Raw genomic sequence first — 115,904 nt, 5'->3', positions numbered from 1 at the left:
TTCCAGTTAATAGCTTATAAAGCATTTGAGTACCTGAGCCACTTGGAGGGGCCGTTGGTGTGACTTGCCAGTTAGGTACTTGGACTTGTAGTTTACAGTGAACTGTTTCTTTGGCAGTGACTGCCTCAGCAGGGTAAGAGGCAGCAGCGGCACAGGCACAGCAGCTTAGTGGGCATTCCTTTCCTTTGTGGAACCTTGGTGTGGTCTGGGGAGCAAAGCCATACCTGAAAACTAGTGGCAAATATTAGAGCTGTGTGACCAGGACAGTTTGGGGAGAGGGAGTGAGCTGTGTAACAGGAAAGCTGCCACCTGCGTTCCAGTACACAACTCCTGGGGACAGTGTGCTGTGTATCTATTGGAAAAATCCTATGTAGAATAAAACCGTTCCCCTGGCTTTGGAAGTGTGTGAAAGGAACAGCCATGCTTGATGAATAAAGCATTTACTGTCCTATGATTTATTGAGCTTAGAAAATCATTCCTTCCCCCTCCTACTCCTGGAGAAATATTTGAGTTGGCTGAAAACATAGGCATGTACTCACCCTACAGATAAGGGCAAAAATTTCATCTGTACGTTGTGGAAAAAGTTGCACATTTGAGTGATGAAAGGGAATACATCTGTATTTTAATTAGTTCATTTTTTTTTTTTGTAGAGAGGCAGGGCTGTAGGTATATTTGAAAATGTATAAACATGTAATATGTCCTAGGTCATTCACCAGGTGGTGACCTGAGCTTTGACCAGAGGAGACTCTGAGAGCGGAGGCAAGGCTGAGAAGGGCTGTGAGTGGTCTCTGAGCCTTTTCTGTCACTTTTTTTTTTTTTTAAATAGCTGAAGGCACCTGGCCCCAAGCAAGTATGGAGAGCAGAAAGGACTAGGCAGTACTGGAATGTACTTGTCTGACAGGATCCAGTGTGGAAAAGATATGAAGTGTGTAGTTTGAGTATGTACATTAGACATCAGGAGGGGTTTTGTCAACCCAATATACTCTACTTGCATCTATGAGAGTACATGGCTGTTCTCAGTGTGGGTCAGAATGGCAGGGCATGGGGACTTCCTCCCTTCCTGGCACCTCTGCTGGTCAGACAGGGTGTTTTGTTTTCCTCCACCCCATCATTGTTTGAAGTGCTGAAGGGTTTAGTTGGGAGTGGTTTCTGTCTCTAGCACCTAGGTCATGACTCTGGCAGTGGGTTGGGTCACCCCATTAGCAGTTATCCTGATTAGTGAATGGAACCCCAGTCCTTTGTTAATCTTGTTTTTATAATATTACTCTTCATGAGTGTTTAATATCTTATGAAGAAGTTTAGAAAAAAAATTTTTCATGAATCAGTGAAACAGGAGATTCCTTATTCCCATCATGGACACTTAGTTGAGAGAGAGGGGGGGGGGGGGAGAGAGAGAGAGAGAGAGAGGGAGAGTGCAAGCATGCACAAACTCAGAGACAGAAATGCTTACTCCCAGCACCCAGTTTGTGTCCATTTCCCTGTTCTGTATGGGTATTCCTGTCTGTATGGTGGACGGCTTGTGTCCACTTCTCCGTTCTGTGTGGGCGTTCCTGCCTGAATGGTGGATGGCTTTTGTCCATTTCCCCTGACTGGATGGTGGATGGCTTGCCTTACTGTCCAGGGCTTCCCCAGGACACTACAGACTGAAGACAGTTTTCGTGGGTGAGTGAGCACAGGCCAGGAGAACAGATTTTAGTACATGGTTTGAAAAAGTTTCCCATTAAAGTAGAAACATACACATACACTGCCTGCAAAAGATAGTCATTTTTCTTCTGAAGTTTACAGGAGGCTAACCAGGAAAGTTACAGGAGGCTAACCAGGAAGGTTACAGGAAGCTAACCAGGAAGGTTACAGGAGGCTAACCAGAGAGGTTACAGGAGGCTAACCAGAGAGGTTTCAGGAGGCTAACCAGAGAGGTTACAGGAGGCTAACCAGGAAGGTTACAGGTGGCTAACCAGGCCACCAGCAGGCTGCACAGTGTGCGTGTATCCATAAGCACCGAGTCTGGAGGTGAGTGTGGTTGCAGCCCATCCTGCTGGTTGTATCAGATTGAGAAACACTTTCTGTAAAACTTTAAAAATTGTATTTTTTCTTTTAATTTGAATTAAGCATCTGTCTCATGCTTTTGCATACAATTCATCTGTGTGGACATCTTTTCCATTTTGAAAGTATGAGGGCCTCAGTTATCAACTCTGGTAAAAGATAGATCTAATCTTCTATATGAAGAGTAAAAACTATCAATATTGTTGATTTTTAAAAATATTACTTATTTACTTATTAGAGAGAGAGAAAGAGGCAGACAGAGGGAATGGGTTTCCCAGGGTCTCTAGCCACTTCAGACGAACTCCAGAAGCATGCACCACCTTGTGCATATGGCTTGCGTGGGTACTGGAGACCAGAACCTGGGTCTTCAGGCTTTTCAGGCAAGTGCCTAACCACTAAGCAGTCCTTCCTGCCCAATATTGTGATTTTTAGTAGTGCGTTCAATTTTGCTAAATTAAGGACTAGAACTTTGGTCAGTATTCTGTTACATAACTGCATAATTTGGCAAAAATATTGTAGAGCATTCCAAGAAGCTATGCTTAATATGTGTGTGACATTCCTGACAAGAAGTCTTTCAGTGGAATTATTCTTCTAGAAGACAAAACAGGCAAGCAATAAACATGGGCATTTTTGCAGGGATTTTCTTATAGACTGCCTTCTCAGAGCCCTGAGGCTTGGCAGGTGTCTTCATCTGCCGCTGCTGCTCTCTGCTTGAGGAGCTGGAGTTTGAATGTTGGCTGGAGATGTAGTTGTCGAGTGAAAGTAAGCAATGTGTGAGTTCCCTGACTTAGGAAGTGAGACCACCCTCGGGACCAGGCCACTTAGGCAGGAGGCAAAGAAGCACTTCCAGAACATTCATCTCTGGTTGTGCCTCCTCGAAGAACATTGAAGATGTTCATGTGGTTATCAGCCTAATGCTATTCTGGAGAACAGTTTTGAGTGCTATGCAAGAGAGGAGGACCCAGCTCTGGGCTTGGTGGTGCCTGGCTGCTCGGTGTCCAGTACTTCCTCAGCCAGACACCTGGTCTCTTGTTCCACACAATACGTCATCCTGTTAAAGGAAGCTTGGGAAGTATTTTGCATGTTTCTTGGAGGGACTCTCCAGTGAGCATAAACTTGCCCTTAGGGAGGCTTGGACTGCACTGGCCTGTGGTTATGGTGAGACTGGCACACACCAGCCTTAATAATGGGGCTGCAACAGAGACGTCTCCATTTCCTTGCAGGTGCTCTTTGAACACTGGAATGCTCAGACCACTTTACTATATTACTTCAGAAATACCAGTATTCTATCATATTATCAGACCACTGGGCCCCTTTTCTTCAGCAGCTGAATGCTGCAGTCAGTCCATCTGGCAAGCTGGAGGTGCAGGATATTCCATGGGTGCAGTGGCAGTTTGGACAGCTGCTGGTCCTTCTCCCTGGTGCTTTCTGGGGGATTGCAGGGTTACATGACTGTGCGTGCTTAGGGGTGAAGGGCACATCTCCTAGGTCTGCATGTTTTCTGAGCACTTACTCCCCCAAGCTCAAGGGAGGTATGGTCTGGGCAGAATAGCTGAGCTGATCCTCCCTGCCTGAGGATTTGCCACTTCCACCCCATTCACTTGAAGATCAGAGAACCCCTGGAGTAAACCTCCCTAGGGTACATCATGGGATGGGGAGAGTGGAGTTTCCCTGTGGGGCAAGGTGTCCCTGATACTTGCAGTAGGTCAGCCCATGCAGATAATGGGCCATAAAATAGACTTGTTGGGCTGGATCTGAGACTGGTTTTCAGGAAGGGTTGTTGTAACAGTCACTTGAAAGAGGGCCCATGAAGCCTCAAAAACTATGACTGAATAGAAAATTGCTTCTTTGCTTTGCTTTGCTTTTAAAATGACTTTTTTTTATTAAGTAGAAATTTGTATGGACACATCATGTGTTGATACCATCATTTTCCTAATCCCTACCCTCGTTCCACCAAGGGCCCACTATACTTTTCTCTTGGTACTTTTTATGAAGTTTAAGTCAGCATTGTCTTCCAGTGTTCTGTCACCCCCTCACTTCTGCATTGAACTTAGGTGTCAGTACAAAGGAATGGACCATCCACCTTGAGCCAACTTAATTAGGTATAAATTCATACTGTTTTATTCTCTATGCAATTTGATGAGTAGATGAGCTCATATTTAAAATCCTTTGAAGCACATGTATTGTAATAGAAGTTGTTATGTATTAATACTGCAATTTTCAATAAAGGTTGATTTGTGTGCCAAAAATTAATGGATAATCTTATTGGCCAATTATCTTGATTATATTATTTAATAATGTAGAGATACTTCAAGGCAACATGATTTACATGAAAAATAGATACAATTAATCTGGGAGAAAATAAAAATGGATACTTCAACCTATATCTAGGAGATATAAACATAGACAACAAAGAATTTGTATCATTCTCACACACTCTCTCTCACTCTGTCTCTCTCCAATAAATAAATAAATAAAATTATAAAAAGAACTTATATTAAAATGTTAAGAATAATTAAAAAAGAATTATGTCTTGTCATTATCAATAGCACATATCACAGTGTTGTGGAGGACATGGTACTAAGGCACAGAAAGACAAACACTGCCACTTAAGCATGGAATCTAAGTGTTGACCTCATAGATGAGTTAGTGAAGGTTATCAGACACTGGCAATGGTGGGGGGAATTCCTGATCCTAGATTATAAAATTTCAGAAGGATAGGAAGATTTTTTTTTCTTTTTGTTTTTTCAAGGTAGGGTCTCACTCTAGCCCAAGCTGACCTGGAATTTACTATGTAGTCTCAGGGTGGCCTTGAATTCACAGTGATCCTCCTGCCTCTGCCTCTGCCTCTGCCTCCCAAGTGCTGGGATTAAAGGCATGTGCCACCACGCCCAGCAAAAGGATAGGAAGAATTTTTAAAAGGGGGCTGGAGAGATGGCCTAGTGGGTAAAGCACTTGCTCTACAAGTGTGAGAACCTGAGTTTAAATTCTCATAACTCTAAGCCTGGTGCACACAAAGCAGAGATGGGATTGCTGGGGCCAGCTGGGTTAGCTACTCGAGCCAGAACTGAGAGCTCTGGGTTCAAGTGAGAGACTCTGCCTCAATAAAGAAGGTGGACAATGATGAAGGAGCACACTCAACATCAACCTGTGGCCTCCACATGCCTGTACACATGTGACTACATATATGTGAACATACATACATGTACACCATGTACATTCTAAAAATTAAAAATATGATAAAGGAAGATGAAGAGGTGGAAGAGAAGGAAACAGGATGAGGGGAAGGAGAAAAAGGAGGAGAGAGCCCTTATCATTCTTACTGAATGTTCATCATTCAATGGAAGAATGAGGTTGTCATGTGAAAATGCACTGTGGGATTAGGGCTGTGAACCCGGTACCTCTGTGCAGAAACACCTGCCCAGGAACAATGTGGCACATTCCCAGGGGTCTTCTGCAGGCAGCTGTGTTGGGATCTGTGGTGTCCTTTGGGAGCCTGTGAGGAGGGAAACTTACTTCCTTCAAGGGGAATGATCTTATATTTTGCAAAGCCTATCACTTCTTGGAGCCTGGGTCTCTGCTGATGTCTGACTGAGCAAGGAAATGTCTCTCTGGGTGTTTTGTTTTGTTTTGGTTTTGGTTTTGGTTTTGTTTTTCGAGGTAGGGTCTCACTCTAGCCCAGGCTGACCTGGAATTCACTATGTTTCCTCAGGGTGGCCTCGAACTCATGGCGATCCTCCTACCTCTGCCTCCCGAGTGCTGGGATTAAAGGCATGTGCCACCATGCCCGGCTACTCTGGGTGCTTTTGACTCATGGTTACCATCCAGTGGGCAGAGCCTTCTGTTGATCATAACAGAACCCACGTGGGCTCCATGGGCTTATTCCCTTGTAGGTGAGAGGCCAACTAGGGGAGCATGTTGATGCTAGGAAAACTAGACATTTTCATGTATAAGAGTGAAACTATATTCTTTTACCTTTCAAAAAAATCAACATCAAGTGGATCAAAGAGCTCAATGTAAGAACAGAAACCAAAAACAGCTAGAAGAAAACATTTCAAGATATAGGCTCAGAGAAGGACTTTGTGAATAGAATTCCAGTTGCCCAGGAAATAAGGCAAAAAAAAAAAAAAAATCAACAAGTGGGACCTCTTGAAACTATAAAGCTTTTGAATAGCCAGGGAAACCACCAGCCAAGTCTAGAAGCAACCTTCAAAATGGTAGAAAATCGTGGCCAGCTACACATCTGATAGATTAAGATCTACAATGTACAAAGAACTTAAAGAAAAACTAAATGCAAACAACCCAACCAAGAAAAAAGGGGGGCTATTGAATTAGAGTTTTCAGAAGAAACACAAATGGCCAATAAGCATTTTAAAATGTGTTCAGTATCTTTAGTCATCAGGAAAATGCAAATTAAAACTGGTTTAAGATTATTTTTCCCATTCCAGTCAGAATAGCTATCATCAAAAACCCAAATGACAGAAAATTCTGGCAAGGATGTGGGAACAAGGAACCCTTTTTCACTATTGGCAGAAGGGTAAACTGGTGCAGCCCTTATGGAAATTAGTGTGGAGGTGTCTACAAAAACTAAAAATAGTTCTGTCATATGACCCAGGTATATCATTCCAGGAATTATACCCCCAAAACTCTAAACAGAGATAATTTCTCTTCCATGTTTATTATTGCTCAATTCATGGTAGTACACAGGTCAAATTAGTCTAGATTCCCATCAGCTGATGAATGAATAATGAAGATGTGGTAAGTACATATACAAAATCGTGCTTGAGCTGCAAAGAAATAAGTGAGGTGATGAAATTCACAGGAAAATGGATAGTGTGAGAAAATATACTAAGTGAGGTATCTCAGGCTCAGAAAGACAGATCCAAATGTCTTCCTTCACATGTAAATCCTAATTTCCATTTTCTATCTTTTTATTTAAGATGGAATGAAAGTCACTAGGGGCCAGGAAGTTAGACAGGAACCTTCAGAGGAAGGTGAGGGGAGAGGGCTCAGTAGATATGTAAGTAAAGACAAAATACTGGGGGAGAAATGATTTAAGTGGGTCAGGGGGCAGAGCATAGATGACAGGAAGGGCTTAGGGAAGTGTTAAAAAAATGAAAGAAGACATGAAAAGCCACAGGGAAGCCTACATCTTTGTTAGCTAATCAAAAATAAATTTTTTAAAAAGGAGAGTTTTGTCAAAAGTACGGTGTGGGGTGAATAATGATGTTGAGATATCAAAGGTTGTTAAAGGAAAACACCAGTATAAGAATAGGATATCTCCTGGTGAATTGTGGTCAGGGAGCCCCTTGAGTCCCCCAAACAACATAGACTATTGCCAATGCTCTTGGTTTCCCACCTATACTAGATGGCAAGTCCTTGTTAAAACACCACATGCTTCAGTTTCAGGTCATTGAGAAACCAAGCTGGAACTGAGCTGGAAGCCTGCTCCCTGCTGGCTAGTTGTGACAGTGCTGGAAAGTGCTATGTAGTTTTCTGGAGGAGAAAAGGCATCTTGCCCAGTAGATTTATCCTGAATGCTATACAAGTGGCCAGGCACTTCTGTAATAGTGATATGACTTTTATGGGAATAACCATAATCCAACCATCTAATTGGATTTGAGGCCTTCTCCATGGGAGAAAATTTATGCCTAATGCTGAAAGCCTAGTAAAAAAACCTATGTATGGGAAGGTCATAGGTAGTAGGAGTGGGAAGGAGCTACTACTATTGTTTGGATAAATGGATATGTTGTTTTCATCAAATTGCCATGTAGATATTTATTTAATCTAATATAGTAGAGCTATTTTCAAGTTCTGTCAGAGAAATTTCATTTTGCATATGGCTACTAGGGAGACTCAATACTTGTCAAAATTCTGAGAATTCCTGGTTATTTAGTGCTCAGTGCTAATGAGGCATCTCTACCATGCCTTCCAAGGCCCAGGAAACATTGCATTAGAGAGGGGAGAAAGAATATAAGAGCAAGAGGATAGGAGGGAGTGCTTTGGAATGTGATCTTCAGGACATGAAGTGACTATTGCATTCATTATATCACAACTGTCATTACCTGCATGAGACTTGTACAAACTTGAGTCCATAAACTTTTCACCATGGATGATGAAAGAATCCCCCAAAATGACGCCAAAAGTGAAGAGGGATTAGTCAGAAAGAAGGGTGTCTGTGGAGGATTGCTAAAGTAGAATGGGACAAAAGAAAGTAATGGAAGGGGATTATGACTAAAATACACTATTTACTTGTGTGAAAATGATCAATAAAAAGGTTAGAAACCTTATTACACTGTTTCTCAGCCTTCTTTCCATGTGACTTAGGCGTTCAAAGAAAGAGCAAGCCAACCCTTATGATTTCCTATTTGAATTCTCTCTCTTTTTTTTTATTTTTATTTTTTATTTTTCTGAGATAGAGTCTCACTGTAGCCCAGGATGACCTGGAATTCACTACATAGTCTCAGGGTGGCTTCAAACTCATGGCAATCCTCCTACATCTGCTCCCAAGTGCTGGAACTAAAGGCATGCACCACCATGCCTGTCCTATTTGAATTTTCTTTGTAGTTCTTTCTCTGAGTCATTGTTGAGGGGCATGGCTGGAATGCATGGACAACTTCAATCCACGAGGTATGGCCATCTCCTACCACTTTAGGCTCTTGTCTGAACAGTTTTTATCTGGTTTCACAGTTAAGGGGAGCTTAAGCCAAGTGAAAAGATACAAATAGTACCCAGCCAAGCCCATTGTCAGTGTCAATGCTAGTAGATGAAAGAGCCTTTCTGCTGAGGCACAGGTATATGTGAGACTGATCCTGATTTCTTTGGTAAAGCTATATGATTTTGAGTTCAAATCCTGAGGGCTGAAGCTAAACTCTTAGGGATAATAGGCTGTTCTGCCTCTGAACCCAGGCGTATGCATAGCTGGCACTATCAACATGACCTTTCTAAGTTTGGATTTCCACAAGAATTTCACAAACCTCATCCTGTCCCAGGGGTCTGACAGAAAATTTTGTCTTTGCATGGATGCAGAATTCTTGTGAGAGAATAAGAATGTTGGGCAACTGCATTATTCCACTGTTCTGCTGATACCCAGTATCATTTTATTTCTGAACATTCATCATACACTGCCATGGCATTACCGTTGATGTCCTAGCTCCTAAAGACCCATGGGAACAACATTCATTGACTGTGTATACAATCTAAGATCTGTCTGCAATCTTCCTGCCTGGAGAGGCTCTGTGCCTTCACTGTTGACAGGAGCTAGCTGAGAATTGAGATGGTATCTGCAGCCCTGACACATGAATAATGCCCAACTAAGAGGCTGGTAACTAACTTTCCTTGAAAAATATCATTAATATATTTGTACCCTCTGTCCTTGCATTTACATATTTAGACACATTAAAGTTTAGCTTAAATATCTCCCTTTGATGGAATTCTTATACTACAGTTAGGATGTCATGAACATTAAAAAATTATCTAGGTATGCTGGTATCTACAGATTTCTTTTCAGGAGTGTAAATTGGGTATTCCAAAGGGCATGGTATGAAACCTGTGGAGATAGCTTTCAGATCATGGCTCTGAAGATTCACCCATATGACATTTTGGTTTCTTTCTCTAGCCTAATATCTGAGCAGTTTCATCATCTGAGTGCTGCAGAGGATGGAAAATGTTGGGTATTTTGTCATTATTTCCTTGATTCACATCATGTTTCCAAAATAGTAACATATTTTAGAAGTATTTTAGAGCTGTAGAGTTGCCTCCTGAGGTCAAAAGTACTTTATGTGAAAGCACCAGGGCCTGATAGTGACAGACACCAGCTGAGTACAAATCTGCAGAACCCCTGGAAATAGTTGGGCATGGCCACACACATCTGCAACCGCAGTTCTGTATGGAGCGGAGACTGGAGAATTGCTAGGAGGATCTGGAATGGTAAGCATCAGAACCAGCAAGACACCCCATCACAAGGCAAATACTTGTTGGTGAGTAATGAAGGGGGACATCTGAGTTTCCAAGCAAGACCAGGGGCACCTCAGGTGAGTGCATAGGACAGAGCATCAGCACATGTACATGCATAGAACACACACACACACACACACACACACACACACACACACACACACACCCCACTCTACGCTTATGAACACATAAAAAGAAAGCATTTTACCCACCACCATCTATGTTGTTCTCATTTCTCTGTGATTATACATTGAAATGTACTTCTCACTTTTCAAGTGAAGACTAAGGGACAGAGGCAGGAAAAAATTTCAAAAGGTAAAGAAAAGGGACCCGTGTCAATTGTCATCCTGAAGCCAAGATGAGACTCCCTTACATCTTCCTAGTGGAGCCCTCTCTATTCCACTAGGAGACTGGAGTCCTGGATTAGATGGCTCATTTTTCTTTAGCATGGCTTTGAGAACATAAGCCAGGAAACTGCTTGCTCATCAAAAGGGGCAGAGGATGACACAGTTTTGAAAAGTAGGAAAATATTTAAATTTTCTGCAATCCTATGAAAAAAATCATGTTTCAGGAAGGCTTCTCATCCTCCTCACCCAGATACTTGGAGAATCTAACACATAACACATGAAATAGTTGTCCACTATAGAAGCTTCTGAAATCTTTCTCTCAGCGCTGCTTATCACAAGATGTCGAGTAAGGGTGAGATGGTCCAGATGTCTCCTCAGGAAGCCAAGGAAACTTATTCACCCTGGTAGGTGGATGTGGTTGTTGCTAGGTGAGAGGTGTTGGTGCATAACAGGGCTGTGCAGGCTCTCTTACTCTATGAACCTGGGCAAGAAGAAAAATGAAGGAAATTAAAGCACATCAATAGATAAGTGTTTTGCAAGCCTATCTTCAGAACAGCCTGGAAGTTTCTACTTCAGAATTCTGCCCTCCTTGAAGTTGGGAGTGACACTTTTGCATACTCATCTCAATCATAACTGATTAATGCTCACCCATATTCATGATTTCCTGATTCTTGTGTGTGTTCCTGTCACACACAGAGAAAAGGGGACAAAAACCTGAGAATATTCCAAAGCAATAAAATTCAGGTAGTAAAACAGTCCCAGCTCAACAATTATATAGGAGTGGATAGTCCTGCCTGATCCAGTTACTGACGACCTGACCAGGCCAGCCGTATAGACAGACCTGCTATCAGGTGGATTCATGGTTAAATAAATACTGTGAATGACATTGCTTGTTCTAAGACAAATTAATATTAGTATAAGCTATAACTAGAGTGTTCTATGTTGGAGAACACAAATTCATTCAAGACTCTGGAGTAGTTTGAGCACCGTATACTCCCCACTCCACGTTCCCATTTGGCTTTAACCTGACAGGATACCATCATTCCCATCTAGACCACCCACACTGCTTATCCTGTCATCATCAGTCTCCATCACAATCACCTGGGACTGATGAAAAGTTCTTTTATCCTGACTAACAAAATATAAATAGTATACATATTATGTAACACTATGTATTGGGTAGCTTTTTATTTTATTGATCAATGCAAGCAGTCATGCCCAGATTTGTGTGCATTTTAGGCAAGCATGCTACCACTGAACTGTATTCACAGCTCATCATGTGATTCTTTGATGCATGTATGCTTTGTATGACATTACCATCAGGTTAAGCATATATGACTCCTTAAGCATCTATCATTTCATTATAAAACATCCATCACCTTTTGTGTGGCTGACTGAAATATACAGTATACAACCATTATATATGGCCATGCTACAATATAAAAGCTTATGAGAATATCTGACTTCTATCGACTGAATCACCTTGTCCCCATATCTCTGCACCTTCCACAGTCCTCAGCCTCTGACAACCGTTCTCCTCTCTACTTCTATGAGACCAATGTGTAAATATTCTTCCTGTTGGCAAAACCATATGGCACCTGTCATTTTATTTTTGGCTTATTTTACTTACTATAATAATACAATTCTACACATTGATAAAAATGACAGTGTTTCATTGTTTTATGGAAGAATAATATTCCACTATACACACGTACCACATTTACTCTATACTTTCATGAGGTGATGGACACTTGTTTCCCTTTCTTTCATATTGTGCACAGTGCTGCTATAGACATAACTTTCTCAGACAAATGTAATTTTCTTTCATCTATATATACTAGTGGTATTGGTGAATCATATTTTACTTACTTTTAAAATATTTGGAGAGCCTCCATGTTTTTTTTCAGGGGAGAGATCTTTACATTTAGAAGACTTTTGTTGGATATAACCTCTCCATCTAGTCAGAGAACAGTGTAAACTTCCCTCTATGGTCTATGTCTTTTCACAACATAGCCTTCCAACTTGTTGCTCAGTACCAGGCATGAATTACCTTCTCCCAAACAGGCTTCATATCCAATCAGAGTAGTTGATTGTCTCCATCACTCAGGTACCCCTATTTACACTGGTGGGTGCATCTTGCCTGGCTGGTTGATGAACGACTGCTTGCTCACTCTGTTGATGGCTTCTTTCCCCTCTGTAGTTCTTGTAGTGCTTTCTGAACACTATAAGAGCTAGCTGACAGCTACCTTCCACCACAGTTCCAGTTTGATTTCTCAATGTCTTGTGACCTCAGCCTCTGATATTGTCAGCAGTTGTGTCTTACCGTCTTGTTCAGGTGGTAACTGTTGTAGTTAGCTTGAAAATACCTGATGGAAAGCAGCTGAAGAGAGAAAGTTTTTGTTTTCGCTTACAGTCTCAAGGGGAGGTTTCATGAGGGCAGGGGGCAGCACAGTAGAGCCAATTCTAAACACCAGTCTCTTGCCACAGCAAGTGGAAAACAGCAGCAGGAATGTGAGCTGAACATTGGCTATAACACCCTAAGCCTACTCCCAATAGCATAATTCCTGCATTAAGGCTCTACCTTCGAAATTTACACCAACCATTCAGAACACATGAATTTTTGGGGATATCTGATTCCAACCACCATGGTAACCACATGCTTTGGCAATATGCTGCATTGTTTTGGCCTCTTCTGACTAAACCGTTCGTGCTGGGAGGTGACCCAATTCTAGTACTGGGATTCTCCTGTAACAGCCTAAAGAGGTACTAAGAGAAATCTTAACATTAATATGGAATCACAAAGGATCCTGGTTAGCCAATATTATACTCAGCAAAAAAAGGAATACCGATGGAGTTATCAGCATACATGGTTTTAGGTTATATTACAGAGCTATAGTAATAAAAACAGCATGGTACTGGCACAGCAGTGGTCACATAGATCAAGGAAACAGAATGGAGGATCCAGGAATTAGTCCAAATAACCACCACTACATGATATTATACAACATTGTCAGAAACACATAGTGGAAAAAAATGACAACACTTTCAACGAACGGTCATAGAAAAACTAGATATCAACACATAGAAGAATTCAGTGATGAAGGACCTCAATGTAAGAACTGAAAGTATGAAATGGCTAAAAGGAAACATGTGAAGACATAGACATAGAGAAGGTCTTTCAGAATAACATCTTGGTGCCCAGATAATATGGCAAAAAAAAAAAATCAACAAATTGGACCTCATAAAACTAAAAAGCTTTTGTATAGCTAAGGAAACCATCCACCAAGCCAAGAGGCAACCTAGAACATGGGGAAAAAATTTTTGTCAGGTATGTATCAGAAAAGAGATTGATACCTAGAATATATTAAGAACTGTAAAACAAAACAACCCAGTCAAAAAATGGGTTGTGGAACTAAACAGAGAATTCTCAAAAGAAGAAATACAAATGTCCAGTAAATATTTAAAAAAGTGTTCAGTATCTTTAGTCATCAAGAAAATGTAACTACCTTGAGATTTTATCAAAATGACTATCATCACAAAATCAAATGACAAGTGACAGCGAGGGTCCTGAAAAAAATTGAACCCTTATTATTGTTAGGAGTGAAAACTGGTGCAGCCGTTAGGGAATTAGTGTGGAGATTTGTCAAAACTTAAAAATACATCTACATACGACCTATATGACCTAGCTATTAGGCATGTACCCTAACGACTTTCCATTTTGCTGTGGAGACACTTGCTCATCTGTGATTGTTGCTGCTATATGCACAGTAGCTAGCATATGTAAAAGCCTAGATGCCCATCAACTGATGAAAGAATAATGAAAATGTGGCACATAAGCAAAATTTGCTTTATTCAGCTGCAAAGGAAAATGAATGCATCTAGAAAATACTCTAATTGAAATGACACAGCTCAGAAAGACAAATACAATGTGTTCTCTCTCATTTGGATACTATTTCAAATTTCTAGGATTGTATTTGAATTGCTATAAAAGTCATTAGAGGGCTGGAGAGATGGCTTAGTGGTTAAGCACTTGCCTGTGAAGCCTAAGGACCCCGGTTCGAGGCTCGGTTCCCCAGGTCCCACGTTAGCCAGATGCACAAGGGGGCGCACGCGTCTGGAGTTCGTTTGCAGAGGCTGGAAGCCCTGGCGCGCCCATTCTCTCTCTCTCCCTCTATCTGTCTTTCTCTCTGTGTCTGTCGCTCTCAAATAAATAAATAAAAAATGAGCAAAAAAAAATTAAAAAAAAAAGTCATTAGAGATCAGGAAGCTAGAAAGTAGCCTTGGGATGGCAGGTGAGTGCAGAGGGCTAAAGGAGAAGATAGGAGATATGCAAGTAGGGGGAAGAATGCCGGGGCTGGAACGGTTTAAGTGGGTTAGGGGAAGAGAATTTAGCACTAGAAGGGATGGGGAGAGTGTTAACCAAAGCCAAAGAAGTTATAAAAAGGCCATTGGGAAACCTGCTTGTTTGTTGATCAAAAATATATTTTGACAAACAGACTTTGGACTAATGTTCCCTGTGGGGGTGGTTAATGATGCTCCAGAAGCCATAGGTTATTAAAGGAATCCCCCAGTATGGGGGAGGTACCAACGAGGTCAGGGATACCCTAAAACAACACAGGCTATCACCAATGCTCTTGGCTACCCACCTAAACTAGATGACACACATCTTCTGGTGAAGATACTGTACGCTTTGGGACCGTGAGTAACTAAGCTGGAAGTGAGAAGGGAGCCTGTGCCCTGCTGGCTAGCTGTCAAAATGCTGGCAAATGCTATGCAAGCTGCCGGGGGAGAAAAGTCATCAACAGTCTTGTGCCCAGTGATGAATTCACCCTGAATGCTTTACATGTCATCAGGAAGGCAACATGTACCATGTGCAATAGTGGTATGACTTTTATGGGCATAACGATGATCCAACCACCTGACTGGATTTGCAATCCATTCCGTATGAGGGCATTTATACTGATACTGAAAATCTAGTCAAAAGCCTATGGCTGGGAAGTCATGGACCTTTTTGAGGAAGTTATTATTGTTGTTTTGCTAAATGGATAGGTTATAACCACTAAATTATCCTCTGAATTTTTTATATTTATGCCCATAAATTAGTGTTGTTTTCATCTTTTGTCAGAGAAACTTCTTTTTGAGCATGGGTACCATGAAGACTCAAAACTTTTCAGAATCTTGAGAATGAGTGGCTGTTCAGTGATAAGCCTTAAATGACACATTTCTGTCACACCCCCCAAGGCTCAAGGAACATTGCATAAGAGGGACACAAAGAATGAAAGGGCTGGAGGATAGGGAGGAGTTCTTTGGAATGCTGGCTTCTGGACATAAAATGGCTATAGCATGTATGACTCCACATCATCTGTCATTACCTGCCCTAGACCTGCACAATATTAGGACCAAAAATTTCATCATACATTATGCAAAGCACCCCTCTAAAATATAGGAGATAGCTCAGCAGTTAAAAAGGTACTTGATTGCAAAGCCTCTGGCCCAGGTTCAATTCTCCAGTACCCAGTTAGAGCCAGACACACTAAGTTGTACATGAGTCTGGAGTTCTTTAGCAGTGGCAAGGGGTCCTGGCACACCCATACATACTCTGTCTCAACTAAATGAACACAAACACAGATAAATAGAAAAAGTACCTGAGATGGCTCAGTTGTTAAAGGTGCTTGCTGGGATAACTTATTGGCTAGGGTTTAATTCTTAGCAATCAGGTAAAGTTAGATCCAAATTGATGCCTGCATCTAGCATTCATTGGCACAGCATGAGACCCTGGAAGACTCATACATACATAAACACATAAGTAAGTAAATAAATTTTTAAAAAGAACATTTTTGTATTTGATAGAATCAATATATCCACAAAATGTTGCTGCAACACTATATGGTCAAGACAAAGAATTAACTATTCATCAAATAATGAATACATAAAAATGTAAAGTAGCTAAACAACCTATTTTTACTTAAAGAAAAAAAGAATTAAAGCCATGCATGGCAGAATACACCTTTAATCTCAGCATTCAGGAGACAGAGGTAGGAGGATCTCTGTGAGTTCGAGGCCACCCTGAGAATACAGAGTGAATTCCAGGTCAGCCTGGGCTAGAGTGAGACCCTAACTGGAAACACCCCCCCCCAAAAAAAGAATTAGATCTGGTCATTGTCAATAGCATGAGTCCAGTTGTTGTGGAGGAGCATGGCGCTAAGGCACAGAAAGACAAACAGCACATAACCACAGGTAAGTGTGAACACACAGCTGCAGAGTGAGCGGAGGTCACAGGCATTGGTAGTGGTCGGGGGAGCTCCTGATCCCAGACAAAATTTCAAGACAGGAAGAATTTTAATAAACAATGAAGGGCTGGCTAGAGGATGGCTCAGCAATTAAAGATGTTTGCATGCAAAGTCTTATGACCTGGGTTCAAATCTCCAGTACCCATGTAAAGCCAGGTGCACAAAATGCCACATGCATCTGGAGCTTGTCTGCAGTGGCAAGAAGCCCTGGCATGCCCATTTACTCATTCATTCATTCTCTCCCCCTTTCTCTCCTTGAAAATAAACAATAAATAGGGATTTTTTTGTTTTTTTGAGGTAGGGTCTCACTCTAGCCCAGGCTGACCTGAAATTCACTATGGAGTCTCAGGGTGGCATTGAACTCACAGCAATTCTCCTACCTCTGCCTCTCGAGGGCTGAGATTAAAGGCATGCACCACCACGCCCAGCCTACAATAAAATAATTAATGAAAAAAGGGACAGGGTTGCTTAGTGGGTAAAGTTCTTGCTGCAAAGCTTTGAGAACCAGAGTTTGGATCAGTGGGACCCACATTAATGCTGGATACGAGGCATACATATCATACCAGGGCTCAGGAGGCAGAATTGGGATTTCTGAACCAAGCTGGATAACTAGTCTGGCCAGAACTGAGAGCTTTGGGTCTAAGTGTGAGAAATAAAGGGGAGAGTTTTGAAGAAGGACACCCAACATCAACCTCTGCTTCCACATGCACACATACCTGCACACACATGTGACTATACACATGTGCACACACATACACACATAGAGACCATGCAAATTCACATGTTAAAAATTAAAAAGAAAATGAAAGGAAAGAAAAAGAGGAAATAGAATGGAGGATGTGAGTAGGAGAAGAAGGAAAATGTGGAGGAGAAGGAGCAAAAGGAGGAGAGGGCACATAGGACATCATCCAATAGAAGGAAGAATGAGGTTGTCAAGTGAAAAGACCCTGTGGGATCGGGGCTGTGAGCCGGGTACCTCTGCAGAAGCACTGGCCCAGGAACAGTGTGGCACGTGTCCTCTCAGGAGCCTATGGGAGGGAAACTTAGGATCCTGAAAACTTGCTTCCTCCAAGGGAAATGAGCTTACATTTTACAGAGCCTAAGTCCTCCCCAGAGCCTGGTCAGTGCTGTTGACTGAGTGAGGAAATGTCTCTCTGGGTGACTGTGACTCACGGCTACCTCCTGCTGATCATCACAGTACCCACGTGGATTCCGCGGACTCATTTCCAGGTAGGTGAGAGGCAAACTAGGAGAGGACACCTTTCTTGTCAGTGTGTGAAGCTGGATGGGTCTCCTGCTCTTCCCACACTCCAGGATGCTTATTCTGTAAAACATGAAGAAGAAAATTGTTCTGAGCCAAAAGTCCTGCTGATATCGGAAAACGTCCACATGACAAAGTGTGACAACCCAGAAAATATGCACCAACCTGAAGGGTGTGCCCAAAGGGGAATTGATTGGGTGGAAAGCTGGGATAAGGTTCCAGGGGTACCGGGTTGGAGTTTTTATTTCTTACCACTAGATGGCGAGCCAGGACGAGAAGGTCCAAGGGAATCTCCTCAGGCAGCCAAGTCAGCTTCTGTCTACCATTGTCGCAGGAGATTCTGGTGGCCAGGCTAGATGTGTGAGTGCTTGACAGTGTTGTACAGGCTCCATTACAATGTGAACCTTGGCAAGAAAACAAATTAGCATATTAAACAAGTGATTAGAGCACACCAATAGTGTTATGTGCCTTGTAAGTCCACCTTCACAATAGCCTGGAAGTTGCTAGTTCAGAAATTGCCCTCCTTGGGTTGGAAGTGATGTCTTCCCATCCTGATCTCAATCATAACTGAGCAAGACTCATCCATATCCATGAATGCCTGAGCCTAGCCTGGATTCCTGTCACACACACAGAAGAGGGGGCACAAATTAGATAATATTCCAAGGCAATAAACAGAGTTCAGGTAGTAAAACAACCCCAGCTCCACATTTCTCCAGGAGTGGACAGTGCTGCCTGATCTAGCCACTAAGGACATGACCAGGCCAGTCTTATGGACAGACCTATTCTCAATGTGGGCTAATGGGTTTTGTTAACTAAAGACTGTGAATGGAATCACATGTTTTGCTAAGACATTTGCTAAATTCATATTAGTACAAGCTTGTAGAACTACACCGTTGTTCTGGGTTGGAGAACACACCAAAGTTCATACAAGACTCTGGAATGGTTTGGGCACTGCACACTCTCCACTCCACATTCGCATTCTCCTTTAATATGTCAGGAATCCATCATTCCTATCTAGGCCACCCACACCTCTTGATACTGTCCTCATCAGTCTCCATTACAACCATTTGGGACTGATGAAAGGCTCCTTGATGCCAACTAACAAAAACATAGATATTGTATATATTATGTAGCACTATGTGCTCTGTGGGTTTTTGTTTTATTGACCAATTTGAGCTATCAAAGCAGATTTATGTGCATTTTAGGCAAGCATTCACCCACTGAACTGTATTTACAGCCCCTCATGTGATGTTGGTATACATTGCATATTATCACATTAGGCTTATGCATCTTCTTAAGAACTTATCATTTCATTATGATTAAAACACTCATCATTGTTTTCTGTGGATTTTTGAAATCTACAGCACACAGCCCCTATATATGGCCATGCTATGACATGAAAGCTCATGAAAATGTCTGACTTCTATTCAGTTAGTCATTCTGTCCCCACATCTCTGTGCCCTCTACATTCCTTAGCCTCTGACAACCATCATTCTCCTCTCTACTTCTATGAGACCACAGTGTAAATATTCTTGTTAAGAGCAAAATCATTCTATACCTGGCTGATTTATTTTATACACTGATGGACATTGCATACATTAATAAAATGTCATGGTTTCTTTCTTTTCACAGCTGAAAATATACCACTGTGCACATGGACCACATTTGCTTTATCTACTCATAAGGTGATGGACAGTTCATCATTTCCATTTCTTTCATATTGTGAATAGTGTTGCTATAGACATGACAGTAAAGATTTCACTCTCTCAGGCAAACATCATTTTCAATCATGTATACCCAGTAGTGGGGCTGATGGATCATATCTTAGTTCGGTTGTCAAAGTTTTGAGAAACTTACATGCTTTTTTCCATACTGGCTGTATTAATATACACTCACAGCAAAAACAAAAACAAGGGTTTATTTCCCCCTCCTTTATTTCCTCCTTTATTTCCCCTCACCTATCCCTCTTCCACAGGTACTGAATCCCTTCTCTTTAAAACTAGTCCTTCTTTTTGATGTTATTTTTTCCCTCCTATTTTCCAGGCCTCAGTTAGATAGCATCAGACACTGTGAGATCATGAATGCTTGGCCACTTTGTGCCTGGAAGACAGTATTGCAAAGCACTCTTCCCTTTCCTTTGGCTCTGACATTCCTTAGACTACCTCTTTTGCAATGGGCCCTGAGCTTTGGAGGATGTGATACAGATGTTTCACTTCTCAGAACTTTGAATACCTCTAGTGGTTACAGCCATCTAAAATTTCTCTACTGAAAAATGAGAGTTACATTAATATTTGGTCATAAAGTATTTTTTCTTTTTTTTTAATTTATTTTTTTATTTTTTATTCATTTATTTTTTGAGAGCGACAGACACAGGGAGAAAGACAGATAGAGGGAGAGAGAGAGAATGGGCGCGCCAGGGCTTCCAGCCTCTGCAAACGAACTCCAGACGCGTGCGCCCCCTTGTGCATCTGGCTAACGTGGGACCTGGGGAACCGAGCCTCGAACCAGGGTCCTTAGGCTTCACAGGCAAGCGCTTAACCGCTAAGCCATCTCTCCAGCCCAGTATTTTTTCTTAATACAGAAAATGGACCAACATTTCTTACACAATTCCCTCCTCTTTTCTCTTTACTTTTATTGATCTCATTGTCATGTTTCACTTAAAATCTCTTGGCTTACTTGAGCATAAGATATATACTCTGATTTGGCATCTTAGAAGTATTGAATTACTATTTTAAATGTTTTATTTATTTGTTTTGAGAGGAGGAGAGAATGAGTATGCCAGGGCCTCTAGCCACTGCAGACAAACTCCAGACACATGTACTTCCTTGTGCATCTGGCTTATGTGCGTACTGGGGAATTGAACCAGGGTCCTTAGGCTTCACAGGCAAGCACCTTAACCCCTCAGCCATTTCTCTAGCCCTATTATTATTATTATTATTATTATTATTATTATTATTATCATCATTATCATTATTTTGGTTTTTCAAAGTAGGGTCTCACTCTAGTCCAGGCTGACATGGAATTCACTATGTAGTCTCAGGGTGGTCTCGAACTCAAAGTGATCCTCCTACTTCTGCCTCCCTGGTGATGGGATTAAAGGAATGTGCCACCATGTCTGGCAAATTATTTTGTTGGTAGGGTATGGACATCTGTTTATTGAATGCTATCTCAGTAGCTGTCTGTGTTAGCAGTCTTACACAGGCCTGATGCAGCATCTCACTACAATTAAGACTCCTGATACAACAGTGAGTGAATTGAAGACTTAGGCAATCATACTTTTCCATTTCCAAAACCAAACTTGTAGTTGGGTATGGTGGTGCATGCCTTTAATTCTAGCTCTTGGGAGGCAGTGGTAGGTGGATCCTGTGAGTTCAAGGCCACTCTGAGATTATTACATAGTGAATTCCAGGTCAGCCTGAGCTAGAGTGAGACCCTACCTCAAAAACAAACAAAAACAAAAAAAAACCTTCTAACCAATCTGTGAATGGGTCATTAATTCCTGCATTTTCTGCTAATTTATTAGCAAGTGCAATTAATCCCCAGAGTTTTTCTTTCTTTCTTCTTTTTGAGAGAGAAAGAGAGAGACAGACATACAGACACACACACACACACACACACACACAGAGAGAGAGAGAGAGAGAGAGAGAGATGGGGGAGCAGGGCCTCAGCCACTGACATCAAACTCCAGATGTTTGTGCCACCTAGTGGGAATGTGTGACCTTGCGCTTGCCTCACCTTTTGTGAATCTAGCTAATTAGGGATTTGGAGGGTAGAAGATAGGTCCCTATGCTTCTCAGGCAAGCGCCTTAACCACTAATAAATCTCTCCAGTCCCCCTCCCCAAGAATTTTGTAATTGTCCTTTCATAGGATGTATTATTGGGGACAAAAGTGCAACAATGCCCACTTAGCATAACACAGAAGCCTCTGCTTTCTACTAACATCATGTCAAGTGCAATTTTGTTTTCCCAAGGCATTTGGCTGGTAGCTAGTTAACTTCTCTGGTATAATCTCTTTTGGTTATACTACATATAATTAACCCAGTCTACACTTTTATTTATCATTGACCACCAGAAAGGAGCTTATTCAAGTCCTGTGGCAGTCAGATTTCTAGCCTTAAATTCTCTCAGCATTCCTCTGAGGTTTAGCATGTCCCCCTGGGAAGAAGTCCTAGTTGGGTTTGTCACCAAAATATTTGAGGTCTTATTTGCAATCAGTGTTGTAGTTTTTTCATGTTTCTTGGACAAAATTACACAAGATGAAATTTGGCACGCATGAAATCTTATAGTCTGAGGTGAAGAGGCTTTAGTAGTTGGTTGTCCCTTTCCATGCATTCCACACTGCAGTTGCTGATGTGATAGTGTGTCCCAATCTTAAACTGAGCAGGAGAATTCCTGAGTTATACATGCTATCACAAAGTAAGCTCATGTCGATGGGGGAGAGGCAGGATCAGGGCAAGGAGTAAGCGAAAGGCAAATGCAATGCCTTCATCTGCCACAATGGGCAGAGGAGTATGCATAAAGCTGTTCTTCTGAGGAAAGTGTTTTTGAATTTTAATTTTAGGGTTTTCCAGGCCCTCTGAACATCCCACTGACTTGATTCTAATTCTCATGAGGTCTCTCTCATTTAACCTTCATGGACCTATACTAATTCTAAGCAGAGCATTAGGGAAACACACAGTTCAGTCTAATCTTATTTGAAATATAAGTTTAGTGATATGTTTGTTAAGAGTCTCATTCAACCTTTTTATTTTCAGGTAAGAAAGAATGCTATGGAGTGTGGTTGTTCCAATAAATATTTAAACTTTCTAAAATATCATGTAGTGTGGAGGTAGAGTGGCTACTATTTTTTGAATCTCTATTTTCTTTTTTTAAAATTTTTATTAGCATTTTCCATGATTATAGAAAAGTATCCCATGTTAATTCCCTCCCTCCCCCCAAAACTGTCTCCTTTGAAATTCCATTCTCCATCATATTACCTCCCCATCACAATCATCGTACTTACATATATACAATATCAACCTATTAAGTACCCTCCTCCCTTCCTTTCTCTTCCCTTTATGTCTCCTTTTTAACTTACTGGCCTCTGCTACTAAGTATTTTCATTCTCATGCAGAAGCCCAATCATCTGTAGCTAGGATCCACATATGAGAGAGAACATGTGGCGCTTGGCTTTCTGGGCCTGGGTTACCTCACTTAGTATAATTCTTTCCAGGTCCATCCATTTTTCTGCAAATTTCATAACTTCATTTTTCTTTACCGTTGTGTAGAACTCCATTGTATAAATGTGCCACATCTTCATTATCCACTCATCAGTTGAGGGACATCTAGGCTGGTTCCATTTTCCCAGCTATTATGAATTGAGCAGCAATAAACATGGTTGAGCACGTACATCTAAGGAAATGAGATGATTCCTTCAGATATATGCCTAGGAGTGCTATAGCTGGGTCATATGGTAGATCAATCTTGAGCTGTTTTAGTAACCTACACACTGTTTTCCACAATGGCTGGACCAGATTACATTCCCAACAGCAGTGTAGAAGGGTTCCTGTTTTTCCACATCCCCGCCAACATTTATGATCATATGTTTTCATGATGGTGGCCAATCTGACAGGAGTGAGATGGAATCTCAATGTAGTTTTAATCTGCATTTCCCTGATGTCTAGTGACATAGAACATTTTTTTAGATGCTTATATGCCCTTTGTGTTTCTTCCTTTGAGAATGCTCTATTTAGCTCCATAGCCCATTTTTTGATTGGCTTGTTTGATTCCTTATTATTTAACTTTTTGAGTTCTTTGTATATCCTAGATATTAATCCTATATCAGATATATAGCTGGCGAAGATTTTTTTCCCATTCTGTAGGTTGCCTCTTTGCTTTTTTCACTGGGTCCTTTGCAGAGCAAAATCGTTGTAATTTCATGAGGTCCCAGTGATTAATCTGTGGTTTTATTGCCTGAGCAATTGGGGTTGTATTCAGAAAGTCTTTGCCAAGACCAATATGTTGGAGGTTTTCCCCTACTTTTTCCCCTAGCAGTTTCAGAGTTTCAGGTCTGATGTTAAGGTCTTTAATCCATTTGGACTTAATTCTTGTGCGTGGTGAGAGAGAAGAATCTATTTTCATCCTTCTGCAGATATATATCCAGTTTTCCCAACACCATTTGCTGAAGAGGCTGTCTTTTCTCCATTGTGTATTTTTGGCAAATTTATCGAATATCAGGTGGCTATAGCTACTTGGGCTTACATCTGGGTCCTCTATTCTGTTCCGCTGATCTACATGTCTGTTTTTGTGCCAGTACCACCCTGTTTTTGTTACTATGGCTCTGTAGTATAGGTTAAAATCAGGTATGGTGATACCACCAGCCTTATTTTTGTTGCTCAGTATTATTTTAGATATCGAGGTTTTTGTGATTCCAAATGATTTTTTTGGATTTTTTTCTCTATTTCTATGAAGAATGCTTTTGGAATTTTGATAGGGATTGCATTAAATGTGTAGATTGCTTTAGGTAAAATTGCCATTTTCACAATATTGATTCTTCCAATTCAGGAACAGGGCATGTTTCTCCAATTTCTCACTTGAGTGTTTTAAATTTCTCATTGTAGAGATACTTTACTTCCTTCAGTAGGTTTATTCCAAGGTACTTTCTTTTTTTTGGTGCAATTGTGAATGGGAGTGATTCTCTGATTTCATCCTCTGTGTGTTTGCTGTTAGAATATATGAAGGCTACTGATTTCTGTGTATTTATTTTGTATCCTGCTACATGGCTATAGGTTTTGATCAGCTCTAACAGTTTGCTAGTAGAGTCCTTAGGGTCCTTTATGTATAGAATCATGTCATCTGAAAATAATGATAACGTGATCTCTTCCTTTCCAATTTGTATCCCTTTTATGTGTGTCTCTTGCCTTATTGCTATGGCTAAGACTTCCAAAACTATATTAAATAAAAGTGGGGACAGTGGACACCCTTGTCTTGTTCCTGATTTTAGGGGAAAAGCTTCCAGTTTTTCCCCATTTAGTAATATGTTGGCTGTAGGCTTGTCATAAATAGCTTTTATTATATTGAGATATGTTCCTTCTATTCCCAGTGTCTGTAAGACTTTTATCATGATGGGATGTTGGATTTTGTCAAATGCTTTCTCTGCGTCCAATGAGATGATCATGTGATTTTTGTCCTTCAACCTGTTTATATAATGTATTGCATTTATAGATTTGCATATATTGAACCATCCCTGCATCTCTGGGATAATGCCTACTTGGTCAGGATGAATGATCTTTGTGATATACTCTTGTATTCTGTTTGCCAATATTTTATTGAGAATTTTTGCATCTATGTTCATGAGGGAGATTGGTCTGTAATTTTCTTTTTTTGTTCTATCTTTGCCTGGTTTTGGTATCAGGGTGATGCTGGCCTCATAGAAGGAGTTTGGTAGGATTCCTTCTTTTTCTATTTCCTGGAAAAGCTTAAGAAGCAATGGTGTTAGCTCTTCCTTAAAAGTCTGGTAAAATTCAGCAGTGAATCCATCTGGGCCTGGGCTTTTTTTTAGTTGGGAGATTATTGATAACTGTTCAGATCTCCATATTTGTTATAGGTCTATTTAAGTGATTAATCTCATTTTGATTTAATTTAGGTAGGTCATATAAATCAAGGAAATCAGCCATTTCTTTCAGATTTTCATACTTTGTGTAGTATATGCTTTTATAGTATGTCCTTCTGATTTTTTGAATTTCTCTGGAATCTGTTGTGATGTTACCTTGTTTATCTCTGATTTTATTACTTTGTGTCTCTTCTCTCTTTCTTTTGGTCAGATTTTCTAGGGGTTTATCAATCTTGTTTATCCTTTCAAAGAACCAACTCTTTGTTTCATTAATTCTTTGGATTATTGTCTTTTTGTTTCTATTTCATTAATTTCTGCCCTAATCTTTATTATTTCTTCCCGTCTACTGATTTTGGTATGCCTGTTCTTCTTTATCCAAGGCTTAAAGGTGAAGCACTAGTTCATTTACTTGCATCCTTTCTAATTTCTTTTTTTTTTTAATTATTTATTTATTTATTTATTTGAGAAAGACAGAGGGAGAGAGAGAGAATGGGCATGCCAGGGCTTCCAGCCTCTGCAAACGAACTCCAGACGCGTGTGCCCCCTTGTGCATCTGGCTAATTTGGGACCTGGGAAACCAGGCCTCGAACCGGGGTCCTTAGGCTTCACAGGCAAGCGCTTAACCGCTAAGCCATCTCTCCAGCCCTCTAATTTCTTAATATAGGCACTTAAGGCTATAAATTTACCTCTTAGATCTGCCTTCATTGTGTCCCAGAGATTTTGATATGTTGTGTTCTCATTATCGTTTGACTCTATGAATTTTTGATTTCCTTCTTGATTTCTTCATTGACCCATTCATCATGTAGTAGTGTATTGTTTAGTTTCCATGATTTTGTGTATGCTCTATAGCCTTTCTTGCTACTACTGATTTGTAGTTTAATTCCATTGTGGTCATATAGAATGCAAGGAATTATTTCCATTTTCCCTGAATTTGTTAAGATTTGCTTTGTGTCCTAATATATGGTCTGTTTTAGAGAATGTCCCATGTGCTGCTGAAAAGAATGTATATTCTGCAGCCTTTGGATGAAATGTCCTGTATATATCTGATAGGTCCATTCCTTCTATGACCTCATTTAGTCCAGATGCCTCTCTGTTTATTTTTTCCCAAGATGAGCTGTCAATTGATGAGAGTGGGGTGTTAAAGTCACCCACCACCACTGTGTTTGGTGTTATCTGTGACCTTAGTTCTAATAGTGTTTGTTTGACGAATTTGGGAGCCCCCATGTTAGGTGCATATATGATTAGGATTGTAATGTCCTCCTGTTGGAGTGTGCCCTTAATCAATATAAAGTGACCTTCCTTATCTTTCTTGGCTAACATTGGACTGAAGTTTACCTTGTCAGATATTAGGATAGCAACACCTGCTTGTTTTCTAGGCCCATTTGCTTGAGACACCGTCTTCCAACATTTCACCCTAAGATAATGTCTATCCTTTGTAGAAAGGTGAGTTTCTTGGAGACAACAAATTGTAGGATCCAGCTTTTTAACCCAGTCTGTAAACCTATGTCTTTTCATTGGGGCATTAAGGCCATTGATATATTATTGAAAGGTGTGTATTTATGCTTGCCTTTTTTTTTTTTTTTTTTTTTTTTGGTGCAGGTTCTACCTGTGCACTCTTGTGTTAACTAGTATTTGAGTGCTGCTTGTTTTTTCTAGGTTCCTTATATGTGTGCTTTTCCTTTTCTTCAGCATGGAGGATTCTATCAAGTATTTTCTGTAGAGTTGGTTTTGTCTTCAAATACTCCTTTAACTTGCTTTTGTCATGGAATGTCTTTATTTCTCCGGCTATTTGAATGGATAGCTTACCAGGATAAAGTAACCTTGGTTGACAGTTGTTATCTTTCAGAACTTGGAATATATCACTCCAAGCCCTTCTGGCTTTTAAAGTTTGTGTTGAATAATCTGCTGTAATCCTGATGGGCTTGCCTTTGTAGGTAACTTGATTTTTCTCTCTAACTGCTTTCAGTATTTTTTCTTTGCTGTGTGAGTTTGTAAGTTTGATTATAAGATGGCGAGGAGAGGTTCTTTCCAGGTTTTGTCTGGCTGGGGTTCTAAAGGCTTCCTGTATCTGCATTGGCACCTCTTTCCCAATTTGGGGGACATTTTCTTCTATGATTTTGTTGAATATGCCTACTATGCCTTTGGAGTGGAATTCTTCTCCTTCTACTATGCCCTGAATTCTTATATTTGATCTTTTCATAGTGTCCCGAATATATCTTGAAATTCCCACTCATACTTTTGTATAAGTCTGTCTTTCTCTTTGTTGGACTGTATTAAATCTGCCACCTGATCTTCTAGCTTAGATATTCTGTGCTCTCCTTCATCCATCCTACTGGTGAGGTTTTCTACAGAGTTTTTTATTTCATTAACTGTGTTCTTCATTGCTAGTAATTCTGACTGGTTTTTCTTTATTATTTCTATTTCCTTATTTATGTCTTGTATTGCCTTCTTTATTTCATTAAATTGGTGTCTGCATCTTCTTTATTCCTTTGATTTCCCCTTTGGTTTCTTCTGTGATTCTTTTGATTTGTTCTTTGACCTCTTTGAACATATTTACAATCATTCTTTTGAACTCTTTCTCAGGCATTTCCTCTAACTCGTTCTCACTGAAGGTCATTTCTGATGCATTAATACTTTTAGGTGGATTTATATCGTCTTGCTTTTTAGTGTTTCTTGTGTTATAATGTATATATTTTTGCATCTTGGATTAAGTTAATGCTTGGGTTTTCTAGCTAGCTGGGTATTCTTAGCTGTATCAATTGATTTGATGTTATATATTTTCAGGGTAGGAGCTTAAGATGTTAGGTGTGGCTCTTAAGACTCTCAGAGTATCTACAAAGGTGTTCCTATGGGTTGAGTCTCCCTGCTGTGGGAATATTCAAGCAGGCTGAGTGGAATAAAATACAGGTAGATTCTGAAAGTTAGCTAAACACTGTACACATTCAATCAAAAACAGCCCCAAGTATGTATGCAAGAGTAGTTATTATAATGACCAGATCCTCTATCAACAAAGAGTTTAAGATTTCTGGTCTGTTGAGGAATCCAAGTCAGCTTGTGACCAAGTGAGACCCTTCCCTGGTGCAATCCCAGTTACCTTGGGTGATTTTGGTCTCAGTCAAGTTGCTGCCTGGGTCGTCGGGCTGCTGTTCTGATTTCTGGAGCTGGGCACTGGCTTTTCCTGTGGGGCAAACTGAGCCTGGAAACTGGCCCTGCAGATCAGCATCCCTGCTGCTGGAACTGTTGCTGCTAAAGCAGCATCTGCTGGGTCTGTCAGCAGTTGAAGCTGCTGCTGGGTCCACTGCCATTTCTGCCACTGAAGCTGCTGCTGCTGGGTCTGCTGCTGCTGGGTCCGCTATTACCGGTGCTGGAGGCGCTGATGTTGCTACCAGTCTCTGTTCCTGCTTTGGTTCCTCTGTCGGCCCAAGTTGGCATGGCCGGGTCCCCGGACCGCTGCTCTATTCACTGGAGCTGGGCTCAGGCAGTGCGGGAGGTGAGGGAGCCGCAGCTGCTCTGGTTCTCTCACTGTTCCACGTGTTCTTCTACCTTGTGGTCTGGTCCTCCTCTGCTCCTCTGTTGCTCACTGCCGCTCTCCCTTCACGTTTCTTGAGTTGCGGAGAGCTCCGGTGTGAGTGGAAGCCCCCACACCTGGCTTTTCCTGCATCTGGAGCCAAGCCTGGTGGCTTTTTGGTGTACTGCGGCTGCCGGCGCAGTTGGCAGAGCTGCCAGGGCCGCTTTTGCCAGCTTGTGTGGGTTTTGGATGCTCTGGATCTCTTCTACTTCTCTGCTGTTGCTTCAATTTCCTTTACACCTCACTTTTTTATTAAAAGTGTATATTTTGCTGAGTTTTTTTTTGTGTGTGTTTTTCCCCCCAGGCTGCTTTGGCGTGGTACCTACGCCACCATCTTAACTGGAAGTCCCCCTGAATCTCTATTTTCTACAAGGTGAAATTGTAGCATGACTTACTCTAAGATGATCTTGATCACATGACCAGTAGAAAGACCTGGGGAGAAGAAGGCCTCCATCCATCCAGGAATGTGATTCATTCCCATTGGTAAATATTTTAGCCTGCAGACCTTGGACATTTCTATGAAGTCCTCCTGGATGTACTAGAAGACTCTCATCCAGGAGGTCTTTCACTTGGGGTTTGTTTTCTCCTTACCTTTTTTATCCTCTGGAAAGTTATACATCCCTCATGCCTATCTAGCAATGCTATAGTCCCCCAGATCATTTTTAGTTATCACTGTACATACAGTACTGTAAGTAGAGCTTGGAAGCTGATTCTAGTGAGAGTTGAAAGATCTAACTGCAGAAAGAACTGTGGATGGTATAGGCTTATCTTATGACAGAAACAAGAGCTTTGTCCAGAGTGGGCTGGAATGAGCTGTTTGTCAGAGTATAGAACAGAACAATATAATACAGAAAGAAATAAAATTTGGGGCTAGAGACTACATCCCAGTTCTGTTGCAGTTGTTTGAGGAATTTCCACCATCAAGATTTGGCCAGTTCTGCACTGGGACAGTCAGAAGTCTTTTGTGGAAGTACTAGTCCTGAAAGAGGAACTCTGAAGGAATTTTCCTGATCTTCAAAGTTAGCTTTATTCCCCCCATTAACATAGTTGGTAGCCTACCTGGTAGTAAGGAAGAATAACAAATGCAGGAAAGAGGATCATTGGATTTGAAATGCTGTTTTGTTTTTTTGTTTTAATTTGTTGTGGTTGTTGTTGTTGTTTTTTAGATGGCCACTAGAAGATGTGAGGCCAGGTTGTTGGAGTTCTTTCATGGATGAACTGTGGTTTACAGTGGAGATCCTAAGATTTTGGAGAAGCCAAAACTATGGGACAGCTGCTAAGGACAGCCAATGTCCAGGATGGAGTTTTCCCCAGAAAGCATACAGCCAGCTGTAGGAGCTGAATTGAAGCCCTAGAGACTTCTTTGCAGGCCTCGATGCTACACATGCAACTACTGGATCTGCTACAGACTTTGCTTGTTTTTGATCTTGCATTCTTTCAATATTTCCTTGTTATGCTTATTTTTTGCAGTAGGAATGTTTACTCTGTGCTATTACGTGTATGTAACTAGTGTTTTGATTTTACAGGCTAACAAATTTTGGACTATGGGAATATTTGAAGATTATTGAGGCTGGTAACACTATGGGAACTTAAAAATATTTATTTATTTTCAAGGAGAAAGAAAGAGAGAGATAATTAGAGAGAGAGAGGGAATGACTATGCCAGGGGCCCTCTTGCCATTGCAAGTGAATTCCAGATGCATGCACCACTTTGTGCATCTGGCCTTATGTAGGTGCTATGGAATCAAACTTAGTATATCACGAGTTGTAAGCAAATACCTTTAGCCAATGAGCCATCTCCCCTGCCCAACTCTTAAAGTTGTAATTAATGTATTTTTACATCATGAAATGTTTGTGAGTCTATAGGAGCAAGGGGCAGATGTGGTAGGTTAAATCACATGTCTTCCATAAACTCATGTGTTTTAAATGCTTTGTTCTCAGCTGGTGGTGGTTTGGGAGGTGGATCCTTGCTGGAGGAGGTATGTTAACTGGGAACAGGATTTGGGCATTATAGACATTTTTCCCTTGCCAGAGATAAGTTCACACTTTTACTCTCTTATTGCTTTTTTCTACCTGCTATAGTAGTAGGTAATGTCATGTCCAGCTTCTGCTCTATATTTTTCCTGACATTATAAAGCTTAGACTTGAGACTGTAAGCCAAAATAAATATTTCCTCCCATCACCTGCTTTTGATTGTTTTGTCATGGTACATCCGGCATGTGAAGGTATCTACAACAAAATCCTTACTCCCTTTCCCCCAAGAATTTTAATAACTTATTAGTGGAATCTGACACCTGGAGTTTTATTTCCCATGGTATGAAAAGATTATTTACATACTGCATCACTTGAGTCTCCATGGAAAGTTGGAATTCCTCTAAAATTTCCCAAACAGGTGAGAGGCTTCGGTGCATCCTTGGGGTAGTACTTTCCTGTGATGTTGCTGTTTCTTCCCATTTGTTGGGTTTTCCCATTGAAAGCCAGTGAATTTTTTATGCTTCATTGGTTAATGGAACAGGCCCAAAAGGCTTCATTTAAGTCTAAGATTGCTGAGAAAAGTTTAAGTGTTGGGCAAAACAGAGTGTCTGTGTTTAAACTATTTGATTTACTGCTAAAAATCTTCTACTAATCCATAGGACGAAATTTGTTTATTTGTAATATCAAGTTGCTGAAAGAAGATATTCAGGGTTTTACCGTTCATCTCTGGTAAGTCCAGGTTATAAGCCTTTCCTTTCTTTAGCTGATACAGGATATTTTCTTCTTTTAACTGTTTTTCCTAGCTGTTAAAGGTATTTTGCCAGTACACCCTGATTGCCATCTTGAGCCCAGACATGGGGATCAATTTCTTTTCTTCCTCTGTCAGGAGGTTTATTTTTATATTGATTTATCCTTCTACCTGTAAACCTAAGCCTAATTGCACAATAAGGACTCATCACAGATTAACAGCTGCCTGCCTCTAAGAAAAATAGGAGGACTTCTGTCATTTGTTCGGTGCCTGACCTAAGAGGCATGTTTTTGAATACGGGACTTGGAAGCTTTCTTCTTTTATAACAGATAGCAAGAATGTTGCTTCTGGCAATGCTGTGCCCTTAAGTTGGAAAACTAAGGAGCAATGAATGAGCAGCTCCTGAGTCCACTAGGGAGGTTGTTTCCTCCCCGTTGGGTCCCACCATAAAATTTCTCAAGGGAGTCTGGGGAACCTACAAAACCAGCGCCTCTGACTCCCCTAATCTTTATCAATGGTCATATAGGGGAACTATTTCCTCTTAACATTTTTCCCTTCAAAGTGCTCTCTCTTCAAATCCTCAGGTTTCCTACATCTGTAGCATCCACTTACATTTGGGATCTTTTGTTGGAAGGATCCATTTGGTTTGTGCCCCTGACCTCTTTTATCTCTGAAGAGGAGGGTATCAGTCCCATTTCCTTTTGACAGACCTACTCCACTGTGGAAACCTAATCTTTGCCTCTGTTTTTGTTTTTCTTCTTCCCTAGGCAGACTTTTGGAACCTCTGTCACTAGTTCCTCAACTGTCTTCTTACACTAGCCATTTACCTTCTGTAATCTCTATAATATCAGGCAGAATTTTTATTATAAAATGGACTTTTAAGAGGCCAACTCCCATTGGGTTTTCAGAATATAAACCAGAATAAAATAATTTTTGTCTTTGTCTACTACTTCTTGATTAGCTTTTAGGGGAAAAATAGGAGTTATCTCCTTTGGCTAATAGGGTCTGGAGAGACTGAGATCTTATGATTAACATGGAGAACTAAAGCTTGACATACTCAGTCTATATATGAGCCAAATCTTGGCCAAAATCTGAGGGCTTATGAATGAGCTTACCTGGGCAGACGAAGCAGCAATATCTGACCATCTCTTTTTTTATTGTTGTTTTTTGAGGTAGGGTCTCACTCTAGTCCAGGCTGACCTGGAATTCACTATGTAGTCTCATGCTGGCCTTGAATTTACAGAGATCCTCCTAGTTCTGCCTTCTGAGCACTGAGTGCTGGGATTAAAGGTATGTACCACGATGCCCCCATCTTTGTTTTTTTCTCATGTTTAGTTCAAGGGCTATCCTCCAGGATCATAGCATCCTCCCTAGTGGTCAATCTGGAAAGATACCTAGGGGGGAGTTCTTATCATTCTTCCCTTTTTGTCCCTTCAGTCTCGATCTTTGTTTCCTGTTTTTCACAGTAATCCTGTGATTTTCTTCTGTTATCACTCCCAAAAGGGATATCTTATGTACCTGTCCCTCTTAGAGTTGCTCAATCCTGACCCTACAGATATTTCTTGCATCCTGCTGAATTCACTTCATCTGTCTCTGACCATTTCCTTTTAGTAAGAACAAAATCATGAATTGAGTTCCTGCTTCGTTTTGTGCCTACGGTATTTGTCAGTCCCACACAGATACTTTCAGCCTCTGAAAATGCCCATTCACCAAGGCACTAAGTACTGTGTTCAACTTTTTCTACCTTGGCCCATGTATGAAGTTGCCTGATTGCTTTAGTTAAGACATTGCCTTTCACATTGGAAACCTCTCCAAGCTCCCCTGCTGGTTTTTTCCACCAAACAATGATAACAAAAACTGCCTTTGGTCTTCCTGGTATTGGCAAATGTGTCCCACAGAGTAGACCAGCTTAAAGTAGGGCAGGGCTCAACCTTTGCTCTTAAGAGACTCAAAGAGTCTCCCACAAAATGCAGAAATCCCTGGGAGGCCTCAAGCTGTGGGAAATAAGTCTACTATTTTGTAGTAATGAATTACATGAGTCTCTGAGTAGTGGAAGCAAAGCAATTTTTTATTTTTGATCCTTCAGAGTATGGACATCAACCTGAAAACAAAGGGCAGGTGCATCCCTGAATACAGAAGGCAGTTTTTTTAAATTCTTTGATTGTAAATCCCTTCTCTCTTTTCCCCATTGGCTTGAGGAGGTACAGTTTTACTAGTTTTCTGGTATACTTCCTTCAAATCTTTTGTTTAGCTTGACTTAACTTCGGTTCTGCAGTCTAAGAACAAAAGGTCTTATCTATGTCTCCTGGCTTAATAATAACAGTCTGAGCCTGCACTTGATCATGTAGGCAGACCATCAATATTTCTTATTTCTGGGACTAGACAAAAGAATGTGGATGGAAGGAGACAACACTTCCTGCTTACTTGTACTTTTGCAGTTTGTGGACTCAGGGTATAATTTTTCTTAATATTGGATATATAGACCATTATTTCTCCTGCAACAACAAATGGAAATTTCTAAGTTACCCCTCACATTTGGGCATTATTCTGTGTCTCTCCTGCTATGACTCTTCCGCTCCAAATCTCATTTTCAGGGCTTTTCTCCACCTTTCTGCTAAAAGCCCAGTTCTAAACTTTCAAATCTGCAGCTGTGATGCTGTTCCTCAGGGCAGGAGACAGCTGTCTGGTACAGCTTCTTCACCACTTTATCAGCTAACAAGGTTTCCAGTTCCCCACAAGCAAAAAGAACAGACCACTCAGTCATGGCTTTGTCTAGCTCATATTTACTGATTATGATGGCATCAGCCACATGGACAGATCCATGGTTAATCTTTGGAGAAATAATGAGAAAACTCGGAGTGTCAGGGCAGACATGCTTAGGATTTGGGCCATGATCCAAAAATGAGAAAAATAGAAAGGAAGAGTTACATTTTTAAAAAATTTTTTTTGTTTATTTTTATCTATTTATTTGAGAGTGACAGAGAGAGAGAAAGAGGCAGATAGAGAGAGACAAAGAATGGGCGCGCCAGGGCCTCCAGCCACTGCAAATGAACTCCAGACGCATGAGCCTCCTTGTGCATCTGGCTAACGTGGGTCCTGGGGAACCGAGCCTTGAACCAGGGTCCTTAGGCTTCACAGGCAAGTGCGTAACCGCTAAGCCATCTCTCCAGCCCAAGAGTTACATTTTTTGAGTTAGAACTCAGCAAAGCAGGTAGGCTTAGCTGTGAAGACCTATAAGCAACTGCCTGTAACCGAATGCCTTGAGAGAGAGGCTTCTGCAGTTTCCAGTACATGATTTCATTAAGGAAAAACATGTACACTCCACCTTCTTACCATGTGTTTAGGTAAGAGGTGGTCTTGTTTTTATTGTTTTCTTATTCTAGAGAGAGAGAGGGAGAGAAAACGAATTGGTGTGCTAGCGCCTCTGCCACTGCAATTAAACTCCTGATGCTTGTGACACATAGTACACATGTGCAACCTTGTACACGCATCACCTTGTGCATCTAGTTTACATGGGATCTGGAGAGAGACCGAAGATTGGTCCTTGGGCTTCACAGGCAAGCGCCTTAGCCACTAAGCCAACTATCCAGCCAAGGGGTGGTCTTTTTAACAGGAATGGATTAGCTCTTAAAAGAGGGGACCATAATCTTTTGGTTTTTGAATAGTTTAGGATATTATGTCTCCACCCAAAGCCAGCGGTAAAACTCTAATCTTATTCTTTTGACAGGAATAAACAGCTTTCCTTTATCAAAGCTCTGATACCTTCACCTTCCTCTTATTATCACGGAAAGGTGAGGTAACATCTAAATATGACTATGAGTGATAGGAAGGAGGGTGTCTGTACTCAAGACCAGTGTCTGCCTCCAAGCTTGCTAAGGTCTGTCTAGCTGCTTAACAGCTTAGAGGCGAATTACATTCAACTGGGGCTGAAGTGAGTCATGACTGGAATGGCAGGTGAAGGTCTTGTGATATCCTCTCTTCCCATGTGGCAAGGTAACATCCTGGTTACCATTACCTTAGATCTAGCTGTCAGCTGTATTGTTGTGCTTCTTTCAATGCTCTATGTGCAGGACAACTACTTCTGTAGGTTCCAGAGTGGATCCACTTCATGATATTAATGGATGCCACCCCTTCCTCCAACTCTTACATTATTTCTGTTTCCTGTTCCATGATAGGTCCCCAAGCCTTGGAGTTATTATCATCGAAGTCTTTCTTTCCCTACACTATTCCATATCATGGGAAACAGTGATTTTTCAGAATGTGCCATGCCCTGAGAAACTCCATTTTACACTTCACTGTTTTTTGTTTTGTTTTTTTTTGTAGAAAACACACAAAAATTTTGTTTGAACTAAATGAATTCAGCAAAGCAGCAGGACACAGAGTCACTATACAGAAACAGTTGCATTTCTAAATTAATTAGAGAGAGAGAAAAAAAACAGGTATGGCAAAGCCTCTTGATGCTGCAAATGAACTCCAGACTCATGTGCTACTTTGTGTATCTGGCTGGTTCTGTGTGGGTCCTAGGGAATCAAATCTAGGCAGTCAGGCTTTGCAAGTAAGCACCTTTAGCCACTGAGTCATCTCCCCAGTCCCCAGTTGTATTTGCATACATTAGCAATGAACAAACTAAAGAGAAAATTATGAAGGCAATTTCACTTTTAAGAGCATCAAGAAAATCAGACAGACTAGTGGCACAGGCTGGTAATTTCAGCTCTATGGTTCCTCTGGCCTCTTTTCCTATTGGTAAGGAGTCTACATGTCTCATTTGCATTTTTTGGTGGAAGATCTTTTCTTTCTCAAAGGAAGCCTTACTTTTTTTTGTTGCTGTTGTTTTGAGGTAGGGTCTCACTCTAGCCCAGGCTGACCTAGAATTCACTCTGGAGTCTCAGGGTGGCCTCAAACTCATAGTGATCCTCCTACCTCTGCCTCCCGAGTGCTGGGATTAAAGGTGTGTGCCACCACGCTTTGGCTAAGCCTTACATTTTTTTCTATAGCACAGCTCCAGATGTGATATAGCTGTACTTTTTTTCTTTTTGACTCACTGTGCTTTTTTTTTTTTTAATTTTAAAGTTTCTTATTAATTAGGTTTTGTATTCAGCAAATACAGTCAGTTTGGTACCATAATTAGGCTCATCTGTGACCTTCCCCTCACCTTGGCCCCTCCTTGTTGAGGTATATGGGTCATGCATTGTGGAGTTAGCCCACAGTTATGGGTAGGATAAATGTCTCTGCATATCATGACCCAACATGTAGCTCTGACATTCTTCCCCCTCTTCCACAAAATTTCCCTGAGCCATGTTGGGTTCATTTTTGGTCTGCTTCAGTGATGAGGTGTTGGGGGCCTCTGGGTCTCTGGCTCTCTGACTTGGTAGGAATTGATCTTTCTCTGTGTTGATCTCCTTCACCCTTGTGCTGGTACCAGGTTCACCAGGAAAACAGCACCCTTGCTTGTTTCACCAGTTGTTCTTAGTTTCAGCCAGGGCCCTTCTGAGGTATGATGGGGTGACTCTCTCCTTAGGATCTACATCTATCTGAAAAAGAGAAGCAGTTTCTCCAATGGAGAGTAAGTTAGCACCAGGAAAAATAAGATAACCCATACTTTTTTTTATAGAGAATTTAATAGGTGTAGGTCCTCTTGTAGCCCACGATTGGTGGTAGCTTGATAATGGAGAGCAGGCTTATGTTTGGATATTGTTCTGACTTGTTTCCCAGCTCCAGCTATGGGTCCTGTACCACTGAGGGGATCAGCTGAATCAAGAGCAGTTGGTTTCCCACCATGGCTGTGTGCCACTATTGCACTTGTGTGAGAATCACGACAGGTTATTTGCTGCTAAGTAGGTTAGACCATGAGTTGCTTGGACAGATATTGGTCATTTTCCCCCAGTCACCCATGTAGCACCTTCTGGCACTAGACGGGCTGACTGTCTGGGGACTGACTCTCTTCCAGCTTCCAGCCATGCCATTCAATTTTGTGTGTCAACCACATGTGTCTTCAGCAGTAGGGTCTTACCACTAACCTTTGGTGGGTCATCAACTACTCAGACAGAAATCTGTCTTTCTTTTAGGAAACCTTGTAGGTCTCTCTGACCAAAAGCTCATTGTGGATGATAGGCAGATGCTGGTACTGGGAGTTACAAGTCAGAGCCCACTAAGAAAAGGAGGAAAAAGATAACTAATATACAAGAGCTAGAGAGGAGTGGGAGAGAGAGAGCGAGAGAGAGGGTAGGGTAGGCAGGAAGCTGTAGAAGATTAAGGTTACTCTTCATCATACCCTCTCCAGTGTCATGTGGTTCAGGTGTTCTTTCTAAGGGCCTGTTGAAGGTTCAGCCATTTGGTCTGCCTTTTAGGAAGTAGAATTTTATGGTACCATTGCTGTCTGGGTCTAGATTTGTGTTTCCCACCACTCCATGGCCTTCCCCTCCCTCCCCACCCATCTTAGTGTCTAGTCCATGAGATGCTTGCTATGTATGTAAGGTATCTTGGGTATATTCAGGTTAGGTGCTGTAGATGAGTGAGACTATGTGGCACTTTTTTTTTTTTTTTTCGTTATTGGGTAAGTTCACTGAGAATGATCTGTTCCAGGTTCAACCATTTTTCCTCAAATTTCATTGTGTCATTTTTTTCTTACTGTTGTATAGAATTACATTGTGTAGATATACCACATCTTAGTTATCCATTCTTCTAGTGATGAACATCTGGGTTGATTCCACCTCTTAGCTATTATGAATTGAGCTGCTACAAACATTGTTGAGAAAATCTCCCTGGCCTGTAAACAGAACATGAGGGAATTGTGGGATACTCTTAAATGTCCTAATATCAGGATTATTGGAATACCAGAAGAAGAAGAAATTCAGACCAAAGGCATAGAGAACTTACTTAATGAAATAATTGAAGAAAACTCTCCCAGTCTCTTTTTTAAAAAGGCCCATCAATCAAGATACAAGAAGCCAACAGAACTCCAAACAGACTGGACCAAAGGAGAAACTCTCCAAGACCTATTGTCATTAAGACTCTAAACATTGACACCAAAGAGAAAATCCTAACAGCAACTAGGGAAAAACAGTACACCACTTTCAAAGGTAACCCCATCAGAATTACTTCAGACTTCTCAATTGAAACCCTGAAAGCTAGAAGGGCCTGAAATGAAACACTGCAAAGTCTAAGAACCTATAGCTTCCAACCCAAATGACTCTACTCAGCAAAAGTATCCCTCATAATAGAAGGTGAAAGAAAAACTTTCCATGACAAAATTCAGCTTTACAATTATATAAACACAAAACCAAACCTATGGTATTTCAGGAAATTCTCCACAGAGATGAAACAAATAACCAAACTCAAATGCGTACAAGAAGCAGATCACAATAACCAAACTCAGAGTAGGCACAAAAAAGCTTCAAAGTCCATGAAAACACCAACCCACATATACCATCACAATATGGCAGGGATCAAATCAAATCTCACAGTCATTACCCTGAATATTAATCGCCTTAATTCACCCATCAAGAGACACAAGCTAACAGGATGGATCAAAAAATTAGACCCCTCAATCTGTTGCCTTCAAGAAACACACCTCAACACTAATGACAGACACCTCCTCAGGGTGAAAGGGTGGAAAACATATTCCAAGCAATTGAGAATAAGAAACAAGCAGGTATAGCTATATTACTATCAGATAAAATAGACTTCAAACCAAAAATGATCAAAAAAGACAAAGAAGGCCACTTCCTACTTATCAAGGGAACAATCCATCAAGAGTATATTACAATCATAAATCTGTATGCACCAAACACAGGGGCACTACAGTTCATTAAAAAAAGTTAGGAAGTACTTTCCATGATATAGGAATGGAAAAAGACTTCCTGAACAATACCCCAGTAGCTCACAATCTTAAACACTCACTCAGCCAATGGGATCACATGAAGCTGAAGAGTTTTTTTAAAGACAAGCATAGAATAGAATAAGCAAGGACAACAGATTACCCACAAATGGGAGAAAATATTTGTGGGTTATCCAACTGATAGAAGCCTAATCTCTAGGATCTGCAAAGAACTCAAAAATCTAAACAGTTAGAAGTCAAACACCCAACTCACAAAATGAGGCAAAGAGCTGAACAGGCAGTTCACAGAGGAAGAAATACAAATGGCAAACACACACTTAAGAAAATGTTCATCATCCCTAATCATCAGGGAAATGCAACTTAAAACAACTATGAGATTCCACCTTGCCCCAATAAGGACAGCAAACAACAAAAAATCAAATGAAAATAAATGCTGGCGAGGTTGTGGAGAAGTAGGAACACTCATCCACTGTTGGTGGGAATGTAAGATGGGACAACCACTTTGGAAAGCAATATGGGGACTCCTAAAAAGGCTGACTATAGAGATACCAACAAACCCAGTTATTCCCTTACTGGGCATCTACCCTAAGACCTTCAAATCACAGGCCAGAGAGATTTGCTCAAACAGGTTTGCGGCAGCTCAATTTGTAATATCTAAAAGCTGGAATCAACCCAGATGTCCATCACTAGAAAAATGGATAACTAAATTGTTCAAAATTTTTATCATGAAAGTTTTAATTTTATCAAATACTTTTCTTTTTAAAAAATATTTATTTATTTGACAGAAAGAGAGAGAGAAAGAGAGAGAGAGAGAGAGAGAGAGAGAGAGAGAGAGAGAGAGAGAGGGAGAGAATGGGCACACCAGAGACTCCAGCCACTGCAAATGAACTCCAGACTCCAGATGTGTGTGCCTCCTTGTGTATCTGTGTAACGTGGATCCTGGGAAATCAAATCTGGGTCCTTTAGCTTTGCAGGCAAATGCCTTGACCACTAAGCCATCCCTCCAACCCCAAATAATTTTCTATGTCTTGTGAGATAGTCACTTTATTTTGTCCTTTCTGTACAATTTTATGATGTATAACTTTAAAAATTTTTTATCAAACCAACTTTGCATTCCTTCATGTGTCCTAGTTAATTGTGGAAAATTTTTTGAATTTTATTGAGAACTTTAATATATGAACATATTGAAAATTGGTTATACTCCCATCAGATTAGCCCAAACAAGTTTTGTTGTACAACATGAGACATGGTGTAACTTAAAAAGGGAAGTCCACTGGCCATGGTGGCTCACACCTTTATCCTGTGACTTGGAAGTCTGTGGGAGGAGGATAACTATGATGTTGAAGCCAGTCTGAGTTACAGAGTGAATTCCAGGTCAGTCTGGGCTTGAATGATACCCTGCCTCAAAGCCCAACCAACAAAAATGGGGCTTGCCTAGTGTGATAGTTAATCTCTGATTGTCAACTTGACAGGTTTTAGAGTGACCATGGTAACAAATCTCTTTGTATATCTGTTAGGAAGTAGATTAGTTGAGGTGGGAAGACCCATTCTAACTGTGAGTGGTACCATGTAATGGGCTAGGAGTTTTGGACTGTATATAAGGAGAAATTAGGTTGAGCAACATTAATGGCAAGGAACAGTCTTCCAGGGAGAAATGTCTGTCCTGTCCAGGGCTTCAGAGCCCAGTTATGCACCCAGTGTAGTGAAGTACTATTTCTGCATTGTCAAGGCTTTAGAATAGAGGGAGGTTCTTTCTGGCCAGTCACTGAAGACATGGTGGACTTTGGACAATATGAGGATGACTTACTTTAATGTTTGATAGTCAGTAGTTGCAGGCCACTTGAATGATAAGCAACACAGAAGTGAAGGTGTTCAGGAAGAGTGTAATGACAGTCAGCATAGATGTGAAAGTGTGTAGAAAGAGTGAATGCCAGAATAAAAAGGAAAATAAGCACCACTCACCCTCAAATCTGGCCCCAGAACATCTGGAGGGTATTGACTCAGCAGAGCTAGAGTGTTCTTACCCAAAGACTTTTTACTATTGACTATATATAAAGGAGCTCAAATTGCTTTCCTCTCCACCCAAGGGTCATTATCTTGTGTGTAGTATTGGTGCTATGCCCAAATCAGCTGTATCTCTGTAAGGAGAAAAATGCTGTCCGCATTAATATTTAGGAGCATGTTCAAAATTCATCTTGCCTTGAAAAAGAAACATTAGTTCAGCAATTTCATATGTCTTATTACTAGTTCTATACATAAGATGTTATCATATAACATTTCTACACATGAACATTTCCCTTGTTGTTTTTTTGAAAATTCCTAAAGACTTTTGGAGATCCTAATTTTCCCCCATAAATCACCATATAAACTAGAAAAGATGTTGCAAGATATGTCAGCTAGCTTCTGATTTGGACACAGCACCAATACTACACACATGACTGAATGAAAGATTATGTCCCCTGGTTATTCTGATGGCAGACTCCATGTGCTTCTTTGGACCAAATAGATGTGATCTTGTTTGAGGAAAGCGTGTGAAAATGAGGTCATATTTTGTTAGTCTCTGTCCCAGAAAATGTGTGGAATACTCAGCTCTTGTACAGTTCAATAACTGGCTTGGCCATATCTTTTTATGCTGTTAGCCTGGCAGCAACTGTTTCAGGTTTATCATCCTCCTATATGCTTAGGAATTTGCCTTCCCAGAAAAAGAAACAAAAACACTTTTGTATTTGAAAGTACCAACTCCTTGAGAACCACTAGCTTGAGCCTCTTTCTTACTGGAAGTAGAGACAAAGACTGGGGAGATTTCAGAGATAAAGAACAGGTAGAGACATCTACAAAGTGTTTCCAGGATGTTGTTACCATAGGAGAAAAACTTCAGGCAGAAGACCAAAGAAAGAATTTTTATAATAGAGTTAAATGACTGCTCCAGGAGTGAGTGGTACTAAATCTTGGGGATATGGTAGAAGGTAGGTTTTCGAATAGTGTAACTTAACAATGAATACTTTTTTGTTATGTCTATTCTGCAAGGTAGAAGGCCCAAAGCTGTATTTCTTTCATCACAAGCTCACCTTGAGGACTGCTGATCCTACATATTGAAAGTGCATGGTATGTAGGCTGTAAGTTCTTGCTTTCACATTTTTTCTTGATATGTTATTTTATTTATATTTTTGGTATTTTTTGTGTATTTGGCTGTGCTTTTTAAAGATGTGTGTGTATTTGTGTGTGCACGAGGGGCAGGTGTATGTGTGCCACAGCTGCATGTAGAGGTGAGAGACAACTTTAGGGCCGATCTCCTTTCTTCCTCATTTGAAGCAGGGGTTTTATCTCTCTGGATCTTGATTTTCTGTGATTACATTTTGCTCTTTGGAAAATGCTCTGGTCTCTACTCCACATCACACTGTCTATCTGCTGGGTTTACAGAAGACCACTGCAACTTCCCACATTTTATGTGGGGTCTGAGAATCAAACTTGAGCACTCTACATTAGACCCTGAGCCCTATGTGAATGCTTCACATAGGGATCCATCTCTAAGCCCTTGAGTTTTTGTTTTAAACATCTTCCTCTTTCATGACCAATTCCTATTTCAAGTTAAAATGTTCTATCAAGTAGTTTATTTCTTTTTATACTCAGATTCATTTTTGATTATAGAGATATATGGTGGGGTGTTGGTGTGGTACCTGAAACAAAGTAAGTAGCTAAGTCCATTACATGAAGGGACGGAATTCAGGGTGAATGGTTTCCAGAGATCTCTGTTCGGAGAGGCCTTTTGGCTTTGACTGGCAATAATGACTGAGAACTAATAGGCAGAATGTCTTGTGCTGAGGTGAGAAACATGATTTCTTTGGGAAATCTACATGAGGAAATTAAAGAACCTGGGCTCAGTCAATCAAATGAGGTTTTTGTGTCCTGGGGCCAGTTGTCAGCATTATTATCAAGATTACCGTTAATTAGTGTTTGCAGAGCACCAATTGGACTGAAGGCCCACTCCATGGGGGGAAACACACCCCTGATACAGAAAACTTAAAAAAGGGGTAGTAATGAGCCCTAGGGGTGTAACGTCTGCTGATGTCTGGAAAAATGTATATACTCTACTTATCAAACTGCTCAGTAAGCACTTCTCTCAATATTTATACCCTTATATTAATGCTACTCTCACTTTGGGTAGAGAATCTTCTCTTTACAGATGGCAGTGACCTTGGGATGACTCAGAAGGTATCATAGTGCTGGAAAGAAGTGAGTGGAGTACTGAGTAACATCTCAATCACACCTTCCAGGGCTCAGGGTCTAATGTAGAAGAGGTGTCAGAAAGAATGTAAGAGCCAAAGGATGGGTAGGACTCCTTACAATGTGCTCCCTATAGACACAAAATGGCCTGGGTATCCATGACTGCATAGTGCCTGACACTACCTACACAAGACCATCATAAGAGGAGGAAAAGATCATGACATCAAAATAAAAGAGAGACTGATTGAGATGGGGAGGGTATATGATGGAGAATGGAATTTCAAAGGGGAAAGTGGGGGGGAGGGCATTACCATGGGATATTTTTTATACTCATGGAAAATGCTAATAAAAATTGAGGAAAAAAATAAAATAAAATGAAAAATAAATAATTTTTTTAAAAAGTCTTATGGTGGCTGGGATAGACTTTAAGGCTGTTTTTTTGACTCCTTCTCCATCCCAACCATCTCCTCTTCTCTCTGCTGAGAAATGCTGATCACATTCTTGAGATCATCAATAGGACTCTGTTCAGGACCATTATTTCAATTTTATTTTTATGACTTATTGTAAATTGAGACTAGATTCCAGGGTTTTTACAGGATAAATTTGTTACATGAGCTTTTTACTGCTTATATAACCTTGTGAGGGATGTGAATCTTGTAAAATTCAGGAGCTTCTTGAGCCTGTAAGGTTCATTTATTTCCAGAGTTGTACAGAGAGTCTATAAGATATAGCTTTTATGAGTCACCACTCATGCTGGCATGGGCTTTTCAGTGGTGTAGCTGCCTTTGCATCCTTCATGCTCCTGTCAGTAACCTCTCACCCAGGCTTCTGTAAAGTAACCCATATAAACTCACTTGGTCACAAAGTAGACTTGGGTGGAATCATTTTCTTGCTGCTCTTAGTGCCCCATGTGATAGAGTAGACATTTGTTCACATCTTCCCAGGAAAGGCCACATAACATGTGCCAGTTGGCCTGGGAAATAGAAGCTAAGTTTTATGGTTTTCAACCTCATTCCTCCTCCAAGATCCTATGAATTGCCTCACAAACTCAGTTCTGGGAGCCTGATGTCAGTAGAAACAGCAGAAGGTATGAACATTATTGCTAAGGCCACTGGAGACAATTTCTAGAGTATCCATGAGCACTTTCTCCATTTTTCCTGCTTACTTGGTATAACACCGGAAAAGAAAAGATTGGTGAAGTACTGTTAAGAGAAAAATATTCTGTAACACTTGTTACAGCATGGATAAGAAGTCGTGGATAAAGTCATGGAGGTAGGACAGCCACTACTATGAAGGGGTTCTAAAATGAGGGAGAAAAAAATAGAATGGAATAAGAGGTTTTATAGCTAAAGTACAGAGTGAATCTCAAGATGGAAAACTATGGAGAAGAAATATCACAAGTCAGGTGGATTTTGTCTCAGTCATCATAGAGGATTCTTGTTGCAGACAAACTGGGTGAAAAGACTTTGCCTAGGGCATGACATAGGAAGAGGATCCAGAGAAGTTATGGAGGAAGATCAGATAACAAGAATGGCTGAAACTGGATGTTACAAGAAAGTACGTAAGGAGCTTGCAGAAGACTCATGAGTCTGACTCAAGTTGGTCCAAACATTGATAGATTTTGTATGAGTAGATGTTTCAAAGACTTAGGGCAACATGGTCGTCAACTCTCTTGTTTAAGTATCCTTAATTATTTTTCTACATTAACAATTTTTCTTATAATTTTAGATTTGGGACTCATTCATTGGTGTAGTGATAGATAGGCATCATATCTTTCTTCCACAGTTATAGAGAAAACCACCGAATGTCCATGAAGTAATGAAGAGAGAAAAAATCGGTATCACCATTCAGTAGATTATTATAAAGATTTAGAAAAATAAGGAAATTCTGACACTTGCTACTGAGAGTTCTTAATGGTTATAACTTTTAGTAATGCTACAATGACAATTAAATTTTAATTTGTCTATTGAAGGAGGCAAACCTTCAATCCATAGCAGTAGACAAATTTATACACAGAGCAAATAAAATCCTGGGGGAGAGATGGTAAAGGACTATTGCTTACTGAGTACAGTTTCCTTGATGAAGATGAAATATTCCAGAGATCTACAGTGGTGGTGATTTCACTGCAAGCAATGTGGATGTCCCTAATACCATTGAGCTGTCTACCTAGAATGGTTACATGGTAACTTACATGCTATGTACATTCTATAGCAATGAACAGTGTGGTAGTTATGATTGTGCTTGAAGACAAGTGATCAAGTTAATCCCAAGTAGAAATTATCTTATAAATAGGGAAACATAGTGAATTCATTTAAAAAAAATCAAAATATACCTTAAAATTTTATTGTGGAAATAATGAAATATTTTCCCAGATAGGTTTCTTTAATGAGCATGTATTTTACAATAAAACAAAATGGCCTAGTTTTAGAACATTTCTGAGGTGTATCCTTATTACCTCATTTGTAGGAGCAAGTTTCTACATGTTATATGTTTATTTCTAATTTCTTCTATCTAAAAGATTTTCCAATTTTCTTTATTTTAAATCTATTATCAAAGTACATGAGTGTAAGTTTCTTGAATTAAATCTCAAGATGGAAAATGAGAAAAATATAACATAAAACACATAAAGGGAAAATTCAGGCAATTTCCAAAGTTATCAATCCTTTTTTCTTCATGTAACCATATATATTTAAAACAAATCATAACCACTGATTTTGTTAATGACACAAGAGGATGAAGAATCTGATAGCAAAAAGACAGGAAAAGATGCATTACAAGTACAGGTGGTCTCAGGGGAGATCTTGCCCCAAACCATTCCTTTAACCCACAAGTATTTGGATTGGACCATCTTTTCCCTGTTTGGGAATCACCTTTCACACAACATTCTTGTGAGATACAGTAACATCCACCCTGATACTGGGAAAGAATTCACCATAGAATTTATATCTCTACTGGGTCCTACCTAAGCTGTACATTAGACAGTATCCTTTAGACTAGACTATTGGGGATTTATCCAAAACCTCTATTTCTAAAATAATGTCAGAATTAGACCTAAAATCCACACAAGGTTTTATGGAACCTTTTTTTCCCAAGCCACTCACCCAGCACCACGGTCTGATATTTTGTGATCTAAGGTATCAAGGCTGGTTCCCTACCTTCCTCTGATAGGGTCACACAACTCACCTCCCTATGACCCACAGTGACAGCCCACACCCTCACTTGCAGGTCAGGTTGGTACCCAGTATCTCTATATGCCTACAGACCAGAGCCTGGGGCCCTGTCTAGTCACTGAAATAGTAAATTCCTAAGAGTGCAGGAATTAGGGGTGGGGCCAACAAGAGGAGATTTGGACTTAAGGCCCAAGACAGATGCAGCAAGTTCATATCCTCGAACCTGAGCAACAACTGAAGAGCTTAGTCTAAGGCTTGCCTCTTCGTGAAGAACACAACCCAGGTGAGCATCCCTGGTCCTCCCATTAGAGGTTGGGAAATAAGAATGGAGGAGTTCTCTGGAGGGATTCTCTAGGGAATACATCCCTGGTGTGGAGAAGAGAAGGAAGGTGGATGGGAAACCCAAGGAGAGAACCTGATCTTACAAGGGTGCTAGGTTGTACAGGATCCAAAGATTGCTATTCCCAACCAGTCCACGGGGATTGCTTGTTTCCTATAGACCACCTGCCATGCCCTTAACTCCTCGTGCTAACAGGCATTATTGTCTTACACACCATCACCAGGTAAAATCCTTTGGTATCAGCTGGTGTGTGCAGAGGGGAATATCTGGTGGCATGCCACTTTTAAGCTCATATCTTTTGTTTCATTGGGGACATGGCTATACCTGAAATCTTAGGTGTGGAATGCTTTTATCCCCCACATACACTAGTGGCTCTGGCTTCCAGTGGCTTGGTCATGTGACCCCCCCTTCCTCATGAAGACAAGGAATAGAGATTTTGGAAATATACTTCCAAGGATGGGACAGAGGGACTAGATGGTATTGACCCTCCTAGATTCTCTAAGGAAGGGAGTTTCCAAGGCATAGTGACCTACTGCTGTACGTTAGGCAAGAAGAATGCAAAGGTGACCCCAACTAGGCATTCCCTTTGTTCCCAGATGCTACATTAGACAAGATTTGCTTATGTGAGCTCAGTATAATTTGCAGAAGTGTCAGACCACCATTATCCTAAGTTCTGACCTGTAACTTTAAGCATCTGAACTACAACCTACATCAACATTGTAATTGAACAGTGTTCACACTGTTTCCATATTATAACCCTGAGCAGCTGTACTTCATTTTGGTGGACTGAACAAATATCTCCAATGCCCATCCTAAATCTTTTTAATAGGCTTAGGATAAATATTTGGACAAATAGTTCAAATAATTTTATTCTACAACGGTGTCTTTAACTTCTCCTAAGGGTATAAAGAAGATTTTTAGAAGTGTTTGTATAGTCAGATTTGCATTTCTCTTTTCTCTCTAGGATTTTGAGAAATGTCTCTTGTTCTCTTCCTGACCCTCTGTTTGGGAATAGCCTCAGCTGCTCCAACTCTGGACCCTAATCTTGATGCTCAATGGCACCAGTGGAAGACAAAACATGGGAAAAAATATAACACTGTTGGTAACAGGGAAACTGGAGGAAACCCAGAGAGGAAGATCCATGATGTTGGGAATTTATGGTCATTGTGTATATTCTAAAGCCAATCCTTACCATGTCATTCTATGATGACACCCATTGTGAGAACAGTGTGGCTGTCACTGGGCATGGTGAATGGCTTCCTGAAGTTTGTAGAGATCTGTGACCATAGCTCCTCTTCATCTGTGACAGCAGGTCCACTTGGTCAGCTTGGGTGTGGCTTGAAGTGCAAAGATAACTAGTATCTCTGTTTCTAGAGTGAGGAGGAACATAGAAGAGGAGTATGGGAGAATAATATGCAAATTATCAAGCTGCACAATAAGGAATACAGCGAGGGGAAGCATAGCTTCACTATGGAGATGAACGCCTTTGGTGACATGGTGAGTAGGACATGGAATTTTTAAGTCTGTGCTTCTTTTCTTCAGCTCTTTCAAGTCTCTTGCTTTTAATATTATTGTTTTTTCTTAAAGAACAATACAGAATTCTGGAAAACAATCAGTGGCCTTCAAATTGATACAACCGAAACAATTATTCGGAAACAACAGTCTCCTGGCCAGTCCAAATCAGAGAGATCGGGTAGGAGAAAGAACAGCTATGTGCAGGACCAGGTATGACGATGTGTTGATGACATGGGAGCCAAGAAGGAATTGGCTTCCATATTTGGTTGACTGTGGTGTGACATGTTATTCATCATTTGATAAAAGTATTCAAGTATGTGGGGCTGGGGAGACCATTTAGTGGTTAAAGTGCTTGCCACAGCACCCAAGTTAGCACTGAACATAGGGCCAGTAACTGTAATTACAGATTACTAAGCCAGTATTCCCAGCACTGGGAAGGCAGTGACAAGAGGGCGCTTAGTATCTTGCTGGCTAGATAGACCAGCTTACTTGGTGAACTGAGGTTTCATGACAGACTGTCCAAAAAATAAAGTGGACAACCACTGAGCAAGATGCCCAACATTGAGCTCTAGCCTCCAACACACAAATGCCAAGACACATATACAAATGCAGAAGTATTCAGCTGTGTGCATTGTTGGATTTGCTATGTGTTTCACCTAAGGATGACAACACTTTCTTCCATGTTCAGAGTGTATGTAATGCTTGTTGGGCTTTTAGTGTGGAAAGTACTCAAGAAGAGAAGATTCAAAAAACAGGTTAACTGGTCTCACTAAGTAAATAGAACCTAGTGGACTGGTCCCAACCTCAAGGCAGTAAGGCCTATAAAGAAGGCACATGTCAGTTGGCCTTCCTGTATATGACGAACAACAGAGGGTTGGATTTGGGGACTTCTGTCTATATAAAGGATGAGTAAGTGAAACTCCTGTGGGGATGACAATCCAGCTTTAGAAGAGAGAAATGATTGCAGAGGTAGTCTGGGAACTTCCGAATTCACATCGAGATGTGAGAAACTGTCTTTGTAAAGCACCAGTATTGTCATTACATTATTAGCCTTTGTGCAGTTCTCTGAGGTCAGGGCCACCATGGAGCTGTTCCTGCTTTTACATAACATGGGGATGTGGAAACCATCTCACATACAACACAGACTTCTCCTCTGTGAACATTTCTTATGCGCAAGAAAATCAATGGGGTCTCATGAGGATATGTGAGCTAATTCTCAGTTCCAGATCGGCCATAGCATTTCCTGCCTGGGATGATTTATCGCGGCACAGACTGGGATCCTCAGCTGCACAGTGCTGAGTGCTGTGGTTGTAACTCATGTTCCCATCAGTGGATGGTGGTAACCAAGTCTCTTCCCTCTTTGCCTTTACAAGGATGGAACCTGCAGGTACAAGCCTGAGAATTCTACTGCTAATGTCACAGGGATTGTGTACCTCCCAGCTCATGAAGATGCCTTGATGGCTGCTGTGGTCACTCTGGGGCCCATCTGTGCTGCAATAGACGCTGAGCTTCTTTCCTTCCAATTCTATAAGGATGGTGAGCATATGTTCTAGAAATTCAAGAAGAAGGCATTGTAACTCTACCAAGATATGTCAGCTTTATAATCTTTCTGGTATACAAAATGTAGTGCTTATATTTGGGTCTATGATTAGTTATTCTATAAATGCAATGGTTGTATGTTGTGCCCATCAAAATTACACTAAGAACATACCATGGATGTGAGTACTTTATATTTTTACATTTTTATTGTATAGTTTAATTTACTCAGATTCTCTTGAATTGGTAGATTTTATGCTTTTTGTTTGTTTGTTTGATTTTTGAGGCAGGATCTCTTTGTCTCCCTCACTGACCTGGAATTCATAGCCTGGCTGGCTTTGTACAGCCATAGCAATCCTATCTCCACCTCCTCAGTGCTGGGATAATAGACATGAGCCTTGACTTTCAAGCCATTTGCAGATATTTTTTGCTCTAATTAAGTCTTAGTGGAATTATTTTAATTCAATTGATAAACTGTTTAAAATTACTTTGTGTTCTTTGCTGTTTCCATGGACTAAGGTTCTATAAGTAGAAATATAAGAATTCATAGAATGCTCTTATATGCATCTAGGCAAATGACTTTCATCAAGGGATTTATGTTAGTTTGCAGTTCTTTATTATTTTTTTTTATCAAAAGCAATATCAGTAGCCATAACATTGAATCCTATTGTCAAGTCTATGTGAAGTTTATGCCATTTCAATGAATTTGTGATACCCTTAGAGCTGGTGACAGCATGCCATGGTCAGGTCCCTGTGGAGGCTCACCACAGCTGCGTTTTCATTTCCAGGCATTTATTATGATTCCAGATGTAGTGACATTTATGTGAATAATGCTGTTCTCGTAGTTGGCTATGGCTTTGACGGAGAGGAATCAGATGGCAATCACTACTGGCTGATTAAGAACAGGTACAATCGGCCAACATTACATTTGGCCATATTTGGAATTCCAACAAGAATTCTTGTTTACTGCCTGTATTTTGGATATATACAGGTCTCAGAAATCTCTATTCTACTTATGTTGAGCATCCAGCTCTTTTTCTTTTTCTTTTTTTTTTTCGAGGTAGGTTCGTGCTGTAGCTCAGGCTGACCTGGAATTCACTATGTAGTCTCAGGATAGCCTTGAACTCATGGTGATCCTCTTACCTCTACCTCCCGAGTGCTGGGATTAAAGGCATGCACCACCACACCTGGCTTTGAACACACAACTCTTAATGTGTCATAATGACATATTCTGACCAAGTTCTTAGTTGTGTAGCAGATATGATTGGAAAGAGATCTATCCTTTCTCTAGCTTGGTTCTTAGAGTCCTGTGAAAGTGATTGTTTTCAGGAGTTGAAGATCTGTCCTTTCTAATCCTTTCTGTTAAGTGTGGTGTCTAGCAGAGTTAAAGTGAGCTGTGTTGCAATAACACCCTGGTGCTATAATCTTTCTTTTAAATGGACATCTTGTTCTTTCAGCTGGGGTGTAGAATGGGGCATAGGAGGCTACATGAAATTAGCCAAAGACCGGAATAACCACTGCGGAATTGCCACAGCAGCCATAAATCCAGCTGCGTGAATTGCAGGATGGTGACAAGTAAGCATTCCACCAGGCACAGCATGTACAGAGGAATGACTTTCCCTTCACACTGACCAGAGGGAGCTGCATGGGATACAACATTTTAGTCATTGAAGATGGAAATGGTGTTATGATTTCTTATACAAGTGTACTCTACTAAAACATGATCACTATTGAAATTATGCTATAAATTTCTTTGTATTAAAAAGTATTCTAATGAATATTCAATTTCCATTTTTAAGAGAATGTCCAAAATTATATCTTTAAAAATAAAACTTAATTTCATATGTAGTATTCTAGCATCTTTCTGTTTTATTGAAATGGCTTTTTATGTAATCTCACATGCAATTGAGCTTGAGGATACGGGTGAACACAGTTATGTTGTGTGAAAGAGAGAGTAGGTGGCCCTTCTGTTCACAGTCAGTATCCTAGCAGTGTTTGTGGTTTGTTTCCAGGGTTTTAGCAAGTGGTTTGAAATGCTATATGAAAATTTCCAGAAACTTAAATTTTTAATTCACATCAATACATAGATACTTGATTATCTGTTATTCTGTGTAGCAAGATAGTACCTCAAACTATTCCATTATATTGCTTCTGAGATGTGAACCTCAATTTCTCAAGCACAATAACACTGTATTAACTGTACTTCAGCCAAATAGGACCCATCCAAGGATCAGTTCTGCTGCCACAGGATTGCAATGCAGACTCTAGTGACCTCTTCCTAACCCCACATCAAAGAAAAGTGACACCTGTCATTGCATTAATCTGCTCTTAAAATTTTCCTATTGTGTTTACCAGTTAGTACTGTAATCCTATTAGAGTACGTCTCTGACATTTTAAGCTCTTTCATAGGCATGTATGGCTGAATTTACACAACAAGAATAGGTCTTAAATGTATGCCCATAGGTAAAAGATGCCACCATATATAGATGTTCTGAAACTACCAGTGAATGTGTCCTACTACATCAATGATTTGAAATTAGGTTGACAGACATGTAAAAAGCCAAGGAAAACCACATTTTATTTTGAGTTGAAATAAATAATTTTGGTTTTATTTTTTATTTTTATTAGTTATGTATACAGTGTGTATACAGCCATGTTGGTATCAACCTTAGCCTTCTCCCTGTCCTCCCCCTCCACAGGGATCCTCCTCATTGGGGATTATGGGTTGTGCATTGGGGGAGTAGCCACCAGTTATGGGGAAGAGGCAATGTCTGTGCATAATGTCCTAACATGTGGCTCTATCTTTCCACCTCCTCTTCCACAAATTTCCCTAAGCCATTCTAGGTTTGTTTTAGGTCTACTTTAGTGATGAGGTCTTGGGAGCCTCTGTGTCTCTGGATATCTGGTTTGGTAGGGGTTGAGTGTTCTCTGTGTCTGTCTTCTTCACCCTTGTGCTGGTACCAGGTTCACCAAGAAAGCAGCACTCTTGTTCATTTCCCCAATTACTTTATGGTTTCAGCTGGGGCCCTGGTGAGGTATGATGGGCTGATTCTCTCCTCAGGATCTATGTCTATCTGAAAAAGAGAAGCAAATTTTCCAATGGAGAGTGAAGTCAGCACCAGATAAATAGATAGCCACTATTATTTTAGAGGGAATTTAATAGGTGTAGGCCCTCTTGTAGCCCAAGATTGGTGGAAACTTGATAATGGAGAGTGGGATAATTTTTTGGATATGGTTCTGACTTGTTTCCCAGAACCAGATACATGTTCCATTCCACTGAGTGGATCCATTAGCCAAATTAAGAGCAGTTGGTTACTCACCATGGCTGTGTGCCACTATTATAGTTATGTGAGCATCACATCAGTTTGCTGCTGAGTAGATTAGACCATGAGTTGCTTGGACAGATGTTGGTCATTTCCCCCAGTGGCTCATCTTGCACATTCTGGTACTAGAGGAAGCTAATTATCTGGGGAATAACTCTCTCCCACATTCCAGCCAGGTCACTCCATATTCGGTGTTTTCAGCAGTAGGGTCTTGCCACCAACCTTTGATAGGTCATCAAGTACTCTGACAGAAATCTGTCTTCTTTTGGGAAACCTTGTAGTTCTCTCTGATCAACAGCTCACTGTGGATGGTACTGAGAGTTATAGGCCAGCACAAAGAAAAAGAAAGAAGAAAAAGATAGGTAATATAAAAGAGAAAGAGCGAAGAGGGAGAGAAAGAGGTTTTCTTATTTATGTTTTCAGTTATTATTTTTATTGAGATTTTTATATATTAAAATACTGTAATTAATTTTGTTTATTTTTATTTATTTATTTGAGAGCAACAGACAGAGAGAAAGAGGCAGATAGAGAGGGAGAGAGAGAGAGAGAATGGGCATGCCAGGACCTCTAGCCACTGCAAATGAACTCTAGACACGTGCTCCCCCTTGTGCATCTGGCTAATGTGGGTCCTGGGGAATCGAGCCTTGAACCAGGGTCCTAAGGCTTCACAGGCAAGCACTCAACTGCCAAGCCATCTCTCCAGCCCACAAAATACTGTAATTTGATAATACCCTTCCTTGTCCTTATTTTTTCCCTCCTGTCACCAATTCTATTCCACTGAATCACTTATTTCTAACTAGTCTCTCTTCAATTTTGATGACATATTACTTCAAACTCCATCATTTATGTGAACATTTTGATGGGCTCAACATTGTGCACATCTTGTGGAGGTAATCACAACTGACAGTAGCTGTAAGTTCAGAAATGTAGCTCTCACTCATGTCTAGAGACATGACTCTACTCCTCCCCACCAATCATCTCTTACATTCTTTTCAGTACTTCTTCTATGATGTTTCATGAGTCTTTGAGGGCATCCACGATAGGGATATATCATTTGGTGCTGAGGACTCAACAGCCACTTATTCTCAGCAATTTAGCCACATTTGAGTCTACCAAGTATTGATTATCTTTTGCAAAAAGAAACTTTTCTCCCCAATGGTAAGAGCAGCACTAACCTATGGGCATAACATAATATAAAATTTTAGGGGGCAATTTGATGAGCAAATCATGTCCACTTAGTCAAACAAGGGTCTTCTCTAAGGTCTATAACCTTTCCAGCCACAAATTGTTGACTGAATTTTAAGTGCTAAGCCATAGAGTGGACATCAGATTCATTTTAAAAAGCAGGTATTTACCCCCACAACAGTTATACCATTATTGTATCAGTGGGAACATCTTTCCAAGTTGGTCAGTTCTGCAGCATGCAGAGTTCACTGCTGGTTAAGACTGTTGATAACTTCTTCAACAAGCAGTCTGCATTGCACTTTCCAGAACTTGTGAGCAGGCTTCCAACTAAGTTTGAGTCTGATTATTCAGTTTACTGCAGCTGACACAGGTGGTATCTTCATCAGTAATGTCTTTCCATCTAGTTGTGGTGGGCAACCAAGGGCCTTGACAATAGCCTGTATTATTAAGGGGAACTCCCTGACCAACAACTCACTATGAAGCATGCCATCCCTGGCATTAAGTTGTTTTGGTTTTACAGAGCAAAACTGTCTACCTCCAAAGGGAGCTTTTGCTCAAACTTTGTGTTTTCTTTTAATATTAATTATATTTTTAATTAGTTAACAAAGAAGTGAGTTGTTCTATTTTTTTTTCATGACCTCTTTAGTTGTGGTTAACCATTACATTTCCTTCCCTCTCAGCCATTTCTTCCCCTTAATCCTGTTTTCAGCCTTTCTACCCCTAGTATTCCATCCCTCTTATATGTGTCCTATAGTCTCCTGTTAAGCCTTCCATCCTCACTCTCCATCACAACTCCATTCTAACTTCTTGGTCTCTAGATTTGATGTTAGAATCGACATATGTTTTTCTTTTATTTATTATAATATTACAATATCTATTCATTTTCATATTAATTTTATTAGTTAATTTTTCTTTACAGCTGAATAAAACTCCATTTTGTATATATACCACATCTTAATTATGCATTCATTAGTAGGTGGGCATCTAAGTCAATTTCATTTCTTAACTATTATGAAGAGTATAATAAACATGGGTGAGAATTTATCTTATTAGAGTAATACCCAGGAATGGCCATCTGATAAAACTAGGCCATCTGGTAAATCTATTTTTAACTTTTCAGGAGCATCCACACTAATTTCCATAGTGATGGTACCAATTTACAGCCACCCAACAAATAAGGGTTCCTGTTTCCCCACACTCACTGTAGTATTTCTTTTCTTTTCTTTTCTTTTCTCTTCTTTTTTTCTTTCTTTCTTTTTTTGTTTTTTTGAGGTAGGGTTTCACTATAGCCCAGGCTGACCTAGAATTCACTCTGTAGTCTCAGGATGACCTCAAACTCATGGCGATTCTCCTACCTCTGCCTCCTGAGTGCTGGGATTAAAGGTGTGTGCCACCACACCTGGCTTCATTTGACTTTTTGATGATAACCATTCTGACCAGAGTGAGGTGGAATCTCAATGTAGTTTTTTTTTTTTTTTTTAGAAACCCTTTATTTATTTATTTGAGAGAGAAAAAAGAGGGAGGGAGGGAAGGAGGAAGGGAAGGACAAAGGGAGAGAGACAGAGAGAGAGATAGGAAGAATGGGCATGCCAGGGCCTCCAGCCACTGCAAACGAACTCTGGATGCATGTGCCCCCTTGTACATCTGGCTTACAGGGTCCTGGGAAATCAAACCTGGGTCATTTGGCTTTGTAGGCAAATGCCTTAACCACTAAGCAATCTCTCCAGCCTTCAAAGTAGTTTTAATCTGCATTTCATGATTGATAAAGATGCTGAACATTTACATAGTATTTGTTGTTAATTTTTATTCCTTCCTTTGTGAACTCCTATTTTTATTGTTTCCATAGCCATGTTTTTTCCAAGTTAGGGTCTCACTTTAGCCCATGCTGTCCTGGAATTCACTGTGTAGGCTCAGAGTGGCATTGAACACATGGTTATCCTCCTACCTCTGCCTTCTGTGTGCTGGAATTAAAGGCGTGCACTACCATGTCCAGCACCATAGCCTAGTTTTGATGGGGTTGTTTGGGTTTTTGTGTAGCTTTTTGAGTTCTTTGTATATTCTAGATATTAATCCTCTCCAAGATGCATAACTGGCAAAGATTTTCTCCCATTCAGTAGTTTACCTCTTGACTCAATTTACAGTTTCCTTATCTGTACAATATTATTTTTGCTTTTTCATATCTCATTTTCTTTTCAATGAAGAGTATTTATTGCTGGGAATTAGCACTGTGCCAATAAAGCATGTACAGAGTAGGTTAAAAGTTCAGCTTTAACCTCAAATATGTTCCTTTTCCCAACTAGTCACCCTCCTACTTTAATTTTTTTTTTAATTTTTATTAGAATTTTCCATGATTATAAAAAGAATCCCATGGTAATTCCCTCCCTCCCCCCCATCATATCTCATTTTTAAAAAAATATTTATTTATTTATTTGAGAGCGACAGACACAGAGAGAAAGACAGGTAGGGGGAGAGAGAGAGAATGGGTGCGCCAGGGCTTACAGCCTCTGCAAACGAACTCCAGACGCGTGCGCCCCCTTGTGCATCTGGCTAACGTGGGACCTGGGGAACCGAGCCTCGAACCGGGGTCCTTAGGCTTCACAGGCAAGCACTTAACCGCTAAGCCATCTTTCCAGCCCCTCATATCTCATTTTTGATTGTTTCATTCACTGGTCCACTGGAGACCTATTCAGAAAGTCCTTTGCTACACCTGTATCTTGACGTATGTTCAATGCTTTTCCCATTGGTCATTCAGGATTTCTGGCCTTCACATTGAGACCCTTGATCCTTTTGCAGTTGCATATTTGCACAGTGAGAGATGAGAATCTAGATATATTCTTCTGCCTGAAGACCTTCCATTTTCCTAGCACCATTTGCTGAAAATACTATCATTTCTCCAACATGAGTTTTGATCTCTTTGTCAAAAACCAGGTGGCTATAGTTACATGGACATAAACCTGGATCTTCAATTCTATTCTGTAAACTTATGCATCCGTTTTTGTTCCAGTTCCATGCTGTTTTTACTACTGTGGTTCTGTAATATAACTTGAAATAAAGTATTTTATTACTTCCAGCCATATTTTGTTGGCTGAGGATAATTTTGGCTATCTAGGCTCTTGCATGCTTCCATATGAATGTTCAGATTTTTTTCTATATCTGTAAATAAAACTACAGAAATTTTGATTAGAATTTCATTGAATATATATGTACTTTTTGTAGGATGGCCATTTTCATATTACTTCTTCCAACCCATGAACTTAGGAGATCATTGAATCTTTTGTTTTTCTCAATTTCTTTCTTTTTGTGTATTAAAGTTTTCATTGTAGAAGTCTTCATTTCTTTGATTAGAAATATTATAAGATACTTTTGGGGCTACTTAATTTTTAATATTTTATTGATTTATTTATATGCAAGCAGAGAGATAGAAGAGAAAGAGGGACAGAATGGACTCACCAGGGACTCCAGCAGCTGCAAATGAACTCCAGATGCCTGCACCACCTGTTTCATTTGCCTGTACAAGAATATTTGGGAATTGAACTCAGGTCACTAGGTTTTGCAAGCAGGCACCTTAACCACTGAGCTGTCCCTCCAGCCCCTACTTTTTATGTGTGAATAGTATTGTTTTCCAGATTCCTTTATAAGTGTATTTTTAATTGCTATATACGAAGACTACTGATTTTTTTGTGTGTTAATTTAGTATTCTATCACTTCACCTAAAGTGTTTATCAGATATAAAAATTTTCTGGTAGACTCTCTAGGGTATTATAAATAGGATCATATAATCTGAAAAGTAGAATTGTCTTGTTCCATATCTTAGTGAGAATTTTTCTAGGTTTTCTGTATTCCTAGCTATAGCTTTCTTATATGTAGCCTTTAAGATGAGAGATATTTTCCCTCCATCCTTGCTCTCTCCACTTTTTTCTTATAAAGGAATTGTGGAGTTAGTCAAATGACTCTTCTGCATTTACTGTCTGTGTTTACTACAACTTCTGTCTGTGAGTCTATTTATGTGATGTATTGCATTTATTCGATTATGTATGCCCAACCATCTCTGCTTCTCTTAAATAAAACCTACCTAATTGAGGTCAACTATCTTTTTTTTTTTTTTTTTTTTTACATTAAAGCAAACTGGAGTTTATTTTTATTTTATTTTTTTTCAATTTTTAAATTTTTTTTAACATTTGCCATGATTATAAAAAATAACCCATGGTAATTCCCTCCCTCCCTACCCCCACACTTTCCCCTTTGAAATTACATTCTCCATCATATTACCTCCCCATTACAATCATTGTACTTGCATATATACAATGTCAACCTATTAAGTATCCTCCTCCCTTCCTTTCTCTTCCCTTTATGTCTCATTTTTAACTTACTGGCCTCTGCTACCAAGAATTTTCCCTCTCACGCAGAAGCCCAATCATCTGTAGCTAGTATCCACAAATGAGAGAGAACATGTGGTGCTTGGGTTTCTGGGCCTGGATTACCTCACTTAGTATAATCCATTCCAGGTCCATCCATTTTTCTACAAATTTCATAACTTCATTTTTCTTTACCGCTGAGTAGAGCTACATTGGACTGAAGTCTACCTTGTCAGATATTAGGATAGCAACCCCTGCTTGTTTTCTAGGCCCATTTGCTTGAAACACTGTTTTCCAACCTTTCACCCTAAGATAATGTCTATCCTTTGTAGAAAGGTGAGTTTCTTGGAGAAAATAAATTGTAGGATCCTGCTTCTTAACCCAGTCTGCAAACCTATGTCTTTTTGGGGGGCATTAAGGCCATTGATATTAAGAGATATTATTAAAAGTGTGTATTTATGTTTGCCTTTTTTTTTTTTTTTTTGTGGTTCTGGTTCTACCTGTGCTCTCTTGTGCTAACTAGTATTTGAGTATTGCTTGTTTTTTCTAGGTTTCTTATATGTGTGCTTTTCCTTTTCTTCAGCATGGAGGATTCTATCAAGTATTTTCTGTAGAGCTGGTTTTGTCTTCAAATACTCCTTTAACCTGCTTTTGTCATGGAATGTCCTTATTTCTCTGTCTATTTGAATGGATAATTTTGCAGGATAAAGTAACCTTGGTTGACAGTTATTATCTTTCAGAACTTGGAATATATCACTCCAAGCCCTTCTGGCTTTAAAAGTTTGTGTTGAATGATCTGCTGTAATCCTGATGGGCTTGCTTTTGTAGGTAACTTGATTTTTCTCTCTAACTGCTTTCAGTATTTTTTCTTTGGTGCTTGTGTTTGGAAGTTTGATTATAATATGGCGAGGAGAGGTTCTTTCCAGGTTTTGCCAGGCTGGGGTTCTAAAGGCTTCCTGTATCTGCATTGGCACCTCTTTCCCAATTTGGGGGAAATTTTCTTCTATGATTTCGTTGAAGATGCCTACTATGCCTTTGGAGTGGAATTCTTCTCCTTCTACTATGCCCTGAATTCTTATATTTGATCTTTTCATAGTGTCCCAAATATCTTGAAATTCCCATTCATACTTTTCTATAAGTTTGTCTTTCTCTTTCTTGGACTCTATTAGATCTGCCACCTGGTCTTCTAGCTTAGATATTCTGTCCTCTCCCTCATCCATCCTACTGGTGAGATTTTCTACATTTTTATTTCATTAACTGTGTTCTTCATTGCTAGTAATTCTGACTGGTTTTTCTTTATTATTTCTATTTTCTTATTTATGTCTTGTATTGCCTTCTTTATTTCATTAAATTGATGTCCTGCATCTTCTTTGATTCCTTTGATTTCCTCTTTGATTTATTCTTTGATTCCCTTGATTTTTTTCTTTGACCTCTTTGAACATATTTACAATCATTTTTTTGAAATCTTTTTCAGGCATTTCCTCTAACTCATTCTCACTGAAGGTCATTTCTGATGCATTAACACTTTTAGGTGGATTTATATCATCTTGCTTTTTAGTGTTTCTTGTGTTATAATGTATGTATTTTTGCATCGTGGATTAAGTTAATGCTTGGATTTTCTAGCTAGCTGGGTATTCTTAGCTGTATCAATTGATTTGATGTTATATATTTTCAGGGTAGGATCTTAAGGTGTTAGGTGTGGCTCTTAAGACTCTCAGAGTATCTACATAGGTGGTCTTAGGGGTTGAGTTTCCCTGCTATGGGAGTATTCAAGTAGGCTGAGTGGAATAAAATACAGGTAGATTCTAAAATTTAACTAAACACTGTACCCATTCAGTCAAAAATAGCCCCATGTATGCAAGTATGTATGCAAGAGTAGTTATTATAACGACCAGATCCTCTATCAACAAAGAGGTTAAGATTTCTGGTCTGTTGAGGGATCCAAGTCAGCTTGTGACCAAGTGAGACCCTTCCCTGGTGCAATCCCAGTTACCTTGGATGATTTTGGTCTCAGTCAAGTTGCTGCCTGGGTCGTTGGGCTGATGTTCTAATTTATGGAGCTGGGCACTGGCTTTTTCTGTGGGGCAAACCGAGCCTGGCAAGTGTGGCCCTCCTGATCAGCACCCCTGCTACTGGAACTACTGCTGGGTCTGTAGCAGTTGCTGCCTCTGCTGCTGCTGCTGGATCTACCGCTGCTGCTGCCTCTGCTGCTGCTGCTGTAGCTGCCACTGCTGGAGCCACCAGTGCTGCTGAAGCTGCTGCTGCTGTGTCCACTGCTACTGCTGCCACTGAAGCTGCTGCTCCTGGGTGTGCTGCTGTTGCGTCTGCCACTGCTGCCACAACTGGATCTGCTACTGCTGGGGCCAGAGCCACTGATGTTGCTGCCGGACTCTGCTCCTGCTTGGGTCCTGCTGTCGGCCCAAGTTGGTGTGGCTGGGTCCCGGGACTGCTGCTCTGTTTGCTGGAGCTGGGCTCAGGCGGTGGGGGCGGGGAGGGAGCCACAGCTGCTCTGGTTCTCTTGCTGTTCCATGTGTCCTTCTACCTCGTGGTCTGCTCCTCCATTGCTCACTGCCACTCTCCCTTCATATGTCCTGAGTTGCGGAGAACGCTGGTGTGAGTGGAAGCTCACCACCCCTGGCTTTTCCTGTGGCTGGAGCCTAGCCTGGCAGCTTTCTGGTGAATCGCCGCCACCACTGGGGTTGCTGGAGCTGCTGGGGCCACTTTTGCCGGCCCGTGTGGGCTCTGGATGCTCTGGATCTCTTCTACTTCCATGCTGCCACTTCAATTTCCTATACACCTCACTTTTTAGTAAAAGTGTTTATTTTGCTGAGTTTTTTGGTCCTTTTTCCCCCCTAGGCTACATTGGCGTGGTACCTACGCCGCCATCTTAACCAGAAGTTCAAAAAAATCTCTCAAGCATTTTTTGATATATTCTTGAATTCAGTTTGCTAGTGTTTTATTGAGAATTTTTGTGTCTGTGTTTATCAGGGATATAAGTACATAATTTTCTTTTTTGTGTATGTCTTGGTCCAGTTTTGTTAGTAATGTAATACTGGCTTTATAGCTGACATTAGGGAACATTACCTAACTCTATTTTATAGAACAGCTTGAGAAACTGGTCTGACTTGAATTCTGCATTGAACCTACCTGGACCTGTTCTTTCTTGATTGAAAGATTTCTGATTATTGCTTCAACTTCATTGCTTGCTGTAGATCTGTTGAAATTATTTATCTCATCTTGGTTTCACTTTGTTAGGTCATAAGCATTGAGCAATTCATTAATTTATTATAGATTTTCTATCTTGGTGGAAAATAGTTCTTTGAAGTTTGATACTTTTAATTTCATAAATATCAAATGCAATGAATTATTAAAATATTTTTGTTAACATTTTCTATGTATAAAAACATATCCCATGGTAATTTCCTCCCTACCCTCCCACACACTTTCCCCCTTGAAATTCCATTCCGCATCATATTACCTCCCCATCTCAATCATTGCACTTACATATATACAATATCAACCTATTAACTACCCTCCTCCCTTCCTTTCTCTTCCCATTATATGCCCTTTTAAACTTACTGGCAGCTGCTACTAAGTATTTTCCTTCTCACGCAGAAGCCCAATCATCTGTAGCTAGGGTCCATATATGAGAAAGAACATGAGGCGCTTGGCTTTCTGGGCCTGGATTACCTCACTTAGTATAGTCCTTTCCAGGTCCATCCATTTTTTTTTTTCAAATTTCATAACTTCATTTTTCTTTACCGTTGTGTAGAACTCCATTGTATAAATGTGCCACATCTTCATTATCCACTCATCAGTTGAGGGACATCTAGGCTGGTTCCATTTTCCCAGGTATTATAAATTGAGCAGCAATAAACATGGTTGAGCATGTACTTCTAAGGAAATTAGATGATTCCTTCAGATATATGCCTAGGAGTGCTATAGCTGGGTCATATGGTAGATCAATCTTTAGCTGTTCTAGGAACCTCCACACTGATTTCCACAATGGCTGGACCAGATTGCATTCCCACCAGCAGTGTTGAAGGGTTCCTCTTTTTCCACATCCCCACCAACATTTATGATCATTTGATTTCATGATGGTGGCCAATCTGACAGGAGTGAGATGGAATCTCAATGTAGTTTTAATCTGCATTTCCCTGATGTCTAGTGACATAGAACATTTTTTAGATGCTTATATGCCATTCGTATTTCTTCCTTCGAGAACTCTCTATTTAGCTCCATAGCCCATTTTTGGATTGGCTTGTTTGATTCCTTATTATTTAACTTTTTGAGTTCTTTTTATATCCTAGATATTAATCCTCTATCAGATATGTAGCTGGCGAAGATAGTTTCCCATTCTGTAGGTTGCCTCTTTGCTTTTTTCACTGTGTCCTTTGCAGTGCAAAATCTGTAATTTAATGAGGTCCCAGTGATTAATCTGTGGTTTTATTGCCTGAGCAATTGGGGTTGTATTCAGAAAGTCTTTGCCAAGACCAATATGTTGAAGGTTTTCCCCTACTTTTTCCCCTAGCAGTTTCAGAGTTTCAGGCCTGATATTAAGGTCTTTAATCCATTTGGACCTAATTCTTGTGCATGGTGAGAGAGAAGAGTCTATTTTCATCCTTCTGCAGATATTTATCCAGTTTTCACAACACTATTTGCTGAAGAGGCTGTCTTTTCTCCAATGAGTATTTTTGGCATTTTTATCAAATATCAGGTGGCTATTGCTACCTGGACTTACATCTGGGTCCTCTATTCTGTTCCGCTGATCTACATGTCTGTTTTTGTGCCAGTAGCATGATGTTTTTGTTACTATGGCTCTGTAGTATAGGTTAAAATCAGGTATGGTGATACCACCAGCCTTATTTTTGTTGTTCAGTATTATTTTAGATATTCGAGGTTTTTTGTGAGTACAAATGAATTTTTGGATTGCTTATTCTATTTCCACGAGGAATGCCTTTGGAATTTTGATAGGGATTGCATTAAATGTGTAGATTGCTTTTGGTAAGATTGCCGTTTTCTCAATATTAATTCTTCCAATCCAGGAACAGGGGATGTTTCTCCACTTTCTAGTGTCTTCTGCAATTTCTCGCTTGAGTATTTTAAAGTTCTCATTGTAGAGATTCTTTAATTCCTTCGTTAGGTTTATTCCAAGGTACTTTATTTTTTTTTTTTGATGCAGTTGTGAATGGGAGTGATTCTCTGATTTCATCCTCTGTGTGTTTGTTGTTAGCATATATGAAGGCTACTGATTTCTGTGTATTTATTTTGTATCCCGCTACATGGCTATAGGTTTTGATCAGCTCTAACAGTTTGCTAGTAGAGTCTTTAGGGTCCTTTATGTATAGAATCATGTCATCTGCAAATAATGATAACTTGATCTCTTCCTTTCCAATTTGTATCCCTTTTATGTGTGTCTCTTGCCTTATTGCTATGGCTAAGACTTCCAAAACTATATTAAATAAAAGTGGGGACAGTGGACACCCTTGTCTTGTTCCTGATTTTAGTGGAAAAGCTTCCAGTTTTCCCCACTTAGTTATATGTCATCTGAAGGCTTGTCATGAATAGCTTTTATTATATTGAGATATGTTAATTCTATTCCCAGTCTCTGTAGGACTTTTATCATGAAAGGATGTTGGATTTTATCAAATGCTTTCTCTGTGTCTAATGAGATGATCATGTGATTTTTGTCCTTCAACCCTTTTTTTTTTTATAATGTATTACATTTATAGATTTGCGTATGTTGAACCATCCCTGCATCTCTGGGATAAAGCCTACTTGGTCAGGGTGAATGATCTTTTTGAAATACTCTTGTATTCTGTTTGCCAATATTTTGTTGAGAATTTTTGCATCTATGTTCAGGAGGAGGATTGGTCTGTAATTTTCTTTTTTTGTGCTATCTTTGCCTGGTTTTTGTAACATGGTGATGCTGGCCTCATAGAAGGAGTTTGGTAGAATTCCTTCTTTTTCTATTTCCTGGAAAAGCTTAAGAAGCAACGGTGTTAGCTCTTCCTTAAAAGTCTGGTAAAATTTGGGCTGGAGAGATGGCTTAGCGGTTAAGCGCTTGCCTGTGAAGCCTAAGGACCCTGGTTCGAGGCTCGGTTCCCCAGGTCCCACGTTAGCCAGATGCAGAAGGGGGTGCACGCGTCTGGAATTCGTTTGCAGAGGCTGGAAGCCCTGGCGCACCCATTCTCTCTCTCTCCCTCTATCTGTCTTTCTCTCTGTGTCTGTCGCTCTCAAATAAATAAATAAAAAATTAAAAAAAAAAGTCTGGTAAAATTCAGCGGTGAATCCATCGGGGCCTGGGCTTTTTTAGTGGGGAGATTATTGAGTACTACTTGGATCTCCATGTTTGTTATAGATCTATTTAAGTGATTAATCTCATTTTTATTTAATTTAGGTAGGTCATGTAAATCAAGGAAATCATCCATTTCTTTCAGATTTTCATACTTTGTGGAGTATATGCTTTTATAGTATGTCCCTATGATTTTTTGAATTTCTCTGGTGTTTGTTGTGATGTTACATTTTTCATCTCTGATTTCATTAATTTGTGTCTCTTCTCTATGTCTTTTCATCAGATTTGCTAAGGCTTTATCAATCTTTTTTATCCTTTCAAAGAATCATCTCTTTGTTTCATTAATTCTTTCAATTTTTTTTGTTTCTATTTCATTAATTTCTGCCCTAATCTTTATTATTTCTTACTGTCTACTGATTTTTGGTTTGCCTTGTTCTTCTTTTTCCAGGGCTTTATGGTCTAGAATTAAGTCATTTACTTGCATCCTTTCTAATTTCTTAATATAGGCCCTTAAGTCTATAAATTTACCTCTTAGGAAGAAATACGAATGGCATATAAGCATCTAAAAAAATGTTCAATGTCACTAGTTATCAGGGAAATGCAGATTAAAACTACATTGAGATTGCATATCACTCCTGTCAGATTGGCCACCATCATGAAAACAAATGATCATAAAAGGCGGGAATGTGGAAGAAGAGGAACACTTCTACACTGCTGGTGGGAATACAATCTGATCCAGTCATTGTGGAAATCAGTGTGGAGGTTCCTAAAATAGCTAAAGATTGATCTACCATATGACCCAGCTATAGCACTCCTACACATATATCAGAAGGAATCATCTCATTTCCTTAGAAGTATGTGCCCAACCATGTTTATTGCTGCTCAATTTATAATAGCTGGGAAATGGAACCAACATAGCTGTTCCTCAACTGATGAGTGGATAATGAAGATGTGGCACATTTATACGATGGAGTTCTACTCAGCGGTAAAGAAAAATGAAGTTATGAAATTTTCAGAAAAATGGATGGACCTGGAAAAGATTATACTAAGTGAGGTAACCCAGGCCCAGAAAGCCAAGCGACAAATGTTCTCTCTCATATGTGGATCCTAGCTGCAGATGACTGGGCTTCTGCGTGAGAAGGAAAATACTTGGTAACAGAAGCCAGTAAGTTTAAAAGGAGACATATAGGGAAGAGAAAGGAAGGGAGGAGGATACTTAACAGGTTGATATTTTATATATGTAAGTACAATGATTGTTATGCGGAGGTAATATGATGGAGAATGGAATTTCAAAGGAGAAAGAGTGGGAGGGGAGGGAGGGAATTAACATGGGATATTTTTTAATAATCATGGAAAACGCTAATAAAAATTAAAAAAAAAAAATTTTAAACCTAAGAGAGGAAATAAGCAATTGTCAAATTGTATTTATTCCAGGAATGCAAGTTATCTTTTGACGTATCAATCAGTGTAAGTGACTACAGTGATAGAGAAAGTAATAGAGAAAATTATATGACCATATCAGTCGGTATACGAACATTATTTGATGAACATCCACATCATTCATAATAAAATCTCTTAGCAAGCTTGCAAAAAAAAAATTAGCTCTTAGAACTGCTTTCATTGTGTCCCAGAGATTTGATATGTTGTGTTCTCATTATCGTTTGACTCTATGAATTTTTTGATTTCCTTCTTGATTTCTTCATTGATCCATTCATCATTTAGTAGTGTATTGTTTAGTTTCCATGATTTTGTGTATGCTCTATAGCATTTCTTGCTACTGATTTGTAGTTTAATTCCATTGTGGTCAGATAGAATGCAAGGAATTATTTCAATTTTCCTGAATTTGTTAAGATTTGCTTTGTGTCCTAATTTATGGTCTATTTTAGAGTATGTTCCATGTGGTGCTGAAAAGAATATATATTCTGCAGCCTTTGGATGAAATGTCCTGTATATATCTGTTAGGTCCATTTCTTCTATGACCTCATTTAGTCCAGATGCCTCTCTGTTTATTTTTTCCTGGGATACCTGTTTATTGATGAGAGTGTGGTGTTAAAGTCACCCACCACCACTGTGTTTGGTGTTATCTGTGACCTTAATTCTAATATGTTCTAATGTTTGATCAATTTGGGAGCCCCCATGTTAGGTGCATATATGTTTAGGATTGTAATGTCCTCCTGTTGGAGTGTGCCCTTAATCAATATAAAGTGACCTTCCTTATCTTTCTTGATTAACGTTGGACTGAAGTCTACCTTGTCAGATATTAGGATAGCAACCCCTGCTTGTTTTCTAGGCCCATTGCTTGAAACACTGTCTTCCAACCTTTCACCCTAAGATAATGTCTATCCTTTGTAGAAAGGTGAGTTTCTTGGAGACAACAAATTGTAGGATCCAGCTTTTTAACCCAGTCTGCAAACCTATGTCTTTTCGTTGGGGCATTGAGGCCGTTGATATAAAGAGATATTATTGAAAGGTGTGTATTTATGTTTGCCATTTTTTGTGGTTCCGGTTCTACCTCTGCTCTCTTCTGTTAACTAGTATTTGAGTATTGCTTGTTTTTTCTAGGTTCCTTATATGTGTGCTTTTCCTTTTCTTCAGCATGGAGGATTCTATCAAGTATTTTCTGTAAAGATGGTTTTGTCTTCAAATACTCCTTTAACCTGCTTTTGTCATGGAATGTCCTTATTTCTCCATTTATTTGAATGGATAACTTTGCAGGATAAAGTAACCTTGGTTGACAGTTATTATCTTTCAGAACTTGGAATATATCACTCCAAGCCCTTCTGGCTTTTAAAGTTTGTGTTGGATAATCTGCTGTAATCCTGATAGGCTTGCCTTTTTAGGTAACTTGATTTTTCTCTGTAACTGCTTTCAATATTTTTTTCTTTGGTTTGTGTGTTTGGTAGTTTGATTATAATATGGTGAGGAAAGGTTCTTTCCAGGTTTTTTCAGGCTAGGGTTCTAAAGGCTTCCTGTATCTGCATTGGCACCTCTTTCCCAATTTGGGGAAAATTTTCTTCTATGATTTCGTTGAAGACGCCTACTATGCCTTTGGAGTAGAATTCTCCTTCTACTATTCCCTGAGTTCTTATATTTGATTTTTTCATAGTGTCCCAAATATCTTGAAATTCCCACTCATACTTTTCTATAAGTTTTGTCTTTCTCTTTGTTGGACTGTATTAGATCTGCCACCTGGTCTTCTAGATTAGATATTCTGTCCTCTCCTTCATCCATTCTACTGGTGAGATTTTCTATAACTTTTTTATTTCATTAACTGTGTTCTTCATTGCTAGTAATTCTGACTGTTTTTTCTTTATTATTTCTATTTCCTTATTTATGTCTTGTATTGTCTTCTTTATTTCATTAAATTGGTGTCCTGCATCTTCTTTGATTTCCTCTTTGATTCTTTTGATTTTTTCTTTGTCATCTTTGAACATATTTACAATCATTCTTTTGAAATCTTTCTCAGGCATTTACTCTAACTCGTTCTCACCAGAGGTATTACTGATCCATTAATACTTTTAGGTGGATTTATATTGTCTTGCTTTTAGTGAATCTTGTGTTATAATGTGTGTATTTTTTCATCTTGGATTAAGTTAATGCTTGGATTTTCTAGCTAGCTGGGTATTCTTAGCTGTATCAATTGATTTGATGTTATATATTTTCAGGGTAGGAGCTTAAGGTGTTAGTTGTGGCTCTTAAGACTCTCAGAGTATCTACAAAGGTGTTCCTAGGGATTGAGTTTCCCTGCTATGGGAGTATTCAAGTAGGCTGAGTGGAATAAAATACAGGTAGATTCTAAAATTTAACTAAACACTGTACCCATTCAATCAAAAACAGCTCCAAGTATGTATGCAAGAGTAGTTATGATAATGACCAGATCCTCTATCAACAAAGAGGTTATGATTTCTGGTCTGTTGAGGGATCCATGTCAGCTTGTGACCAAGTGAGACCCTTCCCTGGTGCAATCTCAGTTACCTTGGATGATTTTGGTCTCAGTCAAGTTGCTGCCTGGGTCGTTGGGCTGCTGTTCTAATTTATGGAGCTGGGCACTGGCTTTTTCTGCGGGGCAAACCGAGCCTGGCAAGTGTGGCCCTGCAGATCAGCACCCCCACTGCTGGAACTTCTGCTGCTAAAACTGCCACTGCTCGGTCTGTCACTGTTGCTGCTGAAGCTGCTGCTGCTGGATCTACCACTGCTGCTGCCTCTGCTGCTGCTTCTTTAGCTGCCACTGCTGGAGCCACCTCTGCTGCTGAAGCTGCTGCTGCTGGATCTGAAGCTGCTGCTGCTGGGTCTGCTGCTGCTGAGACCGCTGTTTCCGGTGCTGGAGCCGCTGATGTTGCTGCTGGACTCTGCTCCTGCTTGGGTCCCGCTGTCAGCAGAAGTTGGTGTGGCCGGGTCCCAAGACCACTGCTCTGTTCGCTGGAGCTGGGCTCAGGTGATGGGGGAGGGGAGGGAGCCACAGCTGCTCTAGTTCTCTCACTTTTCCACATGTTCTTCTACCTCTTGGTCTGCTCCTCCATTGATCACTGCCACTCTCCCTTCACGTTTCCTGTGTTGTGGAGATCTCCAGTGTGAGAAGAAGCTCCCCTCACCTAGATTTTCCTGCGGCTCGAGCTGAGCCTTGCGGCTTTCTGGTGTGCCGCTGCCGTTGCCACGGTTGGCGGAGCTGCCAGGGCCACTTTTGCTGGCCTGTGCGGGCTCTGGATGCTCTGGATCTCTTCTACTTCTCTGCTGCTGCTTCAATTTCCTATATACCTCACTTTTTAGTAAAAGTGTATTTTGTGTATTTTGCTGAGTTTTTTTGGTCTTTTTCCCCCTTAGGCTGCTTTGTCATGGTACCTATGCCACCATATTAACCAGAAGTCGCAATGTCTTTTTCATCTCTGTTATTGATAAGTGTCATCTCTTTCTTTTGCCTATTTTGGCTATGAATTTATCAATATTATCTTTCCTAAGAAGCAACTGTTTATTTTATGGATTCCTTTAATTGTTTGTTTCTCACTGTTACTTTGATTTTTCTCCAGAGTTAATCATTTCTTCCCATTTGGTACTTTGGTTGTTTTTTTTTTTTTTTTTTTTTTAAAGCGAAAGAGCTTTCAAGTGTATCACTAAGTTACTTATTTGACTTCTCTCTGTTTGCAATATGGACACTTAGAGACATAAACATCCTTCTTAGAACTGCTTTAATTATGTTCCACTGGTTTTGATATGTTGTGTTTTTATTGTCATTCAGTTGCAGGAAATTTTTTATTTCCTTCTTGATTTTCTTTTCAGTAATGACTCCTTCATTATCAAGCGTGTTATTTAATATTGAGGAATTTGTATAATTTCTGCTTTGTTTCCTAGTTGTTTACTTATAGCTTTATTTCATGGTTGTCAGATAAAACCCAATAAGGTATGTCCATTTTTCTAAATTTGTTGAGATTTTGTGTTCAATAATGTGACCTATTTTAATTTAACTTTATTTATTTTATTTGATTTTTTAGAGAGCATGAATCACACACACACATGTGCGCACACACACGGAGAGAGAGAGAGAGAGAGAGAGAGAGAGAGAGAGAGAGAGAGAATTGGCATGCCAGAACCTCAGCCATTGCAATTGAATTCCAGACACATGTGCCACCTAGTGGGCATGTGTAACTTTGCACTTGCCTCACTTTTGTGTGCCTGGCTTAGGTGGGATCTCTGGAGAGTCACACATGGGCCCTTAAGCTTCACAGGCAAGTGCATTAACCACTAAACAATCTCTCTAGCCCAGTTTATGTGAGCTATTTCAAACAAAATTCCACAAGCTGCTAAAAAGAATCCATTTGGATGGAATGTTCTGTAAATGTCTGTTAGGTCCATTTGATCTATGATTATCATTTAATACCATTGTTTCCTGGTTTATTTGGTTTAGATGAGCTTGTGATAGTTGGAATGGATGTTCCACAATAAATTCAGTTTTATTAAAGTTTCTTGGATTTCCAGCTGCCTGGCTAGAAGAGGTGTCACTGTAGGCAGATCTTAGGGTCAAGCCCTAGACTGTTTGGGGGTGGAATTTTCAGCTAAAAATATGCAAAGTGCTTGACCTCTGCCTGAGGTTCTTTTTTTTTTTTTCATTCCTTATTAGACACACACACACACACACACACACACACACACACACACACACAGAGAGAGAGACAGTGAGAGAGAATGGACACTCCAGGGCCTCTAGCTAATGCAAATGAGCTCCAGATGCATGTGCCACCTTATACATCTGACTTTATGTGGATCCTGGGGAATCAAACCTGGGTCCTTTGGCTTTGCAACCAAGCACCTTAACCACTAAGCCATCTCTCCAGCCCCTGTCTGGAGTTCTTGAAGGGTGTTTGCCTGTCCTTGTGGTGATTGCTTTTCACTCTGTATGTATTTGTGGAAGTGGGCCAGCTCTTTCTTCCATTACAGAACTTCCCCTCAATCTGTAAGCTTCAATAAATCCCTTCCTCCCATAACTGTGCCTGTTTTGGAAGTTCATCCCAGAAATGTGAGGGTGAATGCTATAACCTGTCTATTGTTCATAGTGGTGTATTGAATTTGCCCATTGTTATTTTGTTAGTATTTATCTCTAACTTCATATCTAATAGATTTTTTTAAAAAAAAATTAGGTGTACCTGTGTTTGGTGTGCTTATGTTTTGAATTTTAATGTCTTCTCCATGAATTGTTCCCTTGAACAATATGAAGTGGTCATCTTTATGTCTTCTAATAAGTTGATTTAAAGTCTGTTTTATCAGATATTAGAACAGTACTTGTTCTATACTTGATTTTGGTTCTGTTTCTTTGAAATATATTTTTCCATTCTTGCACCCTAATTTAGTGTCTGTTTTTGACAGTAAAGTGAGTTTAATAGACATTAAAAGAATGGGTCTTTTTTTCTAATTTTATTATTTTTTAATTTACAGTTTTTATACTTGAGTATGTTACTTTGTCATAATCTACTCCCAGTACATTTTTTGTCCCTCCCTCCTCTTTTCCACGGAACTTCTTTCCAAGAAGAACACCTCTTATTTTGATGAAATTTTTATTATAGAAGTCTCCTGGAAGTAACAGCTGCTATAAGGTCATGAAGTAATGGACACAAAGCCACATGTCCCAAAGTATTCTTCCTTTTCCCATGGCTCTGATACTCTTTCTATCCTTCTGCAATATTCCATGAGCTTTCAGTGTATGCTAAAGATGTCTCATTTAGCACCCTGTAGTCACTTACTCTCAGAAATTCAAAGTTTTTTTTAAAAAAATTTATTTTATTTATTTGAGAGAGGGAGAGATAGGGAGAATGGGCCCATCAGGGTCTTCAGCTACTGCAAATGAACTCCAGATGCATGCACCACATTTGGCATCTGGCTTATGTGGGTCATGGGGAATCGAACCTGAGTCCTTTGTCTTTGTAGGCAAGTGGCTTAACCACTAAACCATCTCTCCAGCCCAGAAATTCAAAGAGTTTTGAGTATTCCAAGTACTCAACATCATATCCACAAGGAAGTTCTCTGACCAAAGGTGAGATCATCATTAATCTATGGGCACAAACATAATATTAATGTTAGACAGAAGTTTGATGAGACAACATATTGTTTAAAATTATATTTTTATTTGAAAGTGATGGACAGAGAGAGAAAGAGGCAGAGAGAGAGAGAGAGGGAGAGAGAATGGGCGTGCCAGGCCCTCCAGCCACTGTAAAGGACTCCAGATGCATGCGACCCCTTGTGCATCTGGCTAACGTGGATCCTGGGGAATTGAGCCTCGAACCGGGGTCCTTAGGCTTCCCAGACAAGCACTTAACCGCTAAACCATTTCTCCAGCCCAAGACAGCATATATTTTTAGTCAACTAATAGTAGTGGTTTTCTCTCTAGAGTTCATGACCTTTCCAGCTATATGATCTGAAGTAGTTTTTCAGTATCAGGAATGAATTTCCTCCCATGGACTTGATCTGCTCAGATACAATCAAAGGGCACTTGGTTATGCCCATAACAGTGATGCCACAATTGCACTGGTAGACACCTCTTGTATAGCTGGTCAATGATGTTGCACAGAGGTGGAACCAGAATTGTGTACGACTATAAATGCTTTTTCTACACCAGTATGCTGATACCATTCTCTAGCACTGATAACCAGAAGGAAGGAGTCTTTTGGCTTCATTGCAGGTTAACTTCAATGTCCTGCAACTGACACTTTTGGTGTCTTTTAGAATGGGGTCTTATCCTGTAGTTCTGGTGAGCAACCAAGAGCTATATTGTGTTTGGGGTGTTCATATCCCCTACTACCAACAATTCACTGGGGGACATTTCATCCCTATAACAGGGGTTTTCCTTTAACAACTAATGTCTTATGCAAGCAGCATTATCTATCCATTAGAAGTTTTGCCCAAAGATGAGCTGGTTTTTATTTTTGTTAATTATAGTCTTAATTAGTTAACAAAGTAGTGTGCTTTATTGTGGCCTTTAAAATAACATTTTTAGCTTTGTTTTGCCCTGCTTCAACCCCTTCGTCTTCTATGTTCACAGCAATCCTCCTACCTCTGCCTCCCAAGTGCTAGGATTAAAGGTGTGCACCACCATGTCCAGCTGTTGCTTAGTTTTTTGAGTTATTTGCATATTCTAGAAATTAATTCTTTGTCAGATATATAGATTTTATATTTTGTTCAAAGTGGGGAACAAGGGTCTATATGCATTCTTCTACATGTGCATATCCATTTTTAGTTTAATTTTCTGAGAATGCTGTCTTTTCTCATTGTGTGTTTTTGGTTTCTTCATCAAAAAATCAGGTGTTCTTGTTACAGGGATTTATTCCTGGATTTTCTATTCTATTCCACTGATCTACATATCTTTTTGTATAAATATAATGATGCATTTATTATTATGGCTTTTCAGTATAGATTGTCATCAGGTAGGGAGGTAGATCCAGCTGAATTCTTTTTTAAACAGTTTGATTTTATTTTTATTTATTTATTTAAGAAAAAAAGACAGAGAATGGGCATGCCTGGGCTTCCAGCCACTGAAAATGAACTCCAGATGTATGTCCCGCCTTGTGCATCTGGCTTACATGGGACCTGGGGAATCAAACCAGTCCTTTGGCTCTGCAGGTAAGCACCTTAACCACTAAGCAATTTCACCAACCAAGATCCAACTGAATTATTTGAATGATGACATTTTTGGCTATCTTCACTCATTTGTGCTTCATTAAGGTTTTGAAGAGGATAATTTATTTTCTGGTTCCTTTCGGTGTTCTGTGTGCCTCTTGTATCTGAATAGGTATCCCTTTCCTTGGATTTGGGGAATTTTCTTGTATAGTACTTTCTATGCCATTGACCTGAGATTCTCCTTTATGTAATTCCATAATTCAAACATTTGCTCTTTTCAGGGTGTCCTACATTTCTCTCATGTTCTGCTTGTGTGTTCACATAAACTTGTTATTGATTTAGCTCTGTGACCTCTTTCTTCAACCTTATCCTTGAATTATGACATTCCATCCAGGTCAATTCTATTTGTAAGCTTTCCAGTAAGCTTGGCTCAAGTTATTGCACTTTCTTTTTTTTTTTTTTTTTCTTTTCTTTAGTGTCATAATCTCTTATTTCATATCTTGGTTTCATTGGTTTATTTCATTTAGCTGAATTTTTGAGTTTATTCATTTTTTCCAATTCCTTTTTGAATTCTATCAGGGCTATATTGAATTTGTTAATTGCTTGTGTGTGCTTTCTTGGATCAGTCAAGCATTTGTTCATGATCAAATTATATATATTTGGCTGGCCAAACTTGAGGCTTGTAGTGTCCTTTGTTGCTGATCTCCACTGATGACTTCTTTCTCACACATAGAGCGGCATGCAGAGTAGCTCTTTCCAGCTTGCTGTTAGCTGGTCTACAAGGAAGAGGTCTGAAGAAAACCTTTTTGAATTATGGAAATTTGGGAAGAAGTACTGAGGAAACCTTGCATAGATAACAGTATATGCTGAGATTAAAGGATAGGTTCCTCATATACTTAATTCTCACTAGGAATGAAAGTGAGAAATAGTCTTAAGATTCTGAATACCTTAGTTCTTTAGTCCCTAGTGATCTTGCTTTAGCAAACAGTGTATTTTGATGAAATGGTATATTTTATTTAGGGAGCAAATGGTGGTCATCTGGGTGGAATGATTCACCTCACAGTTATTGTGCTGAGCTTATAGATGTCCACCATAGTTTCCCATTTTGTAGGTGGCATTTGTGAATCAAATATGGGTACTCAGGTTTGAGTGGTGAATGTTTTATGTACTGAGCCATCTCCCCAGTGTATGATGTTTTTTTCTTTTAAATCTACTTGAAAAAGGCAGAGAGAGTGTATGAGCATGCCAGATCCTCTTGCCACTGCCAACAAACTCCAGATATAATGGTAGGCTTCTATAAACCTAGCCCAATGACTGTGAAATGGAAGGTGGAGACAGGTGATTTCCCAGAGTAGCAAAGCAGATCAGGAATCAGAGGAAGAAACCCTTCCTCTAGTGAAGAAGAAAGGCAAGGAATGACCTGAAAGTTATTCTCTGTCCTCCACACATGTATCATGGTGGCCTGAACCTGCACACTCATTCTCACACACAATCATGCTCACACACAAATACAAAAAAAAAAATTAAACACATCAACTAAACAGAAAAATAATTCCAAAACTAAGTAAATGAAGCAGCACATCAAGAAGTAATATGCAAGCAGACATCAGTAGCCCGAATACCATAGACTGCCTGGAAGTGTGGCCAGCAATCATCAGCTGAGCATGTGACAATAGAAAAGCAGCTTCTGGCCTTCTTCCCTTTGCCCAGACATGACAAAATCTAAAAGCATTCCTTGTTAAGTCACAGTATTCAAAACCTACCTTTGGCCTAGAGAAATGGCTCAGCAGTTAAAGCCTGATGACCTGGGTTCAATTACCCAGTCCCCACATCAAGCCAGATACACAAAGTGGCATCTGGAGTTTGTTTGCAGTGGCAGGAGGCCCAAGTGCAACCATATTCAAATACATGCTCTCTCTGTCTCTTTCTCTCTCTCCCTCTTTATTTCTCTCCCTCAAATAATAAATAAATATCTTTAAAAACCAATCAAGCAAAATCTTCTCTATTACCAGATTTCCATGATTTAGTACACAGCCCATCAAGAAAACATTAAATGTTGACATTCTCTTATGAATTCTAGACTTACACTTTGATGGCTATTTAGCTCTATCATAGCATGTCTTAATTATTTACTTTGAAATTACTTAATTACCTCCCTGAAAATTTTTCTTTGATTGTGACAGAAGCTGGAAACTCTGAGTAGATGTCTCTTCCTGTTCCAACTCCAGAATACCTTAACCTTCACCACCAACAAAATTATTGAGAAACCAGAGCCAGTAGTTTAGAAAGTACTGATGAGTGTTCTTTCAACCATAAGCCTATTTCTTCTTGGCCTGGAATCAGTTTGCCACATTTATGTTAGAACAATTGGAACAATAAAATGCTGTTAGGGCACTGGCAGCATAAAGACTCCCATGGAATGGAAAAGCACAGTCGTCGAGCATGATGCAGTGACATAAAGTCTTGTCCTGATCATCCTAAGTAGGTGACATAGATGCATAGTAAAGCTACTCATCTCCCGTCATTTCATTTTCCAGGTAGGATTAAATTTACTATTCTAGTCTTGACTGTCTCTTGCTGATAATTAAACGCATCATCTCTTTTTTATAATGTTTATATTTGCCACTTTCATACACATAAATAATGTATTTTGGTTTTATTCCCTTAAATTTACTCTCCCTTACTCTCCCTTCCACTAAAACTCTTCTTATTCCTAATTAGGTAATGTCTCTTTCTTGTTACCTTTGCAACATAGCCACACTCTTCAACCACAGACCCTCACTGCTCATTCCCACCCTTGCAGAATTGTACCTCTTCTTATGTAATGGGAATGTTCAATCCCACAGGTCAGGTCATATGAGATTCTACTTACGAAACCATGGTTACTGCCCTCACTCTTTTCTTCTTCCCCCTTGAGAATACATACACACAGACTGGCTAGGGATCTTACATCAGTGGACCACATCCTTTCTTACTTCTGGACTCTGCATTGTGGCTGCATAACACACTTCTGTACAGAATCATCATTCCTAAAGGGTCACAACACTTTCTTCATTGGGTTTTGATCTCACCTGTATTTGAACTGGCACCTTAGTGGATATATTGATATCTTGGATTGTTGTCTGGACATTTTAATTATTCAGTCTGATAAACTTGTTATCCATAACACAGAAGTTTAAATACCCTCATTTAGGTTTATGTTTCCTATAATGTTATGTCATGAATGAAAAGTATTTTTCCTATTGAATAATATCATGACTTAAACATTGGAATATAGTCCAACTTTGTGCTTTTTGTTTGTCAGCCTGTGTTCACGATAATAGCTTACCCAGTGTAACTGTTTATGTGTTATTGGTTACTCTATTAGCCTGTGACTATAATGATTAATTTCATATAGGCTAAAAATCCAGTGGATATTGCATTGAGGCTCCAGGTACCATCGTGTTGATAACTCCTTAAATTACACATCCCATTGAGTAGAGATACATGTAGATAGCAGAATAAGGACACTAAGAAGTACAACTGGGACAAAAGGAATCACCAGTGGAGTGAAGTAAGTAAAGCTCTGTCCTTGCAGCTGATGGTACAACTGATAGTGAAAACTGGCTAAATGTGCTGTGCCGCTCCACTTAAGTCCTTGAAGTAACTGCTTGAGAACCTCAGTTAATGGCTATGCTTAAAGTTTTCCCCCCATTTATTATGATACAGACTTTAGGTCTGTTGTATATTGCCTTTATCATGTTGATATATGGTCCCTCCATCTCCATCTTCTACAGTTTTCATCATGAAAGGAGGTTGAATTTTGTCAAAGGCTTTTTCTGCATCTGTAGAGATAATTGCATGGTTCCTGAGTTTGAGTCTGTTTATGTGATGTATTACATTTGTCAATTTTCATATGTTGAAGCAACTGAGGTAAACATACTTGATTGGAGTTTATGATGCTTTTGATCTGCTCTTGAATTGGTTTGCATTAATTTTATTGAGAATTTTTGCCTCCAAATTTACCAGGGATATTTCTCTGGAGTTCTCTTTTCTAGTAGTGTCTCTGTCTGGTTTTGGTATTAGTGTAATGCTGGCTTCATAGAAGGAATCAGGGAACACTCCCTCCTTTATGATTGTGTGGAATAACTAGAGAAAAACTGGCTTTAGTTCTTCAATAAAGGTTTGATAAAATGAAGCTGTGAAACTGTCTGAGCCTGGACTTTTTTTAGTTTGTTTGTTTGGAATCTTTTAATTACAGCTCCAATCTCATTTGATGTTATGTCTGTATTCAGGTAGTTTATCTCTTCTGGGTTTAGTTTTGGCAGGTGGTATTAGTGAAGGAATTCAACCTTTTTAGGTATTCCACCTAACAGGAAATCTAGTTCTCTCCTGGCTAGCCCTCATAGTGCTGGAAAGTGCTATGAGAGCAGCTGGAGAGTAACAGTTGCCAGCAGATCAATTAAGCAGGAGATCCTGCCAGTTACTAAATCAACCAGCTAAGAAAGAAGTATACACTTGTGCAATAGTGGCACACAGCTAATGAGGTAACCCACTGCTCACAGATTGGACATGGGACAGGCTCAGTTCGAGTGAACTCATATCTGGCTCTGGAAACCAGAGAAAATTTTCTATTCTGTTAATTGAGATGAGAGGACCCACTCTAACTGTGTCTGGCACCATCCCATTGACTGGGGGCCTATGCTTAAAAAGAGAGAGAGAAAGTGAGCTGAGCCTGATTGTGCATGCACTGTGAGCTTCATGTTTCCACCTCTATGCCTTGGCCACCTTATGGACTACAACCTTAAGCTGCTGTTGCAGTCCGGTTCACATTGCTGGTAGAAATCACCCAACAAAGAGCAGCTTTTGGGAAAAAGAAATTTATTTTGGCTCACAGGCTTGAGGGGAAGCTCCACGATGGCAGGGGAAAAGGATGGCATGAGCAGAGGGTGGACATCACCCCCTGGCCAACATAAGGTGGACCACAGCAACAGGAGGGTGTGCCAAACACTGGCATGGGGAAACTAGCTATAAAGCCCATAAGGCCGCCCCCAACAATACACTCCCTCCAGGAGGCATGAATTCCCAAATATCCATCAGCTGGGGAGCTAGCATTCACAACACCTAAGTTTATGGGGGACACCTGAATCAAACCACCACATTCTGCCCCTGGCCCTTATAAACTGATATCCATACATTATGTAAATTGACTTTAAAAGTCCCCATAGTTTTAAAAAATTATTTATTTATTTATTTACTTGAGAGCGACAGACACAGAGAGAAAGACAGATAGAGGGAGAGAGAGATAATGGGCGCACCAGGGCTTCCAGCCTCTGCAAACGAACTCCAGATGCGTGTGCCCCCTTGTGCATCCGGCTAACGTGGGACCTGGGGAACCGAGCCTTGAACCGGGGTCCTTAGGCTTCACAGGCAAGCGCTTAACTGCTAAGCCATCTCTCCAGCCCCCCATAGTTTTTATCAATCTCAATGATGTTCATACATCCCCATAGTCCAAGATCTTTTAACTGAGCCATAATACCAAAATAAATAAATAAATAAATAACCTCAAAAAACCCATAATGGCACAGAATAAATATTCACACTGCAGTAGATGGCATTGGGCATAGCAAGGAAACATTCAACCAATACAAGATTTAAAACAACCAGGGCAAACATCAAACTCTGTAGTTTCAAATCCAGCAACTCTAGCCAGTGACAAATCTCCAAGTCCGATAATTCTAACCAGCAACAAGTCTCTGGCATTCGAATTCTGCCCCTCCAGCTAGCCTACTCACAGTCCTGGAAAACTTCATCGGGGCCGGCAGCTTCTTGGCAGCCATCTCATTGTCCCGGCATCTCCACTGGGTCTCTACTACAATCCACGGTTCACCCTCATGGCCCCATAGGGTCTCTATGCAGGCAACCAACAAACCCGCTTCACACTGCCCATGGCCATTTCCAAAACACAAGACTGTGTTGCAAACTCAATGACCCTCTTTCCAGCAGTTCTTATACTCCACCATACTAGGTAGGGTGCCAATTTGTTAATCCAGGGGGGAATAAAGCAGACTTTGAAGAACAGGACACTCCTTGAGCACTCAGTCCCCTTCTAAAGAGTCTACATTCTTCTTGTTGCCCCAGCACAGGTCAGCTAGTCCATTCTCAAAAGTTTTAATTTCTCAGTTGCAGCTGAATGGCAAGAGTTCATCCAAATATTTTTCTTTCTGTGCCATATCCCTCTGCTCACACCAGTTCATTTCTATGCAAAGCAACCCTACACAACTTCTCAGGACACGGGCATAAGAGCAAGCTTCTCACACAAACTGCTAGCCCAGTCCAAGCAAAGCTCTTTCTCACCCTCATAAGCCAAACCTCACAGTCTTACTGCCTTCAGGTCTTTCAGCTCTGACCAGATTAGTCCATCAAGCTGTACTTACAGCACTGAAAGTCATCTCTTAGGCCAAGGTTTCAACCTCTTCCACATTCCTCTTAAGATCAGCTCCAAAAGGCCAAAGCCACATAGTCAGGTGTCTAGCAGCAACCCCACTCCTGGTACCACTTTACTGTTGCAGTCAGGTTTGCATTGCTGGTAGAAATCACCCAACCAAGAGTAACGTCTGGGAAAAAGAGATTTATTTTGGCTCACGGGCTTGAGGGGAAGCTCCACGATGGCAGGGGAAAAGGATGGCATGAGCAGAGGTTGGACATCATCCCCTGGTCAACATAAGGTGGACCACAGCAACAGGAGGGTGTGCCATACACTGGCATGGGGAAACTGGCTATAAAGCCCATAAGCCCACCCCCAACAGTACACTCCCTCTAGGAAGCATTAATTCCCAAATATCCATAGGCTGGGGAGCTATCATTCACAACTCCTAATTTTATGGATACACCTGAATCAAACAACCACAGCTGCAAAACAAAAGTAAACTTTCCTCCTTAAGTGGCTTCTCATCAAGGACTTGATCACAATAACAATCAAGTAACTAATATACCTATTAATGCAAACTATATCCTCTGAGTGAATTTTTGTAGATAATCTTTTATTAACCATCTTATGTCTACACATGATTAAGCACACATATGATTGCTATCAGATGCACATATGCATAGTGAAGAAAGTCTTACATAACCAAAGACTGCCTATTAAAATCAAAAGACTACCTATATACCATACCAGACAATCAATTCCTCCCCTTCCTTGACCCCATTTAAAGAAACCCCAAGCAATACTCTACCTCACACAGCTTAGTACACTTTGCAGTATATCTGATTTGTACATTTTCTCTGTCTCTGATAAAGCTTCTGGCTGTTTTATTACTTGGGTGCACTTTCCCAGCTTTTTGAATAAGGAAATACAGACCTGAAAACACTCAGTCCACACAAGACCACTGGCAAGTTTCTCCTTAAAGATTCATATATTGAAGTACTAGTGTCCAGTGTGGTGATGTGAGAAGAGGTTGGCCTGGTGGGAAAGCTTCAGAATATTAAAGGTGCTTCATGAGTTATTGTGAGAGAGTTTTGATATTTGGTCCTGTTTGTATCTTAGAGTCCCTTTCTTCCATTCTGGTTATATCTAATGTGAACACTGGAAGGTTTTTTTTTTGGGGGGGGGGGGGAAATGTCCAGAGGCTCTCCCAGCTTTCTACACTGACAATGAGGTTGTACTAGGCACACTCCCCTTGTCATCCTCTCTCACTTATAGAGTAGAGTCTGATTTCACCAATATTAAAAAAAAATTTATTTGAAAGGACAGAGAAACAGAGACAATGGAAGTGCCAGGACCTCCAGATACATGCGCTACTTTCTGAATCTGGCTTTTCATGGGTACTGAGGAATTGGAACTGGGCCACCAGGCTTTGAAAGCAAATGCCTTAACTGCTGAGACATCTCTCCAGCCCTGATTTTATCAAATTTTAACCTGGCAAACCAATGAACGTACTGACATGAAAGAGGAGTTACTTACTATAGTATGGAGACCCAAAGCAGCCATAACTTTAAAAAGTCTCCTCCAAGCATTGATGGCAACCTCCTTATAGATACATAGATGAAAATCTCTGTCCCTTGATCTTCTGCACTCTAAGTACTCTGTGTCCTCCTGAGGCCACAAGAACTCTTGTATCATTGCATATGGTTGTCACAGTTGACACCTGAAATCTCAGATGAGGTCTACTGTACTCCTTCTATGGGGAACATCAACAGACAGAAACTTGAGAGGCTCTTATGGTCACAGCTGCAATAGTTTCAATTTGAGGACCATGTCACACAATACCCCACTCCTGCCTCTTGCTCTTATTTACTTCCTGTTCTATCTTCTGGAATGTTCCTTGAGACATGGAGGGGGTAATATAGATGTTAGATGATCTTCCATCATTCGTAGCTGAGTATTAGGCCAAAATCTCACAGCAATAGTCACTTGGCCTCAAGATTTCAGTGGATCATTAGTCTCTGTAGTACCCCTTCCATTACAACAAAAATTTCTTCCCCCAATTAAGCTAACAGCAGTTACAGAAGGGCATGAACAAAGAAGTCTTAAAGGCATTCTGCCATTATGAAAAAATAAGTCCCTCTGCCTTCTCCCTCCCTGAAATTGACAGCAGCACTAACTTAGGGGCATAACAATAAACGTTTAGAATGCCATTGACAAAGTGATGGAAGTTCCTCCCCACTCAAGACCTATGACTTCCCAGACATAGGTTTTGTCCTGACTTGCTGTATCAAATCTTCTCCAATGGTGTAGGCTTTACACTGAACCTGAATGCAGTTGCTAGTATCCACAATTGCTGTGCAACTATTGCAGCACTGGACACATATTGCCTGGCATTCTGTAGTGTAGCATGTTGAGTCCACTGCTGAATAAGACTGTTGCTGACAATTTTACCTGGCACTATGAAGGTCAGCCTTTAAGGAGGGAGCTTCTAACTCAGTCCTTGGGTATAGTGGCTCACAGTTTTAATCCCACCACTCAGAAGGAAGAGTTAAGAAGATTGCTGTGGGTTTGAGGCCAGTCTGGGACTACAGAGTGAGTTACAGGTCATCCTCAGCTAGAGTGAAACCCTACCTTGAAAAATGTGGCCAAAGTATGAGGTTATGTCAGTAACCCTGGTCTTACTTTCTAGTATTGGCATGTAACCAATAGCACTTATTAAAACAGCATTTATTTATTTATTTAGTGACCAGACTAGCAGATACCATTCAAAATTACTGCAAATAGCATGCCACTTTTGCAGAATTTGACTTTGTGCCACATCTGAAAGAGGCCTGGCAAAAGGTCATCAATTCACCCCTTCGTGGATGAGCTGTCTTCATTGATATTGAAGAAGATCCAGTAACAGATTTTATTCACTAGCAAACACTAGAGATTGGGTCTGTTTGTTCAGGTGGCTTGTGCCACAGCCCTGTGGGTAATATACACTTCTCATAATAGAGACAGGCTCTGAGCAGTAAAAATTAGGAACATAAAGCTGAATGTGGTGGCATATGCTTTTAATCTCAGCACTCCAGAGGTGGAGGTAGATGGATCACCATGAGTTTAGGGGCACCCTGAGACTACATAGTGAATTCTAGGTCATCTTGGGCTAGAGTGAGACCCTACTTCAAAAAACAAAGAAAAAAATTAGGAACTTGAAATTGGGCATAGTGGCTCACAGTTTTAATCCCAGCACTCAGAAGGAAGAATTAGGAAGATTGCTGTGAGTTTGAGGCCAGCCTGGGACTACAGAGTGAGTTACAGGTCATCCTCAGCTAGAGTGAAACCTTTCCTTGAAAAAAAGGGAGGGACTTTATTTTCTATCTTGCAAAGTCAAGCAAAGCCCAGGAAAAATGGCAACAAACTCTCTGAGAGAAGAAAGTAACCTGTAGTCTTCTAAATGTAGCAAGGCCCTTCTCCCTGTTCCCCACTGGGGTGGTCCAATCCTCCTGGTGCTCTGATGTCACACACTACTCTGAGGGTCTCTAGCTTGGTTAGTTGACCCTGGTTCTGACTCTCAATTCTGAAGACACGAGGCTTTGTCTGTATCTTTGACTGAAGTAAGACAGAATCTCAAAGTATTTTAATTTGCATTTCATTGATGGCCAAGGATGCTGAACACTTTTAAGATATTTACTGGCCAGTTGTATTTCTTCTTTTGAGAACTCTATTCAGTTGCTTAGAACATTTTTGGATTGTTTGTTTTCTTCATGTTTATGCATCTTGTGTAGTTTATATAAAAATTCTCTAACAAATATATACCTGGTATGACTTTTCTCCTGTTCTGTAGGTTGTTTATTAATTTAGTTAGCAGTTTTGTTTGCTGTTCAGCTTTTAGATTTCATGAAATGCCATTTGTTAATTGTTGGCCTTACTTCCTGAGCAACTGTACTCCTGCTCAGATAGCTTTAACTATGCCTATAATCTTTGTGTCTGTGTGTGTGTGGCAAGCCCAACAGAATGGCCTTTTTCATGTGGAAGGAAAGGAAGAAAGGAGGGGGAGAAAGAGAGAGACTTTTATCATTAAGAGATGCTGGATTTTGTCAAAATACTTTTCTGTACCTGCTGAGCTGATGATTTAATTTCTGTACTTCAGATTATTTGTTTGATGCATTTTAATTGTTGATTGGCATGTGTTGAACCATCCCTGGTTCTCTGAAGTTAAGCCAACTAGATTATAATAAATGACCTTTCTGATATGTTCTTGAATTTGATTTGTAAGTATTTTGATAAGACTGTTTTTGCACCATTGGGCTAGGAATATTGCTTAGAGGTCAAAGACACTTGTGTGCAAAGTCTTCTGGTCAGAATTCAATTCCCAAGCCTCCAATGTGAACAAGACAAAAAAAAAAAAAAAAAAGGCTCAGATATCTGCTGTTTATTTCTAATGACAAGAAAGCCTGACACACCCAAACACCACCTCCCACAAACACATATATGCATATATAGTGTTTTTCAAGGTAGGGTCTCACTCTAGCCCAAGCTGACCTGGAATTAACTATGTAGTCTCAGGCCGGCCTTGGACTCACAGCAAGCCTCCTATCTCTGCCTCATGAGTGCTGGGATTAATGGTGTGCACCACCATGCCCATCTATTTTCTTTTAAATAAAGAGAAGTTTTGCTTCTATGTTCATCTGGGTGATTGATCTACAATTTTCTTCTTTAATATTGCTGTATCTTCACTTTTTTCCCTCCAGAACTTTGAGTCATTTTGAGTTGATTTTACTACAAGATATATACCTACTTATGCTTAGATATGTATCTAGCTTCCTTCTTCAACATGTGGAAATCCTGTTTTCCCTATACAATTTTTAAAAAATTTTTTGTTTATTTTTATTTACTTATTTGAGAGGGACAGACAGAGAGAGAAAGAAGGAGAGAGAGAGAGAGAATGAGAGGTCATTTACATTTAAAGTTATAATTGAGAACATCTTTTCTATGGTCTTGTTAGGTGGTGTTCTGATCAGCTTTTTTTTTCCCTTTCTCTCCCCTTTTAGCTTTGGAGGTTTGCTAACATGCCAGGACCTCCAGCCCCTGCAAACAAAACTCCAGACACGTGTGCCCCCTTGTTCATCTGGCTAACGTGGGTCCTGGGGAATCAAGCCTTGAACTGGGGTCCTTAGACTTTACAGGCAAGTACTTAACTGCTAAGCCATCTCTCCAGCACCCCTGTACGATTTTTTAAAGAAGTGATGTTTCCTCCAATATATATTGAGAGTTTTCTCAAAAATTAGCTGATTATATCAGGGTTGGTTTATTTCTGAGTCCTCTATTGTAGTTCTTGATATAAATATCTGGTTTTTTTTGTGTGTCAGTATCATGCTGTTTTGGGTTGCTGTTTTTTGTTACAATGCCTCTGTAATATAATGTGAGAGTGTGTTTTGTGGTATGCTCAGCTTTACTGTTTCAACTTTGGTTGATTTTGCTGTTTGGGATCTTTTTGCTTCATAGTATTTTAGAATTGTTTTTCTAGTCTTTGAAGAATGTCAGTGGGGTCTTTGGTGATGATTGTGTTGAATCTGTCAGTTACTTTTGCTAGCACCATCATTTTCACAGTATTAATTTTACCACTACATGAGAACTACAGGTCTTTACATTTTCTAGGATCTTCACCATTTTCTGAATTTTGTGTCTTCAACTTGTCCCTGCTGCAGTTTCTCATCTCTTTGGTTAGGTTTATTTCCAGCTACATTTTTGAAGCTGGTATGAATGATTTTTCTGATTTCTTTCTTAGCAAGTCCATTATAGGTATATAGAAAACCCACAGAATTTTGTGCATTGATTTTATATCCTAGTACTTTGATGAAAGTGTTCCAGGTACCCGCACCACCATGCCTCAGGTTCAGAGGGCCTCAACCCATCCACCTCTCCACACGCTACTGGTAAAGGAGGCAGTGCACTCACCCCAGTGTTTGTCACACCTCGAGACTGGAGACCTCTGAACCTCTAAAACCATATGCTAAATACTTGTGAAGGAGGTTTTGCAACAGAGCTATTTTCCACTGCTCCCTATCTCCATCAGACCCTAACCCTGCACTGCCTTTCACCATACCATGGGAAAAGATGGTCCTGAGCCCATCTACTATTCACCACCCCCAGGACCTACACTCACATCACCATTCCCACCTCTGATTAGAAAGCTGTCTGCCTGCATCACCTTTACTTGTCCTTTAGGTCCACCAGGAGCCCCCAAAACAAATGAATAATGAGGAAGCCTTCCATAGCATATCACACTCAAGTTGTCACAAAATACAGTTATAGAAACTAACAAAAGCTATAAGGTAAAACTGCCAACTCACACACAAAGCCACTAACAACAGAAACCATAAAAGCCAGAAAAGCAAGGAACAATATTTATAAGCCCTGGAATTAAGAATTTCCAACCAAGACTTCTATACCAAGCAAAATTATAGATTAATAAACTTGATGGAGCAATAAGGATATTCCAAGACCAACACAAACTAAGAAGATGCAGGACAACCAAACCAACTCTACAGAATAATCTTAAGGGAGATTATATAGAGAAGATAGAGTAAAACAATCTCATGCATGAGAACACATGTAAGACCACCCACCATGAAAGGAAGAGAGGAACAAATAAGACCTACAAATGAGTCAACCATGATAAACACAGCATGTTAGCAAACCTGCAAAGCTAACAGGGGAGGGAAAGGGGAAAAAAAGCCGATCAGAACACCACCTAACAAGGTCATAGAAAAGATGTTCTCAATAATAACTTTAAATGTAAATGGCCTCAACTTACCAAAAAGAAAATGCAGAGTAACTGACTGGATTCTGGACTACAAAACAAAATCCACCTGTCCATTGTCTCCAGGAAACCCACCTAGATAGCAATGGCATCTGCAAGCTAAATATCAGAGCTTCCAAGTAAACAGAAACCACCCACAAGTGGGTTTATCTCTCTTCTTACATGTGATAACATAGAGTTCAAATCAAAGCTAATCAAAAGGGTCAGAGAAGGACACTATATATATATATATCAATAAGAGGAATAATTCATCAAAAAGAGATAAAATTGTAAGCATTTCTGCACCAAATACCAGGGCTTCCAATTTCATAAAACAAACACTAATAGATATAAATGTAACATTAAGTCCTGACACAGTAATAGAGGGAGACTGTAATATTCCCTCTCACATATTTGGATATGTTCTCTAAACCAAAAACCACAAAAGATATGCACAGATAAATTATAGCATAGATAACCTGAATTTAACAAATACCCACAGAATATTCTGTCAAAAATAGGGAACATACATTTTTATTGGCAGTATATATAATCTTCTCCAAAATTAACCACATCATAGATCACAGAGTAAGCCTTACCACATACAAAATAATATAGATAACTTCCTCTGTCCTATCAGATAATAATAGAATGTAACTAGAAATCTGCAGGGAGATAAACTTCAAGAACTACACAAATACCTGAGACAACAATGCACTATTAAATGACATGGGTCATTGAAGAAATCAGGGAGGAAATCTAAAAATTTCTAGAAATTAAAAAAAATAATAATATGACATACTAGACCACCAATGATACAATCAAGGTAGTACTCAAAGGGCAGTTTATAGCCATAGCCTTCACATTAAAAATTCAGAGAGATTACAAATAAACAATCTAACAATGCAAATTAAGGTGCTAGAAAAACAAGCAGAAGGCAATCCCAAACCAAGCACATGACAATAAATAATAAGGACCAAAAAATTAATGAAATAGGGACTAAAAGGATGATATACAAAATAAACCAAACAGTTGATTCTTTGGTTAATCACATTCACAAATTCCTAGTCAAACTCGCCAAAACAAAGAAAGAAAAGACTCAACTAAATAAATTTAGAGATGAAAAAATATTATCACAACAGACACCAGTGAAATTTAGAAGATAATTAGAAAATACTACATTAACATATATACAAAAAATAAAAACTATTCTATAACAAAAAGAAGATAAAACAAGTTAAAGTTATTTAAAAACATCCTATGCTCATTCTCATTGTCAAAGTCAACTTTGTATAAATCGATATATATCTTCTACATTTTCTTTATAATCATAAGAGTAATTATAAAAATATATGATTTAAATTTTTTTCATTTGTAGTTTTCAGATGAGGTGTCACTATGTTGCCCCAGAGTGCCTTGAATTCACTGTGGGGTAAAAAGTGGCTTTGAACTTGTGATCCTGCTGATTCTGCCTCAGGAATGCTTAAGGTATAAATATCTTTTGTCATTATTAGCTCTGCTATTTTTTTTTAATTGTGGTATGTCATGCATCCTCACTTTTTGAGGAAAAAAATTATTTTTTTTGTTTCTTTAATTAGAGATGTTCATGTTTTAATCCAGTGATAAGTGAAACACTTCCCTCTCTTACATCTGTCCCTTTAACATCTCATTCTCTCCCAGTTTTCCATCTGCATGGGGAAAAATTTTAAGTAACAATTATCGCTCTAGAGGGGGTGGAACTGAAGAGTATTCACTAGAGTTCTTGCTGACTATTAGACTTTGTGCTGAACTCTATAAGCAGAAAGATAAAATTCAAAGTCTGTTTCTCAAAGAACTCACACACTATTGAGAAAAAGATACCTACATAATTTTATAATCATTATTCTATTGATTAGTATATATATAGGGTTACATAATGTGCTATAAAAGAAAAGAAGATTGAGAATGAAGACAAAGAAACTAAATTGTAAATGGCACAAAACTCAGGTGTTTTGCTTTAGGATGCACCTTGGTCCATTGCTTCTCATGGTCTGGGTTTGAGGTGTGACTGGTTGTTGAAGGAAAGATCAATTAGGTGCAATTTCCTGGGGAGGCAAATCCTCTAGGAAGTCATCCACAGCTCACAGCACCTGTCTTAGTGCAGATAGGATCACAGCATCCTTTATGGAGTTCAGCTCTCAGTCCAAAGCATAATTGTCAACAATCAAGATCCTAGAGATAGGAATGCCTGGCATTCTGTGGGCATTAAGTACCTCCTTGGTGAGAAGCTCTTTGCTTAAGAGTTTTAGCATTGTTTTCCATAGCATCAATGAAGTGATTGTGCAAATGGGAAGGTCTTCCAAAGCAAAGACCAGTGGCCAGTGGCCCCCCAGTGACTGAGCAAACACACTTAAAATACTTTGATACTTTCTTCCTATGTACTCATTATTCTCTACCTTCTCTTGTGAGAACAAATGAGGAGATTTAATGTACCCCTTGAGTTGCAATACTGACATGTGCAAATAATTACCAATGCTTTCCAAGGTGGCATCATCTAGTCCAAAGTAAGACTTGTAGAGATTCAAGGTCTCCTCTAGATTCTCTGTGTCTCTGACCAATCCCCCAAGAGGAAGGGTGGCCCATGCTCTAGTCTTCAGAGCCTGCAGCCAGATCTTCTGCTTCAGGGAGTCCCTCTTCTGGTCAATGATGGCCTGAGTAACACTGTGCAAGGAGAGCATGAAGCTGAGACACTTGTAGGCTGGGAGCTCCTGCACCTTCCAGCCTCTGGAAGTCATAGTAGACACATCAAAGTTAGAGACCATGAAGATCTGAGGTTCATTTGAGACAAAACGCTGGAGTTTCCTTGGTATGTCATCACAGACATGTTTTATGAATTCCTCCTAGTGAAACAGTTTGACCTATACAAGAACTACAAGAACTAGGTCATTATCTACCTCGGTTCAAACAAAGTAGAAACTCTTATTCATTTGTGAAATAGATTTGGCCAGTTCTGCATTATCATATTTAAAGCATGCAGAGGAGACAATGATGAAGCAGTCATATGCCTCAAACTTCATTTCCTTCAGATAGTTTTGTATGTTGGTTATAGACCCAATGCCTGGAAGATCCCATATTTTTATATCAGGAAACTTTGGATGTGTATATGCAGTTCTTGCTATCATTGTTCACCCCATCACACTGTTATCCACTCCTCTTTCTTTAGGCTCCTCATCCTGCAAGACACTGATGAGACTGGTTTTCCTCGACCCATGTTCCCCTGTCAGTGCAATGTTCAGTGGGATTGCCTTGACATCTCTAAGTACTTCTCTGACACAAGAAACCACTTCCTGAATGTTGCCCATCTCCAGGTTGGGTTCAATCAAAGTCAATATTTCCTTAAAGACATGTTCACTGTCATTCCTAAAATTCTATGGCTGTCAAAGCTGGAGGCCATCTCATGTGTGTCTATATGAGAGGGTTCTGAAGAAGATCGGTCCATGGCTCTGAGCAGCTGAAGGCACACTATGGAGGTGTTCCTGCTAAAGTTCCAGATTGCCCAAACAACAGTGTCATTTATATGTATTTCAAAGTGATCAGAAGACAGAAGACAAAGGGTACAAAGTGGCAGTTTTCACTGGAATTATGAGCTTTAACTTTACAAGGTGAATAGCTTTGAAATAGCCAATATAATTCTTCACTGTTTCTGCATTCTGCAGGCTTTTTTCTGCCTATAAAGGCTCTTTTTAAATGTTTATTATTATAACCAACGTATTTTGTATGGATACATCATGTGCTGGTACCCTCTTTGCCCTCGTCCCTGACTCCATACCATTGGGGACACTTCTCAGTGGGATTACAAGTATTCCCTATCGGGTTGTGGTTTATGTGTTGTGGGAGCAGCAGTCAGTCAGTTATTTCTGGGGGGAAAGACTGTGTCTGGGCATGATGTCTTAACCTGTGGCGTTTACAATCTTTCCACACACAGCATGCACACTCTTATAATTTTTGCTCTTGTAGTCAGTGCTATGTGGTGGGGGGTTTTATATTTGTACACAAGTAACCATAACTACGAACTTTCTTACTGAAAAGTGGAATTACTTGAAAATCTTTGAATATGTGAGATACTTGAAAATAGAGTTCAAGAAAACAGTTCTGAGGACTGGAGACATGGCTTAGATGTTAGTTTACTTGCCTGCAAAGCCAAAGGACCCAGTCTTAATTTGCCAGGACCCACATAAGGCAGATGCACAAGGTGGAGCATGCATCTGGAGCTCGTTTGCAGTGGCTGGAGGCCCTGGTGCATCCATTCTCTATCTGCCCCCATCCCCTTTCTCTTCCTCCCTCCCCCTCTCTCTCAAATAAAATCTATTTTAAAAAATCAAACCAGAGGGCTGGAGAGATGGCTTAGAGGTTAAGCGCTTGTTTGTGAAGGACCCCGGCTCAAGGCTCGATTCCCCAGGACCCATGTTAGCCAGATGCACAAGGGGGCGCATGCCTCTGGAGTTCATTTACAGTGGCTGGAAGCCCTGGCGTGCCCATTCTCTCTCTCTCTCTCTGTGCCTCTTTCTATTTGTTTCTGTCGATATCAAATAAATAAATAAAAATAAACAAAAAAATCAAACCAGAGATCTAGATGTTCCTAAGTGCCCATCACTGAAGTAGACTTAAAATGCTCCCAGCATGGCTCAAGGAATGTTGCAAAAGAGGGGGTGGAAAAATTGTTAGGGCCACATGTTGGGGCATTTTGCACAGATACATTTCCTCTCCCCCATAACTGACTGCTACCCCCATTATACATGACCCACAATCCCCATGGAGTTGGCCTGCATCCCCAGTGAGGAAGGCCTCTTCAGAAAAGGGGCAGGGAGGAGAGCAGGGAAAGGATGGTACCAACATGTGATATTTTCATACAAAATATGTCCATATCTAATGCTTAAAGAAAGACAAAAGAAAACATTAAAAAGATATATACCATGATCAACTTGGCTTCATCCCATGGATGCAAGGTTGGTTCAACAACTGCAAATTAACGAACATATATCACCATATAAATAAGCTTGAGGACAGGTATCATATGATCATCTTGATAGACAGACAAACATATAATAAGCAAAGCCGATAGAATACCCACAGAATGGGAGAAAATATTTGCAGGTTATCCAACTGATAGAGGCCTTATCTCTAGAATTTACAAAGAACTCAAAAGTCTAAACAATAAGAAGACAAATACCCCACTCACAAAATGGGGCACAGAGTTAAACAGGCAATTCACAGAGGAAGAGATACAAATGGCAAACACACACCTAAGAAAATGTTCATCATCCCTAATCATCAGAGAAATGCAAATTAAAACAACTATGAGATTCCACCTTACCCCAATAAGGATAGCCAACATCAAAAGGTCAAATGAAAATAAATGCTGACGAGGATGTGGAGAAGCAGGGACACTCATTCACTGTTGGTGGGAATGCAGAATGGTACAACCACTTTGGAAAGCAATATGGAGACTCCTGAAAAAGCTGGCTATAGAAATACCAACAGACCCAGTTATACTCTTACTGGGCATCTACCCTAAAACCTTCAAGCCAAAAGCCAGAGAGATTTGCTCAACCATGTTTGTAGCAGCTCAATTCGTAATAGCTAAAAGCTGGAATCAACTCAGATGTCCATCATTAGAAGAATGGATAACAAAGATGTGGTATATCTACACAATGGAATTCTATACAGCAGTAAGAAAAAACGACATAAAGAAATTTGAGGAAAAATGGTTGAACCTGGAACAGATCATTCTCAGCGAACTTACCCAATCACAGAAAAAAAATCGACACATAGTCTCACTCATCTGCAACACCTAACCTGAATCTGCCCAAGATGCCTTACATACCCAGCAAGCACCTCATGGACTACACAATAAGATGGATGGGAGGGCGGGGAGGGAATCAAAGGGTGGAAAACAGTAATCCGGACACAAACGGCAATGGTACCATAAAATTCTACTTCCTAAAAGACAGACCAAATGGCTGAACCTTCACTAGACCCTTACAGGAAACACCTGAACCACAAGACACTGGAGAGGGTAAGATCAAAACTGACCTAAATCTCCTACATCTTCCCTCCCTCCCTCTGCCACTCTCCCCTCTATCTCTATCCTCTCTAACTCTTGTATATTATTTATCTTTTTCCTCAATTTCTTAGTGGACACTGACCTGTAACCCCCACTTCCAGCTTGGGGCTACCATCCACAATGAGCTTGTGATCAGAGAAACCTACAAGGTTTCCCAAAACAATGACAGACTTCTGTCAGAATACTTGATGACCCACCAAAGGCCAGTGGTAAGACCCTATTGCTGAAGACTCCATACGCAGCTGACGTGTAAAATGGAATGACATGGCTGGAAGCCAGGAGAGAGTCAGTCCCCAGACAGTCAGCGTGTCTAGTGCCAGAAGGTGCTACATGGGTGACTGGGGGAAATGACTAATATCTGTCCAAGCAACTAATTGTCTAACCTAATTAGCAACAAATAACCTGATGTGATGCCCACACAAGTGCAATAGTGGCACACAGCCATGGTGAGGAACCAACTGCTCTTGATTTGGCTAACTGATCCCTCAGTGGTACTAGATCCATAGCTGGAGCTGGGAAACAAGTCAGAACCATACCCAAACACAAGCCCACTCTCCAATATCAAGCTATCATCAATCATGGGGTACAAGAGGGCCTAAACCTACCATACGGTCTATTAAAAAAGTAAGTCTTATCTCAATTTTCTGGGTGCTAACTTACTCTCCGTTGGAGAATCTGCTTCTCTTTTCCAGATAGATGCAGATCCTAAGAAGAGAGCTGCCCCAACATACCTCAAAAGGGGCCCAACTGAAACTAAGGACAACTGGCGAAATAAGCAAGGGTGATGTTTTCCTGTGAACCGGATACCAGCACAAAGGGGAAGGAGACCAAGGCAGAGAAAAATCAACTCCTACCAAATCAGAGAGCCAGAGCCTCAGAGGCCCCCAACACCTCAGCACTGAAGCAGACCAAAAATGAACCCAACATGGCTCAGGGAAATTTTGCGGAAGAGGGGGCGGAAAGAATGTCAGAATCACATGTTGGGTCATGATTTGCAGAGACATTTATCATACCAATAACTGGGGGCTAACTCCACAATGCACGACCCATTTTCATTAACAAGGAGGGTCTAATGGGAAGGGGTAGATCACAGATGAGCCTAAATAATGGTACCAAACTGCTTGTATTTACTGAAAAGAAAACTAACAAATTAAATTAAAAAAATAATAATAAATTAAACTCTTATGGGAGAAAAAATAAAAAAAATAAGAAAATAATAAAATAAAGGCTACAAATAACAAATGTACTGCCAACATAATACAAGATGGTGAAAATCTAGAAATATTTCTTCAAAAATCTGTAACAAGAACACTATCTCCATTCTTATTAATATAGTTATTTTTATATTTTTTCATTTATTGATTTGAAAGAGAGAAAGCAATTGAAATTATGGGTGTGCTGGGGCCTCATGTCATTGAAAATAAACTCCACATGCATGTACCACTTTGTGTGTCTGGCTTTACATGGGTACTGGACAATCAAACCAAAGGGTAAACATGCACTTTTAGACACTTAACTACCTCCCCAGCCCTTCATATATTCTTGAAGTCTTAGCTAGAGCAATAACATGAGAAACATGAGAAAAGGATTCTGTTTTCCCTCCTCTTGCCAGGAAACCACACCACTGAGGCTTTGTAGAACTTTCTTCTCTGTGTTGCTTGTATTTTTCCAGCTCTTTTTGGCATTCTTCATTTCATTCATGTATTTTTTTAAAAAAATTTTTATTTATTTATTTGAGAGTGACAGACACACAGAGAAAGACAGATAGAGAGAGAGTGAATGGGCACACCAGGGCTTCCAGCCTCTGCAAACGAACTCCAGATGCGTGCGCCTCCTTGTTCATCTGGCTAACGTGGGACCTGGGGAACTGAGCCTTGAACCGGGATCCTTAGGCTTCACAGGCAAGCGCTTAACCGCTAAGCCATCTCTCCAGCCCTCATTCATGTATTTTTGAAGCTTTTCCTCTATTTCTGTCTCAGGGGTAAAGTCTCTGCTTTAGATTCTCTTTCCATCCTTCACTGGCTCAGTGACAGCTTCTCTAGTCTTTTATGGTCCCTCCCTGTTCAGAAAGTCAATGCCTATGCCTGTCAGGAAAATGATCAGAAGCAAGAATAACATGTAAAGAGAGAAAATGCACTGTTCAAAAGCACAAACAGGTATTACTTGAGGGAAGTCTAGGAACTTTGGCTAGGCAGGAGCAACTTCCTTACCTTATAGACCACGGGGTTCTTACTGGGGCATTGGGGTCTTCCAAATTCTTCTGTTGCAGGGCTGGTTTGCAAAGCAGCTAACCTGGTGAATAAGAGATCTTCAAATAAGGTTGAAAGAAAGGATTGACACCCACCTGTTTCCTTGAACCTCTACATTCACACTGGTATGCTTGTATCAGTATTCAAAAATATGAACTTGCAACAAACCACATACATAGGACAAACAGATTTCATTTAACTTTGCTCTATTGAATTATGGAAGGGTGAGCATTATCCCCTGGGGAATTTTCTCTGTGTATTGGTTGAGGTCAAGGCAACCAAAGGTAGAGGGAGAGAGTGAGTGTGAGAGAGAGACTTCTCCTCTGACTACTGATCCAGAGTGTCTTCTTACATGTAAGAGGAGCCAAAAGACATCCACACCCTCTGAGATGAAGGCTGAAGCTGAGTTGCTTTGGAGGACCCCTGCTGGAAGTGCAGATATGTGCTGAAGGGATATGTGATCCTGGGAAGAACACTGATCCCTATGAATAGTATGCTTTATCTAGGACTTCATCTTCATGAAGAGCTCATCATTGTTCACACTGAAAATGACTTCTCAATGGGTCAATGTGGACCAGATGCCACCCTTGAACTAAAATATGTTTTATGTTAGAAATATCTTGCAGTATCAGTTCTTTTTATGAAAAAACTATTCTGCTCAAAATTATAATTTAAACTATATTTAATTTATTCTTTTGTTTTACTGTTAAATTTTTATGTTAAAACATTTTTGAGAAAACATGTAAAATGTTTTTTCCACCTATACTAGACCTACCATGAGTGAAATTGTGCAGTTTATTTATTTGCATCCCCCATATTGCCATTTAGAAAGTAAAAAGAATAAAATGTGAGTAATCACATGCTGAGCCCTCCAAAACTGATTTTTCAGTGTGTTTATTCTATGCCAATTCATTGAGAAATTGAGACTTTCTATGGGCTGCAAAGATTGTTGCTTTAATAGCAGGTGAATTTTTTTCTAATAGAGTTGTCAGCAATTTATACTAGTCTGGGAAGAGATTTAGAATTGAAAGTACAATCATTAATTTTGTGTGGAATACTGTCTCTGTCTTCTTAGTGGTGTTGGTAGTGATGAAGGGTGGGGAAATCAAGAGACAGGAGAGTGGGGCTGGAGATACGGCGTAGTGGTTAAGGTGGTTGCCTGCAAAGCCAAAGGATGCAAGTTTGATTCCCTAGGACCCAAGTAAGCCTGAAGCACAAGGTGGTGCATGTGCCTAGAGTTTGTCTGCAAGAGCCAAAGGCCCTGATGCAGCCACTCTTTCTTTTTACGTGCCTTTTTCTCCCTCTTTTTCTCTCTCATAAATAAAATAAATAAGTAAATATAAAGAGATATGGGACTAGAGAGATGCCTTAGCAGTTAAGGTGCTTGCCCTGCCAAGCCTAAGGACCCATGTTCAATCTCTATCCAGATCCCAAGCAAGTGCAAGGTCGCACATGTCCACTAGGTGGCACAAACATATGGAGTTTGAACACAATAGCTGAGGACCCGGTGCACCAGTTCGCTCTCTCCTCTCCTCTCTCTAAAAATAAAAATAAAAATAAAATAAAATGATATGGAGAGTGGATATAAATAGACCATGTTTTCAGGTTCTTGTCACCATCTGAGAAAGAGTTCAGCAAAACCAAATAAAGAACTTAGAGTTTAGTAAAGTGGTCACTCCATGCATGATTTGGGGACCCTTAAAAGAGGGCCAACTTTACATAGTTTATTTGGTGGTCTTTGCGCTAAATCTTGGAAACATGGTAGAAAGTTTCCTAGGCTATTTCTTGACCAGTGTGATTTAAGGAATACTTCATTGATTTGTATCTGAGGCTGCAGAGTAGAAGACTAATAATTGTTTTTCTTTATCACAAGCTCAGTTTGATGACTACTGATCTCACTTGTAGACAGCATATAGTATGTAGATTATAAATTCTTGCTTTCACATTCCTTGTTGATTTGCTGTTTTAAATATCTTTCTTTTGAATGACTGAGTTAAGGGAAATCTCTGAAGATTTGGACAATTGGCCAAGTGTAGGGAAATTCCATGAGTTTCAGACACAGAGAATTTGAATCATATCATAAAGAAACAACACATTTTGAATTGTCTTAGAAATGCTATTATGGTATTGTTTCCAGTAATAGCAGTTTTAGGGGAGCACTGGGTCAAAGCAAGGCTGCTTTCCACACAGACACCCTCCTGATTAATACGTGCTCTTTACTTCTTGTACCCTTTATATGGCTGCTTGCAGCCCAAGATGAGAGGAGATGCACTTGTAAACTTTCTATAAGATTTAATCAGTGACACCCCAGTTTATGTGCGTGCCACTCCTGTGTTGTTACTGTGAGCCAATCTGTTTAGAAAGACTGTGAACCCCATCCAAGCTTTTCTTTTCAGTCTTTTCCACTTCTGCCTTCCACTTTAGAGCCTTTCAAATGTGCTGGTACCATGTCATCACAGAAACAGCTCAGGAATTCTAGCTAATACCTAGCAGCTACCCTTTGCTTCAACTTTTGACACATACCATTTCATGGATAAGGTATTACATTTACGTTCTTGTGTTGGAAATTTCAAAATGTGTGTTCAAGTAGCATGATTAAGTACTAAGAAATACCTAGCAGGGTATTTGAAATGTATTTTTGTGTGTGCACAAGTGTGTCTGTGTGTATATTCATTTCAGTGTGCATACAGGTTCATGTGTGTTTTCAGGACTCATGTGCACTTAGTGCAGATGTGTGGGGCAAGAACACAAACTCAGGTGTCATTCTACATGTCCTGCCATCTATTTTTTACTGAGGGGTGTGTCACTGGCTTGAAAACCATCATGTAGACTAGACTGGTGAGACATTGAACCACAGGGATCTGCCTTTGTCTGCCTTCCCATTGCCAGGATTACAATTGTTGACCACTAGGCCTGGCAATTGTTTTTGCATGTGGGTGGATAATGTGGTGTGTGTGTGTGTGTGTGTGTGTGTGTGTGTGTGTGTGTTATACATGTTCACATGCAGCACTCTGTGTGTATATCTGTGGGAGAATTCCTCTGTGATGGATGAGGTGACTGTCAAGTGACCCTTCCACCTATTCTTACCTGAGCTGGACTGTCTCTCTCTCCCTCTCTTTGGTTTTTAAAGGTAGGGCTTCATTCCAGTCCAGGCTGATTTATTTTTTATAAAACCCTACAATCCTCTGATTCCTCCTTCCCAACATGTTGGAGTTACAAATGTGTGTGGCCCTGCACAGCTGTTTACATGGGTCCTGAGTATGAAGTTGAGAAGTCTTTCAGACCTCCTCAGTTCTTCCTGCTTGCACGGAAAGTGCTTTCATCCTCTGAGAGGTCTTTCCAGCCCCAGCTCCAACATTTATATTATGGGTTTTGAGGTTAAACTCAGGTCCTCAGTCTTGGCAGTTAATCCCTTACTGACTAAGTTGTATTCCCAGCCTTCTTGTGGTATTTATCAATTGCACAGTATATTTGTAACATTTAAGGTGACAAGTGCGGTACGCTACACTTAGCCTGTATAGAACCTGCCTGGAACATTGATTTTCAACACAGGATAACCATTTCTAAAATCAATTTTTAATAATGATCAATTTTATAAAGATGCTAGAAAATATGATGGTGCAAATAATGATGCTCTGAACTTATAACAGCCAACAACTGTGGGCTAACTCCACAATGCACAACCCATATACATCAACAAGGAGGGGCCAATGGGGAGGTGGTAGGCCATGGATGAGCCTAATAATGGTACCAAACTGCCTGTATTTGCTGAATAGAAAACTAAATAAAAAATAAACAAATAAATAAAAGAAAGTTCTTACCTAAAAATAAATAGATTTAAAGATAACTTGCAGGCAACTATTTAACTGCAAACAACAAATTAGATTTATTTTATTGATGAATTTCTTTGTTGGTACCTTTTATAATATGTGCACTTTAACATAGTACATAGAGTGATAGGTATGATTGTTGCTCTATATAGTGGATCAAGTTAATCTCAAGTAAAATTCACTTTATAAATAGGGGTGAACTACATACCTATTTTTATCAAAGAAGTCAAAATATACTTTAAACCATTATTATAACCATGACAAGTTATTTTCTCTGAAAGGTTTCTATAAAGAATATATGTTTGAAAAGTGAAGTATCTTCAATGTACCTTCTTTCCTGAATCTGTAGCTTGATGAGCCCAGCTGGCTGGTCCTCCAAGCCTTGTATGCTGGGCTGCAGATGTCTGGAAGCTGTGCTGTGTTGTCCACTGTAGCTCGCTCACATGGCCAGTAGTTGGTATCCGTTGTCAATCTCCTTGTGTCTTCATTTCTCTCCACATGGCCTCTCAATTTGCCAAAGACTTTGAAAAATATGGAAGCTGGTCCCAAAAAGAAGCATTTGAAGCAGTGAAGGGAGATGCTGCAACTGCCTTCAGTTTGAGAGCACTGGCTGTGCTGCAGGCTCACACAAGTTGCTGGGAAGGGAAGAAGGGTTCCACCTCCACAGAAGGCAGAACCACAAACACAACTGTCACCCAACCAATGGTAGGGCGGAATTCCCCGTGTTTGCTGAGTCTTCTCATGGCATCCTATAAAACTGTGTCATACTCTGCTATTTCATAGATCATGTATTTTTTTTTCTGTCACCACCCCCCCCACTTACATACTGATTTTAAACAGAGTTGACTGTGTAGATAGAACAGGATGAGTTTGGTCTTCCATATATCTTTGGAATAATGTATGCATGTAAAATAACTGTAGGACCATTGCCAGACACATATCAAAACAGAAGAAAAACAAAAATTTACTGTTTTTTAATATAAATCATGTAGAAACTTGTATGGATGCATCCTATGTTAGTACTATCAATTCCCTCCTCCCTGCCCCCAGCTGATCACAGATGTCTGAGATCGGTCTGCAATAGTTGTTTCTTCTCATTGTTTAACTTGGTGAACAAATGTTGATATTTGTACATTTAGGCTTTATAGCAGAGATTTCTGACTGCTGCCTCTGATCTGTTTTCCCATTCCTCCTTACTGAGGATCCATAAATTTTTAGCCTGACAAGCAGAAAAAAAAGAATATATATTTGATTATCAATACCAGGTATGAATTTCCTCCCACTGAACAGGCCTCATGTCTAATGAGCAGTTGATTACCCCCAGAGTCTATGCACCACTACTGAAGTGTGTCTATCTTTTCTGGATGCTTGATTTTGTAGCTTATAGGACCCCTTGCTTGTTCATTCTGTCAGTGGTCACTATCCCCCACAGCTTGCTTTTAAACAACATGTAGGCTTCCATTTCAGTTCCAGCATAATCTCTCTACATTTTGTAACTGCAGTCTGTAGTATCTTCAGCAATAGGGTCTTACCATGGAGAACTTGTGTGTAACCAATGCTTTGATAATGGCCTGGGTTGGTTGGGGGGGGGGCATGGACCTCCCTGACCAACAACTCATTATGGGAGTTAACACAGTTTTTACACTGGAATTTACCAGCAAGAGCTTATGGTTTTAGGATAAAGCTTTCTCCTCCTAAGACAGCATATTTCTGCCTAAGATATCCCCCCTCTCTTATTAAGAGTTATATCTTTTAATTAGCTAACCAAGAGGAAGGTTTATATGGTACGGATTCATGCCATAATTAGCTTTGTGTACCCCCCATCTGCCCTTCCCTCATTCTCTGCAAAGACCCTTCCACCTCCTTTATTCTTTTCCTCCACTTACCTGTCAAGTATCCCCTCCTCTCTTCACTCCCTGCATCTTCCCTCTCTCAAGATGCATTATAACTTTCTTGCCAATGTCAGCAATGCTTATAACAACTTATAAACAAATCAAACTGTTCCATGTTGGGAACCTCACATAACAGAGAATGTGCAGCATTTGGAATCAAGTGCGAAGCCTATGGCTTGGAGAGTTGGCTAAAAGGAGAAGGCATGACCACCGAAAAGTCTTCTAAAATGTCTGTGCTTTTCCTCTGAGGTGGTTTCAATCAGATGTCCCCATAAATTCATGTGCTCTGAATGTTTGATTCCCAGCTGGTTACAGTTTGGAAAGTGAAACTTTGCTGAAGGAGGTGTGTCACTATGAATGGATCTTGAGGTTTATTAACCCTAGCTTGCCAATGTTTGTCTGGCTGACTGTCCTGCTGCTGTTTTCTACCTGCTGTGGAAAGGAGATGCTGTTCAGCCTATGCTTCTGTCAGGCTTTGCTTTTCCCTGCCACCATGAAGCCTCTGCTTGAGACTGTAGCCCAGATAAAAACTTTCCTCCCTTGGGCTGGAGAGATGGCTTAGCCGTTAAGCGCTTGCCTGTGAAGCCTAAGGATCCCGGTTCGAGGCTCGGTTCCCCAGGTCCCACGTTAGCCAGATGCACAAGGGGGTGCACGCATCTGGAGTTCGTTTGCAGAGGCTGGAAGCCCTGGCGCGCCCATTCTCTCTCTCTCTCTCTCTCTCTCTCTCTCTCTCTCTCTCTCTCTCTCTCTGTCTTTCTCTCTGTGTCTGTCACTCTCAAATAAATAAAAAATATTAAAAAAAAAAAAACTCCTCCCACCAGGTGCTTCGGGTCAGGTGATTTATCCCAGCAACAAGAAGGTAAGCACAGCATCCTCCTTGGTCCGTACGGCTCCTATTCTTGGCTCAACAGTCTGCTTTTACAGGTGGTAGTGAACACTGGAGAGATCCAAGATCCATCAGTATGACAAGAAGAGAAAGCCAGCTGTCTAGCATGTGAAGAATCATCTCTCACACACCTGCCAGGGCTCAGGGAACACTGCAGAGGAGTGCTGTTCCCACTTCCAGCCAGAGAACCTCCTCCATGAACATGGTATTAGATGCTGAGGAAACTCGTCAAGCAGAAAATCAGAGGCCACTCAGAGCTCAACAGTAAAACAGACTTGTATACCTTTATATCTGTTTTTAATTTTTTTACCTGAAATTCCAATATCAAAGTACATGAAGGTAAGTTTCTTAAATCTGAAGATAGAGACTGAAGACAATATAATATATAAAAATATAAGAGAAAATTAAAACAAATTTCCAAATTTTCATCCTTTTGTTTATTAACTAGGTTGGTAAAAATAACATATTAAAAATTAGTGTATTAAAAAGTAGGAAGGGAAGACTCCAGAATGAGGAGACAGGAAAGGATGTATTACATATGTCAGGCTGTCTTAGGAGACACCTAGCCCTATTCTGTTCCTTTTCCCTCTTAGGCCTTCATCCTCTCCTTGTCCAGGCATCACATTACTCTAAACATCCTTGTGAGACCAAGGGTACTATGCCCTGACACCAGCAGAGAATGGTCCCTGGTATTTGTATTCCCACTAGGTCCCATTTTAGCTGTGCATTAATTAGGAAGCACTAGACTAGAATGCAGTGGCTCACAAAACTCCAGAGACGATTTTGGGAAAAGCATTAGTTATAAAGGACAGACAGAATTAGCTAAAAATACAGACATATTCTGCTCCAGAGGCTCATACTTTGTGATCTAAGGTCTCAAGACTGGAATCCTAAATTATTATTATTATTTTTTGTTTGTTTGTTTGTTTTTTTCAAGGTAGGGTCTCACTCTGGTCCAGGCTGACCTGGAATTAACTCTGTAGTCTCAGGGTGGCCTTGAACTCACAGCGATCCTCCTACCTCTGCCTCCCGAGTGCTGGGATTAAAGGCGTGTGCCACCACGCCCGGCCTAAATTATTCTTATATGGACACCTAGCTCACCTGTCTACAGGGCAGAGTGGCAGCTTCCACCTGCAGCCTCAGGACAGGCTCCAATCTCAGTAAGTACCTAGAGACTAGAGCCTGAGGTCATCAGCACAGCCAGTTGCGAGCAGGGGAGGGTTGTGGGGTGGGGCCATGAAGCCAGAGGTTTGCATTTAAAACCTAAGACAGTTGCTTCTAGACCAGATCCTTGGATCTCAGCAACCTCTAAATACTTGAGTGTGTGGATTCCACCTTCATAGAAGAGGACACCCCAGGTGAGCAGTGCTGGCATTGTTGTGACATATTGGAACTGAGACAGGAGATGTGACCTGAGGACTCCCTGGAGTGAGAACATGTTCTCAACTTCTACATCTCTGGCATAGAGAAGGGAAGGAGGGAGGATGGGGAATCCACCGAGAGACCTGACATCTCAGGGGTCCCAGGTTGTTCAGGACCTCAGTGAGTACAAGATCAAACCTGGCCACAGGGAGGAGTCATCCTATTCCCCAATACTCTTCCTCTCATTCCTATCACTCTCTGTACCAGCAGGGATCACCTTCTTGCACATCACTATCTTGTAAAATCCTTTGTTTAAGCTGACATTTTGGAGGGGAACAGCTGGTGGCATGTCCCAACCAGGCCCTATCTGGTGTGTTGTATGGGAGATGGGGCAAAGACCCAAGCCTGGACCCCTTACCAGGGCCTGCTCTTGTATCTACCCTGCCATGGTAGCTCTGGATTCTGTGGCTTGGCCACCTCCTCCCTTCCTCAAGGAGACAGTGAGTGGGAACTTTAAAAGCATAGTCCTGAGTGTGGGACAGAGAGACTAGCATATATTGTCTTCTAGTTTTCTCTTGGAAGGAGAGATTCCAAGAGACAGTCATGTCTTGCTGTAAGTTAGGCAGGAAGAATGCATCAGGTCACCCCAACTCTGTGATCCCTTGGTTTCCAGATGTGACATTAGGGAATTTTTGCTTAGATGATCTCAGTGCTATTGGTGCAAATCCCAGGGCAACACTGTCTTAAGTTCTTAGCTGTTACTTTGAGTTTCTTAACCACAAGGTACATGAACATTGTTGTATTCGGTGAGTTTGCAGTGCTCACACTGTTTCCATTTTTAGAACCCTGGGATGCTGCATTTCATTTTGTTAGAACAAATGCCTCCAATCCCCATTCCATGTATATGTAGATAAATATTTGGAAGAGTTCAAATAATTTTATTCTCCCTGAGTGGCCTTAGCTTCTCAGAAGAGTGTAAGAAGACATTTTACAGTGTTTATATAGTCATATTTGCATTTATTTTCTCTTTCTAGGATTTTGAGAAATGTTTCTTATTCTCCTCCTGACCTTATGCTTGGGAATATCCTTAGCTTCTGCAATAATTGATCCCAGTCTTGATGCTCAGTGGCTCGAGTGGAAGAAAAAGTATGGAAAAATATATAGCAAGGTTGGTAACATGGACATTGGAGGGACACAAGAGAGGATGGAGCTTTGCTGTAGGGAATGTGAGTTATGGAAGCCCAGTCTCACCAACACCCTAAAGAGAGCATAAAGAAAATGTGGCAAGGGCTGGGGAGTAGCTTAACAAGAAGAGCTCTTGCTAAGCAAGTATGATGTCCTTAAGGGAGAGACCTAAGTTTAATCTCTAGCATCCATAAAAAAGCCAGATATGGGGCTAGAGAGATGGCTTAGCGGTTGAACGCTTGCCCATGAAGCCTAAGGACACTGGTTCGAGGCTCGGCTCCCCAGGTCCCACGTTAGCCAGATGCACAAGGGGGCGCACGCATCTGGAGTTCATTTGCAGTGGCTAGAGGCCTTGGCATGCCCATTCTCTCTCTTACTCTCTCTCTGTGTCTCTTTTTCTCTCTGTATGTCACTCTCAAATAAATAAAAATAAGCAAAAAAAAAATTTTTTTAAAGCCAGATATGGCCATGTACACCAGTAACCCCTGTCCTGTGGAGGGCAGAAGCAGGAGTACTGCTGGGCCTCACTGATCAACATGCCTGACTGAAAAAATGAGAGTTCCACATTCAATGAGTGACTCTTTCAATAAAAACACAGATTTCCTCTGTTCTGCACACATATGCATATAGGGTGCATGCATCTGCATTCACATATACACACAGTAGACTTACACACACACAGCAAATCACCACAACACACACACACACACACATACTGGGAGCACAATGAGGAAAAATGGTCCATCTTCCAAAGTGGAGGAAGACCACACATTATATTAATTTCTAGAGTGAAGAGGAACACAGACGAACGATATGGGAGGAGAATGTTCAAATTATTGATCTGCACAATAGGGGATACAGTGAGGGGAAGTACAACTATACCATGAAGATGAACACCTTTGGTGACATGGTGAGTGACATGGATTGCTTAATTCTGTGCAGCAATCTTCCCTGCAGCTCTTTACAGCTCTCTGGCTTTTAATTTTCTTTTTCCTAAAGACAAGTACAGAATTTAGAAGAAAAATGACTGGCCTTCAAAACCAAGTAATAAAGAAGGGGAAAACTTTCCAGAAACGTCAAACTCTTGACCTACCCAAGTCTGTGGACTGGAGAAAGCAGGGATATGTGAGTCCTGTGAAGATGCAGGTATGACAGTATGACATTCACACTGAGCACATGAGAGCTAAGAAGCAATTGATGTCCATATTTGGGTGACTGTGGCATGACATGGAGCTCCTTATTTGCTAAGAATATCCAGCTGTGTAGATGAGGGACCATGAGGGGATGGTCCAGTGGTAAAAGTACTTGCCCCACATGTATGGGAACCTAAATTGGAATCCCTAATACCTACATAAAATCTGAGCCTTGTGGTGGAGCCTATAACTCCAGCACTGGGGAGGCAGAGACAAGAGGATCCTTGGGACTTGATGGCTACTAAGACTAGATTAATAAGAGGTTCAGCAACAGGATCTGTCTGAAAATAATGAGAGTAACTGATCAAGACACCTAACATAGAACCCTTGTCTCTATGTGTACGTGCAGAAATGTGCACGCACCCCACACACGTATTTGACATTGTGAATTATTGGAAGAGTTGCTACTTGTTTTGTTTGTGGATGACAACCTTTTCCTCCATGTTCAGGGTTTCTGTAATTCTTGCTGGGCTTTTAGTGCAGCTGGAGCCCTAGAAGGACAGATGTTCCGGAAAACAGGCCAATTGGTTGAACTGAGTGTACAAAACCTAGTGGACTGTTCTCGAGGTCACGGCAATTTTGCCTGCATAGGTGGCCGAATGGAGTATGCTTTCAACTATGTGAGGGACAACGGAGGCCTAAACACAGAGGAATCCTACCCTTATGAAGAACAGGTACATAGAACTTCTGTAGTGGTGAAAATCCAGGTTTAGGAAAGGGGACAAATTGCAGACATAGTTTTCTAACTTTCAAATTCACATTGAGAAGTGGGCAACTGTCTGCATAGCATCAGTACTGTTATTACATTATCAGCCTTTGCATGGTTGTCTAAGGTCAGGGCCTCCATGGAGCTTTTCTTGCTTCCACAGAACATAGAGAAGGTGGAAATCATTCCATATACAATACAGGGTTCTCGGTGAACATTTCTTTTTATATATTTTTTTATTTTAGAGAAAGACAGAGAGAGAGGCAGGGGGAGACAGAATTGGCATTCCAGGGCCTCACTGCAGTTGAACTCCAGATGCTTGCACCACCTAGTGGGCATGTACGACTTTGCCCTGACCCCACCTTTGTGCATCTGGCTTACATGGAATCTGGAGATTCGAACACGGGTCCTTAGGTTTCTCAGGCAATCACCTTAACCGCTAAGCCATCTCTCTGGCCCTGTGAACATTTCTCATGTACAGAAGACCTAAGGCACATCATGAGGATATGTGAGCTAATTCTCAGTTCCAGATCGGCCATAGCATACCCTGCCTGGGATGATCTATTGCGGCACAGACTGGGATCCTCAGCTGCACAGTGCTGAGTGCTGTGGTTGTAACTCATGTTCTTGGGAGGTGGATGGCAGTAAACAAGTCTCTTCTCTCTTTGCCCTTACAAGGAGGGACCCTGCAGGTACAGACCTGAGAATTCTGCTGTTAATGTCAAAGGCTTTGTGTATGTTCCAAGTAATGAGGCAGCTCTGATGAATGCTGTGGCAACTGTGGGGCCGATTTCTGCTGCAATTAATATGGCTTTTGAATCCTTCCAATTTTATACTGGAGGTGAGTATAGTGCTGATAAGAAATTCATAAACAAAAAGTTCCAACACTACTATAACATATCAGCTTAACAAACTCGTTGGTATATAACATATAATATACACATTTGGATCTACATCTGTCTTTCTGTACATGCAATGGAAACGTGTTGTGTACACTAGATCACACATATAATTCAGAGTCCTGTGAAATGTGAGTACTTCATTTTTTATTTTTTATTCTTGGTTTTTTGAGATAGGGTCTTTCTGTAGACCAGGCAGAGCTAGAATTCACTATGTAGTTTCAGGGTCACCTCACGAGGGCTGAGATTAAAGGCATTTACCACCATGCCCAGTAGTACTCCATATTTAAAAGAAAAAAAATGTATTATATAACTTGATTTACTCAAATCTCTCCCTGTTTGAATATATTTAATTCTTTTGTTGACATTTTATTTGTGTAATAAGTCTTAAAGGAGTCTGTTGATTCATGTGACTATGCTGTCTATTGTTTTGGGCTGAAGTTCTGTAAGCAGAAATACAAGATGTCAGGGAGTACTCTTACATAAACATAGGCACCAAGGTTTATATTAATTTGTAGTTTGACAGCCTATTTGTTTATTTATTAGAAAGACAAAGGAAAGAAAGAGACAGAGAGACAGAGAAAGAAAATGGGTGTGCCAGGGTCTCCAGCCACTGCAAACGAACTCCAGACATATGCGCCACCTTGTGCATCTGGCTTATGTGGGTAATTGCTAAGCCATCTGTCTAGCACTAGCCCATTTTTGGAAGCTTGTTTTTAAACCAGAGTTTGTATCAGCAGTAATAACAATGGATTCTATTGCTATGTCTTATCTGGAGTTTATATACCATTTCAATGAACTTGAAAATGTTTCCCTTATCATTTGGGAACAAAATGACACTTTTGGGTCCTTGGGGGCACTCACCCCAGCATTTATTTCCAGGCATTTATTATGAACCAGGCTGCACTGACACTTTTGTGAATCATGCTGTTCTGGTGGTTGGCTATGGCTTTGAAGGAGAGGAATCGGATGGCAATCACTACTGGCTGATCAAGAACAGGTACAATTGGCCAAAATTATTATCATTTAAAATTCCTAAGAGCATTCTTGTTTGCAGTCAGTATTTGGGTGGAAGTCTTAGAAATCTTGACCACATTTAAGTTGAACACATACTACCTAACATATGGTAATAACATTAAAATTCTGTCACAGGCTTCCTGAGGGAATAATCAAGTATTTGTAGCATTGCATTTTTAAATTCTGACAGAGTTCTTAAGTTTGTACCAGAAGACGGTATCTTTCTCTGTCTCTCACTTGTACAGTCTCACATAAGATGATTGTGTTCAGGTGTTTTCTGATATTTTCTGTTAAGTGTCATCTCTGGCGGACTTAAAATAAGATATTGTTGTAAAAAGAAAAGCCACTATGCTGTATTTTTTCTATTAAACAAAAGCCTTGCTCTTCTTTCAGCTGGGGTAGATATTGGGGCATTGATGGCTACATGAAGTTAGCCAAAGACAGAAACAACCACTGTGGGATTGCCACATTACCCAGCTACCCCTCCGTGTGAGCTGCAGGACGATGACAAGGAAGGGCTCTGCTGACCACAGCATGTACCAAGAAGACCTGAGTGGCTAAATACCTATGTTGGAATGTTGTTTCTGAGACATATTTCATGTAGCAAAACATTACCACTAGTGTAATTATGATGAAAACTCCTTTGTATTAATGACTTTAATTATGAGTTTGAATTTAAAATTTTTACAAGAATATGCAAAATTTTGTCTTTAAAACTAAAATTTGGGGGGCTGGAGAGATTTCTCAGTGGTTAGGGCACTTGGCTGCAGAGCTAATAACCTGGGTTTGATTTCCCAGTACCCACGTAAAGCCACATGCAAAAAGTGACACATGTATCTGGAGTTCATTTACAGCAACTGGTGGCCCTGGCATGCTTGATCACTCTCTCTTTCTCTTTTTCTTTCTACTTGCAAATAAAATTATTCAAAAATACAATGTAAGGGCTGGAGATATGGCTTAGTAATTAAGTCACTTGCCTACAAAGCCAAAGGACCTTGGTTTGATTCACCAAGACCCACGTAAGCTAGATGCAGAAGGTGGCACATGCATCTGGAGTTTGTTTGCAGTGGCTGGATGTCCTGGTGGGCCCACTCTTTCTCTCTTTCTCCCTCTGATTCACTCTCTCAAATAAATAAATAAATAAAAATTTAAAAAGTACAATGTAATTTCAAATGTTGCTTTTGGCATCTTTATTTTTTTACTGGAATATCTTTTTATGTAATCACTCATGTAATTCAGTTGGAGCACATGACTGAACGTGATGATCATGTGTGAGTATACAAACAGAATCCCAGCAGTGTTTCTGCTTTCTAGGTTTTTATCTATTCACCATCAAATGTGGTCTGAAATGCCATGTGGATCCAGAAAGTTAGATATTTAATTCACATCAATTCATAGATATTTGATGACTTGCAATTCTGTGTATCGAGATAGCTCTTCATGTTGTTCTTGTACTCTGCTCCTGAGCCATGACCTCCGTCGTCCAGCACATCAACACTGTACTAGCTGTACTTTGGCTGTGTAGGAGCCACCCTGATGATCAGGTCTGCTTCCAAAAGATTATCGCACATGCTGCGGTGACCCTTTCCTAACCCAGCAGTGCCCAGAGTACAAAAGGAGTGACAACTGCCATCTTATCAGAGTTGCTCTTATAGTTGCCTTATTGAGTTTTCTAGTTACTATTGCTATTCTCTTATCATGCCTCACTGATATGATAAAATTATTCAGTCATATATATTTGTATGTGACAATTACTATATCTCTACCTGTATCTCTACTCATATATAGTTTTGTTCTTCTGCAGTCTCAAACATCAAGAAAAAGACAGAAAATAGATTTTCCACTGATAAAAGAGGACCACTGTATGCTTATTTTATGTGAGCTGCATGGTGCCTGGCTCCTACCCAAACATTGATCGGAGCCTGTAGTCAACTGATAGGTATAAAGGAAGAGTAAAAACAATTTCCTTTTTGATTGGATAGCTAAGTAGTTTTTGTTTACCTGATATTTAAATTTTTATTTTATTCACAGAATATTTGTACTTAATGATGGGAACAGTATTCAAATTTAATATGTTTTTTGTTTTTGTTTTTCAATGTAGGGTCTCACTCTGGCCCAGCTGACCTGGAATTCACTATGTAGTCTCAGGGTGGCCTCAAACTCACTGCGATCCTCCTACCTCTGCCTCCTGAGTGCTGGGATTAAAGGCATGTGCCACCACTCCCAGCTCAAATTTAATATGCAGATAATTAGCAATAAAATGTACTCAAATATCCAAATATCAAAATTTTCATGTGATATATATCACCAAAATCTTTTCCCCTAGTTCTTTTGAAATTCATATTTAATTTTGTAGACTATATCTTAGTACTCTAGGGTGCTGTAGGATTCTGTCCCCAGATATATTTTTGAGCCTTTTTCTACTCTCATTCCCTGCTCTCTCTTCTTTCTCAATTTTCACTGAATTCTATTCTAGCCCCTACTTCCATTGTTTTTAAATTTGTATGTATCAATGTATTAGTGTGCACACACATTTGGGTGTGAGTGTGTGGGTGTGGGAGTGAGTGTGGAGGTTAGATGACACTTTTGTATCCACGCCCCTCCATCTCATTTCAAACAGTCTTGCTCTGGATTCTCATTCTGCTATTCCTTGCTGGCCTGCCATGAGCATCCAGGAAATTCTCCTGTCTGTGCATTCCATCTTACCAAGAGCATAAAGTCAGAGTCAGCATGCTTGGATAATAGAAGTATGCCACAGCTTCTTTTTGAATTTTTTCTTTATTAGTTATGTACATATTCAGTGTGTAAACAGCTGTGTTGGTACCACCATTAGCCTCCTCCCTGTTCTCCCCCCTCTGAAGCAACCCTCTTTGTTGGGGATTGTGGGTCATGCATTGTGGGGGTAGCCATCAATTATGGGGAAAAGGCAATGTCTCTGTGCATAATGTCCCAACTTGTGGTTCTAACACCCTTTTTGCCCCCTCTTCTATGAATTTCCCTGAGCCATGTTGGGTTCATTTTAGGTCTACTTCAGTGATGAGGTCTTAGGAACCTCTGTGTCTCTGTATATCTGTTTTGGTAGGAGTTGTGTGTATTCTGTGTCTATCTCCTTCACCCTTGTGCTGGTAACTTACATGGGCCCTGGGACCAAACTTGGGCAATCTAACTTAAATACTGAGTGATTTATCCACAGAGTCATCTCCCCAATGTTCCACTTTCTACTTCTGTAAGGTTGGTCTTTTTGTGTCTAGCTTTTTTTCACATAACATAATGTTTACTGGAACCATCAATGATGCCATAAATGACAGTATTTCTCATTTATCCTTTGACTGAATAATATACCATTCAAGTGTGTGTGCATGGCCATGTTTTGATCCACTCATCTGTTGGTGACACCTTTGTTGTTTCCACTCTCTGGCTATTTGCAACAACCATAGGCATGCAACAAGCACTTTGATCTATGGATTTCAATTTCCTTGGGTATTTTGATCATGTGGAAGTTTTCTTTCTATTGTTGCTCTGTGAAATCTATGTTGATTTCCATAATGTTTGAGTTAATTTACATTCCTAGGGACAATATTTGAATTTTCCACTTTCTTTTCCATGTGCATCTACATTTGGTATTTCTTGTACATTGGCAATTGCCATCTAACTAAGGCCTAATATTTCATGACTGATCTATAAGCATGTGTGGTAAGAGAAGTTAGTAAATTTTAATATATTTGTTGGTCATTTGAGATGTATCTATATGGATAATTTGGTTGTTCATTTTCAAATTACATTATGTTCCTGTTACTGATATATTTGAAATTTCTCTCCCTCTCTCACATCAATTCTTAGTCTGATGTATGATTTGAAAATGTTTCCTGCTGAACTGTAGATTGCCTTTTGATGGTTAAATAAACTAAACAAGTAAGAGTTATATGCTAAATTTAGAAACAGTAAGGTATATGAAAATGAATCCTGAAATAATATGTAATTAAACTCCCATATACTGTAAATATTCCACTAGTTAGTTTTCTTTTCATTTAAAAAAATCTTTTTTTATTGCCGGGTGTGGTGGCACACACCTTTAATCGCAGCACTCGGGAAGCAAAGGTAGGAAGATTGCCATGAGTTCAAGGCCACCCTGAGACTGCAGAGTGATTTCCAGGTCAGTGAGCTACAGTGAGACTACCTTGAAAAATCAAAACAAACAAACAAACAAACAAAAACAAAACCTTTTTATTGACAACCACCACATATATGTACAATATACCATGATCTCAGTCCCCTCCCACCACTCTCCCTTCTCCCCCTCTTACATGTCCCCTTCAATGAGCCCCTTCTTTCCAGCTAGTCCCTCTGCTATTTTTAAAATATATTTTCTTTATTTTTATTTGCAAGAGAGAGAGAATATGGGCACACCGGGACCTCTAAGCACTGCAAACAAACTCCAGATGCATGTGCCTCCTGGTACATCTGGCTTATGTGGGTCCTTAGGAATTGAACCTGGGTCCTTTGGCTTTGCAGACAAATGCCTTAACCATTAAGCAATCTTATCCATCCCCCTCTTCTATTTTTATTGACAATTTTTACATATGCATAAAATGTATTTTGATCATAGTCACCTCTCTGCTCTCTGTCTATTCCCTCTATGCTCACTACTTCTTTCTCTACTGCATCCCTCCCTCCAACTAGACCCTCTACTTTTTTATTGATTATGAACAATATGACCCTATTGGTGCTGTTCCCATTCCCATCAGGTTATACTTTTAGATCCTCTCTCCCCTGACCCCAATCCACTGAGAGCCACTATAGGTGTTCCCTGTGGGGTCAGGAATGTATCAGTCAGTTTTTTTTGGAGGGGCCCAATGTCTCAGGATACTCCTTCCCACCCTGTGACTCTTACAATCTTTCTACTCCAGTTTTTAAATATTTCCTGAGCCTTGGTAAGTGTGTTATAAAGCTACTTCAGTGGTAATCTTTCTATAATCTCTGGATCTCTGTTTTGAGGTATTTTGTTTTGAGTTTTCTTTGCCCCAACCTCTTTGAACTGGTTGTCAGGCTAGCAGTGAGAATAGAACTTATGCTTAGATGGTTATTTCTTCTATCATGTCTAGTGGGCCCTGGCACATGTGATGGAGGGAAGGTGCTAGACAGCCAGATATCTTGCCTTTTATTGGTGAATCTTGGTCCTCACTGGTTTTCACTGCCTTCTATTTAAAAAAATAAGTAGATTCTCCAAGCAAGAGTGGGAACAACATGGATTAAAGAGGATAAACCTAGGCATTTAAGAGATTTTTGGATGGATGTAGCCACTCTTGGCTAACGATTAGTGGGAGCTACTCTCTAGAGTCGATGTTATTCTCTCATTTTCATTTGACTTTAGGAGTTTGTAAATTCATAAATTTCCTCTTCAATTTCCTCAATAATCTACTATTCCTTCAACAGTGGGTTGGTACTTCCAATTATGTATGTAGTTCTTGTCAATATCTTTCCTATTTTATTCTATGATCTGATAAGATGCACAAAAGTATTATAATATTTTGCAATTGCTAAGACTTGCATTGTGGTATAGAATGTGGTTTATTTTTGAGAAGTTCAAGGACTGCTGAGAAGAATGTGTATTCTGTGGGTTGGATAGTGCTTAAGATGCTTGCTTCCAAGCCTGCTGGCTCAGGTTTGAGTCCCCTGTACCAACATAAGGCAGATGCACAAAGTGGCACATCTGGAGTTCATTTGCAGGGCAAAGGCCCTGGTATTCTCCTTGATATGGACTTATTTCTTACTAAATTTAAATAATTATTTTGCTGAATATAGGAGTTTGGGTTGATAGTTATTTACTTTTACAATTAGAAATACATTCCAATTTTCTTTGCTTTTATGGTAGTAGTTTAGTGTTCCTGAGCTCTATAGTACTGAAAAACAGAGAAGTAGCTTCAAGAGTAATCTATTTGTTAACTTCAGGCTCATGGCTTTTGACCTCAAATGTTTTTCTCAGTTGATAATATCTGTTATCTCCGTAATGGGCTGGGTTATGCTCTTCCATGCTTGAGTCATGCCTCCTGCAATCTTCACTTTTCAGCGTGTTGTTGTCCCGAACTCTCACTGTTCACAACTACTTCCAAAGTTTACCTCTTCCCCTGTAACCCAATTAGGTGCAGGCTTCCTGACTTATGATTGATACCTATTTTCGGGTCACCAGGATAAGCTCCCTATCTGGACAGCACATAACTGCTGTCCTCTATGTTATATAGATTGATAAAACTGGATTTTTCTCCACTGGTGATCCAACCATCAGAGCAATCACTGTCTCACAACTTTAAAATGGTTTAAGGATTGAGGATTTTGATGACTATGTGTGTGTCCTGGGGGCAGCACTGATAAACTTTTAATCAGAGCTTCCCAGCTTACATTGTGGATGTCACTTCTGCTTCCTCTACTACTGGGAAGCCCTGAGGTGAGACCTGTGGTTGGGTTGGCTCTTTCAATGCAGTGTCTATCTCTCAGTAGTTTTCAGCTGATCTCTCACTGCCTTTTTGAATTTCCACAATTTTTTCTTTCTCTTTGAAATAGTATCTATTTTTTAAATATACTGATTCCTAACTGTGACTGAGTCAGATGCAGTGTGCTTCTAGCCTGTTACTTTTCTGTGAACCTAGTTCTATTCTTATGTCTAGAAATAGCCAGTTTTCCTGACAGTTTATTATAGTGACTATCCTTTCTCCAATATATGTTCTTGGTGCCT

General features: G+C 40.1%; 1 protein-coding gene across 1 annotated transcript; it reads left to right on the top strand.

The window, feature by feature from the left end:
• The first annotated feature begins 48,323 nt into the window (after positions 1 to 48,323).
• On the top strand, positions 48,324 to 109,667 carry LOC101599360 (procathepsin L-like). The gene is made up of 7 exons (XM_004656864.2): positions 48,324 to 48,446; positions 48,723 to 48,845; positions 106,359 to 106,505; positions 107,002 to 107,226; positions 107,937 to 108,099; positions 109,040 to 109,157; positions 109,568 to 109,667. Exons 1-7 carry the CDS (start codon positions 48,324 to 48,326, stop codon positions 109,665 to 109,667), a joined length of 999 nt encoding a protein of 332 aa, XP_004656921.2.
• Positions 109,668 to 115,904: the final 6,237 nt, after the last annotated feature.

The sequence above is a fragment of the Jaculus jaculus genome, chromosome 2 (genome assembly GCF_020740685.1).
Source record: "Jaculus jaculus isolate mJacJac1 chromosome 2, mJacJac1.mat.Y.cur, whole genome shotgun sequence".
NCBI lineage: Eukaryota > Metazoa > Chordata > Mammalia > Rodentia > Dipodidae > Jaculus > Jaculus jaculus.
The sequence above is the reverse complement of the archived record's forward strand: the minus strand, read 5'-3'. Positions and strand labels throughout refer to the sequence as shown.

Excerpts from the sequence above, each read along its gene's own strand:
- LOC101599360 (XM_004656864.2), top strand. The coding sequence starts at position 48,324 with ATGTCTCTTGTTCTCTTCCTGACCCTCTGTTTGGGAATAGCCTCAGCT. Across the intron at positions 48,846-106,358 it reads TGAACGCCTTTGGTGACATG|ACAAGTACAGAATTTAGAAG; the intron begins GTGAGTAGGACA and ends TTTTTCCTAAAG. Across the intron at positions 108,100-109,039 it reads CTTCCAATTTTATACTGGAG|GCATTTATTATGAACCAGGC; the intron begins GTGAGTATAGTG and ends ATTTATTTCCAG.